The sequence below is a fragment of the Sinohyriopsis cumingii genome, chromosome 3 (assembly GCF_028554795.1).
Source record: "Sinohyriopsis cumingii isolate HCF-2022 chromosome 3, ASM2855479v2, whole genome shotgun sequence".
NCBI classification, from domain to species: domain Eukaryota; kingdom Metazoa; phylum Mollusca; class Bivalvia; order Unionida; family Unionidae; genus Sinohyriopsis; species Sinohyriopsis cumingii.
Window position 1 is genome coordinate 134,430,404 of NC_142963.1, and position 125,627 is coordinate 134,556,030.

Genomic DNA, 125,627 nt, shown 5'->3' on the forward strand with positions numbered 1-125,627 from the left:
TTCGCCAGTCTGAGATTACAGATTTATGGATGCCAAAATCGTATAATATCTAGCTTTTGGACCCATTGGTCAGGAGAGGGTTGCAGCTCAATATTATTATATGGGGGCCCGACCGGAAAAATCAAATTGGAAGGTAATCCTGCACATCCGGCTTCAACATTCCTAAGTCCATGTATGGGTGTGGAAAAGGACTTGTACCGAGTGAGCTGCTAAGTTGGGTTGAAAATAGTTGCAGTTTTATGCAATTTGCTCTTCGATATTCTAGATGGCAAAGCATGCGGTAGAATGCGTATCATGTCTTTGCCAGGATCTGAAATGATGGTAGCCGTGGGCGTGTTTTTAAGGTATTTGCATCAAGGGTGGGGTCAAACAGGTCAATGATTCTGAATTTGGATGAATGCTTAATACTTTGCGCTTAGAAGAATTCGATCATACCATTCAATTGTCTTTTCAGGGCACTGGACCAAACATCTTCTGTCCACACTGCACACAGGTCACATGGGTTTGAAGAAGAAAAATTTGTGCATGCCTCGTACTTGTTCTGCACAACTTTAAAGCACCTGTACTGGATTGACAGCTCTGTAATAAAAGACAGAAGGGAACACAAATGCATAGAACACATATACAACCTGTTCAAACACATGAAATCGTGTTTTCGAGACATAAGAAATGTGTAAGATAATGAATTAGCTCAAAAAAATTAAAACTGAAAACTAGTTACCGATCGATATCACTTGGACAATCGCTGTGAAAAATGCATAAATACGAATAAATTCACCAGAAAAAAAAAAAATCTATGGTCAAATTGATGATGAATTACAATGGATTCTTTGAAGGCACTGTGTACAATTGCAAGCTGACATTTAAACTGGTAAACATCAGAGATAAAGGGTACACAAGTGACTAAGAATTTGTCAAAAATTCATAAATCATAAAAAAATGATATACATAATGAAATACACACAAATTGCAATGCAAGCTTGAAGTGCATACAATTTTCGATGAAGCTTCATTTAATTCTGTCTAAACTGTACTGGCTCGAAGTAACCCTATTATTTTGTCTTAAAGGCATGCATTGTGTATGCCTTCCGATTTCATGTTTACATTAGTTACTTTTCATGCCAGTATATTTACTGAAGTTAGTATAAATTAGTTCTTCATACAGTTTGAATCAAATAAATGTAACTGGGCCTGATCACATGGTTATGTTCTGACTAATGGAAATCATCTCTAAATTTACAAACAGATGTAACTACAATTATTCATTGCTAACTCTTCATGTAAATGTGGAGATCTAAATCAAAGTAGATGCTGATATCCTTTAGCATGTATTTACCTTTGATATTTTCAAAGCACATGGCAGGGAGAGGCTGCAGTCTCATTTAAATGGAATGCCACATACACTGAACCCCAAGATTTACCTGTACACAAATTCTCCAAGAAGGAAATCAGATAATGCTTTCGTGAGTGGCATTTACCCCAGGTGAATGCCAATTTAAATGAACAGAAGGACAGCGGGCATGTTCTTTCGGAAAAAATCTTGGATCAGTCTGAAAACACCTTCCCATATGACAACTAAAGCAATGTAGATTATTTCCACACATGACAAATTATCACTTCAGACAGACATGACTGAAATGGGCTTTGAGAAAGTTAGACTGATCTGCTGATTGTTTGTTCAGCAGTTATATTTATGAAACAATAGTAGTAAAAAATATACTTGTGTTCCATTTGCTCAATGGAATAATGAATAATAATTACGATCAACAGAATAAAAATTGCAGTGACTTTTCTTTCAGTGATGAAATTACAAACATTTCAATCAGACATAGTAACTGCTTTCACATTATCTTTTCAGTATGGAACAGTGTCTAAATGTTGATGTGTGTGTGATTTGGATTTGTAACGTAGCTTTAAAAATTTTCAGTCATACTGCTACCATGTCTGCTGTGTGGCAGTTTATATTGATGTCTAGCACTGTGGCATCATGCTTTTTCAAATTTTGACACAATTTTGAATTTGCTGAACTTTATTCTTTTATAAAAACACTACTAGCAACAATAAAGTAAAACTCACTTCAGGCAGACAAAACAAATCTGGTATGCATTTTTGTATGCATATGTAGATGACCTGATTAGATTTTCATGCAAGCAATATTTCACACTTTTCAACATTTTCAAATGTTTTGGATTTTCTGCTTGCAAGCAGTGGCATATACAAAATACAAACACATATCTAGTCTTATTCTATTACTTTATAAATCATTTTACTTTTTATAATGAAACACTCATTTCAGATCACATATTTTTGTATGTTGTATAATGACTTAAAATCACATTTAAGTGAGGTAAGTGATGGGTCATACTGACTCTTCCCCCAAGGGCATTTACCTGGAACAAACTCAAAGAAAACTGCCAAAGTGGGCTTGACCAAAAATATAAAGCTTATAAATTCAGTTTTGCACGTTTTTGGCAATAAATTTAAGGAAAGAAAGCATTTCTTTATTGATGTCATAAAACTGTCATAAACTGATCATGTACTGAAGATGGTATGTATATTTAATCTGTACTGTGTGACTGACCTTTGTCCATAATTGAGGGTAGGAGTTTGGGCCCACCTGACTAATGTTCTTTTTAAAAACATGTTTACATGGATCCGAGTTCAGGATATTAGTTTTCCCCTTGGAAAAAATGGTCTACCTGATCTTTGCCAGGAAGTTTCTATAGTTTAAGTAAATAGACCTGATGTTAATAAATTTGATGGAAATTTCAACTGTCATTAAGTCAGGTGACAGTCTGTATATGAGGCTGTTTATATCATAGTTATTTATTCCTATTTTAACATCTGCCTAGTAGAATCATTCTTTTGTGTTCAGTTAAAATTGTAGAGGATTTATTTATTTAAATTATTCAAAGTAATTACAAAGTGCTCATTGATACTTCTGAACTAAATCACTATTTTGGGATTATTGTGAATTCACTTTGTACTACAGGGAAATAAATTATTTGCTGAACTTTACTATACTTGTTGCTTTTTAATGTTTTCTTTTACTTAGTTTAAGACCACAGAGTCAAAACAGATTATTTTATGTATACTATATATATATATATATATATATATATATATATATATATATATATATATATATATATATATATGTATGTATGTATGTCTAAATGGAGCCAGCAGATCTGGATCTATGCAGTTTGTTAGGAGTAATCAGTATAACAAAACAACATTGCCCTTGATCTGGCAGTACATTATGTGATTGCAGATTAGGGTCTATATTTGCAGCTGAGACTAAACTTATATATGAGTATATATGGTACCTACTCACTGGTCCCAACCACAAAACTTTCTATGCTGTGGATAAAATATGCCCTAATGTGGGACCCATAAGAACTCATTGCCAAGTTTTAAATTACCTTGTACCAATAATATGGAGTTCCAATTCACAGTTCCTACAAAGCCAAATTTAGTTGTCATGGTGAGGACGAGTATATTTATTGTGTATCTACAAAATAAGGCAGATTAAACAACTTGACTTGTCACTTCAGTGTAAAGTGAGGTTTCTCTGGTAAAAGTCTAATGTGAAAGTGCATGTCTAGTGTGAGGTTTCTTCAGTACAGTTCTAATGTATGGTTTCTCAATCAAATTTCAGTGACAAGAGTTTAATGTAATTAGTGATAACCTTTATAGGTTTAAATCCATATAGTCAGTTGTGTAAATCTGAGAACTGTACCTCTGTCAAATAACATACCATTATTCAACAGCAAAGAGGATTTTTGCTACAAATGAATGAATAATGGATATATTTCATTGAGCAGGTTACAAACTTGGTATATGCATGAGTGGCAAATCCTTCACACATAAGATCAATGTTATTCGCTTGAAGCAAAGAATTTAAAAAAAAACAAATTCCTCAAATGCTGTTGTTGTTGTAGGGTTTAACACCATTTTTCAGCACAAGATAGGCTATACATTGCGGCTAGTATAAATGGTTGTTGTTGTTGTTGTTGTTGTCTTTAATACCATTTTTCAGCACATGATAGGCTATACATGGCATCCAGTATTAATGGTGGAGGAAGAACCCGGGAAAACCCCGGAAAGAACCACTGACCCATGAGAAGCTACTGGCAAGCGTTCTCACATACCAACATTGGCCGAATCCAAACCCATGCAGGCAGAGGTGAGGTGGCAATGATCTGTAATGCCCAAAATGGTGAGATCTTTAGAGCACTCTGCCACTCTGGGTCCCTTTTCCTCAAATGTATTGGATAGCAATATTAATAACATAATGAAGTAGCTGATTTCTTATGGTATCCCATAATGTCAGTAGTTTACAGTGTATGTTTTGCTCTGTTTTGTGTATTTTCACATGGAAATAAATCAGTAGTAACAATGCTCTTTCCGAATTCATGGCAAAACACCACTTAAAAAATGAAACAATATAATGTATATGCACATTGTGGGACTGAACTTGGTTTATCTCCCTGCAAGTTGGCTATACTCGTCACTAGCAAGCATTTAAAATCAGCTCAGATCTTTTGGTCACAATGTTATCAATATTTTTTGAAGTGCAATGAAAATATATTCCACTCCAGTGAATTTAAAAAAAAAAAATCCTCGGAAAATCCAGTAATTTGTGGCCAAGCATAGAAAAATACCATTACTCAGATGGTGATTTCATCCAGCTGTTACATAAGGTTAGAATGAGCCCCCCCCCATTACTTGCTCATTAGAGTGAATTCATACCCTTCAGGCCAGGGTACCAATGCTCAGACCAATTTTTAACATCATTTTAGGTTGATGACTTGGGCTTTGTCATAAGCTCTTGCCAGTCTTAAAAAATGCCATCATTTACTTGGAAACAATAATACTGTAGTCCAATATCTTTAATGAGACAATACTACACACACCCAGAAAAAAACACACATCCCATGCCGATGAAAAATAAGATTTGCACTGTTAATTAACTGTGGTCTGAACTTATAACTTTTGTTGTGCCTTCATTTTCTCCACGTATGAGGCCTACGCATGTACAATCTAATGCACTTAATTGCTTTTCCATCTGAGCAAGCTGGAACTATCTATCCTGAAGCCCATCTTCCATGATGAGAAGACTCATATATTTGGCTTTTTCAGGATAACTTTCCAGCCATAGGTCCAAGCTCATAAGTTTCTTGCAGGTAGTCGAGCACCGCTGCTGTACTGGACAGAGTATTAAAAATACGTCTCTCGGCCTTTGACATGACCTTCTCCAACATGTACATCAGGTGATGATGGAACAATTGGAATGGTGTTCCTAATGACATGGACAGGGACAACTGTAGAAAAAAAAGAGGGGATAAAAATAGTTGTATTTTTTTCCTTCGTGAAATGATGTAATATCTGTCTACACACCTCCTTCATTTTTGCATACCTTAATAACCTGTTAATCTACCTAAATTGTGGAGGCAGGTGTAGATTAAAAGTTTTTCTTTATAATACCACATATACTTGCTAATAAGTCAAATTGCCAACAACAAAGATCCTCATCTGCCATTGCATAATATGCCAACATGTCAAGGTCTATGTTGTTCGTTTTACTGATTAATTCAACAAAACTACAGAGACCCAGATCTAGCAGTTTGCAGTTAGACTATAATGTATAAGTGAATATATATGGTAAATATCCAAAAACTGGATATTTGTTCGACATAAAATTGTGATCAAACCTCAAACTGGTACCAAAATAGGTAGACATAATGATCATTTTATTCTTGAAAATGGTGGTAGTGCATGAAAAGCTGGAGTCAATATCTTATAATTCAAAAGATATCAAACATCATGTCATTTTTTAAAACAAAAACACCTTTCTGATAAAGAACACAATATTCAACAAGATATTGATTAAAAAAATGCTTGATACAAACAATAATGTGCTGAAAGTGCCATTAAAACACAAACAACCAATCAAACAGCAACTATTTGCAATCATAAAAAGCAACCAAACAAACAGTAACTGCTTGCAAACAAAAAAAAACAACCAATCAAGCAGTAACTACTCACAAAAATATAAAAAAAACAACCAATCAAACAGTAACTATTCAAAAAGATAAAAAAATCAAATGAATGTCATGGTAACCCCAGTGAGCTTTTCAAGAGATCCTAATAAAGTGATTACTCCAGGGCTAATATGGATTTATTCTAACAAATGTTTGGTATTATGAAACAATTGATATTAACAGCAAATTACAATCAATGACAGATGGAGACATCACAGTAACATCTCAGTGTAGGGTCAGTCTAATTTCATATGAAAATCAAACTGACAAGCTCATTTTGTCTATACTGTAAAGCAACCAGCATAAAAAACCATTTCTTCCCCATTGGTCCATTTTTGTGAATTCCATACACCAGTTATACCTCATGATGTTGACTTCCTCATTATGAATCAGCCATTCTTTCTTTTGTTCAAGTATGCTGAGAGGTTCATTATTCTTTTCCCAATCATAAGCAATATTTCTTTATATTAATCTCATTCTCATTTAACATTTTATTTTCCACTGGCTTAACACATTCTAAAAATGCCATATTTTTCCATTGAGATGTGTAGTGTAAAACTGGGCTTTCTACATGTACATTAAAATGTGTAGTGTAAAATGGGGTTTTCTACAGATACAATGAGATGAGGAGGAGAGATTAATGTTAATACTATTTTTCACACAAGTTTACTTATGACTAAATGAGAGACAACTCTTGTAAATGGCACAAATAAGATAAAAATTACTAATGCGCAGTTTTTTTTAACACTAAAGGATTTTAGTCATTTAGCAGTTTGGGAATAATGTCAAAAGTACTTCATAAATAATAAATACATTCTTTAGAATTTAAAAATGGGTCTCTCAGAATAAAGACTTTCTCAGGTACGAATGTAAGTTGGACATATGCATTTTTCTTTCCAAGCAAAGAAAGGATGTTATTACAAAATCAGCTAAGAATAACGAGGTCCAACACATGACACATCTACATCATGGGCCTGCTGGAGACAAACTGACTGGGAAACGTGAAGGCAAGTAAAGAAGTTACAGATTATTACAATAGCTTTGAGATTATCTTGGTGGGTGGATAACATGTTGCATCAGCCGACCGACAAGGTTGACTGAAAGGATATACCAATAAGAAGTCGTGAGTAGTCATGGTAAATATAAGTACAAGAAACTCTATATAATGCATTCCCAAGAAACATTGTATGTAACGAATTTGTGTGACTAAAGCGAATTTTCCCATAGGAAATACGAGAAAAGTGAAGGCTGCATTCCTTAACCTCACATTTGACACCAAAGGTGCCAAAACAGAACCTTTTCAGCCAGTACTTCCTTTTTAATTTGTTCAACAAAATAATTTTAAACATATTTATTCACTTACATTGTAAGACATGGATACAAAAAACACATAATGGACAATAATACAATCTTCAGTTCATCCCTCAACGGAAGGCATACTCTTCATCCCAGTTAAGCACAAATAATGGTGTTTTTTAACATGGGAACCCAAGCTGCACTTTGGCGAATGACACATTTCTAAGTGTGCATTTGACTACTTTTATGTTAATATTAATTTACATAAACACAAGACTTGAGCAAGTCAAATACATGTAAATCAGGATTTCCCCTATGGCATATTAAATTAGTATTGTTAGTGGAATGTTTGGGCCTTTACAGTATACAGCAGTGTTTTCTGTGATCATCAAATATGGGCTATGTATACAGCAGTGTTTCTTGTGATCATCAGATATGGACTATGTATACAGCAGTGTTTCCTGTGATCATCAGATATTGGATATGTATACAGCAGTGTTTTCTGTGATCATCAGATAGGGGCTATGTATACAGCAGTGTTTTCTGTGATCATCAGATATGGGCAATGTATACAGAAATGTTTCACCTGTTGACCATGCAAAGTCTAGCCCCCACTGTATCTAAATTAAAAGTGTCAACATCAAACTTAAACATAAAATGTTAACAAGTTACCTTACCCCTAAAATCATACCTATGCGTCACCATGGTAATGCAGGTGTGACAACACCCTGTAGAAGCTTGATTACTGAGATTAGAAAAAGAGGTCAAGCAAACAGAATGACATCAATGGATTCCGTAACAGGTGCCATAATGTCAGAGCATGTGAAGTGGATGATGAACATTCAAGGTGTGTTTCAGGCATTTAAGGTGGATGATGATCATTCAAGGTGTATTTCAGGTATTTAAGGTGGATGATGATCATTCAAGGTGTATTTCAGGCTTTTAAGGTGGATGATGATCATTCAAGGTGTATTTCAGGCATTTAAGGTGGATGATGAACATTCATGGTGTATTTCAGGCATTTAAGGTGGATGATGATCATTCAAGGTGTATTTCAGACATTTAAGGTGGATGATGATCATTCAAGGTGTATTTCAGGCATTTAAGGTGGATGATGATCATTCAAGGTGTATTTCAGGCTTTTAAGGTAGATGATGAACATTCAAGGTGTATTTCAGGCATTTAAGGTGGATGATGAACATTCAAGGTGTATTTCAGGCATTTAAGGTGGATGATGAACATTCAAGGTGTATTTCAGGCATTTAAGGTGTGCATGTGATTATGCAGGAGTAATACAAAAATAATAATAATCACAGATGTTGTTCTCACCCAGTCTAAGACACATTCCCATGGAGTCTCATCATGGCCAGCATACATTGCAGGGTTCTGTAGAATTCCTCTGGCTGCCATAACTCCTGCAAAAATATCATCGAGTATGTAATCAAGATATGAAAACTGCATTGTGTAAACATTGTAAGTATACATGTCTCGGTCGATAACTCACAAGCAACAGAGTCCATGAACATTGACTAGAGCATAAACCCAGGGCACAATATAATGAAACTAAATTGTGCTTAATACTAATGATGAGATGGTGAGGGTGTGAGTGGAAGGTTGAGTGGTGTGTGTGTGTGTGCATGTGTGTGTGTGCGTGTGCATGTGTGTGTGTGTGTGATAGCAACATTCATTGATGCATGAGAATAACAATCTCCTTTGTCAAACACAAATATTCACATTCCTGTAATGGATTTTAATATTAATGGATACCAGATCTTGTGAAGTCAAAAAAGTTAATAAATTGCGAACACATTTATATAAATCAAGCTGATATGCATTACTCAGACCAATAAATCAGTCAAATTTAAATTACTTCCCTTTCAGTATTAAACTACATGTATCTATCTTAAGCAAACACAAATAAAGTTCCATAGCTCAAAAACCACAGAATCCAAACACACCAATATGGTTACACTAGTTAAATCCTCAAAAGTGATTGAACGTAAAGTGTTTGCCAAGAACACATGGAAATGATTCAATACAACTCCATGCCCTTTGTACAGTTGTTTGCCAAGAACACATGAAAATGACTCAATACAACTACATGCCCTTTGTACAGTTGTTTGCCAAGAACACATGGAAATGATTCAATACAACTCCATGCCCTTTGTACAGTTGTTTGCCAAAAACACATGGAAATGACCCAATACAACTTCATGCCCTTTGTACAGTTGTTTGCCAAGAATACATGGAAATGACTCAATACAACTCTATGCCCTTTGTACAGTTGTTTGTCAAGAACACATGGAAATGATTCAATACAACTCCATGCCCTTTGTACAGTTGTTTGCCAAGAACACATGGAAATGACTCAATACAACTCCATGCCCTTTGTACAGTTGTTTGCCAAGAACACATGGAAATGATTCAATACAACTCCATGCCCTTTGTACAGTTGTTTGCCAAGAACACATGGAATTTATTCATTACAACTCAATGATCTTTGTACAATTGTTTATCAAGAACAGGGGCCATGAGTGGCTGAGTGGTCTAAAGCATTCTCCGTTATGGATCACTGCCATCTCACCTCTGTCTGCATGGGTTCGAGTCTTGGATTCGGCCAATGTGGGTATGTGAGAAGGCTTGCCAGTAGCTTCTCGTTGGTCGGTGGTTCTTTCCAGTTTTCCCGGGTTCTTCCTCCACCATTAATACTGGCTGCCATGTATAGCCCATCATGTGCTGACACATGGCGTTAAATCCTACAACAACAGTTGTCAAGAAAACTAGGAAATGATTCTGTATAACTCCATGCCCTTTGTACAGTTGTTTGCCAAGAACACTTGGAAATGATTCAATACAACTCCATGCCCTTTGTACAGTTGTTTGCCAAGAACACTTGGAAATGATTCAACACAACTCCATGCCCTTAGTATAATAAAACATGTTTTGAGAGACACCCTATGCCAACAGAAAGTGGTCTCTCATAACAGATTTGTGTACACAAAAAAGCTTCAAAGGTAAGAATTGTACAGGGTTTAAAAAGGAAAAATACCCACATTTACTGGATATGCAGTTTATTCTTTATTCATATTTCTAGCCAAAATATTACAGTCATTCCATCCGAAAATAAATGCAGTAATAAAGAATTTTCATCATAAAACATTCACATTTATATTTGAAGATCAGCTGTACATGTATTAGCACATGAATTGCAAAACCAACTAAGGTAGTGTTTATTTATCCTATCCATAATTTAACTCCATATGTCCATGAATTTCAGAGTTACTTCAAAATGTAGCATTAGAATTGCACAGTTAGCTATGATAACATTATCTCATCCTTTGTATGAACTGAACTGTAGCAGTTTTTATTAGGCTCTGGGTAAATATGGAATAAATATGTCCCAATGAAATATAATCATAAACACAATTATCCCACCCAGAAAAAATGTACAAAGGCAAAAGCCAAAGGACTAATTCACTGATGAGTAACAGATTAACTCAATAAATAAAGGATTAACTGGCTGATTTATAGTGAACAGACAGTTCAATGCATTGATTTTAATAATTGTAACATCACAAAAATAACAAACATCCTTTGACAATGAGACTTGGATCCAGGAAACAATAACTGGGTATTAAAGACAAAGTCCTCATTCAATTCAATCATTGTCGATTGAATCCTACAGTGAAGCCCTTTAAGATTTTTCATTATGACGTCAGCACTGTGTGGCTTTTCACAAATGATAAGGAAACAATACAAACCCCTGAATTGACTATGCACATCCTTTACTGCCCCTTTGAGGAATGGTTAGTGATGAGTGGTTAAGTGTGATTTACTGTCTATATCAAGACTTGTAGATTTTAGGATACTGGTAGTCAGATTCCATTTTTGGGGGTTCCTTTCTAGGCAGTCATGGTTACAAAAGGGTTAAATAAAGATCGGTGGTGTTTATCTGTTTTTGTGATGAGGTGGTTCAAAGCAGTGTTCTTTAGAATGCTCTGCAATTTGCCTGCAGCTCCTCTTAAGCAACCATGGTTACAGAAGATTATATAAAGGTCACTGGTGTTTATTTATGTTTTTGTGATGTGGTCATCATTAGTAGCGTCAAAACGCACATATTGCCTACAAATTGTAGTCAATGGTCAGGTTCTGCAGGTGGTTATTCACAACAGTCCATTTACATAACTAAATTGATCTGTGCTTGATGATTGTGGTCGTATATGAGAGGTGGCTGCACATAGCAGAGGTTGTTCAAGACAGATCTCACTGTACTAATAAACACAGCTGGCATGTTGCACTATTCTGGGACACTACATTCGGATTACAAAATCTGATATAAAATATGAACAAAATGAACCTGCAAGATATTTTTAATGTATCATTAAGTGTTGCTCTGATTATCTTTTATAATAAAAAATCGGTTGGGTGAACCAATACACTAATCGATTGTGAAGCGCCATTATCAATTGTGCATAAAAGGTGACTACTCTGAAGTGTTCAGCACAGACTAGTTCCTTCTCCCTGTTTGGGGGAAGAAAGCTGAGGAGTCTGAATGGCACACATACTCAAAAAAGCCACAAGATCCGATACACACGACTTGGGTCAAAATGATCAAACCACAATATACCCATATCCTGGTTGGAAAGCTTGTTCTCTTGTTTGGACTTAGTTGGATTTTTACAAGGCAAAGAAAGCAAAGGAGGGGCTAAAGGAACCACCAATAAAGCAGAATTTAGACAAAAGTTGTATGCAAACTCTACAGAAAGCAAAAGTACATCCAGCTATTCTCATGGAAATTAGTGACAGGATATATTTTATTACTATATATTTTCATTAAACACATACTCCAGTAAGTACTGTCAACAAGAGCACTATCCTAATTCTGTTAGTAAAACTGCTGTCTAAATGGTAATTGTACGGACTCAGATCCGCTACCGTCAATTTATTCCCTTCATAACTTACAAATATAAAACCATACCATACTCTGACAGTGCAAATTTGAAATTTTTTTTAAACAATACAGTCATCAAAGACAAATAAAAGTTTTGGAGATGGAGCAGCTTAATAACAGAAATGATGAACTAAAAGTGCAATGTCACAACATATACATCATGCAAGACGCCATTACAACTGCATTTGGATAGTGACCATTGGAATTCCAGTATCGAAAATGTTAAATCCAGTTTTATATTCACTTAGTTTTGCAAATTTATCTTCTGTAGCATGTAAATAATGAAATGTCACAGTACTTCATATTTCTTTTCATAATAATGGTTCTCAATGTCAAGTTTAAAATATATAAATGATCAGAGGATTAACTCCATGATACTTATTAACATTTTTAACTCTTGAGCAAAACTATATATACAGACAAAAATTCAAATTTTCTCTCGGTAACTGATTATCTGTTAGTTATGTAGAACGAACGATTGATTATAAAATCCTGACCAATTCCCATGACTAGTATCACTGTAAAATTTAAAGAACAATACACAGATTAGCCAAAGGTAAAACTTAGGAGCTGTCTACACTGTGTGACTTTAATAATAAATAATGATCTACACCAGGTGTTTCTGTGATGTCAGAATCTACTGTAATCAGCTGGAGACAACTAATCTATTCATCAGTGTCGTTGTCGAAGGACAAGAAGTTCTCAACGGCTGTAAAAATAAAGCCATTGTTTCATTTAATTAGATTGCTGCGAAAACACTTGTGGGTACTGAAGCCATTGTAGCACTTAATTAGGGTGTTGTGGAAACATTCATGTGTACTGAAGCCATTGTAGCACTTAAATAGGGTGTCATGGAAATATTCATGTGCACTGAAGCAAGTGTAGTACTTAAATAGGGTGTTGTGGAAACATTCACGAATACTTTAGCCGTTGTATCACTTAAATAGAATGTCTTGGAAACACTCATGGGTATTAAAGCCATTGTAGCTCTTAAATAGGGTGTCACAGAAACATTCATGGGTACTGAAGCCATTGTGCCACTGTAGCACGCAAATAGGGTTTTGCAGAAACACTCATGGGTACTGAAGCAACAACTGACTGCATGTTCTTGTGTTTGAATAGACAAAGGCATATCACATTTATGAAGATTACATTAAAACCCAATTAAAATATAAAATTAAAACATGAGTTCCATTTAACAAGACAGCTTTCATTTGTTTTTATTTTATACAGTGTTGCCTCCAGTAGGCATTTACCAATAGTTTCAGGGCCCCGAGTAGTCAAGTGGTCTAAAAGCGCTCAACTTTCCAGATCACTGCCATCTCACCTCTGTCTGTGTGGGTTCAAGTCCAAGGCTCGGCTAGTGTGGGTACGTGGGAAAGCCTGCCAGTAGCTTCTCTTGGGTTGGTGGTTCTTCCCTGGGTTTTCCAGGGTTCTTCCTCCACCAGTTACACTGGCCGCCATGTATAGCCTATCTTGAGCTGAAAAATGGCGTTAAACCCTAGAACAACAACAATCAATAGTTTCACTGATCAATATTTTGTCATATATTATGCTATTGAGAAAATATTTGTGTTCTGGAAAATTGGACAAAATATATGATTTCTCATTCAAATTTCTGGATTTCATTATGATAGTTCCAAATATATGCACATTTACTGTCACTTTTGACTGAGATTTTATTTTGATGTTAAGCAATCAAAAAACCTATTTTGGACATCCCTATAAAAAAAACAGAAGACCGATGAAGGGACATATGCTCCACTTGCTGCAAAAAATGTCCAGGAATTCAAGATAAAACAATTTTCTCCTTGTAACTGCTAAGTGTTGAAACCATCTTTGATATTCTTCAGCAATAAAAAGATTTTCAAATTAGCTGCTGTGGTGGGCATAGAGGATGTCAGATTGGCACAATTTTCACTTAGAGCCGACCAAAAGACCACAAGTTATCTAGTGGAAACCCAGGCTGATATGAATTTATGTTTTGATGGGGTATGATAAGATTTTCAAGATGGGTGCTTTGGTGGCCATATTATACATCAGATTATCACCATTTCCATTTAGTATCACCAAGACAACACAAGTAATTTGGCAAAGGCACAATGTTGATAATATCAGCCATTTAGGAGAAGCAGTGGTAACAAGAGTTTCAAGATGGCCCCGGTGGCAGGCACATTAGAAGTTGGATTGAACTCGGTAAAGAAGAAACTAAAGCTGTACTGATTTCATTTCTTGCTGATTATGCTTATACCACATATAGCCGATTATTAAAATTGCCGATACTGATTATGAGACCCATTATTTCATTATTATTTGTTTTATAACAATGACTGGTTCAGAAACATAAACCTATTAGTGTAATGCAAGCAGGTATTTTGCCGTGTGGGGGCCCCGAGTGGCTGAGTGGTCTAAAGCGCTCACCGTTACGGATCACTGCCATCTCACCTCTGTCTGCGTCGGTTTGAGTCTCGGAATTGGCTAATGTGGTTATGTGAGAAAGCTTGCCAGTAGCTTCTTGTGGGTCGGTGGTTCTTTCCGGGGTTTTTCTGGGTTCTTCCTCCACCATCAATACTGGCCGCCATGTATAGCCTATCTTGTGCTGAAAAATGGCGTTAAACCCTACAACAACAACAACAACATTTTGCCGTGTGAGTTATAACAAGATTGTTTATGCGACAAGTGAACTTGAACTTCTATACAAAAACAAACAGAAACAGGATAAGAAGTACATTGCTATTTATAGAAAACAATGATCACACAAACATAAAACTTTAAATTTTTTAAAACTAACACTGATAAAATGTATGGTTTGCAAATTCAAGATATAAATGAATGATAATGTATTAAGCTACTTACGTTCAATGATGCAGGTCGCCATTACAAGATTTCAATACATGACTAAAAAGTGTTAATAACAATAGCAAATTAATGATTAAAATTAATAAAACGCATGATTTAAGACTAATGTTAGATGTCACTGTACGCTGGTTGCAGCTAATACTGAAAGCCTAGCTGAGGTAGGTTGTATTTAAGCAACAGTAACATTTCTCCCTTCTTGCCAAGTAACGATCCACGACGATCCGAACAAATCTGGCCTGCACCACTAAACAGCTGCTCACTTGGAACGCTTGAAGCTGGTGCAGACAAACAGCATCTAGCTAATCTGGCCAAGTAGGGGAACTAAAACCTGTGAGTGTTCCACCAGCCGTATATGTCTTCTTCTCGTGGCAAAAGAGGGCTGGCCAGATACAATTCAACGAAGTCATCCATGCGAGTTGTTTCATTGATGATATGGATAGGTTCGTCACAGACCACAGAAAAAAATCCCAGAAATGCGACGTTGATGGTCCAGTGGCGTTTGTTTCAGTTTCAGTTTGTCTTTTTTTGGTCAGGGGTTCCTTTTGCTTGTCAGCTGATGCAACTATGATGCATTCTGCTCTATGCCATTCTTTGGATCTGGTCACAAGTAATTCTTCGCTGAATAGGTGATGTTTGAATCGTGGATCCAAGATGATGGCCAAGACAAGCTTCTTGTTGCTGGCAATGTCAGCAAAGAGTCAACATATTAAGGCACATTGTCTGAATGCCATGACTCGCTTCATGCTCTTGAGCCAACAATGTTCTGAGCATTTTCAGCATAGGAAGAATGATGGATACTGATGTTTTGGCTATCACTTACTTCCTTGGTAATGTCCGCAAATAGGCCTAACCTGTCCACAATATTGTTAATCAAGACTCACTGTTGGGCTGTTAGGCTAGGCAGGTCATAAAGAGTAGAGTAAGCCCTGAAGACTTGTTTTTGTTCATATAACGAAACCAACATATTGTATGTAGAATTCCAGTGTGTCTGGACATCCTGGATGAGTTTCTTATGGGCAATGCCAAATTTTTCTTCCTGCTCTTCGAGCTGCTGTTGTGCCAGGATGGAGCTGGAACTTGCTGACTATGGATCCTGAGATCCCCAAAACATCTTTGACAGCTTGTTGCAACAGAATGACATCACTGACAACAAGCTGCAGCGTGTGTGCAAAACACATTACTTTAACCATGTTTGCACCTCCGACATACAGAAGAATATGGATACGAGTTTTGGGAATGTTGTATTCCTTGCATAATTTGTCCACTTTGCTCGCCAAATATTCTCCTGTGTGTGATTCATCAAGAGGTGTTGCTGCCAAAATCACCTCTTTCCACTGAAAGACTTCCATCAACCAGTGTGCCGTAAGACTCAACAAGGCTACGCCGATGGACGGGTCTCACCACGCATCAGAGGTCAAACTAAGGTCAGATTGGGCAGAAAATATATCATGCACCTTGCTTTGTATTGCCTTATGCATGTCAGGTATCAAAGTTGTGGACAAATACTCCTGACTTGGAATTTTATAGTGCGGTTCTGCCTTGGCCGTCAGACGTCAAAATCGAATGTCTTCAACAATGGAAAATGGGTGTACATCTACTGCCATGAACTCTACAATAGCTCTGTGCCAACTAATAGCTCTTGGGTAGCCAAATGCAAATGGCTGCTTCCGGTCCAGCATGGCGTCAATAGTCAGAATACGAGGAGTTGCTGCAGCTGCTGAGGTTAAATGCGCAGTAACCTTTTCTTTTTTATCTGCCAGAAACAGGCTATGTTTGACGATGTGCTTGCAGCAAAAGTGTTAGACAAGGTTTGATGTATAGTTTTAGAATCCTTTCCACCTCTGGAAATGCATGCTTTGCTAAGTGTGCAATTTGCTTTGGACATGTCAACTGCATTTATTTTGAAGTAATTCCAGACTAAACTTGAGTGTTTTGAGTTTGTCATTATGCATAGGTGTACAATCGCTAATCAATATTAATAATCCAATTGATTCACGCTCTTGAAACAATGTTTTAAATCAAGTAAGTTACTACTAAGTTGTCCATGTTGATGGATGGATGCACGCACCATACTGCGAGTCGCGTGCTGAAGCAGCTCAGCAGCTGGAGGATCCAGGGGTAACGTCGCTGTCGCTGGCACTGGCACACCAATATCAATGCTGCATAATATTTGTACGTCAGAACTCTGCTGCTTCAGTGTGCGACTGCTATTCATTCATTAGCAGCATTGCAGGACTGGCTAATGAACAGTTTAACAATAAGGAGTAATAGTTTCGTAGTAGTTGGAAATTTCACTATCCATCTAATCTGCCTAGCTATCTGCTAATGTGTATGCTGGAAGTTCAACAGCCACATGAGACCTCATTGGCTGGTTGGCTGCTGTGATTGGATGAGTGCATGTATGGTATTGATAATTTGTTGTGTGCAGACAATCAGCGGTAGTTTACAGCAAGTGTGTTAAAAAGTATTTACTTTTAAGAATATATTGTCTTTCAATTACCCCCCAAATCAAATGTTTATTCCTTAATTTTCACTATTTAATACTGATTTAAATTCAAGACATGTCAAGATGAATGTTATGTTTGAATTCATATTTTGGAAATTTGTTTACATCGGCACTGATTATTTCTGCTGATACCGATTGTTCTAATAATCAGCCCCATTACAAGTATGGTTGATTAATCGGTACAGCTTTAGAAGGAACCCATTTTCTTGGAAATGTGTCATGTACAGTTACTATAAATAGAAAAAAGGCAGCTGTTCGAAGCACATAGCCAAATGGTCACACATATAAAAAATATAAGATCAGCAGATCGAGATCTACAATGGATAAATACAGAGCAGCCAATAGTCATACAACACAAAAGCCTCAAACTGGATTCGTTATTATGTGTCTTGCTTGCTCCTGACACTGCCAGACATAATCTATGATCTGAACTTAGAAATATGTTTTTTTTTAACATCAACTAAAGGGGTATCATATAGCTAATTTTATTACCCTGGTAATTATGAATGGGTGGGTGCCCGAGTACACAGGTACCCTTTGATGGCTTTAGTATTTACATATTGCAAACTGTAACTACTTAATAGTTATCACAGAAAGTTACTACTGATGCAACACAACTTACAGATTAAAAGCCACTAATTCCAACAAATTCACATACCAGCTACTCCAGTTTTATTCTGCATGTCGAATACATCTTGAATTGACTTCAGGTCGCCATTGGCAATGACAGGTACCTGGACATTCTCTCTGACAAGTTTAATGGCCTCCCAGTTAACCGGCTGAGACCTTTGTTCTTTGGTTCTCCCATGAACAGCTATCCAAGAAACTCCTGCTTTTTCCACTGTTTGACACATATTTACAGTATCTCTGCAATACAGATTGTATATTGTACAAGTATCAAGTCTCTCTGCAATTCTGACTGTACAGTACATATATCTAGTCTCTCTGCAATGCACGCTGAATATTTACATATATCAAGTCACTGCAATACAGATTTTACAGTACGTTTATCTACAATCTTTCCGCAATAAAGATTGTATAGTATATGTTGAGTCTCTCTGCAATAAAGATTGTATGGTATATATATCTAGTCTCTCTGCAATTGACTATACATTACATTTATCTAGTCTCTCTGCAATAAAACTGTATACTGTACATATATGCGCAGTCTCTATGAAATACAAAGCAAAAGATTGTCTACAGTCTCCCTGCAATACAAAGCAAAAGATTGTCTACAGTCTCCCTGCAATACAAAGCAAAAGATTGTCTACAGTCTCCCTGCAATACAAAGTAAACAGAATGTCTATAAGTCTCCCTGATATACAAAGTAAATGTAGCAACAAAAACACTGTATTACTTCACCAATTGTGCATGTCAATTGGACATATTCTAGTATCACTGTATATTCAAAATAAAACAAAATTCTTTATTTAAAAGAAGAATGTCTAAAATTTAGAGAAAGAACAATATCAAACCTAGATTTTGTTTTTTAATTCCCGTTTAGTAAAATATTGATGCTGCAGTTTCTTTACAAGTAACAGTGAAATTATTGCTCATTGTTGAATTCTGTCAGCGTACCGATTCAGGAAATTCAAATTCATTTAAAACTTTGTAGCCTGCTTCCCCATCATGAAATCTTTATGTGAAACTAAGGTTATCATTCACCTAGAATGCCTTTTGCTTGGTTCCTTTGATATCCTTTATCACAACTGTGCATATCAGTATGATAAACCACTGATTAATGTTATATACCTTAATTATATTACATACACTTGCAGTGTTTTCTGAGTTTGATTAGTCAGTTGCAATGAACTGACTTAACACACTACTGTGACTGCTAGAACTTACTCAGGCAGAATCTGCATGCCTTTTAACTTTTTTCTTCTACCCCCTTTACCTTTTTTAATAAAAAAACTAATTAATGCAAAAATATAATGGTCAACTTTTAACTGACTGTAACAATGCAACCAACATGTTCTCTGAAATTTGGAGAAAAAAACACAAGAGGTACATATTTGGGGTCTTACAGAAAGGTTCACTGGATTTAGCAATTCAATGACACTTCTCACATCTGAATACAAGAGGATATATCACATTTATAATGGTTACATTAAAACCAAATATAAAGATAAAACTCAAATATTTATTGTACTTAATGACTTATTTAATTGGTATTTATTTCTTACAGTATTGAAACTTGCTTTATTCTAAAGAAAATTTAAAAATGTACAACTGTTATTAAAAGTTATGAATTTCGTAATTCTGAATCAAATTTCCAGGTAATAACCTGTTCTTTTAATGATAAAAGGACAAAGTTTCTTACACTAATTTTTACAGCAATTTTCTTCACAATCAATAAATAGAAGCAAATTCTAGAAATAAATGGAACCCATGCCTGCCCATGCATTATAACCAGGTCACAAATTATCCAGGTGCAAGTTATTTAGAAGAAGATGAACTAGAACTATAATCTTGTTTAACACAAAAAAGCCATAAAGCAACAAATTCTCCATCTTAAACGTTTTTCTTGAACCTGATATTAACAATTCAGAATCAATGAATTTGTCTCGGACAATGTCTAAGATATACACACATCAAGATTGGATAAATATATAATTAATACTTCTGGGAGAAAAAAATGAATTCATTGAAGTGGTATTGTTGAAAGTATTTTTCAGATATAAACATCGATCCATATTTGTATGTGTTATTACAAGCAAGTACTGCTCAATAACCAAGTCAAGGCTTTTGACCTTAAAATCAGCATCGGGGTGCTGATTATCAACTTGTTCGTTAGAATTATATTAAACATAAAATTTGGTAAAATGATCAGTATATGTACAAGTCCCTGTGTTCATAAACTCATTGAAATACAAAGTACAAGCAATGATCTATAACACGATGCCAAAATCAATTAAGTCTGAATCTCAAAACACCTTCCCAAATGTGTTATTAAAAGACATAGTAATAGTAAGATTTTAAAGTAGCCATAACAAGATTTGGAGGTCAGGTTGGAGGTAAAATTGACACCATTTTTAAAAAAACCCAACTAAACACTGTAAGTGTTTAAAGTGAAACTCCATGTTGATTTAACCATTTGTTCAAGATAAGCAGTGCAAACATGATTTTCAAGATGGCCATTTGCGGCAGTCATACTGAATGTCCGATCAGCACCATTCTTATTTAGGACCAAATAGGTATCATAAGAAGTATTTAAGTGAAAAGCCCATCTCAATATGACCGTCCATTCTGAAGGAAAGGCCATGAGATTTTCAAGCTGGTTGCTGTGGAAGCCATGCTAGATGTTATATCAGTGCTATTTTCAGTTTAGACCAAATTGACATAATAAACCATGTACAAAAACTGCATGTCAATACAAACCTCTGTTCAAGAAAAGTAGCAATATGAGGAAAATGGTGATCATGGGGGCCATATTGGATGTCAGGTAATACAATGTTCATTTAGAACCATCTAGACATGGTGAGAGGTTGTCTAATAAAACCTCATTTCATTCAAGTGATAACATTTTCAAGATGGTCACCCTAGAGGTTATAATGGATGTCGTCAGGACACAATTTTGATTCTGGTACAAGCAGACATCATAAGAAGTCTTTTAGTGAAAATCTCATGCTGATATGAACCGCCACTTAGGAGTAATGATAAAAAATTTCAAGATCGTCACCATGGTGGCCATATTTGATACCAGATGAACAACATTTTTATTTAGGGCCAACCAGACATTACAAAAAGTCTTGTATCGAAAACCCGAAGATGATATGATCCTCCTTTAGAAGTAGCCATTAAAAGATTTCCAAAATGGCTACCACAGTGGCCATACTAGAAGTAAGATCAGCACTTTGCTTAGGACACTGTGCACTTTAGAATAAATGTGTATCAAGTTTCATGGCAATACTCCCAGAAGATGAGGAGTAGCAATAAGAAATTAATGTTAAATGATAATTTAGGGTTCTTACAGAATTCTGAATGATAAATTCAAAGTCTTTTCCCAAACTTTCAAAGACCACAAACAGATTTCCAAGAACTATTTTTGCTAACATTCTGTATACAAGTTATGAGAAAACAACAAATGCAAAATACTGCAATATTGTTTAATGATGAAATTCAGATGATAATTAATCAAAAGAAAGAAATCAGGAAAACTCAACTACATCCAAATCTAACAACCTTGGACAATTTTATTTCTGATTATAAAAAGAAATGAAAATGTTTGGGTTTATTTCAATTTTCAAAGACTTTTAAAGACCTTAGGGTAATCTGCTCAATTTTCCCAAACTTGCAAGGCCTTGAAAATGCTACCTCATTTTTCCCAAACTGTCAAAGACCTTCAAAGACCATAAGAACCCTGCAATTGACAGACAACTGACAGACAAGGGATGAATGGCCACTGCAAAAACTCTTTTGGTCTATGATCAGCTGAGCTAATAATAAGGAAGAAACATGGAGACAAAATCTGAATTTCTAATCAATCAAAAATTACCTCATGGCCTATCATATGAAACAGGTTACTGCTACCTTAGGTTAAAGTAACACAGTTTTTGTACAGCATGTAGGAGTTTTTAAGATGCTTCCACATGTTAAATTTTGTCAGTTAAGGATCCTAATCTATGTCCACATGTAAATTGTGAATATATACTTTGATTAGATACTGTGTGACATACTAAGATGTGTCACATGTACAGTTTGAGAGGTGTAACTGTGAAAGCTGTTTGTCAAAATACAGGAAGAAATGATCATGAAAATGCAAACGTTTCATTATTTTTAGTAATACATACCAAACTTACCAAGGTTTTTTTAAAAAGTAATTCCAAAGATGGATTTAAATAGGAGGTTTAATGGTTATAGGAGTTGCAATTTCTGATGTAAATCTGAATGACCTATTTTATGACAATAAAGCTAATGTCTTCCAAAAAGGGGACTGTGACCTTCTTATAAGTTTTATCAATTTACATAGTTTGATGGATTTAGATCAGGCATGGGCAACTTGTGGACCAGATAAGTGATTTTTAAAGAAAAACCTATTTTGTAAATTAACAAATAAAACCAGGTCACGGGCTGGATTTGGCCCACCCCTGATTTAGATCATATAAAAGATATGGATTCATGTATAACCAACTGAGCAATCTTAAAAAGAATGGATGTACAAACATATTAACAAACTAACCTACAAATATGAAATGCCATGTTATAAATTTATCCAAACCTATGACAACAACCAAATTTACCATGAAATGCCATGGTATACATTTATCCAAATTTATGGCATGCAAAAAATTTACACCAGCTAATAATTTTTATCCCAATTATAGTAACAAATTACCATTTAGATTATGTGTAATGTCATCCCACCTACCTAGATTTGGCACCAAAAATTCCGTTTTTAACACATTTCTCCAAACACGTAACTATAGACCCTTAAATGATAAAGTTTACTGAATATCTTGTGATGAAAAAATTTGTTGTCATTATGGGTTTAACACCATTTATCAGCACATGATAGGCTATACATGGCAGTCAGTACAATGGTGGAGAAAGAATCCGAGGAAGAACCACTGATTCACGGGAAGCTACTGGCAAGCTATCTCACATAGCATGCTGGCCGAGCCCGAGACTTGAACCCACATGAATAGAGGTGAGATGTCAGTGATTTGTAAAGGTGAGTGCCTTAGATCACTCAGCCACCCACCCTCAACCCCAAAAAATTTGTTCTCCACATCTTGTGTTATTATTTATAAACATTATGAAATTATAAAATATGATCCATTCCAGCACAACCTCAATGCAGTGCTTTTAACTGGAGCAGATATTGAAAACTAATGATAGAGCAGTTCACAGATTCTGAAAACTAATGATACAGCAGTTCACAGATTCTGAAAACTAATGATAGAGCAGTTCACAGATTCCAAAAACTAATGATAGAGCAGTTCACAGATCTTGAAAACTAATGATAGAGCAGTTCAGATATTGAAAACTAATGATAGAGCAGTTCACAGATCTTGAAAATGATAGATCAGTTCACAGAGCTTGAAAACTAATGATAGAGTAGTTCACAGATCTTGAAAACTAATGATAGAGCAGTTAACAGATCTTGAAAACTAATGATAGAGCAGTTAACAGATCTTGAAAACTAATGATAGAGCAGTTCAAAGATCTTGAAAACTAATGATAGAGCAGTTCACAGATATTGAAAACTAATGATAGAGCAGTCCACAGATCTCGAAAACTAATGATAGAGCAGTTCACAGATCTTGAAAAATAAATAATAGAGCAGTTCACAGATCTTGAAAACTAATGATAGAGGATTTCACAGATCTTGAAAACTAAATGATATGGACATACCTGAGATCATCATGTAAGCGAATTTTGATGGAGACTGTGAAGTCTTCTCTACACACCCTTGATTTCACCTGCTGCACCATGTCCTTAATTAATTCTGGTTTCTTGATGAGACAGGCTCCATACCCGTCAGTCATTGCCCACCTACCAAAAAAACAACAACTGACAAATGAGTTGAACCAACTTTGTGATGCCTCTTTATTTTTCAGTGATATTTCAATAGTATATAAACTTTCCTTATGACTATGTAAAACATTATAGCATGATTTGGGTTTAACAGCACGTGAGCAGAATAATGGCTATATGGTGCCGATTAAAGTACAATTCTACAAAAGAAATATAATGAACTGGACACAAAACTTTAGGATGATAAACATTTACAAATAAATGTAACCATAAATTAAACAAGATAAATGGTAAAGATACTAAAATTTAGTAAACTGCATATAAAATAAATCTAAAGGAAATAAAATAATAAAACTCAAAAACAATGAGTCAAAGTTTGTAAACACTTCACTGCACAACACTATGGAGGCTGAAATGCTTAATTTGCACTGGATTTATCCTTCATGTCAGTAATTTGGCATCCACTTCCAGTTTACTTCTTGTGCAATAAAAATTCTCTTTATAGTGGGAAATTTGCTATGAACACTGTACAGGTTACTGGGTATATTTTATTGCAGCATGCAGTGGATAAAATGGTTAGTTGCCATGGTAAAAAATGTGTAGAAATCAGGTAACAAATTTGCATATTTTTCAATATTTGTTGATGTTAAGCTTTCAAATTTTTGCCAAATGTGCTTTCAATATTTTCAATTTGTGACTGAGAAAACGAATATTTTCTTAATATTTGGCTTAAATTGTCCAAGTTTCACCTAACATAAAGGTGTTTTGTTTTCACTATTTATATTTTAATATACTCATATGGTCTTAAGCATTTCAAATATATAAAAGTATTTTGGTCTAAACCATTGAATTTGTTGTAATATATATCAAACTGCTTGGTAACTATGATAACAGTAAAAATGCTATGATAATATATTTTTAATTGTATTTTTTATCCCAATTATGATAATATTAAAACATTATTCTGATTTTATTACATAAATACCAAAATAGAAAACCTTCTGTTGCATTCACATTAATGCCTGTATTTAACAAAAGCTGTAAGAAAGTTGCAGAATGACAATTCATGAAAAACATGAAGATAAATGTAGTATAATCGGTCTTATGCATATTTATTGACATATATCCATATATATCCACTTCGGTATTGAACTATTTTGATCCAGACACAAGGAATATACCATAAGGACCACTGATGATGAACTATAAGATCAGTTTTAAAATGTGTTGCAAGTTTTGCCAGTTAATGCAAACTTAAAATAAGTGGTAATTATTGTATATAATCATGGACTTATTGTCTCTTCTCATGGAAGTAAACAAATTTAATGGTGAATGCCTTAAAGTTACATACTGAAGCAAATTTAAATTCAATGAATGATCCTAACAATCCTCTTTTCAAATCTTTTGTTTATTCTTCAAAAGTGTAGACATCATGTACATCAACTTCACAAAAAGAAATATTTTCTGAATATACCCCCCCATTTGTTGTACCCCCCCCCACCAATTTAAAAAACAAAAAGCATAAATGAGATGGACAGAACTTAGTCATTAACTGATTTATAATTTCTAACCTGACTGTGACCATGGTGGCCCTAACATGGTCATCGTCTGCACATTTTATGCTCAACGGACTTTCCATACTAGTATAGCACCATACTGAGTCCACACAGAGGCTAGTAGTTTTTCTTTGGGCAACACTGTGATATAGTTCATCCTATTTGGTAACTGACAGATAATTTCGTAAATTACTATATGGTTGAGAGTTATAGCCTTTTGCACACATTACAAAGAAATTACACCGCTTGCTAAATCGATGTGAAGGGCAAATTATTAGTTATCATTCTTTTCCTTTGCTTGATTCGACACTGTAAATATCAGAAGTAGACAATGCAGTATATACCTTATATGTACATACATGTGTAGTTGTGAAGATGATGCAGTATATACCTTCTGTGTACATACATGTGTAGTTATGCATCCACCCCTTCACTGAATGTGGACTTATCCAGGGACTGGCAATGACCGGCGAGCAAGATCATCTTTAACAATGAAAACTTCCCTTTGGTATGAAATGTGCACATAATAATGGTGTTAGGTCCCCCACTGTCATAATCAGGTTTGAAATTATAAATCAGTGAAAGGACTAAGTTCTGGGCATCTTTTTATCTCATATATGCTTTTCGTGTTTTAAATCAGTTTGGGGGTACAAACAAATGGGGAGGTATATTCAGAATGTAATTAACCCAACACATTTTAAGTATGCCATTCCATTAGAATTTTCTGTATGCAGTATTTGACAAACTTACTATCTTGTGACAAAACGTACCATGTATAAACCATGTAAATGCATGACTAAAGTTGTCAGAAAGCAGTAGAGCACAAGTTCTAAATTCCTTTCATCAATACTAGTGATTAACAGAGCACACAATCCTGAACAGATGTGCAGGAGTCTGGCGCCCACTGGACATCTGTCTGTGGGTGGTTGGGTTGCTAAGTCAATTGGGCCTCTTCCACTAAGGTAATCATGGCTGACGACATTCTAGGATGAATACTCATGACATACGAGTGTTTGATCCTGGACTTTTTGGATGTTTTGCATAGAATAGCAGACCACATATCTTCAAATAAAGTCATTGCATGCAAGTGAAGAGGTGCACTCAGTGAAAGCGAGGCATGAGTCCTGCCTATCCTTGTCTTGCATTTGGAACATTCAGTCACAATTTTTTTGTTCCAAAAACAAGTGCAACGAAGATTAATAAACTAAGTGTAAAAATGTGTTATCTGTCACCTGGAATTACTAGAGTGAACAAGAACACATACAGAGCAGGACTAATGTGAAGTACAACATGCAACACCAATACTCTGTTGAAGCAACTGGTCAAAAACACAAAAGTCTGCATCGTTATTGGTGACAAGGAAAAAACATGCAAGTAACCTGTGGTAAATACATTACCATACGTAAATTCTTCAAATCTGATAATACATGGTTAAAATTCATGAGTATATTGAATGGAGGTCACTGCACAATGTTGGCTGATCAACAGTGAAACCTTAAAACTAGTCTCAGAACCCAGCATCAAGGGGAAGTACTTGGCAAGGGTTATTGCCCTTTGTCTATATGAGCTAGAAAAGATGTTTTTCATCTTTTTGGAGGGCTAGATTTGGAAGGTAATAAGCTAATATCTTTAATGTTAACGTGATTGGGAATTAACCTGAAGGAGAAACAAAACTTTATGATGTGCCAGCAGAGACAATCTTGGCTTTGATCAGGGAATTAGGCTTCTATAAAATTAGGCTTATGGAATTTACATGTTCTACCTTTGATTTTATCTACCATTTATAGTTATCACTTCTTTAAATGTGAACTTTTATCATTCATACATCATGCTTATCTTCCCTTATGTTGTTTATGCAATTCTTTATATTCATATTTTAGAGCTTTACTTCAAACTGCACCATATAGCCAGCCATGTGTTTATGTGCTAGTAAACCCAACAACTACTAGCAGTTACTACATTCCAGCTGGTACCATCCAAGATCCCATTTCAAGAAAATACAAATATTCTGTCAAAGGGTCTTACTGTAGAGATTTTACAAACAATGGAAAATTATTTCAATACTAGTTCATGAAATGTATACCTCAGATTTGGATCACTGGATGAAATAAAATAAAACTTATGCTCATAATACCAGGTTGTTACATGATAGGGTTAGATATTTGTAAATACAATGCTGTTATATATAATAGTGCTATATGTTCATAAATACCAAGCTGATACATGACAGTAATAGATGAAATATTATTTTGAAATATGGTCAAATGTATCATGTTCAAATGTCAATATCATTGTGTCATTAGTCAAGTGTATACAATTATTAATCATTTCTATTAACTTCTTGAATTTAACATATATTTAATTATCCCTGAATTTAACATATTTAATTATCCTTGAATTTAACATATTTAATTACCCTTGAATTTAACATATTTAATTATCTTTGAATTTAACATACATTTAATTACCCTTGAATTTAACATATTTAATTATCCTTGAATTTAACATATTTAATTATCCTTGAATTTAACATATATTTAATTACCCTTGAATTTAACATATATTTAATTACCCTTGAATTTAACATTTAATTACCCTTGAATTTAACATATTTAATTATTCTTGAATTTAACATATATTTAATTACCCTTGAATTTAACATATATTTAATTACCCTTGAATTTAACATATTTAATTACCCTTGAATTTAACATATATTCAATTACCCTTGAATTTAACATATTTAATTACCCTTGAATTTAACATATTTAATTACCCTTGAATTTAACAAATATTTAATTACCCTTGAATTTAACATATTTAATTACCCTTGAATTTAACATATATTTAATTACCCTTGCGGACATCCACAGTTTAGATCTACACCATCTGAGTACCTGTCAATATAAACAAGAGTCATTAAGATGTATCCCACCACAACTTAACACTCCCACTTAATGTATCAATGGTCCAGCACACAAAATTTATTTATTACTCATGCTACTTTGTTTCCATGGTAGCATAAAAGGGACTTGCACTCTACAGAGCAAATAGTTGTTATTGTTGTTATAGGGTTAAATGCCATTTTTCAGCACAAGAAAGGCTTTACATGGCGGCCAGTATAATTGGTGGAGGAAGAACCCTGGGAAGAACTACTGACCCATGAGAAGCTACTGGAAGGCTTTCTCACGTACCAACGTTAGCCGAGGCTGAGACTTGAACTCACGCAGACAGAGGTGAGATGGCAGTGATCCGTAACGGTAAGCGCTTTAGACCACTCGGGGCCCCCAGAGCAAACAGAATTTCCAGGAATTCAAGATAAGAACATTTCTTTTAACTACTTAGTGTTGGAACCATCTGATATTTTTTTTAACCAATAATAAGATTTTCAAATATCTGAAAGTGAAAAATTGAGAATATCAAAAGGTACATATACATCACTAGTTCAAAAAATGAGCTAAAAGGAGAACATCTAGCATGCCTAAATCAAAAGTGGAATGAAAACACATAACTAAAATGGCACAGTGTTGATCTAGTTGATGCATATTCAGACTTCTAACCTATGTTAAGGTCATTTTTTAATGAGTTTTATGAATATATGCTGGTTATTTATTTATATATATATATATATATATATATATATATATATATATATATATATATATATATATATATAGTAAACATGTCTTTTCATGCAGATTACATCACATTGTGGGATCGATTATGTATAAAAAAAGGTCAATCTTGAGCATATTAAACAAAGTAAATAAAACAGCAATGACCATATAGCTAAAATTTTATCTGGAAGAATGAGATTTAGTAAAAAATCTGCATCAGATATTTTGTTTTAGGGAAAACATGCATAAAAGTAACAACAAAGCACAATATGCCCTGTGTAAGTACTGTACACTATAATACAAGTCTCCCAGTAAACTATAAGCAGCCTTTGAATTTGGTCTTTATTCACCTTTATCTTAGTTATGTTTAGAATTAGAAAATATGCACCTACAAAATAAATGGTATAAAAACAATCATAGCAGTTTATAATATTTGGGGGGGATTTATCTTTGTTTTACAACAGACACAGGCCATTTAACTGTTTAAAACATGAAAATGGGTTGGGTAAAGAGGGAATTTTATCAGAAGGGGCACCCCTTTAATCCTGTTATCCCCATTTACTACATAATATTAGTGTGATTACCATAGATGAGTAAGCATGTATTTATTTAAGGTCACTTACAACAAAGTAAACTTCCACTGTGTTATTTCTGCAATCATTTAAAAAAAATTATCTTTGAGATTTCTTTATTGTATATTTGAAACCTTACTGAAGTTTAGTGTAGTGGTGCTTATCATTCAAAACCAAGATGTACTTCATTCAGCAAATATTAAAATCTTAAATGTACATGCAATGATGCCATAATGTAAAGCATCTGTAATGTAGGTGAATTTAATGAAATTAAACTAAATATTCATTGTTATTCCAAAATTTTATACTAATGTAGTTTAACCAAACAGCTGCTGAATGTTTTACACCTTAAATGTCATAAAGAAAATCTTCCAGACTAAAATAATTGATCGCTATGGACTTTCACAGTGGTGGCAAGCAAGGTACTAAAGTGGTTTAACAAGAGGGATAATGGGTCTATCGTAACAAACAACAGGGCAGTACAAATTTGTTCAACATGCACAGCTTTCATTTTGAAATCACAATTTTTGACAATTTTAATGCAATCATGTTCCACCCAGTCAGATTATCCTGACACCAAGCCAAACAGTTCTAACACAAACCTCTTAATGCCGAGTGCCAGGCAAGGCAGCTACTAACATTTTTATAAGTCTTTAGTATGACTCAGCCATGGTTCCATACCCCATTTGAGGCAATCACTCTAACCACTTAGGGCACCAGAGCAGTCCGATATTTCTACAAAATTACTGAATCAAGCATAAAAGCATAGTATCATGTATGTACATGTGTCAACATGGTGACTGTGAATGCCTCTAAACACCATGGATTTTATCTGCTGTCCCATTTTCTTGATTAGATGCAGTTTTCATGGTAACATCATAACAGACCTATTACAACATGTGATATGTTGTTGTTGTAGGGTTTAACACCATTTTTCAGCACAAGAAAGGCTATACATGGCAGCCAGTAGAAATGATGGAGGAAGAACCAGAGAAAACAGAGGGAAGAACCACCAACCCACGAGAAGCTACTGGCAACATGTGATATGAAGAAAATATTGAATTATGTCACATAATTTGTATCAGTCTAGGAAGTCACAAGATGGGTATATAACAATGCAGTTTATAAGTCTGCTTCCCTGCTTACGGTGTCACTATTTCTGCTGCATCAGCAAAGTCCTTGGAATTATTAGCTGCAAACTGTACAATCAAGGGCCTGTCCTCTGAAAAAAAGATGCATAAAAAGGTACATTATTCTCTTGTCATTTTTTCACTAGCCCTCTTACAAATATTAATACCTTTACAATTATTTGCAAAAACTGAAGAATTTGTGCTATTTCCTCATACTCAAATATAATAGTTACTTTCCAATAAAAATACAGTCTGAGAATACTCTATCCAACTGTAAAATTTCTTTACAAAACATTCATAACATTATAGTCTAAATGTCATTTTAGCTTTTCATTAAACTTAGGGCACTACAGAGAACAGCTGCTCATCCACAATTATTTGGTGCAAAACTTCTGCATTTATGAAACCTTTTGTTTTAAAAACATCTACATAGTGACTTCTGGTTTTAAGCTCTGTAGAGAACACTGATCCTTCAAAAGTAACTAAAGAAATTGACAACTTTTATTAAAAAAAGGGAAAAAGAGGCACAAGTGGATATGAGATTGCTTACCCAGCTGATATCTGCCAAATAACCAACTGCAAGAATAGTTGACCAAAATAATGTGGGTCAGCACTTAAAACTTTCTGTTGAAATATCTCCAGTGCTGTTGACTTCACGTTGTGAAAACAACTATTTCAAGGTTTCTCTAGATTTTGTATCTTCTTCCACATCTGATAGCAAATGCTGAAAGGCCACAATTGCCAGAATGCATTGTATCAGTCGTAAATTTAGTCAAATTCTGTTAAGTGGTAATTTTACAGCTGCTTAGGGTTTTCTAGTTATAGTAGTTGTTGTTGTTGTAGGGTTTAACGCCATTTTTCAGCACACGATAGGCTATACATGGCAGCCAGTATTAATGGTGGAGGAAGAACCCGGGAAAACCCCGGAAAGAACCACTGACCCACGAGAAGCTACTGGCAAGCTTTCTCACATACCGACATTGGCTGAATCCGAGACTCGAACCCACGCAGACAGAGGTGAGATGGCAGTGATCCGTAACGGACAGCGCTTTAGACCACTCGGCCACTCGGGGCCCCTCTAGTTACAGTAACAGCAGCCATATCTGATGGCAGATGACAGCCATGTGTATAAACATGAAAAATCTTGGGATGATTTCTCTCCAGTTTTGTCAAATTCTTTCAGACCGCTCCGGTGGCCTAGTGGTTAGAGCATCTGCCTCGGATGCAGGAGGTCGTGGGTTTGAACCCTGGCCGAGTCATACCAAAGACTTACAAAAAATGGTACTAACAGCTGCCTCGCTTAGTGTTAGGCCTGGTTGGCCTGGTATCAGGATAATGTGGCTGGGTGGGACATCATGCTACGTGTCTGTGGCATGATGCCCCAGTGCTAGACATACTATAAACTGCCACACTGCAGACATCGTAGCGATGACTGAAAAACTGTTAAAGCTACGTTAAAAATCCTAATCACACACAGACACACACACTCAAATTCTTTTGGTTCAGGTGAAAAGTTGTATAAAGGTTTTTCTAGTTATACTAAAGGTTACTATATTTATTGCAGATCTGTATCATTTGTGCAAACTCTAAATGTCCTCAAGCCAGGATGCTCTCTGCCAGGTCTGGTCAAATTTTATTCAGTGATTTTGGAATCTTTTAAAGGTTAAGTAATTTGAGGCAGATCAACAATTTTAATATAAATTGAAAGGTTTTCATGCCAATATGCTTTCTGTCCAATTTGGTCAAATTTTGTCCCATTTTTTTTAGAGAAGAAGCAGTTTAGAGGCTTTTCTACTTTTAGCAATGACAGACATATTTGATGGTGGATCAGCATCATTAATATAAGTGCCAGGGTGTTCTACTGTTCTATGCCAAGTTAGGATGAAATTGGTCTGATAGTTAATGAAAAGCTGAAAATAGCTTTTGCTGATGATGGACACCATATGGACAATATAAAAGATGACTTTCATGGGCAGAGGACAATAAATTTTGTCGCTAAAGTCAATCTGCACTGCATTATGCAATAGTGCTTTGTTGTAAATGCTAAAATGCATCTGTATTTAAAAAATATTTCAACAATCATTCACATAATTCTCCCATCTCTTAACTGTTCTTAATAGGCAAGTGTTACAAAGTTTGCATTTTGCTTCACATATAAATTTTTACTAACACAGTAGAACCTGTCTTGAAAGACAATCTCTTCTGCTAAAAAAATAATGGTCTGTAAAGATAGATGGTCTCTCATAACAGGTCATGACACTTTGTAATCAAAAAATCTTTGCACTGAGAAGCTTTTGCCTCAGGACAGGTCATCTCTCACTGTCTTTCAAGACAGGTTTTACCGCAATAGTCAAAAACTCTGTGTAATTGGGAGCTTAATACATTCTGAAAAAAAGAAAGAGTGAAATATGACAGCCAGGTATTCCATGTTGGGCCCACACTCAAATGAAGAAAAAAAACTGTAACCAAAATTTTTAAGAAAACCCCAAAAACTGTTGACAATGTCAATGCTGCAGCCAGCAGCCATTGACAAGTGTCTGCTATAAATCAAATAAATAAATAAATAATTAAATAAATAAATGAGAAGAAGAAAAAACCCGGGGATAATTATTAAAATGAATAAATCCAAGTGTTCAACAAATATAATTGGTTGATATGAAGCAGATGAAGACTGATAAATGATGATATACCTCGACAAGTTGTAAATTCACTATCCCTTGCTTTCAAAGACTGTATGAAGGAATTGGCAATTATCATTGGAGTGAATGCCAAGTCACAGTCATACTTTCTCACCAACATCCTGAAGGGCATCCTAAAAATACACCAAAAAAAATATCAGTCACAGAAATTATCAGCAGGACCATGTTGTGAAATGGTCATTCAGGGTACCAACTCTTCTAGATCATTTTCATTGAAAAATTAAAGCTGTCTTTAAGTATCCATGAAATTAAACAGATGCAAATTTTTAAAATTTACAAAGTTTTAAAATTGCTGCCAATATGGGTATCAAACCATATTCTCCATTGTGCCTGGCAGTCATTTTACCAACTGAGTTACTATCACTGTTGAACCTCATTTTGCACTGATATGAAAAACATGTGCAAAAGTTGGAGAATTTTAAAGTTACTCTTTTCATTATTTTCAACATGCTGTTTCCATGGCAACCAGAAAGAGAACACAAAACATATGTCAGAAATGAAATAATGCATCTACATATATGTAATGAACATCATGTGAAGAAAATTCAAGTTCAAGTGGTGGTTGAAAATTACTATTATTCATTATAGTCCTTGGGTTGAAATCAAACAACCCTGGGCAAAGCAGAGCTGCAGAAACCAAGTCAGGAGGCCATGAATCTAAGGGATTACTCCTGAAGTGCCATGGAATGCTGACAATAGAACTTGTTCAATCAATCATCCAAATAAATCCCCATTTCCAATCTGGCTGAAAGCAACAACCTTGGTAAATTTATGCTGTGGAAATCAGTCTTGAGCAAGGCAATCAGGGGGAATAACTCTTGTAAATGACGTGCTGGAAATCATGTTTATTGACAGTTGCATCAATATCAAGTTCCATACCACATTTGGTTCAAATGCAATAAATAACAGTGAAGTTAAGTTACAGAAACTAAAGCCAGGATATCAGATAATCCTGGGCAAAACTCCTATAAATAATGTGGAGCAATGGAATCAAGTTCACTGAAGGTCTGAACATCATAAAGCCCCAATTTAACTGAAATCCAATGTACTTCAATATTGTCATGCTGCAGAAATTAGTTTCTTCGTGAATATGTTTCTTCATGAATAATTACCCATTCATATTACCTTAAAAGAACTACTATCTCACAAATCCAACCCTCCCAGACAACACTTTTAGCTATGCTAAAAAATAGAAGAGCTAAAAGTTATCTGCCCATCTAAGTGGCAGTTGGGCAGAGTGATCTACCCTTGATATAGGGAATGGGTATGAAACTGATCAATATCTCAGCAAAATACTACTTTCAGCAAAAAACCCATGCTGATATGACCATACATTTAGGAGTACCAATGACAGGAAGATTTTCAACATGGCTGCTGTGGTACCCATATTGGATGTCTAAGCAGCACATTGTCATTAAGGACCAATTAGACCTTGGAATGAATATTTGTGCAAAGTTTCATGACAATCATCCAAGTAGTTTAGGATGAGTAGAAATAACAAACTTATGGAAATGAATGGACAGACATCAGATGAAAGACAACAGACCATCCCATAAGCTATTTTGCTCTATGACCACCTGAGCTAAAAATTAAGTCTGTAATTTTATTTCTTAATTGGCTTGCTTGACAGCATTTATTACTAAATAGTGACACTCTGGAATAGAAACTGTTCTCATATCTTACTTCGAGTAGCGGACCATGGGTGCACACATTTTGACAAATTTCTTCTCCTCAAACAAATCCAGTGGTTTCTTATAAATATAGTTCCTATCATCTCCTTGGTCATTTTCCATCATACTGACTAAGGATGGATCATGCTGCTGAATCAACCAACACAAACTGCTGTTTCAAGTTGGAATTAATGTTGACATAATTCGCTTAGTAGTTATCTCACCAAAACGGACCTGAAAAAACAGTTCAAATTGAAATTATCCAAAGACATAGTGTAACCCTATTACTTCAATCACCTTTCTTTCCACCTCTTTGACCCCAATTAAGAAGGAGCCAGGATTAACAAAATTGTTCTAAGAATCATAGGAAGGAATGTATTTTCAATAGTTGTTATTTATATTTGGGACATTCATATAAATTGAGTCTAAGATTAAAGTGGTTTCACTTGTGTGACTGTAGAATTCACACCCTTATCATGGAGATCTGTCTATCTGGGTCCATTCTAGGAAGTGTGACTGCAGGAATCAAGCCAATTCATAAAACAAAGGGCACCATGAAAATCAAATGAATGGATGAAAACAGCAAATAATATTTTCAAGCCCTGTCCTTATCTCTTCATAAAATTTCTTATATACATGTATTTAGAACCCTTCCTAATTTTGCAATTGCATGGGTGTATATTTCCCCAAAACTGTTTCATTCTAAATTAGACCCTCATTTATAGTTTTTTTTAAAAAACACTGCATAACTTTTCTGAAAACATTGACTGGTCAACATTCACATCTTGTGTTGACCATGATGTGTACTGGTGCTAGGTTTCACAACAATGCACTGAAAACTGCATTCCAAACATTCTGTTATATATTCCATCTATTTTGTATGATGTAACGTTTTTTGTCACTTTTATGATAGGAGCTCCCTTGGTGGGGCTGTAATTTACCTTTGCTTGAGGCTCTTTTCGTCTGCAAGACTTTTTTGCCAAATTCTGAACACTGATTGGGAGACACAGCAAGCCTGTAAAAAAAACTGGATTGCCTGACCTCTGGGACTAGTCCAAAATCTCAGTTGGACCAGTTGCTTAAGGAAATAATTGAGTACTGTGAAAATGCATTTACTTTTCAAAAAGAAAACTGGCCATATGCTGTTTTAAAAGAAATAATCCACCCATTACCCATAAAGAATGCTTACTTACTATCCATTATCCAATGGACAATGGGGGAATTAGCAAAGGATTTCAGTACGTACCACCAACTTTAAGCACAACTGACACGGGTTGCTTAAAACACCATATATTATAGCAGCAAGATTAACATGGACTAGTTACCCTGTGATTGCTTCTAAGGCAATGTGTTTTCCAGAAATTTGCGTGTGTGCATCTGTGTGTGATTTTGGTTTTTTAATGTAACTTTTTAAAAAAATCAGTCATATTGCTACAATGTCTGCAGTGTGGCACTTTATAGTAATGTTTAGCACTGAAGCATCATGCCATGGACATGTAGCATATTGTCACATTATCCTGACACCAGGCCAACCAGTCCTAACACTAACCTCTTAATGCTGAGCGCCAAGTGAGGCAGCTGTTAATACCATTTTGATCAGTCTCTGGTATGACCTGGCTGTGGTTTGAACCTGCGACCAAGGTGGATGCTCTAGCCACTTAGGCCAACAGATGTAATAAATATGCAAGCTTCAGCATGAAATAACCATGAGGTCAAGATTTTGTAAAACGTGACCAAAGACCAATATTAAAATGGTGGATGGTACATGTGTATGAATGCATGCTGTGAATTTATTTGAAATAATATCATAAAGTTGAGTTCAATTTTGAATTCTGCACACACAAATTATGGAGAAAAAACAAATATTAAATTTTAAGAGCAGCATAATTTTAACATGTGTATGACCCAAAAATAGAGTTTTTCATACAAACGGGGTGGGGTGGGGTTGATAAAATGCATAGAAAGGCTTCCGAAGTACCTGGAACACAGGAAAAGTCTATTTATTCTTATAGCTGAATGTTCACCCACAATTTATTATACCCACAAGTAAGAAATATGCAGATGTCAGCTTGAAATAACATGAAGTAAAGATTTTGCCAAAAGTAGCTAAGACCAATATTAAAAATTGTGGACGGTGCATGCATGTGTTTGAATGCTTCCTGAGAACTTATCTAAAAATATATCGTGAAAATGAAATATTTTTTTTTATATTCAGCACAATTGAATTCACAGAAAACATTCCATTTTTTGATTTCTAAAATTATGAAAAATTCATCCCCTGTTGCTTACCAATGTACATAATATACTCTTAAAGTTAAACTATTTCAAAGATTCGATGAAGCCATAAAAACAAAAGAAGGAAAAAAAACGAAAACATACTGGCATGCCGTTTCAAGCACAAGCAAGGAATCATTTCTGTCAAGTAATCAATATTGGACTTGACCACTACACTAATTTACACACAAGAACTTATTAGTCCCACAATTATTTATTATTGTGCGAACTTGCATTTGTGCGCCTGCATGCTCTGGTGCTTGATCAGAATCATGTTAGTATAGACGGTTATTGTCGATAATTAATAAAAGCAAGGTTTTAAACCACTAAGAAGATCAACGTGGTACCGTAGTCTGCTCTGACAGTTATGTAGGGATAAAAGCCGAAGCGTGCCGGGTGACACAGCCAATATGGATGCCAATTTACTCTATCAACTTGAGAAAGATGGTAAAGTCTGTTTATTTTGCGAATTTAAGATGTATTTGGCATCTTTTTATTTTATTATCAGCATTTTAATTTTTTTAAATGTTGTGATATATTTGTGCATAAAAAATATATATATTATTTAGCTTTCTCATTAGTTTTGGAAGAATCCATATAAAAATAAAAGAAGTATACTTACTCAGGACTAAGTAAATCCACAGGAGTCTGATATAGACCTCTCCAGTGGCCTAGTGGTTAGAGCGTCCTCCTCGGACAACCGGCTTTGCAAGCTGCATATTTTGCACCATTTTGTAAATTGATTATAATTTAGTGGGTAATGAAGTAGATGCTGATGTTTGATAGAAATAATTAACCCATTTAAGTCATAACTGATTCCTTTTTCATCAGGCGATCATAAACATCAAAGATAATTTCAAAACAGTCAAATTTTGATTCAGTTATTTACACCGAAGTGACCTCTTACCTCTGTACAGTTTATATTGACTTTACATAGTCCGATAAGTTATAAACAGTAGTCAGGCGAATGTTGATAATTGGTGCACATGGTAAATTTATCACTGCATGCTCAGTAGGAAATATGCTGGAGACTTAAGACTAATGCCCCAACCTAAATCAATATGAATCATAAAAATATTCATGCTGGAATTTACATGCACCAGAAACGGCTCAAATTTAAATTCCAAACATTAAAACTTGAGGGTACACATCTATTGAGAACTCTGTCCAGTATGATAAATCTATATATCAGTTGAGTGTGCTGGAGAATCTTATAACTTTTGATATCTAGGGATAATGCATCTTCACAAGCCAAGGGTCAGCAATTGACTGAATTCCCCATTGACCATTGGCATATATACCTAGCCAAAACAGCTGTTAACAAATTCTAATATAGGATGAAGAATTTGCGTCCATAGAAGCAAAGGTAATTTAACAGTCATGGAGTCCATTTTGACAAAAAATATAATATGTGTGTATTTCAATCTTCGAGGTTAATAAAAAAATTGTTAGTCCTTTGGAAATAACCTCACCCCTGCACATTTTTCCAAAAGGAATTTTGGCCATAATGGTTGTTGTTGTAGTTGTTGTAGGGTTTAACGCCATTTTTCAGCACACAATAGGCTATGCATGGCGGCCAGTATTAATGGTGGAGGAAGAACCCGGGAAAACCCTGGGATGAACCACCGACCCTTGAGAAGCTACTGGCAAGCTTTCTCACATACCCACATTGGCCGAATCCTAGACTTGAACCCACGCAGACAGAGGTGAGATGGCAGTGATCTGTAAGGGCCATAATGGAAAGGATTTGTGGTGAAATAGAGGGTAGAGTGGCTCTGTGTGATATTTTTAGAGCCATTCTTCTTAGAGCTAACCACCAATCCCTCCCATTATGGCACAGATCCATATCCTTTAACCCCCTACATTTACTGGAGGTGAAGGATATCTGCATGGTTAGAGAGACATTGTAATTATAATTACATAAATAATTTGCATTTGTCAGATATAGCTTGCTGTAGATCTGAAGCCAGTAACTATTAGCGAAAAATGTGCAAAGTAGCCATAACTGAATCATGCTTTCTGGTTTATGTTGTTTTTGTAAAAATGATGTGTTTTAATGATTTGATGTCTAGTACTGCAACCCAGTAATGACTGATCACAACATTCAGAAAATCCAGACAATTTTTATGATAGTAAAAATTTGTATGATTTGCATCAAAAACAGAGTTGGTCAGGAAATTGGAAAGAGGGATAAACTTTTTAGGCCTTACATGACATATTAGATTTTCAAGAGGGTGACTTTTATTGTGTTAACATGCCTTATATGGAGGTAAAAAAAAATGTTCATGAAAGTTTAAATTGGAGAAATTAACATGTAACATGTTTTGTATGAAAGCCTCTGTGATTAGTCCTAACTGTTTTTCTAGGTTGTTGTTGCTGTTTTAGGTTTAATGCCATTTTTCAGCACATGAAAGGCTATACAGGGATGGTCCTGGCTTTTAAAAAGCTGTCACCAAAAAAATCGCCAACCTCAATATTTTGTCGCCAATTTTCAAAAAGTGTCGCCAGAACAAGTAGTGTACATTTTTTGAAGTGTTAATTTAGTCTATTAATGTAACAGGCAATGAAAATTACAAAAGATGGGTTAGTTAATACTCTAAGTACAATAAGCATTAACAAAATGTTACAAAGTGTTATATGAAGATCCGTCGCGATCTTAGGGCTGCCAACTTGTTGAATGCAGTTTCAAAGTCTAATTTTTCACATCTGTACATGCTGATTCTCATTAAATTCTCGAGAGATGAGATGCAGAGTTTATTTCTGATGTCAATTTTTATGAGGTTCATCTTACTGAATCCACGTTCACAGTCTACAGTGCTGACAGGTGACACCAGTAGTCTCTCGGCAGCCCCCCCCCCTTATGGCTAGCTTCACAAAGCTTGTAGCGTATTGCTTCCTAAATCCCAAGAATGATCACTGAATACTGTATAAATTTTCTCGACAAGAAAAATAGGATCTCCATTCCCACGAATGAAACTTACATGAGTCAACACCTGGCAATATTGGACCGTATATATAAGCATAAATTCACACCCAATTCAGGGATTCTTTCACTCCTGTATTTTGAGAAATAAATAATTATTATTAATTATGCAAAACTATTCTTTTTCTTGCTATTTCTTGTTGCAGAGTTTAAGTCTCTGCAGCCATAACACGGATTGATGGCAAAAGGAAAAGATCAATGAGTAAAATGCTGCACTGGCAACAGATATAATTGTGATTGAGATTTTTTCCATTTGCTTCATATTTATACGCAATAGTCGGTACTTCAAAGGTTATCAGTTTTCTATGAAGGTTCAGCAAAACTATTGCATTGGTATATGTAAAAAAAAAAACAACAACAGAAGGATTAGCCATTCAATTAATTGTATCTGTTCTATTCGTGTCTTCAGAAGTCGGTCAGTTGTAGGTATAGTTCGGTAGCATGATTGACAGTATCACAGCCCAGATGTCAGCATAAGCAGATTATGATGTAACAATGCACTGTAAAGATGGGGTTGTCAATACAAACAAAGGATCGTTTGTGTAACAGATTGATTCCAATGCATTGCTTAGTCAAGTTTGTGGCTTCCTTTCATTCTCCCTTTTAATTTATCCAGTCAAAATCCATGATTGTATGTACAAATTAAATAACCAAAAAGTCTGTCGCAAAAAAAATCGCCAGATGGGATATTTTTGTCGCCAATAAAAAAAAAAAATCGCAATTTGCGACATTGGCGAAGCCCAGGAAGATCCCTGCTATATATGGCAGCCAGCATATCTAGTGGAGGAAGAATAATCCTGGAAAAACCCAACAACCTACAGGAAACTACAGGCAAGCTTTCTCACATGCCCATGCAGGTCGAGCCTGGGACTTGTACCCATGCAGACAGAGGTGAGATGCTGGGACTTGTACCCATGCAGATGGAGGTGAGATGTTGGTGATCTGTAAAGGTGAAGGCTGTAGACCACTTGCCTAGCTGGGGCCCCATTTCTCTAGGTATATGTAATGAGGAATCACTTTGCATCAGTTTCTTTTCAGCTGTAACTAGTCAAAATGGGAAGCTGCAGATACTGTTTTGGCCAGCAACATATGTCCGTGGTTGATGTTGAACAAAGTGGAATGTTGGCTTATGGCTAGTAGAGATAAGGATACTTGAAAAAGACTAGTACAACACTATCATAAAGTATTTTCCAGTAATAACTAAAGTTCTCCACCATATACAGTTAGTAAACTTTGTGGATGGCATGTACATGGGGTAAAGAAGAACCCTTTTGACTTCATTTGCAAAGGTCAAAGGTCAGGATCACTGGCTGAAGAAGAAAAATGTTTTCTTTCTACACAGTAACTTAAATTCTCCAAGGTCCATGGCTACCAACATTAGTGGATGACTTGCATTTTGGAATAATATGAACCCCATCAATTTGGGGGTCAAATGATAACGTCACTCACTGAAGGGAGAAAATTGGGTTTGTCAATAATAAATCCAATTCTCCATCATCTTTGGTTATTAGACTTTATGATCAGAGGCCAGGGTATCTGTGATTAAAAGAAGAAAATGGTTTCTGCACAATAACATTATTTCTGCATCAGAGGCCTGGATCAAACTTTGTGGATGGTTTGTACATTGGGTAAAGGAACAAGGCTGTTGATTTTTTGGTATGTGAAGATCAAAGGTTAAGGTCACTCAGATTAAAAAAAGAAAGTGGTTTCTGCACAAAAATTTTAATTATTTACATCGATGACTATTTAATTATCAGACTGGCATATAAAGTACTTTTAACTTTCTTATTTTTGTTTTTTATGTGTAAATAATGAAGTTTATGGAATTTTTTTTATAAATTTTCTTTTTTTGTGATAATATAGAATTGTTTTATTGATTTCTCAATTTCATATGATATAACCACTTATGGAAGAAAATCTTAGAAAAATTTTTGCTTTATTTTTTTAAATATAGATACTTTCAAGAAGTTCCTTGAGGAATCTTTTGATGTTAAAAATCATGCAAACAAAACTATTCAAGGGAGAGCAATCTCAGAGCAGTTATCAAAGCTAGCGGAGGGGATATCCTTGTTGGACAAAGAAATTCATTCACAGGTGAGATATGAGCCGAGGAAGTGTATTTATGGATTTATAAAATATTGTAAATTTTCTAAAAAAGTTTTTGTTATCAAACAGTTTCATTAGATATTCTGCAGTTTGTTTAGGAGCACAAAGTTGAAGCAAATTTATTTCCTTCATAGTCAGAAATTGTTGTAACATTTAGTAAGCTTTTACAAAAGGAAATTACCCAGAAGTCCTTTGGTGAAATAAAAGCATGAAGAAATAGTGTCTAGGCAGTACCTGCATATAGCCATAAAAAATAAGGTAAAATAGGCAATATTTTTTAAAAAATTGCTGAAAATTTAACATTGTTTCCTATACTTTGTTCTTAACTGAATGCCATTTCTTTATCATACAATAACTTGGTTTGGAAATTATTTTGATAATTTAAGCTATTAGCTCACTATCCACATTTATCAACTTTTTGTTTAATCAGATTGTCAGCCGTCATGAAGATTTGCTATCACAGGCAACAGGTGTGGAAACTTTAGAAGGTAAGTCTAAAAATACAGCTGATTTTAAATAGTTTAATGACAGTGGAAACATGGAAAAACTTCCCATTAAATCAATAACTCATTAGTTAGAAATGTCATGTCACTGCCTTTTAGTAGTTTTTGGACATTCCATAAACAAAATGGTCCGGTAATAAGAGGATTGGTCATAGGACATTCCATTGACTTAATAGACCAGAAACTAGAGGACTGGTGATAGGACATTCCATTGACTTAATAGACCAGAAACTAGAAGACTGGTGATAGGACATTCCATTGACTTAATAGACCAGAAACTAGAGGACTGGTGATAGGACATTTCATTGACTTAATAGACCAAAAACTAGAGGACTGGTGATAGGACATTTCATTGATTTAATAGACCAAAAACTAGAGGACTGGTGATAGGACATTCCATTGACTAGAAAAACCAATAAATAGAGGACTGATGATAGGACATTCCATTGACTTAATATACCAAAAACTAGAGGACTGGTGATGGGACATTCCATTGACTTAATAGACCAAAAACTAGAGGACTGGTGATAGGACATTCCATTGACTTAATAGACCAAAAACTAGAGGGCTGGCGATAGGACATTCCATTGACTTAATAGACCAGAAACTAGAGGACTGGTGATAGGACATTTCATTGACTTAATAGACCAAAAACTAGAGGACTGGTGATAGGACATTTCATTGATTTAATAGACCAAAAACTAGAGGACTGGTGATAGGACATTCCATTGACTAGAAAAACCAATAAATAGAGGACTGGTGATAGGACATTCCATTGACTTAATATACAAAAACTAGAGGACTGGTGATAGGACATTCCATTGACTTAATAGACCAAAAACTAGAGGACTGGTGATAGGACATTCCATTGACTTAATAGACCAGAAACTAGAGGACTGGTGATAGGACATTCCATTGACTTAATAGACCAAAAACTAGAGGACTGGTGATAGGACATTCCATTGACTTAATAGACCAAAAACTAGAGGACTGGTGATAGGACATTCCATTGACTTAATAGACCAAAAACTAGAGGACTGGTGATAGGACATTCCATTGACTTAATATACCAAAAACTAGAGGACTGGCGATAGGACATTCCATTGACTTAATAGACCAAAAACTAGAAGACTGGTGATAGGACATTCCATTGACTTAATAGACCAAAAACTAGAGGACTGGTAATAGGACATTCCATTGACTAGATAAACCAATAAATAGAGGACTGGTGATAGGACATTCCATCGACTTAATAGACCAAAAACTAAAGGACTGGTGATAGGACATTCCAGTGACTTAATAGACCAAAAACTAGAGGACTGGTGATAGGACATTCCAATGACTTAATAGACCAAAAAGTAGAGACTGGTGATTGAACATTCCATTGACTAGATAAACCAATAACTAGAGGACTGGTGATAGGACATTCCATTGACTAGATAAACCAATAACTAGAGGACTGGTGATAGGACATTCCATTGACTAGATAAACCAATAACTAGAGGACTGGTGATAGGACATTCCATTGACTAGATAAACCAATAACTAGAGGACTGGTGATTGGGCATTCCATTGACTTGATAAACCAGTGACTAGAGTACTGGTGATAGGACATTCCATTGACTTAATAGACCAAAAACTAGAAGACTGGTGATAGGACATTCCATTGACTTAATAGACCAAAACCTAGAGGACTGGTGATAGGACATTCCATTGACTAGATAAACCAATAACTAGAGGACTGGTGATAGGACATTCCATTGACTTAATAGACCAAAAACTAGAGGACTGGAGATAGGACATTCCATTGACTTAATAGACCAAAAACTAGAGGACTGGTGATAGGACATTCCAATGACTTAATAGACCAAAAACTAGAGGACTGGTGATAGGATATTCTATTGACTAGATAAACCAATAACTAGAGGACTGGTGATAGGGTAATAGCAATTGCACTGTCATATCATCATTTATAGATTTAGTGCCAACTAATTGGATTTAGAACCAGCACCAGCTGACTGTTGCATTCTGTCAAAAAAGTAAAATAAAATAAAATATTCTAATCATTAATTAATGGTTGAAAGTACTCTTATTGTAGAATATATATATATATATATATATATATATATATAATTGGTTGTCCAGTGTAGAGCACCACAATGATCCCATATTTGGGTGCATAGTTCCAGGAAATCTGAATACGTTCGCAACAGGCAATGAAAACAATCAATCATACAGTATCAGCCATAAATCAACTTGTCCAGTTCCATGACTTGCATAACACTGCCAAGCTTGTCATTCATAAAAACTTACTGTCAATGATGCACAGTCTAAACAGGCACTCTCTTTACAATACAGCACTTATCAGTTGGTCTGCAACCTAAGCGCATTTAATCATCTCTCTTATGCTCTTGGGTTTGCGATGGAATGCAACGAATCTTAACTCTGTCCATTGTGGAGACTACATGATCAATATGGACTAGCAAGAGCAAACCACTCAAATGGCTTCCAGAAGTTCTGCAATTCACCTACCACAAGTTACAAGCAGCAGGTGAGTTATATTTTGAAGCAAGACTTGGTTTCTCATGTTATCACTCCTTTCTTCTCAGTCACCTTGTCAACAAGAACATCTCCGAATGCATATCCTTTCAAGATTCAGCCAACTAGGTCTGGAATCAGTGTTCAGTTAAAAAAGAATGCGTCCCACATGAATGAGAATTAAATTTATGCAGTGGTGAGGTTGCATCCTGAAGGCATGGAAGCCACTTTGGACTCACATTGGCTATACCACTTCAAGCACAACCAGCAATCACGATTGCTTCAGATGTGAACACAGAGGGTGGGGGGAGCAAGTCTCCTACCATTTCAGACTACATAGGAGCTTGGCCCCATGAGATCATTATTTACTTATCAACATCATTGAGATGGAAACCATTTTGAGAGTTTTTCATTCATGACTGGAGAACCTACATGGGAATGGAGTTATTTTTCTGTCTGATAACTTCACTATGATGACTTTTCTCAAACAGCAGAGTGGAACAAGCACTCAGATATTTGTATTCTTGTTTGGGATTTTCTAGAGTGGTGTCTTCATTGACAATCCGTGCTTAAGTTCAGTATTTACTTAGCTGGCTAATGTATTGGCAGACTCATGGTTCTGCAAGAAGGAAATAATACAAATGGAATTATCTCTTCATCCCTCATTTTTTGTTCAGTGGACATTTGATGGGATTCTACTATGATAGACCTATTGGTGGCAAGGTGGAATGCCAAAACCTTAACATTTGTCTCACCAATCCTAGAAACAAAAGGCCAGAATAACCAATGCTATTTCTATACATTGGAGTGGCTGAATGTATACACTGCTCAAACAAAACTTGATCTGGATGGGAATACAGGAATCAGCAAATCTGAGTGTCTCCTAATCCTAATTACTACACTCGAATGAGAAAGACTGGAGCAACCTCATCCACAAGTGTGATGGCTATCCACCTTAGACGTGTACAAAGGCAATGGAATATAATCTCAATGGAGTGCACAAGGTACTTTAACCAATATTTTCACCCATACCTCAAGCGCTAACTTCCTCTGACTCTTTGATGAGAAACAATTAGCACCAACCACAATTAAACCTACCATTCCACAATCAATGGTTTACTGTATTATCATACAAACCAAAGCTATCATGGTATTAACCTGGCAGAATGAGACACCATTTGAACCACTCTCAAGAGCTTACTTAGTTCACCTATCTGTCAGTCCTGCTTCCTCACTACTTTGGCAGTCAGCAATACATTCTTGTTGGTGGACCCATCTATCTGCAGTTCTACCATGGTGGGTCAGTATCTCTCATGAAACCCAGTTTTCATTACCAAGAACAGAATTACTTTCATAATTCCTGTCTGTTATGGACACTTCATCTAAAGGTCATTGACAGGACCCAGTGCAAGCTCTGAAGTGGTATTTCAGGAATATCATGCTGTTGCATCGAGGGAGATTATGTCTCATGTTTTGGAAGGATGATAGATCAACATAATTCATTTTCAGCTTGAATAAAGTGGGCTATCTCTCCTGCAAATCAGACTGAACCCATCCCAGTGAATTTGAACCACTTATTAGCTCATAAGTTAGGATAGCACCATATGAGTGAACCTGTTCTCTTTATCCATGCAATGGGATGTAGACTTTTCTGCTTTTTTGAGAGATATCTCATCCTAAAAGACTCAAGTCAGTCTGGAAGAACCTTTACATGTGGCGCAAAGGTTACCTTTCTAGACTATTCGACAGCTTCACACAGATGTGGCTTCATGATTTTGCTGGAGTTGCAGAACGGAAATTTTCCCATTTGTAGCAATTCCCCAACAGATCAAATCTTTTCCAGTCTGGCTATCTTGAAGCTGTCTCACATACCATTGAGAACCAGAGAAGGTCTTTTCAAGGTACAGGTGTGTATCTCCCTCCACCTCTTAGCCATTCTTCCATGGTATTATGATTTGGTAACATAATTAAAGAAGAAACCACTTTTTTTTCTAGTAAAATATGTTTCTCTGAGAATATTTACCTAATTATAATACACATACACCCTCCCAGCCTCCCTGCAGGTATATCCATATAGAGAGTGTGCCTTATGCTTCTGTAGTAACTGAGATTTACTTATCTTTATTATCAAGGGGAGATTACTTCACCCAGCTGCCACCTAGATGGGCAGATAACTTGTAGCTTCTTTAGCTTAAAGTGTTATCTGTGTTTGCTGGATTTGTGAGGTAGTAGTAGTTCTCTTAAGGTATTATGATTGGGTAAGTATTCTCAAAGAAACATTTTACTTGAAAAATTGGTTTCTAAGTCAGTGGTTAAAACAGCTTGTGATATTAGATCAGTGATCTTCCGTCCATGAGATAAGATTTATGGTCAAAGGCTATGATGAAGAGTTATAGAAATGCACTTATTTTGTGAACAGTTAAGTAAAAGATGTTAGATAGTATTTTTGTTACCATATTTGGTAACTTGGAGTTTCTCAAAAATATAAGAATTGATTTGAAGACTAACAATTGTAAAAGATAAAATGAGCGAAGAAACAGACTTTGCTTGAATTCCTTGAAATTTATTTCAGTTAGAGAAAGTCCATCTCCTTTGGAGACTTTTGTAGCATTTATTTATTATTGTCTATGGGAAAAGGTAAATGATGTCATGACAGTTATTAGATTTTTTCATTTTCTACAAATTTTGTTGCAGTTTATGTGAATAGTCTGCACATGGTATGAAGAATGTTGATTACTTTTTAAGTGGTGTTAAATTTAAGATGTAATTTTGGCAACAGGAAGAAGTTATCCTAAGGGCAACTCAAAATCATGAACTTTGAAATTTTTTTGTCTGCATTCTGACTGAAACATAATCATGTTGAATTGTTGAAAATTTCAGGTGTCTTGCAAATGATGCAGACAAGAATACAGTCTTTATTGGCAGCAATGGACAGGTGGGTACAAATTTGCATCTGTTGATACTATTTTTAGCTCAACTTTACAAAGTAGATGAATGCTATTGTACTTACTTTGGTTTTGGCTAAATGTGTATGTGAATGTACATTAGTTGTATTCTTACTTATGATTTTGCATTTAGCTTATGACCATGCTGTATGCATACTGTTTGTCTTAGAATAGTGAGACTTGGTGACTGGATGCCTCTTAATAAGTTCTTGACACTTCTTGCAAAAGAAGGTCTTTGCGACCTATATTTTTTACTTCATTCAATTTGTTGAAATTTTGTGTTTAAAGTTTGTTAGTTGCTGTATATCATTTAGTACTACACCCTTACACCAAAGAAGATCATGATGACCTATAATTTATGCTTTATTAACATAGGTTGACCATTTTTATTTAGTTTGTGAATACATAGGTATTTCTGTGCTATATCCATCCTATCCTAGAAAGAAGCTCCTCTCTGTCCATTGAATTTTAAAGTGGGAATAAATGTGGCATTCAGTGTCAAACTTTACATAAGAATGACTATACACTGTAGATTGTTATAAGTGCATCTTGTTTTCAAATCATTATATAGTACCGCTACTTTGATGTCATAGGAAAGAATATTCTTTTTTATTGTTTCATGTCTTTATGCCCTGTTGCAGTATGGATGGATGGATGGATGGAAATTAAAACATCTTTAATTAGAAAAGGGGTCAACATTTAATTGTCTGGATCACTTAGTAAAAATTTATTTCCAATAATATTAGAATTGTTTTGGGTGTTTTTGGCGACTGCAAATGGCTAGAAGCTTCATATAAATGATCTTTGCAATCATTGTTTACACTCTGATGTTGTTTGCTGAATAAAGTTACTGGATGGTTCAGTTTTTCAGTAGCATGCTGTAAACCTATGTAAGCTAGTCAAAAGACCAGACAAATTGTCCTTTTTAATAATGGTGTCCCTTGCATAGAACAAGTCAGATAGATGAGGTGGTGTTGTACCTCCTGAAGGGTGAACCTCAATGGAGCACATTTTTATAAAATATATAAATTTCCACCCAGTGAGACATTGGTATTTTGTTGTGGACTGCTCAAAGAAACTGTATGACGATGTACCACCAGAGAAACTTTTGTGCTAAGGTGCCATAAAACACTACTACATACACACATGATGTGCCATTGGTGTCTTCCCTAAGGTGCCATAAAACACTACTACATACACACAGGATGTGCCATTGGTATCTTCCCTAAGGTGCCATAAAACACTACTACATACACACAGGATGTGCCATTGGTATCTTCCCTAAGGTGCCATTAAACACTACTACATACACACAGGATGTGCCATTGGTGTCTTCCCTAAGGTGCCATAAAACACTACTACCTACACACTGGATGTGCCATTGGTGTCTTCCCTAAGGTGCCATAAAACACTACTACCTACACACATGATGTGCCATTGGTATCTTCCCTAAGGTACCATAAAGCACTACTACATACACACAGGATGTGCCATTGGTATCTTCCCTAAGGTGCCATAAAACACTACTACATACACACAGGATGTGCCATTGGTATCTTCCCTAAGGTGCCATTAAACACTACTACATACACACAGGATGTGCCATTGGTGTCTTCCCTAAGGTGCCATAAAACACTACTACCTACACACTGGATGTGCCATTGGTGTCTTCCCTAAGGTGCCATAAAACACTACTACCTACACACATGATGTGCCATTGGTATCTTCCCTAAGGTACCATAAAGCACTACTACATACACACAGGATGTGCCATTGGTGTCTTCCCTAAGGTGCCATAAAACACTACTACATACACACAGGATGTGCCATTGGTATCTTTCCATCTCATGGGTTATGTCCTCAAATTTCCCTGCTGCTCTTTATTTCCTGACATTACATGTTCCAATATAGATGTTATCTCATGCCTCTACTTTGATAGCAGTTGCACCAGTAACATACTCAATACCTCCATCCTTGTGTCCAGTGATGGCACACTCATTGGTAACTGGAGCTGTGACTGATTTGGTATGAGGGCTATATCTATTGTCATTTCATGATCCCTGACATATAATGGACAGTTTCAAACTGTTGGAGCTCATTGATGTACACGATGTTGACCACAGTCAGTATCCATATTACTGTATGGCTCACCCTGGTTTTGAACATGTTGCCACTGAGTTCATCTTGGAACCCTTCCACCCTGGATGTTGACTTCAATTTGGAAGACTTCTGCCTTATGATGTTATATTACCACCACCCTATTGCTGTCATAGGTGGGAAGACTAGTGGAGACGGGAGTATTTTAAATCTTCCTTTGCAAGTTTTATCTTGCCCACTGCCTGTCAAGTCCAAGCAAGTTCTTAATGCTGAGCATCAAACAAGGTAGCTCTTGGTGCCATTTTTGCTTTCTTTTATCTTAGGATGGCTTTCAAGAGAGATCAACAGATGAAGGACACAGGATTTACTTCAGTGGGCATGAAGACAAACAAGAGCATGGGAGTCAGATTTATGGTACATAAGGACATTGTAAGTGCAGTCATGGGTTGTTGACCAGTGTCTAACAGGATGATTACCATCTGCTTTAGGGTATCTCCCTTCAACATCACCATCATTGAAGTTTATGCCCCAAAATCTAAACATGATGATGAGGAAGTGGATGAGTTCTAAAACCAGCTTCAAACTCTCATTAACCAGACATCCAAGAAAGATGTTCGTTATTCAAAGAGACTGGAATGCCAAGGTAGGTGATGATGCACAGACAGAAGGGTAAGAAGTCTGTGGTCCATACTGTAAAGCACAGACTAATGAGAGAAGACTCTAGCTCCTGGACTATGTCACCTTCAATAACCTAGTGCAAACTATCACTCTTGTTCCCCCACAAACTATTTAGAAGATGGACTTGGCACATTCCAGACAGAAAACATCACAACCAGATTTACTACATTTTGGTGAGGAAGCACTTCAGGTTTAGCTTTAACATTGCCAGAACACATAGCATCCCAGGAGCTGACATAGAAAACAATCATGATTTACTGATGATGACTATCAAACTTCATTTGCAGAAGGCCAAGATGCCAAGACAACTAAGGGTCAAGTTTGAGCTTGAAAAACTTAAAGACCCTAGCATGTCATAAGCATTTGAAGTATCAGTAGGTGGTAAATTTGCACCACTCACAATTCTGGCTGCTGAAAAAAAAATCTAGACTCTTTGAGCACCACCTTCAACATTGTAATAATAGGCACAGCCAGCAAGGTCCTTGGCAAGCATCATAGGATAAAAAAGCCCTGGGTCACAGCAGATATCCTTGACCGCTCTGATTTGAGGAGAAAACTGAGATGGAAGCAAGAAGACCATGAAGGAGCAGAAAATTATAGGGAGATTAATTTCAGGATTAAGAAGAGCTTAAAGAAAGCAAGGGACCAGTATAAGGAAGTAGAGAAAAGCCTGAGACAGAATAACAGTAAAAGGGCATACCGGTTTGGTAAAGACCAAACAACAGAGAAACAGGAGATCTACCACAATCCAGGACAAGGCTGGTAAGAGTTTCACAGAAGATAAAGAGATTCATAACAGATGGATGGAATCAGAGCTTTACAACCAGGAGACATCTGGAGACCTGTGCTAAACTTCCCACTGACCACAACAGAGGCTGACCACCTGATACTCAGGAAAGAAGTAGAGGCACTAAAAAAAGGGAAGTCAGCTGGGGTAGACGGTATACCATCAGAACATGTTCAAGCAGGAGGAACCTCCATGATAGGTGTCCTCACAACAATCTGCAACAAAATATGGCAAACAGGAGAAGGGACCTCTCCATGGACCCCAGTCTCTGATTATCACACTTCGTAAGAAAGGGAATCTGCAGCTGTGTCAGAACTACCGAACAGTTAGCCTCATCTGTCACCCATGTAATGTTATGCTTAATTTCATCCTCAGAATGAAACCTCAAGCAGAGCACATCATTGCTGAAGAACAGGAAGGTTTCACAGTACAACATAGCACTATAGAACAGATCTTCAGTCATAGAATCCTTGGTTAAAAGTATCTGCAACATCAGCATAACCTCTATCATGTCTTCATTGACTTCAAGAAGGCTTTTGACAGGGTATGACATGCAGCCCTGTGGGCCACCATGCAGTTATACAACATAAATGCATACTAATCGGGCACCATAGAAAACCTGTATGACAAAATGACCAGTGTAGTTCTCATCAGTGGCAACACAGGAGATTGGTTCAGAATCACAGTCAGAGTCAGACAGGGGTGCCTTCTTTCACCCACTCTCGTCAACATGCACATGGAAAGAATCATGTAAACTGCCTTGGAAGACCTTGAGTGTTTAGAGGCAGAACATTCACCAGTCTGCTAATGATATTGATGGCATAGCAGGAGATAAACAATTGTTGTTATTGTTGTTGTTGTACGGTTTAACGCCATTTTTCAGCACACGATAGGCTATACATGGCGGACAGTATTAATGGTGGAGGAAGAAACCGGGAAGTCCCCGGAAAGAACCACTGACCCTCGAGAAGCTACTGGCAAGCTTTCTCACACACCCACATTGGCTGAATCCGAGACTCGAACCCATGCAGACAGAGGTGAGATGGCAGTGATCCGTAATGGTGAGCGCTTTAGGCCACTCGGCCACTCAGGGCCCCTAAACAAGAACTGGAAACCTTAGTGAACAATCTCAACCAAGCATCACTAAGGTATAGGATGGAGATCAGTGAAAGACTGGTCACAGTAACAAGCTTCAAATATCTAGGTGCTATAACCTCTGATGAAAGTTCCAAACCTGAGGTTCTTTCCAGGATTGCGCAGACAACAACTGCACTGGCTAGGCTGAAGCCTATTTCGAACGGCAACAACATTACACATGGATATAAGATCAAGCTTATGTTTTATTTGGGGATTTTGAATAGTGAGTAGTTCCTTTTGCTTAAAGTGGCCTAATTTGTGTGTTTTTGAAAAATTTAGAATTTTCAGTGACAAATGGGTTCTACAGAACACCACCCATCCACTCAAAACCCTTCTATAACTTTTCCCCTGTTGTGAACCAAGTAACATTCTCATGTTTCTGTCGACAAATAGTGTGAATAATTCTCTCATCTATTTTTATTTTCTGTGCAGAGTGCATCAGGCAGTTTATCTTGGAAAATAAAGATGGTGTGTTTACAATACCTGCAAACTATTGCCATAAAACGATACCTATATTGTCCAAACATGACTAATCCTACTATCCTAATATCTTTGTTTGAATGAAGTCACATATGCATTTCTGTCTGCAAGCAAATGTATAAAACTGTTTGTTTAGATGGATTTCAGTGATACAATTGCCATAATAAGTTGTTTTAGCTTGGTGCCAGAAGTGAAAGTAATAAAATTATTGTAAGTTGTGAATAAGTAGTTGTTGGTGGTAATGTTGGTCCTATGTTAATATTTAGTGATGTTTCCCTTTGCCCTAAGAAAACCATATCCTATATTATATGGAATGATAATAGTTCTGAAGATAATTATGCTGTAATATATTGTCTCTGATTTTCTGAACAACATTTTTTCACTTTGATTAGTACCAAATACTTTCTATTATGATTAAGTCCATGCTTGCTTACAAAAACACATTCAATGATTTTGGTTGATTGATTGATTGAATTTAGGTCATGTGCACCCAGAAGAGCATGTGCGACGTGATTTGGGTGCTTATATTTTTGGACTATACCAATCCCATACACAATTACATTTTCATACTGGAAAATATATTGCTATTACAGGCCAAACATTGTTCTTAGTTATTTCTAATTATTTGGTGGCATTTATGTTCTCATTTACAATCCATATTGTTCCAATTCCATGATAGGTTATGCCACCCAATATCCCCAAAGTTAATGTCTGTCTGTGTGGAATGTCGAGACATTGCGGTGCCCATTCAGATTTTTTTTAAGCCTTTCCAGCTGACCTTACATTCATCATGATTTTCATCCAGTAATTTTTCACAGTAGGATACAGCTTACAATTCCTTATCTGTATTTTCTTTGTAACTACTTGCCAATGATAGTCTTTCTTATACAATTTTCTTTTGACAGCTTTTTTTTTTAAAAACAGACCTTTCTATATTCTAATTAAAAATGACAGTAAAATCCAAAACATGTCTGACATCCTTAACAACGTGAAGAAACTGGCATGAATCTCACTGGGAATGTGAACAAGGCTGGCCACTTCTAGGTCTGTTTTCTGATAAACCATTGTGATAAAATTAGTCAACAACATGGCACCCCAGGGTAGGGGGAAAATCAAGCCATTGCGCAATTCCAGATGGTTTAACTACAGTTTTATGCAAAGTTCTTGTTGATATTTTCTGTCTGCTACATAGTTCTCTACACTAATTGACCTCCATATTGTATACACTTGTGTCTAATATGGAAGCAGATGAAAATATTCCAGGAATAACCCAATCATGTGTACTGGAGTGTGAAGGCTTTATATAAAGTTCTTTGTTATGCATGAATGTCAGCCACACATGACATACTATTATCCACATGTTTTTATGATCACTTTTGGCACTAAGTTCTATTTGTGCAGATTACACAAAGAATACAACAGTCTAGTTATTGAAGGAAATGATACTGAAAGCCTTCATATGTGGATATACATTCACTCAAGTATCACAGACTTACCATATATTCGTGATGAGATATAAATAAAATTTTATATTTTTTTTTTGAAAACAAAATAATCAATGACCAGTTTAAATCTTCCAGGCATCCAATTTATTATTTGACACTACTGTATGACCTTTTGTTCAGATTTTATTGAAGTGTAATGTTTTGCAATTTGGCAAAATACTTCCATTGTCTGATAGAATTATAAAGTACCATACTTCATATCTGTTGTAGAGTCAGAAGCAAGGTGACAGAGCCATTTAATAAAATCTCTACCAGGACAATCCAGCTTCATAATCTTCAGGTAATTTGTAATATACAAGTACTTTGTAGCAGTAATAAGTTGTTTCAAAAGTTTTGTTCAATTCGGGAATTGCGTTACCTCAAAATATTTGTAAACTATTTAGAAAATGTCCTAATATTGGAGGATGTTATATTCAAACACAAGCATCATCAGGTAAGATACTGTCAGTTCATTTTGTATCAATTTTTGTCATTCTGCAAAAAGGAAATTTTTTCTTGGTTCTAAGATCACTGGATTGGGAAAGTGGTGCTATTGTATCCTTAGAAATAACTGCTTGCTGGAGGGTTTAAATTTGTGGTTGGTAGCAACAACAATTCCTCAAAAGTTTGCCCCTGCCCATTAGAAAATACACAGTGTTACATAAATAACAGAATCAGTATAGGCAGTTTATGGAAGAAAATGGAGCTGAATTTGGGATACAGCAGGATAATGTGAAACCTACAGTATTAGGAACAAAACTTGCAGATAAGGGAATTTTTATGCCAATTTTGTTTGGTTTGATTTTAATGGACATGAGAATATCAGTTTTTGAGGAGTGAAACAAAATACTGAAATAAAAATTATGTTTTTTTATATACTTGTGAATATATTCAGATATTTAAAAAAAATGATTCTTTAAACAAAATTAAAATATTGGAGATGCAGATATTTGAAAAACTCTGAAATACAGCTGAATTATCTACAATTTTCCCAATCTCTTGGTGTCCCACTTGAGAAATCATAGAAGAAAAATCACTGCTGTTCCATATTCCTGGACGAAGCCATCACTGATTATGCATGCACTTTAATAAAACATCACTTTATAATAAAGTGACTGTAATGGAGACCTCATGTAATGAGCTAATGAAGATCTTATTTTTGCTTTTATCAGGAAGCCTGTGATATGCTGAGAAGAATTATCCGCATTCTTTATCTTACCAAGAGGCTTCACAGTCAGCTCCAGGGAGGGGCAAGGGAGATAACCAAGGCAGCCCAAAGCCTTAATGAATTAGGTCAGTTCTGATTAAACTTTAGTTTTAATGTTACAGAATACTATCTTAATAAATTTGTTTGCATATTGCTTTATTGTACATTTCTTTCAACAAATAAGAACAGAATTAGAGGGAGGATATTCATTTCCAAAATCTTAAAAGTTGTAGACACTAGCATCAGTTCAGTAAGGTCATTTGGATAAATTATCAAATTTACTTTATCTAAACAAAATAGATTCAAGTCAATTGAAAGAGTTAACAAGGCACATTCATATGGCTAATTTGTCAAATTGTCTCTGAAGAAAATAGACTGAAGTCAGTCAAATATATCAAGAAGGCACATTCACCTTCAGTTCCTGAGGTCGAGTCAATTTTTATATGAATGTATATTATCCCTCCATATAAAATGTATGTACAGTAGTCCCCTTCTTGTATATACAGTAGCCCCCTTCTTGTATGTATTATAGTCCCCTTCTTGTATATACAGTAGTCCCCTTCTTGTATGTACAGTAGTCCCCTTCTTGTATGTACAATAGTCCCCTTGTATGTACAGTAGTCCCCTTCTTGTATGTACATTAGTCCCCTTCTTGTATGTATTATAGTCCCCTTCTTGTATGTACATTAGACCCCTTCTTGAATGTATTATAGTCCCCTTCTTGTATGTATCATAGTACCCTTCTTGTATGTACATTAGTCCCCTTCTTGTATGTATTATAGTACCCTTCTTGTATGTACAGTAGTCCCCTTCTTGTATGTACATTAGTCCCCTTCTTGTATGTACATTAGTCCCCTTCTTGTATGTACATTAGACCCCTTCTTGAATGTATTACAGTCCCCTTCTTGTATGTATTATAGTCCCCTTCTTGTATGTACATTAGTTCCCTTCTTGTATGTATTATAGTCCCCTTCTTGTATGTACATTAGTTCCCTTCTTGTATGTATTATAGTCCCCTTCTTGTATGTACTGTAGTCCCATTCTCGTATGTAGGAGTGGGCCCCTTCTTGTATGTACAGTAGTCCTCTTCTTTTATGTACAGTAGTCCCCTCACCATTGGCCCCTCCTCTACATAGCCAGTTTTCTTAACACTGATACATTTTTGTGCGAAAAGCAACCCTTTTGGGTGCCACCCCTTTTATGCAGCATGTGGCCAGCATTTTAGGCCAAAATTTCAAATTTACCCCTCACAAGCAGCCACATTTCATCTATGTCCAAAACCAGTATTTAATTCATGCAGTTAGGTAAGTAATTTTTGATGATCTCAATGGAAGTCTATTTCCTAATGTCAGGTTCTCATTACTGAAAGAAGTATTGGCTGATGTACATAAGAGCATGTACCACTACAGTTAATAATACAGTGGTCACCCCTTCTGCATTGGAAAAGTGACTGTATAAGACAGGTGACCTTTCTAGAGGGAGACTATATTTGTGACAATATTTGTATGTAGTAAGAAAACTACAAATAACTTCAAAGCATTTAATATCATTTAAAAGAAGCACTAATTATTGAACAGTTCTTCTTGTCTTAAAAACTGACTTATTTCAAGTTAACATACATTAATAATAGCTCTTATTCTTAAGCGTGAAATGCGAGTAGGGTATTGTTGACATGCACATGGCAAAACCATTGAAAAACATCATTTAAATCTTGGTACATACATTGCTTGGCATCTAAAATAATTCTTTTTCCACTTACTCCATTTTCCCACTGCCACAGAATATTCTCTTTATCTGTTACGGTATTGTATATTTGAGTCTTCCCAAGATAAAATATTTTGGCATGAACTCTTCAACTCACCTTATTGTCATCAAGTTGAATAACTTTTACTTTTGCTTCTAAAGTATTAATTCTCTGTTTATGTGATGACATGTTAAAGTTGTAATGATTTATTCCTATGTTGTTAATTGTTCAGTACTGCAACTTTATTATGCAGATGAAACATTTATAGAGTCGATGAAATGCCTTGTTTATAAAGGGATTGATACATGTTCCATCACATGATTTTTCAGTCTTTGTCTGGTGCCATGTTTTGTTCAAGGTAAATTCCTTTCTGTATGTTAATCCACAAATTCTATATTTAAACCTGTGCTGACTGTGTCATGATCTTGACAATTACGTCTGGTCATAATCATCAAAGAGAAAAACTCAACCACTGTGCGCAGCCCAAACCTCATCACTCATTGTTGACCCCATTTATTGTAAATGTTGGCATTAATGATATAATATTAACCTTAGTGGTACATGTGCTTTAGCCAACACTTCTTTCAGTAATGAAAACCTGACATCAGAAACAGATTTCGGTAAAGATAATGCATTGCTTACCATACCGAATGAATTAAATATTTGTTTTGAACACATATCGAAATAAAATGTGGCTGCTTATGAGGGGTAAATTTAACATTTTTCACATTAAATGCTTGCCACTGGTTGTGTTAGAGGGGTGGCCTTTTTTTGAGGGGTACTTTGAACACAAAATCTTCGGTGCCAAGTTATTCTGTTTGTAAAAAGTTGGTGGCCACTGGCCAGGGGGCCCGTTCATGAGGGGGACCACTGTATGTCATTATCTATCAATGCAGATGTTTACAGGAAATATTGAATATTTTAAAAAATTCCTAAAATATGTTGTTTTCTTGGGTTTCTCTGTTAGTAAATTCATATGTAAAGAGAATAATAAATAAATTGTAATGCATTGTAAAACATACATAGTTTTGCTACAGTTTCTCTTCTTTATCTCTGTTGACATTTTTGTCATCTCTTATTAAGATGAATCAATTCATTCTTTTGTTTTAGTGTGCAGCAGCATTTCCAAAAATAGACAAACATGACTTTTCACTTTAATTATTGTTGTATCATTGGTAGACTTTCTGATTTCATCCATGTTATGTTTGACAACTGCAATAAAATTAAGTGTTTAAAGAATTGATAGTTTTAATTTACTCTTCTGTTTTTAACTTTTTGGTCACATTATAGTGTTTTATCATTATCAGTTTTGTATTCAAAAACTCTGTTTTGATCTTTCTTTGGTAACATTAGTTTTTTTGTTAACCTTTGATGTTATATGTTAAATATAAGTAGCTGCTTTGGTAATAATTTTTAGCTGTTATTTATCCATCTTTTCAGACTATATTTGTGAGGGAATGGACTTAAGTGGGGTAGATGTCATTGAACAAGACCGACGCTTTATCAAACAGGCAAGGAAAGAAGTAGAGACACAGGCACAAAAAATGCTTGAGCAAGGCATGGAAACACAGGTACTTGCACGTGTTTTGAGATGTCAGATTGTTTCACATGGCACTAGAGATAGAAATTTTTCATTAAGGGGAGAGCAAGAGTGCCACCACTTTAGTGATTTGGATAGTGGTAAAAGGGAGGGCACTGAGAGCCAAGGAGATGAAGGCATAGCTATTTCTCCATGAATTTATTTGTATTTTGCATCTGTCACATTAATCTCTTCTACCACAGAATCCAGAAAGACTAAGTAAATGTCACTCCATCTACACAAGTTATACAAAAAGGAAAATAAGTCTTACATGTTAAACCACCCCCACCCCACCCCACCCCACCCCGCTAGGTGGCCATCAGTATTCTGCATATAACCTGTTTCAACTTTCACTTGCCGCTGTCAACTGTACCATCTGGGATCCATCTCAGTTTATACTTAATTTCAACCGTCCACTTTTTCTTTTCAGTGGTATAGTTGGTCAAATTGTTTTTATGTATTGTGCATGCAACAATTACGTGATTTTCTGTGAATTTATTTGTATTTTGCATTTTTCTAATTTTCATGATTGTCCTTGTGACAACTGTGATATTGATTGGTAACATACAATTTTTATCAGTGAAATTGCTGTGAACTGGTGTAGTTCAGCTTTTAAACTTTTTAAGTCATCTCTTTATGCAAGTTTGCATTTATTTCAACAACTTATATATTTGCTTTATGCAATGTGTTGTGTATTGTTATCTTTTTATTACAGATATGTCAACAAAGTGAAAAAAGTGCAAATGATTCAGAGTTGTGGAGAAAAAAAACACAAGATATGTTTGGCATGACAAAGTGTTCATAATCACATAATGTAATGTGTGTGTGTTATGGACAGAAGACATCTGGTCCAACATTCTGAAAAGGCAGTTAAAGGCAATAGTCTTGTCAAAATGAGCAAGCTGAAAATCACTGGAACCAGAAACTTTAAGCATTCAACCCCACTTCAGAATTGTTTGTGAGTTTTATGGGGGATGTTGAGATACAACCTCCATCCCATATGAAAATACCAAAAGGAGCAACTGCAGTCACTATATCTGCAAAAATAACAATATGACAAGTGATTCCAATTAAGCATTGGAATTTCAAATGAGTCACATATTAGAACAGACTTTATTGTAAGAGTAAATTTGATGATAATATACAGTTGGCATCCCACTGGGTAAAAGTTTGTTTCATACCTTTGCATGGAATCAGAAATATTGAAGCCAGGTATGCTGGATTACCATTTGACTTTGCTGGCCAGCCCAGCCCACAAGTCATATATCATTCTCTATATGCTGTCCCAGCTGACAATCCACCTATTCAGACAGTCTATATGTGGCTTTAGTGGTCCTACATCTGTCATCTCAGGCTGTCTGAAAGACAGCAGGTCATGTTTTCCAACAGTTGGAAGAATATTGGCTTATACTCAGTAGACCACACAGCCAGTCTTTTTATCTATATGGTACATGGCAAACCAGCATTACTTTTGGAACCATCCAACTCTGCCAAACCAGCTGCACTTAACCAGCATTCCACAATGTGACCACAGATACATCATCATCATTACCTGTGGAATAATGTTGTATCCCTGGACTCAGTGTATAGCCGGAGGATAATTCCCACCCTCCCGCCCATTGATGGGAATGAGACAGATATACTTGTACATTCAATTGTGACCAAGCTATGGAAGAAATTTATAGGACTTTGTCTGTGTCGGAATTCTTCCCTCCACCCAAAATCAACCTTGCCAGTAAGGTTAGGTCACTGTTGATGTGGATAAAAATGATGACAGTCCATAATTCAGAACCATGCCACAATCCTCAAAAATTGCGGAAATTACCTGGTGTCTCTTGGATAAATTCACAACCCTGATAATGTAAGAATCTTCCTTTTGGTGAGTCATTGTTGGGTTTAATGCCGTTTTTCAGCACCAGATAGGCTATAAATGGAGGCCAGTATTAATGGTGGAGGAAGAACCCGGGAAAACCCCGGAAAGAACCACGAACCCACGAGAAGCTACCGGCAAGCCTTTTCACATATCCACATTGGCTGAGCCCGAGACTCGAACCCACGCAGACAGAGATGAGATGGCAGTGGTCCATGACGGAGAGCACTTTAGACCACTCGGCCACTCGGGGCCCCCTTTTGGTGAGTCATTTGTCTACAATTTCCTCACCCATTAGTACAAATTATATACTGACATGTATTATCCAGATTTACCATGTGAACAGTGATATTTATGCCTTTGATATGTCACCTCTCTGCTATGTTAGAAAATGGGTACAGAAGTGCTTAATGTTATTACAGAGTTAGGAGTGTTTTGCAGACTTCCTCCCTACTTGACCTTGCATATCTGGTGATATTTTGTCTGGCTGAAAAGGCTCAAGAAGACCATGCCTGAGATTTGGTAAGCCATATCACCAAGGTGGTTCATAGCTCATTACATGATAATGAATGATGATAATGAATGATCATATTGTCTCTTGTAACATGGATTTGGTTTGAAGAGACAGACTCCTGCATTCTACTTATCTCAAATCACATGCAATGGCAATGCACTCTCTTTTGTTTCTTCCCTTCTGTTTGGGGGTCGAATTGGGAAGGGGCACAAGTGAAGACACTTAAGCTTTCAATGCAAGGAGTCCCTTAAACTTTCTATGCAACTCCTGTTTCTGCATTACCCCATTAGGGAATGTATAGAAGACATAAGAGGTGGCTCTCAGCAAATGGCAGAAATTTTGTTGTCAAGCGAATTACAGGTGGTCAAATGCCCCAAACTTTCTCCTCCCCAAGGCCTCCCACAAACTGTCATTGACTTGCCATCCTTTCTGCCCACTGATGACCCACCTATGCACACCTAGTTTTTTCACAAGACTTGGATCAGCTTATTCCTGGATAACTGTTGGGTGATGCAAGTTATTTTGGAGGGTCTCCGGATCTCATTCATCCAGCCCCCTCCATTTTCATTGTACCCTTTCATGATGAAACTTCCATGTGATCCCATTAAAGTGGAAAAGTTTATAGAAGGAGATAGAGCTTTTGCTCATAAGAGAAGGCATTTGAGAGTCTGAAAACTGCATTATCAGGGTTTCTACCTTATAATCTTTCTAGTTACAAAATCCAGTGGCAGATTGAGACCTGGGATAGACTTGATCAGTTTATTTCTGTCCTGAATTTAAAGATGGAGATTACAAGATCTGTCCATCTTTCAATGCAGTGCAACAAATTCTTGATCAGTCTCAACCTTTCTGACATGTATTTCCATATACCATTTCATATAGAATCACAGAAATACCATTGCTGTGCATGCCATGAGGTAATATACCAATTCATACAGAATCACATGAATACCATTGCTTTGCATGCCATGGGGTAGTATAGCAATTCATATAGAATCATATAAATACCATTGCTTTGCATGCCATGGGGTAGTATAGCAATTCATATAGAATCATATAAATACCATTGCTTTGCATGCCATGGAGTAGTATACCAATTTATCCAGAATCATATAAATACCATTGCTTTGCATGCCATGGGGTAGTATACCAATTTATATAGAATCATATAAATACCATTGCTATGCATGCCACAAGGTAATATACCAATTCATACAGAATCACACAAATACCATTGCTATGCATGCCACGAGGTAATATACCAATTCATACAGAATCATATAAATACCATTGCTTTGCTTGCTAAGGGCTAGTATACCATTCATACAGAATCATATAAATGACATTGCTTTGCTTGCCATGGGGTAGTATACCAATTCATACAGAATCACATAAATACCATTGCTTTGCATGCCATGGGGTAGTATACCAATTCATATAGAATCATATAAATACCATTACTTTGCATGCCATGGAGTAGGAGACCAATGCCACTCCCTTCCATTCAGCCTAAATGTAAACTCTTGGGCCTTCACCAAAACATTGGACTGACTTATATCCCAGTTCTCCTCCTAAGTGATGGTGGCTTGCAGGATGACATACTGCAAAAACATTCAGTATGGTTGGTTTGGTTCACAACAAGAACATCCTTTTCTCCCTGATTAAAGTTTAGCATTAATAATCAGTGTAGAGGAGACAGATCTTATCTATTCACAGCATTTTGTCCATCTAGGTATGGAGTTCTTAACACACATCAAACATCAACCTGGTACATCTTAATGAAGCTGTGTACCTGTTATACCTCAACTTCCGCGACCTGTAGTCACTGTGTTACACCTCGGCTTCCTTTGCATGCATCATCTGCATATGGCCCTTCTGGCACAGCAACACCCAATCTCAATTCATTTAGATCATCTTATTATGACATGGACAAAGATCAAACACTCCCTTCTTCAGTGGTAGAACAGGGAGTGGCTAGCTGCAGGGATACACAGACAAACCTCACAACTAGTAATAACAGTCTATTAAGACACTGGTTAATTGGGTTGGTGCACACATTTGCTTTGGGATGATATGTATTTCACCTTTAAGTGTACACTGTTAGAGAATGCTCATCTTATCAACCTTTTTGTAATGAGGGCTGTTCTCAGTGCCTCCCACATTTGGTGGAATGCATCCAAGGAAAGACAGCCCTCATAATGTCAGACAATTTGGTCATAGTGATGTACATGTTAAACAAGGAGGGACAGATTCACCAGGCCTTTGCTACATTGTGTGGGAATACTTCCATTGGTATTCCCAGTATCAGATAAAATATTCAAGTCTGGCACATTCTGGGCAGGTTGTATCCTGGCTGACTCATTATTGAGGAGAGGACAACTCCTGCCAACTTTCATCCAGTCTGTGCCCTAAGGGGTAGACCAATGCTGAACCTATTTGTGACAAGGTGAAACAACTAACTGCCCATCTTCATCTCCCCATTTATGGACCCAGAAGCATGGGATGAAGATGACCTTTTAATCAGCTGGAAGGGAATATAAGTATACAACTTTACTCCATCTGTTCTGATTCCAAAAATAATTCAGAAAATGATGAGTACAGAATGCATAATAGTTCTGACTGCCCTCTTTGATGGGACAAGTCCTGGATTAATGATATGCTCAATTTATCAAAAGACGTACCCAGAAATTTTTTATTGACTCAAGTGGCCTAAATTTTCATTATTTCATCCATGTTCAGAGAAACTCTTCCTTAATACTGACTTTTGTCAGGGATGCCATACATGGAAATAAGTTCAGAGATCCAATCATAGAAAGGATCATAACAGCTAGACCTTCCATTTTGAAGGCATATGAGGGGCAATGGAGAGTTTTCAGTGACTAGTGTCACATCAAGAACATCAGACCACTCTCAGTCTCCATTCCCCAGTGGTTAACTTCGTTCTCATTGTCGATGAAGGCAAGAAGTTAGCCCCTATAACAATCAAGGGATATAGCTCCATGATATTAGATACATTCAGACATGATGAAATAATGATATTGGCTGCAACATTTTTGACATCCTGTCTACATTTGTCATATCTGGACCACTTTCACTCACCTTGTTCTCAAAATGGAACCTTTCATGGTTCTTGATATTGGTCAATTTTTCCAGGGTTCTTACGATCTTTGAAGGTGTTTGACAGTTTGGGAAAAATGAGGTAGCATTTTCAAGGCCTTGAAAGTTTGGGAAAATTGAGCAGATTACCCTGAGGTCTTTTAAAGACTTTGAAAATTGAAGAAAGAAAAAAAACATTTAAATTTTTTCCATAATCACAAATAAAATTGTCCAAAATATTTAGATTTGGATGTAGTCGAGTTTTCCTGATTTCTTTCTTTTTATTAATTATAGTTTGAATTTCATCATTAAACAATATTGTAGTATTTTGCATTCGTTGTTTTCTCATATAACATAACTTGTATACAAAATGTTAGCGAAAATAGGTCTTGGAGATCTATGTTTGTGGTCTTGAAAGTTTGGGAGAAGTCTTTGAATGTATCATTCAGAATTCTGTATGAACCCAGTTTTCTAAGTTCAGTCCCCTATCTTCCACCTCCGTGAAACAGCTATCAACTAAAACTTGCTTCTTGACAGTGCTAGCCTTAGCATGCAGGGTGGGTGAGCTACATGTGCTGTCTGTGGATCCAAACTTTCTTTCTGATGGCGCAGTTGTTTTAATGATGCAACAGGTTGTACTTATTTGGCAATCAAGTAATAATTGTTCACTTTTACTCTCACATTGATCAACTTATCAATAAAAGCAAAAATTTATTATCCTGTATATTCCCTCAAATGCTATCAAAGACACAGGAAAATATCTACAATGGCCTTAAAAGAATATTCCTTAAGGCAGAATAGCAAGATATAAGCCCAGAAGTGCTGGCTGTAAGGAGTTATTGAATCAGCATGCTCTGAACACTTACATGATCATGTATGACTAAAGATCTCGGTTCATGAATTATAAGCAATTTACATGAGCCTGTTCTTGAAACAGATACCTAAATTCATTATATAGGAGAGTCAGTTGGCTGGCATGTCCAGCCTACTTTCTTAAGCCAAGATTTCCGTGACATAGCCTCGCAAAGGAGGTATCTTGTTGGGCTGCTGGTAACTGCCCTGACATTTATCTCCCTTGCATGTGTATAAATACATTGTCTTGTGCATTGCCAAACTAATACTAGAAGAAGGTCATCCATTCAATACAGTGACCATGCTCCTAACAGGTGACAAATGTCATAGGAACCTCAGCATCTTCTTCCCCTCTTACCTATTCCCCTAATGCTAATGTGATTAGGTAATGTATTGATGGAGACATTAAATTTGTTAGTAAATTATGTTTCAGCATTAATACTTAGCCTGCATGATGTTTTGTATTTTTACAGTTACTAATAGAAAATTACTTCATATAATAGAGGGGGCCCCGAGTGGCCGAGTGGTCTAAAGCACTCTCCGTTATGGATCAATGCCATCTCACCTCTGTCTGCGTGGGTTCGAGTCTCGGATTCGGCTAATGTGGGTATGTGAGAAAGCTTGCCAGTAGCTTCTCGTGGGTCGGTGGTTCTTTCCGGGGGTTTTCCCAGTTCTTCCTCCACTATTAATACTGGCCGCCATGTATAGCCTATCGTGTGCTGAAAAATGGCGTTAAACCCTACAACAACAACAACAACAACAACAACAACTTCATATAATAAAATAATTACTGACTTTTAATACTAAAACACATATTGACTTATGAATTTGGTTGATACAGAGGTTGCAGTGACATTGATGAATCTAGTGTTTCTGGCATTGATAAGTCCTTGTGTAAACCATCTTGAAAAATTCTGCATTACAGTTTTTAGAAAAAAAGTTCTTAGAAATATTATTCAATACTATTTAAATGTTGCCATGCCTAAATGTAGTGATCAAGTTTGTTGCCCATATTAGAGTAGGAGAATTACATTAACATAATGCATGCCTTGACCAGGGCTATTAGTGATAAAGATAATTTGCAGATCAAAAGTTTCAGAAAACAGAGGAAACAGTGTGAATGTTCTTTCGATAGTACATGTTTGACACAAGTTAAATAATTTGGAAAGGATATATTTGACATAAGTTGAATAATTTGGATAGGACATATTTGACACAAGTGGAATAATTTGAGTTGGACATATTTGACAAAGCAGATTGTATAAGGAATTATTTAGTGAACATTTTGAATATCATATCTAATAGACAATAAATTGTTGATTCTGAATACACACTTGCATTGCTTATATATGTATGTCACACTGTGCAATATAATTGTGTGCTTTTAGATATAACTTTTATGTAAGAAACTGTTATATTACCAGCCTTACACGTGTTTCAGAATCAGACGCAGGTGGCCACATCATTGCAGGTGTTCCACAATTTGGGCAGCCTGGGGGAGATTGTAAACAGGGTTGTGGCAGGATGTAAGACCAGTCTACACAAGGATATCAGGAGCTGTCTGGATATGCAAGCCTTGTCACAGCAACAGGGAACAATCACAAGCAGAGGAGGTCAGTACTTTATTGGAGACTCTTTTCACTGTGTTTAGTCATGAAAAAATCTGTAGTATCCTTTATGTATGAAATAAGTACAACTTTGTATGCCATGAGCTGTACTCAGGGAGTGCAGTATTGCATTATTAAAGGAGCTGAGTAAATTTAATGCATTTTTGACATAAAAATTGAAATTTGTTTTGTCACAACTCCATTGTTTATTTAGGCTGCACCATTCTGTCATTGAGCCTTCTTTTTCATTTTTGACAGAAGAAAGTTGCCTTATGGTATATAAAAAGATGCTAGAAAATAAGGATAAAATGTTATGGCTGATTTTAGATTGAATCGAACAGGCTGGTTCACTGAATTGAGAGTGTTCAATGAAGAAGCCTGAGAAGCATAAGATGATCAATTTCATGGACTGATAGAAATGGCTTGCTAATTTTGAATAGCTTGGGCATAAATTGAAAATGCATGGGTGATAATCATGGAGAGGAAGTGTGAAGAAGAGAAGATGAAGTCATCTGCAAAAGAACTGCATATAGTGTCCAAATTAAATTATAGAGGGAAAAACGAACAGCAGGTAGATAATAATCTGTGTTTGAATTTTATTAAATAAACACGAAACAGGTAATGTTATTTGCAGTTCCAGGGTTTTTTCTTGATGACCCTACTTTTTAGATGTGTGTGTGTGTGTGTGTGTGTATGTGTGTGTGTGATTTGGATTTTAAGGTAGCTTTAAAAAATTTCCAGTCATATCACTATGATGTCTGCATTGTGGCAGTTTATAGTGATGTTTAGTACTGGGACATCATGACACAGACATGTGACATCATGTCCCACCCAGTCACACTATCCTGACACCAGGCAAACCAGTCCTAACACTAACCTTTTAATGTTGAGTTTTTAGTACTCTGTGCTATCATGGAAGGGAGGATATCACACGAAACCAAGATCTGTCTGATCTTCTATTCATTTGGATTTCACCTGACTCTTGCACAAGTGGACATTTCATGGGGATTAACCTGGCTGAACAAGACACTAACTGAACTTCTTTTCAAGAGCTGAATTAGTTCACCTATCATACAAGTCCTGCACCCTCACTACTTCAGTTATACATTTTTTGTTGGACCAGTGCAGTATGTGATAGCAGATCTGAGTCTGTGCAGTTTTGGACTCGGCTTACAAGCAAGTATGTAGCCAATTCATAAAAGCTATCCTTGGACAATATATGTAGTTGTGATTTCATTAGATTGTTATAATTAATGCTACTCGTAATATATGGTATATTCAGGTGTAATAATTCATGATAAGTTAATCATAACTTGTTTAATCCTATTTGATGGTTAATTTCAGGTGGACCAGGTCGTGCTGCTATGCCTGTAACAGGAAACACTGCACAGTTCCGAGCCTCTTTGTGGACTAACATGGAGAAATTAATGGATAGCATTTATTCCACATGTGCACAGGTAACATGGGAATATAGTTTTCAAGGTTCATTAATAACAGTTTGGGTGAGTAATACATAGATCATGTTTCCAGTATTGGATGAATATGGTCCTAATGAAAATGTACCATAGTATACATTTAACAGTCTGAAGAAATAGCAAATTGCCAACCCATCTCATCTTTTAGTCAGTTATAAAAAGTTTGAGATTTCCAGAGATTACCAAGCAATATATGTTGTCTGTATTCTGTTTATCAGGGCTAAGGACGAATTCATTCTTAATCACTTAATTCCTGGCCTACAGGTTTCTTTGACTGTATTGGTCAAGGCTAACACAGAGATAATCTTTATTGTATAATTTATTGTAAAGCCAAGAAGTTTGAAAACCTTACCTATTTCATCCATCTTGAAGAAGTTGGTCATTGTATTCTGAAACATTGTAAAATGACATATTGTTTGTTTGGGATGGAAAATCAGTTATTAATAGAAAATTTCTAGTAATTGGCAGGCAAAACAGTTTCTGTGGGCATTAGTTTAATTTCTGCTAAAGGCATGTATGATAGATGTTTCAAGGTTTTTTTGAGCTACCCTCATTTCATTTGACACTACTGAACTGCTATGCTGCAGCAATCCATGCCAACCTGACCAAAGTTTGTTTTAAACTTCTAGGAGTACAGTCAACTCCGCTTATATGCATAGCCTTGGGACAGGGCCCAAGCTATGCATATAAACGGAGTATGCATTGAAGCGGAATTCATGTATATTTGCAATGTAAAACAGGGCCATACTTTCGCTATGCACTTAAGCGATCTATGCAGTTAAGCTATATGCATTTAAGTGGAACCGACTGTACTTGATAATTCAGTGTTGGGACATCCCTGAACAGTTCTTGAATTTCACCAAAGTAGGTTTGTTTTTAAAATGTTTGACTTTCTGAAAAAAAAACTACTTGGATCTCTTCAACACCTCATTTAATTTTATCAATAGTGTCCATACCCTATTGTTAAAATGCAGTTATTAAAAGGTTTTAAAAACCATTTTTTAAGCAAATAGTACACAACACTGCTGTGTTTTGGACTGAGTTGTGTCCGTTTGTGATGGTGGTTGACCTAGCTCACAGTTCATCTAGCATGAGCCATATATACAATAGCAAATGTGAACATGACCTACTTTATATGGTTGTGTGAAAATCTAGGTAAAAGCGGTGGAGGGAGATATAAAAAAGTTAAGTTGTAATGACATGTTATTAGACAGGACAGGAGAAAGTGCTTGCAAGTCTTGTATGAAAAGTGAGAAACACAGGAGAAATGCAAGTTCATCTGCTGTCATGTTGCATTCATAGTTTGGTACTGTGATAAAATGTGATGCTTATTAGGGTTCACGTTAGCTGCTGGCTCACCAGCCCATGACCTGTCGATTTTGAGGAGGGCCAGTTAATACTTAAAACCAGTTAAATTTTCATAAGTTATTAAATTGTATTAAATCATGAAGTTTCATCTGACAGTATTTACTGATGACAATTGTACAGCATGTTTTCAGAATACTTCTGTTTAACACTTTAAAGAAATTACTTTAATTTGATTGGGAGGCCAATAGATTTTGTACAAGACCATATGATTTCTGCAAGAGCTGACCCTTCTGGCCAGTGACAAATCAATAATAAATTGATCCTAGTTCTGGAACTTGACTCATTGTCTTGAGTAAAAGGTTAACAGTGCCCCCACCACTGCTGTCATCAGCGACTGCTCTCACTTCAGGTGTTATTGATAAATGTGCAGCAAAGGATGTTGTTTTAAAAGCAGAACTTTGAGAACTGACTGAACACCATTGATACCCTTTTGTCTAAAAAAACAGGCAAGCTGTACCTAGCAGTGTTTTCAGATAGTCACATAGTGTGGAATGTTGGTATTTTATTCAGGAAAAATGCTCCTTGAAAAACTTGTAAATCCTTTAGAATAACATTTTCAGGGCTGTGTGAACCAAATAAATGTTTGAAGTTATTTGAAAATAATTGAGAAATGTTTGAATGTGGCACAAGATCTGGAAGTTTTAGCAACACACAAAAACAGTACTGATGTAGATTGCCGATTGATTTCTAAACTAGATGTACAACCTTGGAGATAAAAGAATGCCAATGTGCTGGAGATAACAGATGCCAGATGTAGATTGCTTATAGATGCCTCAGCCAGATGCATGGCATTGTGGATTGCCAATAAATGCCTACACCAGAACCAGATGCAAAGCCTTAGAGATAACTGAAATCACAGTTATTCATGTGTCAGTTTACAGAATTTTTTTGGGAAAGTTGAGTTCAGAGAAATTAATGTTCATTAGATAATTTACTGCTGGAAAAAAGAAGTAATAATGCATAATAATGGCTTACATTATGCAGAAATAAATTATTCATTTAGATAAAGGATGCTACTCACTATTGTTAATGATATTATTGCTTACACAACAAGAATTTCAAGATAGATTTTAATGTCTCTTTTCTTGGACATTATTGGATTAGTCTTCCAAATACTTATGACTATGGGGCCCCAAGTGGCTGAGTGGTATAAAGCACTCTCCTTTATGGATCACTGCCATCTCACCTCTGTCTGCCTGGGTTCGAGTCTTGGATTTAGCCAATGTGGGTTGGTGAGAAAGCTTGCCAGTAGCTTCTCATGGGTTGGTGGTTCTTTCTGGGGTTTTCCAGGGTTCTTCCTCCACCATTAATACTGGCAGCCATGTATAGCCTATCGTGTGCTGAAAAATGGAGTTAAACCCTACAACAACAACAACAACTTATGATCATAAGAAATTGTACCTTTGATTACAAGAAAATCTATACCAAATAATTGATGAAATTTTATTTAAAACTTCAACTCTGCAGACTATAATTTGAGATACATTACACCAGCTAGCAAAATGATGGAACAAATTTGGCTGTATAAGAGGGGTAAGAATTGAAAATACATTGAAAGCAACATGTGGAAGAAACATAAACTGGCTGGATATGTCAGGTGACTGTTATTGGGAGGTGGTTGTAATGGGGCTTTGGACTGTCTTTGCCAATCCTTGACAGTGCCCATGTTCTCGGTCTTTGTTAAGGTTAGAAATAATGTTACAGAAGAAAAATCCCAAAATAAAGTTGATATTACATTCTACATGTGGACCAGACCATTTACCTTAAGTTGATATTACATTCTACATGTGGACCAGACCATTTACCTTAAGTTGATATTACATTTTACATGTGGACCAGACCATTTACTTTTAAGTTGATATTACATTCTACGTGTGGACCAGACCATTTACCTAAGTTGATATTACATTCTACATGTGAACCAGACCATTTACCTTAAGTTGATATTACATTCTACATGTGGAGCAGACCATTTACCTTAAGTTGATATTACATTCTACATGTGGAGCAGACCATTTACCTTAAGTTGATATTACATTCTACATGTGGAGCAGACCATTTACCTTAAGTTGATATTACATTCTACATGTGGAGCAGACCATTTACCTTGCAATTGAAATTGTTTATAATATGGATGAAAGATGTTGGCAGGAATTTTCTGTCAACTGAACAAAGTGTTTTGCCATTTTCTATTCTGTATCCTGAATAACACTACAAAGAAGCATTTTTACTATGATGAAAATACTAAATAGGAAAGTATGCATGAGAAAAGGTAGGAGTGGGGTGGACCACTTGTAGGGACTTCATTTATTGATATTTTGTGAGGATGAAATCGTTTTCCACAATACACATGGTTGATAAACTTTTGAGGCCTGTCATGTGTAGTCAGTTTGATGCACCTTGTCTGCTCATAGAACTGAGCACTTGTGAAAAGAATTGGACAACTGTAACAATTTGCTTAGTTGAATTAGAATGACATACTCTGGCATATATATTTTATGTATATACATTTTGGGTTGAAAATTTTTGTTCATTATCATGTTTACTTGTATCTTATACAACTGGTTGTCTGTACCATATTAACAGCAAATTAAAGATATTACCCATTCTAATAATAGTAACCATGTATGTTTTGGTGCAGTGATTATGTCCAGCACTTCAATCCCATGCTCATTATAACAAAATCTACTGATTAACACCTGTGTGGTCATTTATCTATAGTGCTTGTTTGTGAACTACTGGAGTATGGAGAAAAAGTTTTAACAGCACCAAAATACATAACAAATTTAAACAGGAGTACATCCATGAAAAACTTTAAAGTCAAATGGGGCTATAACTGTTTAGATATTAAGAATTTGGAGAAAGTTTTGTTTCCTGTAAAGGGACAGTAAATAGATTGTATGATATCCTGTCTTCATGTGATATCATGTACACCTTAGAGCAGGGGTAGGCAAACTACGGCCTGCAGTCTGCATGCGGCCTGCCAAGGGCTATCATGTGGCCTGCCAAGGGTTTTCATGTGGCCTAGGAACAAGTCATCATTATCATTTGCACTGACTCTGTTTATGTTACTCTGTTTATCAAATAAATGTGCTTCTTCTGAAGTTTAAGTTTAAGTTTTCAAATATTAACAACTGAAAATTAATTAGATGTTATTTAGAGAAACCTTTTGTTTTTGCTATTTCAAATATTAATTATTTTACTTAATGAACTATGCGGCCCGCGACAAGGTGTAAATTTGTGTATGCGGCACTTGCACTGGAAAGTTTGCCCACCTCAACCTTAGAGTATATTTAGGAAGTAAATGACATTTGTACATGTATAAAGATGGCAAAAAAATTATCTCTCTGAGCTTCCACATGTGGGCTTGTTCATTGAGAACACACACATGCACACACACACACTATAAAGAATGCCTGTTTATGGAGGACATTTAGAAACCCTCTTTATAAAGTTTTCATGTATTGTTTGCTTGTATATAATGGACACTTATCAATAAAGTACATACTTCTTTTGTAATTTTAATTAGTGCAAAGGAAATAGATTAAATTTTTATACAAAATAAAAATATTAGAGCTTTCTGTACTTTGCATTTAATTTCCCTTTGTTACAGGTTCAACATCTTCAAAAGGTTCTTGTGAAGAAAAGAGACCCTGTGACACATATTTGTTTCATAGAGGAATTAGGAAAGGTTTGTAAGTTTATATCCATTGTTTTTATTTACAACAGATAATTAGTGTTGCTTCCAACCACAAAGAACATACCAATAAGACAATATTATCATTAAACTGACTTTTTTAAAATCAGAAATAACCTTTATAGGGAGTAATGAGAGTGCAGATTCTGTCGCTGTAATGTAAATGTCAATGTGTTTTTTTAAAAAAGATGTACATGTGAACATTTAAGCATTTAAATGAGGTTATTTGAAAATAAACATTTCCTCAACGATTTTCACTTTAAAGTTTTAAAGTTTAGATAACAGTGATTGATATTCCCCAGAACAATAGTAACTTTGTGTTTTGTAACCACAGGGTCCGTAGGGGACCTTGAAAACCTTGAAAAGCCTTGAAAATTGAATTTGTCCCTCAAGGCCTTGAAAACACTTTGAAAATTCAAAATATTGTCTGGGTAACTTGAAAAGCCTTGATTTTCTTGAAACCGAAAGGAGTTAACAACTAGTTTTCGTTTTACAGATTTAAATAAAAAAGGAAAAGGAAATTAAGATGTCTTGTTAAGTTTGTGCTGGATGGGAAATTACCACAACAGGCCACTGCACAGTCGTACATTTTGAACTTCAAATTGTACGAAGCCTGGATGTAACCACAGTTTAGATTTGAATCATTTGTACACTTCAAAATGGCTGGCTGCTGAATCCAGCCTCGGTGGTTAGACAAAGAAAAATATAAATTTTGGATTATGAGATCTTTCTCAGACAGCTTTGCAAAATGCCAATTATGCCAGATTTGCATGCACTGAGAGAGAGTGCTCTATGGTCACATGCAGCTAGAAAAAAAACCACTAAGCTCTCATAATGGTGGCTAATATGGCAAAACAAGAATTCTTCAACATGAAATCGTCTTTTGTGAAAAAAGTATGTGAACATATTCAAGTTTTAAAATAGTAACTGTATGTAGTCTTAATTATGAAATTAGTTGAGTGGAAATAGGACAGACAGTGAATCTAAAAATAGAGAGAAATATTAATATGTCTAATATGAAATAGTTTAAAATATCCATATGCTGTTTTTGAATAAGCAATAATATAATAAATATCTTTGTTACTTTTTTTGCTGTATGTGGGTGGGTGAAGAAGAAAGGCAGGTACTGAAAAAGACATTGAGACAATGACAGCTGCTGCTGATGACTATGCAGAGACCTATAGGACAATTTTATGACATCAAATAGTTTGAGAAAAAGTGATAAGGACAAAATCGCTGAACTTTGAGCTCTAAAAAAAGGCTTGATGACAAGCTATAAGAACTGAAAAATTCACTCTAAAATATTTTAGACTTTGTTAATAGTGTAGTGTAGACAGAGTAACATGAACATTATTCAGTGACTGTACATTATTATAATGCCCAGATGTAAGATGTTTATTGTTAATGGGAATGATATCAATGATCATAATCTTGACTTCCATGTATTGTTTTATAAAATTAATTTGCAAGAACTGTTCCTTGTATGAAGTAATAGTAAGTATTAACTTGTGTTTACATACAGTTTCATTTATGTATCCTTTAAAATTAATTTAAGAATGCACCTTGAAAAACGTGATTTTGAACCTTGAAAAACCTTTTGAAAAAAACTTGAAAATTTTGAAAGAAATATGTTACTAACCCTGTAACCATGAACCGTTTAGCTGTAATTAATATTTCACGATTTTTGAGATAAAATGTAAACATGTAGAACGTATGATAAAGAATGTCCCCTTTGATCATTGATTCATTTAATGTTTAATGCTTTTAAATTAAATCATGTTGTGTCTTTTATTTATTTAACATTTTACATAAACTTTTTATTTTCAAATAGCAACAATATTCTAAGGTAACACTATATATATATATATATATATATATATATATATATATATATATATATATATATATATATATATATATATTTATATATATTTGGTTTTTTTTCTTTTTATTTTATTTTCATTTTTTTTCTTCTTCCCTAATTGTAAAAATTCTCTTTATGGTTTTTTGTTTTAAATTCATCTTTGAGACAGGTTATCTGATTTCCTTTGCTAAAATTATCCCATGTTGTCTTTGCTTCTTCCATTATGTAAATGTATATAACATTATATTTCATATGTTTCATATCTTTATCCCAGTATCATGCAAGCTTCTTGTCTCCAAATATCATGCTTTATTTTCGTAACCTTCACCATGCATGGAAGAAAAGAAATGTTCACCATGGAATGGATGATGCATTAATCCTCATGTACATCTTGCTGTACGCAGAATAGCAGAATTATGAGTTGTAGGCTGTCAAATTTAAAACATTCAACTTCCAGTTTAAATTATTTTTTCTAAATATAATTTTTTTGTCTGTTTTGTTTATTGTTTCAAGCTGTTAAGTAATTGATATATAAATTTTAAACCTGTTGTGACACAAAGAAAAGAGAAGTATATATGGAATATATTAAAATATTATTAATTACATTCTTAGTTGTGTATATTTAGTTAGATTTAAATGTAGTCATTACAGTACAGTGTAATAAATGGCAAAATTTTGTGATATAATTTGCTTCCATTTAATCTGATGTCACAGTTTCAGTTCTATCAGTTTTTATATTTTATGTGATGTGCATGTAGCATTTTGTCATTGGCAGCTTTAACATCTTTGTATGGTATATTTTTATTGACATAATGTGAACAAGTTTTTTTGTTGCATGCCAGGATTGTGCAGTTGTACCATACTATTTTGTAACTGTTATCTTAACTTCATCCTTAGTTCATGCATGTGAAATACTAAGTGAACATTGATTGAGGTTCTCTGGATTTCTGTATTGTGACTAATTTCCTCCACACTGTGCTAAGTTTTCAAATGTCTATAATAGATCACTTAGTATAAATTGTGCAACATCTACACTGTTAAGAATACATTACTTAGTACAGGTTGTGTTACATCTGAACTGTCTATAATTAGTTATATTTGTTTGTGAACTATCAGTTAGTATTGGTTATGAAACAGCAGAACTGTCAATTAGCACATGCTATACAAACTTTCTGTAGAATAAGCATAAGCTCAAACCTTCTTATATCTTATCTCTTTGAGGTAGAGTTGAATTATTGTACTATCCCCAGCCTTAGTGTTGGCATTGGCAGTCCACATAAATGAACGCATAGCACCTACACACAGGGGAGGGGGCTAAGGGAGCTATCTGTATACATACATGTGTATTATTATTTAATTCATATTTTATGCACCCTGTGTACATATTATTATATGTCCTGCACCCTCATCACAAAATTAGGTTGCTGTGACACATATTTCAGTCTTTGCTGACTTTGCTTAAAATTTTGGTTTTTATTTCTTGAGTACCATTCATACTAGACTTATCAAATTAAATGATTGTATGCACCTCTGTCAGTATCACGTCCTTATAGCAAAGAAGTCACTGTGACCTTCATTTTGCATTTTACTGGCTTAAACTTAGCTTTGCATTGAACTGATGACCATATTTATTTTTTGGCTCCCTATACTGTTATGCCTAGAATCATGAAACTTGATTAGGGATGTGTTTTGATGAGTATTACACCTTTATCACAAAAATAGGTCCCAGTTACTCAGATGTCATGCTTCACTAACTTGGATCCAATTTTGTGTTGCTGGAATCATGAGATTAGATGACTGTTTGCATCTCTGTCAGTACCACACCCATACACTGTCACTTTAACATGCATTTCACATATATTGGTTTAGGTTAATTTCTGCATTTAGCTTCATGTCTGCATAGCTTTCTTGAATCCTGTATACATACTGTTATTCCTGGAATCAAAAAAACTCTGTGAGGGGACGCATATTGAGGAGTACTATATAATAATGACAAAAGTTGGTCAATGTGACCCATATTTCATACATAATTTATTTTGGTTAAATTTTGTTTGAACTGTTCATGATAGAATCATTAAACTTGGTGAATGTTTACATTTCTATTAGTGCCATACCCATATTAAAAGGTCGCTATGACATACATTTCACTTTGTACTGACTTTGGTTAAATTTTGCATTTAGCTCATGACAACATAGAGATTTTGCATGCTGTGTAATACTAGCCTATCTAGAATCATTAACATTGATGAGATCATGCATTATGATGAACACTACCCTTTCATTGTCAAATTAGTAGGTCATTATAGTCCATATTTTATGCTTTGCTCTTGGGGTTAAATTTTCTTACTAGAACCATGAAATTGATGGCAATATGCATCTCTTTTGGTACCACACCCTTACAACAAAAGAAGCTCACCCTGACCTATATTTTTTAATCTTTTATTGGTTTTTGTCAAAATTTTTCTCTCCTGACTACATGAGTTTTTAGAATGCTATATGCATACTACCCTACCAAAAATAATGAAACATGGTGAATGGATGAATCTCAATAACTACTACAGTCTTATTGCAAAAAGAGGTCTGTGAGTTATATTTCATACTTCAAGGACTTTATTGAAATTTTGTTTGAATTTCATTTATTGAAATTTTGTGTTTAAAGTTCATATATTGAACCTTTTTTGTTCATTTACTGGGTGCTTTTATTTTTGAATCATGAGACATATTGGGCATATTTCTTAGTACTGCACACTTGCAGCTAAAGAAGGTCACTGTGCTTTACTAGTATAGATTTTGTATTTATGTTTAGCTCATGACTACATAGATTTTTCCATGCAGTATACTAAGTAGTATACACAGAAAATCCCTTTCTGACTGCTAGCTTATACAGAAAGCCCTTTCTGGGTGCTGGACTGCTAGCATGTACAGAAAACACTTTCTGACTGCTATCATGTACAGAAAGCCTTTTCTGACTGCTAGCATGCACAGAAAACACTTTCTGACTGCTAGCATATACAGAAAGCCCTTTCTGACTGATAGCTTATACAGAAAGCCCTTTCTAACTTCTAGCATGCACAGAAAGCCCTTTCTGACTGCTAGCATATACAGAAAGCCCTTTCTTGCTAGTGCAGATGGAAGTATGAATAAAAATCTTTTATTCAGGGGTAATGTTCCTATATGAATGGCTTTACATTGTATATTGTGATATCTTACTTGTAAGAGATTAACTTTGTATTTAGGGCTTGACTAATTTTATAAAATTGGGAAATAGTCAAACTGGAAAATTTAAACTTGATAGAAGAAGGGTAGAAGAGTAATAAAGATGGATAGATGGACAGATGAGAATTTTGTAAATGGGTAGATTTTTATGATGGTTAATTTTACATGTCATGTACATGTTTATTATACATTTACAGTTGAGTTTGTTGATAATGTTTTGTAAATGAGAGAGATAGTTAGGCAAAAGACATTGAACTGAAAAGTTATATATAACAATCATGATTTTAGAGAAATCAATGTGTTGAAATCTAGCAAGTTGTCATTGACGAGAATCACTTAGTCATCTTGAAATTGGCAGCATTCATCAGAAAAATCATTGAGACTTTTGAGAGTCAGCAAGCTTGGTACATTTCATTGTACCAGAAAGTTCATCAGGCAGTTTAATCTGCCATTATATTGATTGGGAAGTCTTTTCATCCACTGGTGTTAGGGATGTGTTCATTTGGGGATTGCAAGGATTAAGTTGAGCATGGTCATATGACTTTGTGCCCTTGATTATTAAATATAAGTAAAAAAAACAAAAGACATGTTATAGATTTACATATAGATATACATAACATGAAAAAACATTTGACTTATTTGCAACTTATGCATTGTTCTATTCTCCCATTTCACTGATTACATCACATTCTTGGCACTTTTAAGGCCAGGGTCTAGATATGTGACTTGAGGGTTGTGTTCTAGGAAATTCAGTTAGAAAATTCCACTCTAATGTAGTGATTTATTGTGAATTGATTACACCAGGTTTAGGACTTGAAAGGTGGCAAATACCACATACTTAGCAAATATTAAGGTTAAAATATGCTTCTGACAACTATATGAAGATTTATTCCCTATTTGTCAGAAAATTGGTTAAAATAGTAAGCATTCACATTAATCTTACCTGGATGGGAAAATTGGATTGACATTTACTACAAGCTGGTGGGGGGGGGGCTCCGAGTGGCTGAGTGGTCTAAAGCAATCTCCGTTACGGATCACTGCTATCTCACCTCTGTCTGCATGGTTTGAGTCTCGGATTCAGCTAATGTGGGTATATGAGAAAGCTTGCCAGTAGCTTCTTGTGGGTCGGTGGTTCTTTCGAGGGTTTTCTTGGGTTCCTCCTCCACTATTAATACTGGCTGCCATGAATAGCCTATCATGTGCTGAAAAATGGCATTAAACCCTTCAACAACAACAACAACAAGTACAAGCTGTAAGTGACAGACTGAATGAATTCCTAAAGTCCTTAGTGTTCTATCAATTCCAAAAGGTCGAGTAATCCGAATGAATTCAGAGGTATTCCAGATGATAGCCTTTATTGTAATGATGTACATGTATCAACATTACACAAGGATCACTATGTTATAATCCCAAAATGTTTTAAAATGAATTTACAATAATCCCATGACAGCTATAAATCCAAATGTCCTGAAATGAATTTACAATAATTCCAAACAGCTATTATATATTCAGATAGTCTTGAAATGAATGTTAGGGCACTATAATTCTAATGAATGATTCAATGAAATAAATGAATCAATCCTGTCAATATAACTCTTCCAAAACTGATAGTTCTACTAAGATTGTGTGTGTGTGTGTGTGTGTATGTGATTTGGATTTTTAATGTAGCTTTAACAATTTTTCAGTCATATCGCTACACTGTCTGCAGTGTGTCAGTTTATAATGTTGTCTAGCACTGGTGTACCATGACACAGACATGTAGCATCATGTCCCACCCAGACACATTAACCTGACACCAGGCTGACCAGTCTTAACACTAACTTCTTAATGCTGAGTGCCAAGCGAGGCAGCTGTTTGTACCATTTTTGTAAGTCTTTGGTATGACTTGGCTTGGATTTGAACAAGCGACCTCCCACATCTGAAGCAGATGCTCTAACCACTTAGGCCACCTTAGCAGTCACTAAGAATGTCTAATTCTATGAAACAGTTCTATTATATAGAATTCCAATAAGCCTTAGAGGGAACGCAATATGAGACTTGCATGAATCATCTTGGTATTTCTAAATTCCTCTACCAGTAAACAGATCAGCTGTTCTAACACTGATTAATCATAAATTAGTTCAGCTTGGAATTTCAGAACTCATGTCCAAGAGTTAGGTCATGTGATGTTTACTTGTACTTTATCCATTGGAACTTCATGAATGAATGGGCACACTTGATACATGACTTGCCTTACAGTGTAAACTTACTATTGATAAAAAATTTAGTATTTAAAATATTAACTGAATAACCCTTGTAAACAACAATCATGAATGATAATATAAATAATATAGGTATACACAACACAGGTAGTACATATAAACACTAAAGAAAGTGCAGTTATATGTACAGTGGTGAGTTCTCAGAATATAAAAGGTGAAGCACATAAATCATTATAAACTGAACACAGCTGCTCTCTCTCTCTCTCTTGAAAACTTAAGCTTGCCTGTGCCACGTTGACTGCATCCTTTTTATGTAATGCCTCAGTTGTAGTGGCTAGTCAAGGTAATTATTGATGCAAGAACTCTGATGAAACCTGTCACTTTCACAAAGTAAAATCTAAATTCATGTGGTGGACAACAATAAAACCTTCTGAAGCAAATTTTAGTCACACTGATTTTACCCCCCTCCCCCCCCAAAAAAAAATTAATCCATTTTTAAAAAAAACAAACTTATTATAGTAACTCTTTTGATAGAAAAGAAATTTCTTCATCATTTTATGTCAGTTGTGGCTTGTATTTATGCATATATCTATGTGGTTTATTTTCATGTCAGTACAAATGCTTGATTTTAGTACTGATTAAAAATTAAGTTCCTAAAATGTAAAGAAATAAAATTGTGAAAAGAAAACAACAACTTTAGTTAGAACAGGAATCAACATTTTTGTTGTCAGTATCACTTTTTTATAACTATATTTTCAGCATGGTTATGTTTACCATGGCTGTAGGAGACTAATATAAGTTGTCAAGATAACTTTTTTATGAATTTTTTTCTGCATGTCAAGTAATTTTTACCATGGCTACTACTTTTTGTTTTGTAGAGGGATCACTGTGATTGTTGATTACATAATTCATTGTTTTGGTGCTGTTACATAATTTGGATTTGTGTTTGGTAAATTTTAAATGATTATATTGGTTCACCTCAATAAAAAAATGATGTATTATATATATATGTTAGGTTCTTAAAGAAAATTTTGATGATTATCCTGCAACACTGTAATTTTGGAAATATTGCAGCAACAAGATAAACCTGTCAATATTATGGTGGAATTCTGGGAAGATGTGACAAAGATGCTAACAGCAGAATTCAGAGAAGTGGCAGAAGGTAATAGATTATTTTTTTGTGTGTTGCGATTTTCATTATTGTTAACGGAAAAGGGTTATGCTTTTTTATGGTTAAAGGAAATGGGTTATGCTTTTTTATGGTTAAAGGAAATGGGTTATGCTTTTTTATGGTTAAAGGAAAAAGATTAGGCTGTTTTATGGTTGAGAAAAAGGATTAGGCTTTTGTATGGTTAAAGGAAAAAGATTAGGCTGTTTTATGGTTTAAGGAAAAGGATTAGGCTTTTTATGGTTAAAGGAAAAGGATTAGGCTTTTTATGGTTAAACGAAAAGGGTTATGCTTTTAGATATAAAGGAAAATGGGTTAGGCATGAGTATTTTAAGAGGAAGAGGGTTAGGCTTGTGTGATATGAATGTTAAAGGGTTAAGCTTGTGTGATGTAAATGGAAAAGGGGTTAGTCACATGTATTGTGAAAGGAAGATGTTATGCTTGTGTATGGAAAAGGTTTAGGCATGTGTATTGTAAGAGGAAATGGGTTAGGCTTGTTTATTATAAAAGGAAAAGGGTTAGGCATGTGTATTACAAAGGTAAAGTGTTAGGCATGTGTATTGTAAAAGGGAAAGGCTTATGCTTGTGTATTATAGAAAGAAATGTGTTAGGCTTGTATATTGTAAAAGGAAAGGGTTTGGAATGTGTATTGCAAAAGGGTTATGCTTGTATATAGTCTGGGTTAGTTGGTGTATTGTATAAGTAACATACTTATGTTTGTGTATTTTAAAAGGAAAAGGGTTAGGCATGTGTATTATGAAAGAAAAATGGTTGGCTTGTGTATGGTGTTTTTGCGTGTGTTTCTTCTAATTCTTTTCTGTTTTTTAATAAGGCTAACAAGTTGTCTTTACACAATCATGCCTCTTGTAGCTGATTTAAAATTTGCAATATTGTTACATCAGCCATACACAAACATTGGAATTGCATATACCTCCTGAATCCACCTTACAAAAAATGAAAATTCGTCTTATCTGTTGATATGATATAGACAAATGTCAGTATCTCTTTGCTATTACCTCCCCTTGCCTTCACTAGTTGTTGCCAGTTCTTAAACGTTGCTTTCGTACAGCAACAGTGTTAGATACCTCCTGTCAACCCAAGTTAAATTTGTCATGAATTCTAACTCTTCAGGGAGAATTTTGGATCTATTTTAGATATTATTTATTTCTAAATAAAGGTATATATTATTTTGTGTAATTTTTGAAATATTTTGTGACTTTTATTTCAGCTTCATTGCTTAAAATTCTGAATTTGTGAGATAGTTTCTTAAAAGTATTATAATAATGGTCTAGTATTATTGAAAGAACCTATTTTACTTAGAAAAAAATGGTTTTGTTACAAAAGTTCAGAATTCCAATTGTTATTTTATATTTGTGGCTGAAATTGCTTTAGACACATTACCAGTGGTATTTTGTTTCAAATTAAAAATAAATTGTTCCGAAGATGTCTCAAGCCTGATCCGATAACCAGACTTTGCAAATTTTTATGGAAGCAGCTGTTGTATAAAGCTAGTAATTTAACAGCTTTTTCAGTTTTTAGCTCTACTGGACATTGGATGCCCCATCATTCGTTTTTCATCAGTCAGTTAGTACAAATTTGTTATCACTATTTCTCCAGAACCACTTGGAGGATTACCATGAAACTTTGCACACTTATTCACCCAAATCGGTCTGGTTGGTCCAAAATGGAAAAAAATGCTTGGACATCCAGTATGGTCACCACAGTGGTCATTTTGAAAATCTTGTTACTCCTCCTTGATGTATGTTCATATCAGTATTGGGTTTTCACTGAAAGACATATTATAATGTCTAGTTTGTCCTAAATGGACATGGTGCCCATCTTTTGTCCAATATGGGTGTCTACTCCTGCAGAACAGAAAGCCATAATAACATGGGATTTTTGCCAGAATACATCTTATGATTTTATAGTTGGTCCTAAAGGAAAATGTTTTGTTATTGCTGTGCCTTATTAAAGTAATTATCACATTAACATGGGTTTTTTACGGACAGACTTTTTATGATGTACATTTGGTCCTAAAGAAAATAGTGCTGATATGACATCCAATATTGCTGCAATGGAAGCCATCAATTTTTTTTATCGCTACTCCTTTTGCCAGAAGACTGCTTATGATGTCTAGTTTATCCTATATGAAAATGGTTCCATTCGGACCCTCATACGTTCTTACAATGTCTAGTTGGTCCTAAATGAAAATGGTGCCCATCTGACATCCAATATGACCATCATGGTAGCCATCTTGAAAATCTTGTTATTGCTTGTGAATATTAAAGATGGTTTCAACACTCAGCAGTTTATAAAAAATGTTTTGACTTGCATTCCTGGAAATCCTTTCAGTAGAACATCAGTTCCCTCAAATAACTCTTGTTTTAAAAAAATATTATAATAAATCTCAATTTTTACAAAAGATTCTGTATGAAGGATCTTTATTGTCTTGCCAGCTTTAGTTTTGATGAGACATAGATCATACACTTCAATGGTGACAGCAGTAACAGCATCATTGTCAATATTGGTTAAAGATTTTCTATCATAAAGTCCATAACCCTTGTAGGAATTACTTTCATATTTGGACCATAGGATCAGTAAACACTGGTCTTTTTTCTCTCCATACTCTCCTGCCCTCCCAGACAAGTCATTTGCAAATCTTGATTAAGCTATTGGTTAGCATTTTTCTGTATGATCATAAGATACAAACACTTAGAGGGATTGTTATCATACTTGGACTGCCTGTGAGACAGAAGTACTGTCAAATAAACTGCATGAAGAAATAGTATGATGTACCACCTAAAATTGTCTTGGACTTTTTTGTGGTTTATACAACAGGTGTGTACCATGTGATACCTTCATCTTGAATTTTATTTACATTTTACAGAATTTATATCTTCACCTTTTATATTTTGTAGTGTTGTTCATCATACTATCCCAAAGCAAGGTCAAGGTCATTTATAAATTGTGGTTATATTTTTAGATCAATGTATGGTCGTGAGTCCTAAACCCTGGTAGGTATAGTTATCCTGTTTAAAATGTAGAATTACTAAGCTTTGTACTTAAATATGCATACACCCCTTATGCAAGGTCAAGGTCATTTGAAAATCTTGGTTAATCTTTTGGTTGTAGGTTTTCTGTATGATTATAAGAGTCCCAGACCAAGGAGGAATATCTGTCATACTTGGACTGTAGAATTTATAAGTTCTGTCCTTTCATATTCATGCATTAGAGTAATCTGAAAGTGAAAACAAATCTGTATCAAGCATGGAAGCAGGTGAGACATAATTCCTTGGAATTATTGTTATTGATAATTAAATGCAGATGATTGAAAATGAAACCCATATAGTTTTCAGTGGACTTGAATACATGACATAAGATGTAACGCGAGGAAGTTTTATATCTAGAAGAGCAAGAATCAGTAGCTTAGACCAGCCCAGTTGTATTTCATTTGCTTGCTTAATTTGTTGTTTTTTTCTTCTTCAGCATCAACATTCCTGAAACAGGCCTTTGAAAGTGAATACCCCAAGCTGCTGAGATTGTACAATGACTTGTGGAGGAGACTACAGCAATTTAGTCTCTCAGCCAGACAAACTGACACATCAGTCTCCCAGGCCATGACTGACTCTCTTTTCATTCCAGATGAGGGTATAGAGGGAGACTTTTTTGTACAAGACATATCCAGTCAATATGAGTCAGTATATTTACCTTTCAACTATATCCCTAAGACTCATTTACATGTCAGCCCAGGTAAAATTGAAGATTTTATGCAGAAATTGAGATACATACTTCCAACACTGCTGATTATATGGTAACAATATATAAACATATAGAAAAATAAGGCCAAGCTTTAACTGCAAGAATGTATGTGTAACATATCAAAGACCATGTGGCTGTCAGGGCTCTAACAAACAACTGTTGTGGAGGTGATTAAACAGTTATTCATATATTTTTCACTATATGATTGATCAGCAGACCTCAAGAATCTTTAATTAGTAGTAATTAATTGACAGCTGTCAGTAGGTCATTTCTGGTTATGTTTTCAGCCAGTGTGAGTGCACGAGATAGATTCTTCGAGTTCATTGGAATTATTCCTTGTAGGTAATCCACTAATTTTTGCAAGAAAACAAGTACAACATTTTGATACTCACAGCATTATAGAACTTATTTAGCTAAAGTAAAGTTTTGCTTCTACTTTGTTGAAGCTTGGTTACCTAAAATAAAAGGCACATGTGAAGATGTATATTTATACAGTAAACTGATCATATCCATTGTGATAGGACAGGGGTTGGCAACCTATTTTACATAGTGTGCCACTTTTTTCCAGATTAATTACAAAATGAATGAGCGCATGTCACCAGTAAGAGAGTAACACTATTAAAATAGAGATTTTTGGCTGCCCTTCGTGTTGCACACAAAACCTCATGGCGTGCCACCTTGTAGCACGCATGCAGTAGGTTGCCGCCCCCAGTGATAGGAAATATATTTATATATTTTATGTTTGTAATGATATACATCTTAAGACACACATACACATTCCTTTAGATGGTGAGGCTATTCAAACCATGAAAGGGCATATATAAAGATCATATCCAACAAAAAATGAAATATTATTAGTTAGGAAAGTAATATTTTAATTTTTGTATAGGGGCACAGACAGCTAATTTATTCCCCATAGAGACCAAAATGTGAATATTTGGCCAAATTACTATACTTTTGTGATAAGAATCAAATCACACATACATCTTATGAATGAATTCCAACAGGAAATGTTTAAGATGATGAAAATGATATGCTGCATGCCTTGTTTTTGTCTAAAATTATCCTGTATATGCCTTTTTAAAACTGCAGCCTGTTGAGACCTCCATGGTTTGATCCAGTTGTACCTCTATGGTGATGACAATAAAATGAAAATGGCTCTAGGTTCAAGGCTACTAATGTGTGCGGGTTCTTCTTAACAAGAAAGTTGTTTTTGTTATTATTTTCAGCCTTATGCATTGTTTAATATGCAACTGCACATAGGCTGGTTTCAGTGCTCAAAAAATCATGTTTGGCCTGTGCCATAAGAATTTGATGTCCATTAGCATTTATTTGTCTATAAGAAATGTAGACACAATCATCTTGTATTAAATTTCCTATAACAAAAATGTTTCAAAATATCAAATTAACATTTCTGCACCTCAGTATCACAGTGTTTCCAAGCATCTAACTGGGTTTAAAATTGGTCTTACTAGATAACCCAGGAATATATCAGTTGAACATTTCTGCACTTCAATAGCACTGTATGCCTTCACATTGAAGGGTTATGTAGTGAGGCTGATTTTAATCCCAGTTAGATGCTTGTAAATCTTGAAGTGAACTTATTATGAAGTTATTTCAATATTCACACATTAGATGGTCATATTTATGATATTAAAAAGGTTTTACCTTGCTATAATGATTTCATTTTGTTTGTTCTAATTCAGTCTATTCTTTCCAACAGTTCTGAAAAAGCTTTGAGAGAGACAATCAGCAGCTTTGAAAATGCATACTTATCAAAATCCTTGTCTCGCCTGTTTGACCCTATCAATCTGGCCTTCAGTACAGGGTCCTTTAGTCCACCCACCCCAGAGGAAGTGGACAGCATTGTCAAAACCATCTCCAGGTACAAGAAGATACAATTTCATCTTAACAATACATTGCAATACTAACATGTCATCTGTTTTTGAAGTTTAAGTTTAGAGTCTTACAAAATAATTTTATTAAAGTGGGAAATTTATTAGAAATAGCTCTCACATAAGTTTTCATAACTCAAAATATCCTCACTCTAAACATTGCAGTTATTTGAATTTCTTGCAATAAAAAGTAATGTTTCTTAACTATGTGTCCAAAAATGATGCATCTTCAACTAAAATATTTCATTATAAGAGATGCCTCATTTTAAAAAAATACAATATGTGTGGTTCTACCGAGTTTTGTGATAGTGAGGGATAGCTGTTTGTGATTTATCTCATATTTTGTATTAAAAAAATGGTATTTTTCTGTATTTGAATTTTCATGCATTAGCATTGCTGACAGTGGGACAGGGGTTAAATCAGCACCTGTCATGCATTAGCTTGGCTGACAGTGGGACAGGGGTTAAGTAAGTACCTGTCATCCGTTAGTTTGGCTGATAGTGGGACAGGGGTTAAATCAGAACCTGTCATCCATTAGCTTGGCAGACAGTGGGACAGGGGTTAATTAAGTACCTGTCATCTGTTAGTTTGGCTGACAGTGGGACAAGGGTTAAATTAGTAACTGTCATGCATTAGCTTGGCTGACAGTGGGACAGGAGTTAGATCAGTACATGTCATCCATTAGTTTGGCTGACAGTGCGACAGGGGTTAAATTAGTAACTGTCATGCATTAGGTTGGCTGACAGTGGGACAGGGGTTAATTAAGTACCTGTCATCCGTTAGTTTGGCTGACAGTGGGACAGGGGTTAAATTAGTAACTGTCATTCATTAGCTTAAATTGGGACAGGGGTTATTAGATAAGTACATGTCATCCATTAGCTTGGCTGACAGTGGGACAGGGGTTATTGTTGTTGTTGTTGTTGTAGGGTTTAACGCCATTTTTCAGCATACGATAGGCTATACATGGCGGCCAGTATGGAGGAAGAACCCGGTAAATCCCCGGAAAGAACCACCGACCCTCGAGAAGCTACTGGCAAGCTTTCTCACATACCCACATTAACCGAATCCGAGACTGAAACCCACGCAGACAGAGATGAGATGGCAGTGATCTGTAACGGAGAGCGCTTTAGACCACTCGGCCACTCAGGGCCCCGGGACAGGGGTTAAATTAATAACTGTCATGCATTAGGTTGTGTAGTACTGTACTATAGGTTGTGTAATACATTTTCTTAGGTACATCTACTGTAAGTTCTGCAACATAAACGTATTTTCTTCAATATTTTCACTTGTAGAATTACGATCTATTTTTTTAGAATCTATAATTCTGTCAAGAATTGCTCCAAATAAAGTCATTTGAAGTAATGTGTTTCATTGGACAGAATATTACCTTTTTTCTTAATATTAGTACAAATGTTATTTTCAAATGCTTTCAGTGTATGTAAACATACTTATATAATAATTATAGTTATTTGTTTCTTTGTTTCCTAGTGAGCTGAATGTTGCAAGCATCGATCCAAAACTGTGCATAACAGTTTCCAAGAATGTTGCCAAAACTGTGAAACTGTTCAGCGTAAAAAGTGAACAGCTGGTAGGACTACCGTTAGCTTTGATCATTTTGTTTTTGGTTTGCTTTGTAACTGATTTTCAGGTGCTGATAAGTTAGTAACTTTACATGCTGTTTCAGATTCTTTGCAGTTACTCTGTTTTCATCATGAAGTCACCTGATCCTTCCACTGATGTTTCTTGCATCTAGTCTGTTTCCAAATTAAATGATACTCCATCAATCCCATTCATTATTAATGCTAGGCATAGTATGAAATTCAAAGATGGACTAGTTATATATTTTTAGTTGATAAGGGTTATATACATGAGTCTGAACATACAAAAGTGGTGGGGTTGTTAGAATTGACTCAATTTATTGTCAAGCAGCTGTTGAAATGGGGTTGGGGCAGCTGATTTATTTTTGGAAATAGAAATAATGTTTATAGAAAACTGAACATGCATCATTGTATACATTGCAGAGTTCAAATCAGATCTTTTAAAACACACATCTGAGGGTGTTCTGATCTAAGAAAGTCAAGAATGCCTTTCTTTTGTCATGGCTAGAACATTTTACAATCAGATAACATCTCACCTACCTGCATTTTTCATAATTTGAGACTTTGATACCATGCGGCTATCATTTAGAAGTGAATTACATTTTTTATTGGCCTGCTTGTGATAAAGGAGAGCATATGCTATAACCATAATGTCGTCAACATTGACATTTGATTCGGCTTCCATGAATGTAGACAGTATTTTGAAGTTTCTGTTTATGCTTTTTATTATGGCTGATGTGAAGGAACTTGCATTTGTTTTCATTATTTATGAATGAACTTGTTTATCACTTATTAGCCAAATTTATTGATTTTTTTCTCTCACTGTTTATGGGAAAGGTTTTGAGGTTAACATTTGTGATCAAGGTTTCCTTTAATTGTAGACAGCAGGGTAATGTTTGTATTTTAGGTTTTGTTTATGGTTCATAGGAAGAAACTTTGCATTTGAATTTCCCTTCTGTGTTAAATAACATTATGTCTGACATTATGTCTGGTACTCAGTTTAACTGTTATGTTTGCAGATTATGGATGGGTGTTTACATTTAAGCATTGTTCTTTATAGATAACAGGTTATGGTGGGTTTTTTTTAAGGAGGGGTATAAAAATCCATTACTCATTTTAGCCTTGTGCAACCAGGTATTTCACTGCCACAGCAAGGTCAGGCAAATAGATTTTGATCATTATGGTTTTCAGTAAATTTTATTAATATAAAGAAGAATCTGTTTGTATGGGCAACCTGTTGTTATTTATGTTATTTATGTCATTTGGTAATGTTTGCTAAATATTGATATATACTTGGCAGACAGTCAAACATAATAATCCACTTTCTGATGTTATTCAGTGGTTCAGGATTTAAAGGCCATCTTTCAGATTCATACCCAGATGCCAAGAATATATTCACAGATGTTCCAGAATGTGCTTTCCCTAGCAACTTGAGTTGATCTCAGAAGACAAAATATGGCACCAGTACTTGGCACGTTATGATATCTTTGTTGTTGTCTACTCCCACATCATAGTGGTATAGGGTCTAAACCAGAAAAAGATATTGTTAGCATCAGGGTGATAAGAACCACAAGAATATTTTACTTGGGTTAAGAACCTTGTTTTCAAGGACACCCAAGATGTTAAGCTAACAGGCATGGTTACTTTCTGACACTGACTAGCATATTCTACAACAACAATTACTTAAGGAAGAGAGACAGTCTTTGCTAATATACATTTTCTTTAGTCACCTTTTTTCAAATGTTACAATCTGAGATGCTGTATATATAAAATAGACTTTGTTCTGTGATAATTGAGTCTTTTGTTTTAAATGTTCTCTTTTTGTTTTAGGATTTTATATTTTGTAAATAATTTATTTATTATTTTGACAGTTATCTACTGATGGGGAAGCCAGCCAAGTAATTGGTTCTCCCACCCAGGGTCAGACTAGAAATGCAGCTGTTGTCAACACACTGTACAGCTTGCATCAGTCTGTATCTAAGGTATAATTACAAATTGCATTTCCTTTTTAAATAATGTGATTGTACAGCTTTTTCTGGCAACCTATTTTAAGAACTCATTAAAATGATCCTTAGTTATCTGTATCAACAACTTGCATTTCCCCTACATAGAATATTTATATAACCCAACCTCGCTCATCAAAACAACTTTTCATCCAAACATAGATAAACAGGATTCTCCTGTTTGTTTGAAAATTTTGTCAAACCAGTAAACGTGAATTGCACTCATTAGAATCCTGCTTCCTTGACAGCAAAATACTTTCAGGCAGTTTATTTGAAGTATTCTGATATCATGGTAGTTGCTGTATAAGCAAAAAGATTTGTTTACTACAGTAATCTTATTGATTCCACTTAAATGATGAAGTGAATGGCTTGAAAATTGCTATAGTTCATGGAAATTGTATAAATTGCTTCTTGCAAGTGAATCTTTAAATAAATGAAGAAGGTTATCTTAAACATCATTAACATCAGATTTATTAAAATGTTAATAGGAATTTTGTTGGTCATAAGAATCAGATAGGAATTTGAATAGAGGCGGATTAATAATTGATATATGTTTTGCAGGTGCTTGCAGGGTCAAGTCAGTATCCCACAGAAGCATTAGATAGCATACAGGATTCCTTACAGGTCAGTTAGATCAGAGATATTGTCTGGATTTTCCCTGAACAGTGTTTATCTGTTACATGAATATTAATCCACAAGAAGCAAATATATATATATATATATATATATATATATATATATATATATATATATATATATATATATATATATATATATATATATATATATATATATATCTCGAGAGAGAGAAATAGTAGTTAAATGATTCCAATTTTTCTGATTGTTCAAAACAGAGTACACCTTGAAATAAATTGAAAGATCTAAATAGTACAAGGACAGTCATTTAAAAAATGCTGATATATTTATGAAGGAGCTTCTTTCATTTCCAGGAAACATCTTTGTTAGAAAGATCCAATAGAGATAATATTTCTCCTTTTGAATACATTCCCCAACCAAAGAATATAAGCCTGCCACCTTCTGAATCCAGCCTGATTAAAAGATGAAATTTCGTGTGTTTTTTCTTGGTCTTTTCTGTGTGCCAGATACACAAAGGGCAGTAACTCTTACTCATTAACTCCCCTTGCCATCACTGGGTGTAGCCACTTTTTAAGCTTTGCTTAATAACAACATCTTATGGAATAAATCTACTGCTAAGTCTTTGTGTATGTGATATTCAAGCCATCCATTAAAACTTTTGGATTTATTTGGACTAATATTGATTCATAAAGGTATAAAGGTGTATGTTATTGTTTGAATTTGGTGTATTTTTTTTACAGATAAAACATTTTGGAAAGCAAGGTACCAATCACATTTTCATTGTGCTGATACAACACGTATTCCACCACCTTCCATACTGAACTCATGGCATTGGATAAGAATGAAACGGCAGTTAACATGTCTGCCCCAGCATTTGATAATGTGGATAAGATTGTTGTTTCTCACAACATCAGTGCTGGTTTAAAACGTTGCCACGTCTTGGATGCTGGATCTGGCTTCATCAGTGATTTTTTTGACAGCCAGAAAAATCGGTAAACCACTATGACTGGATGTTGATGGCCTGAACTTGCCTAGGACATTAACAGAGCAGCTCACCATTCAGTGGCAAATACATTGACTGCCTGTGCCAATCTTGAGTTGATATTTCATGATGCGAGTTTGCACACCACATCACCAAAACTGCAGCACAACATATCTTGAAGGATGACTCCATCTGGATCACCATTGCTGTTTGGGGGCAAAATTGGAATAGTTTGGAGAGGTAGACAACTACTCCTCCAACTGGCTGCTTCACATTTATCATTTAGGAACCTGAAATTGCTGCCACAATCTAGGGTGGAACCTGCCATTGCTACCACAGTCAAGGAATAACAATTGAGCCTGGCAAAAGGGATCTTTTATGCCCCAAGGGTTTATTCAAATTTCATCCATATGCCAGTAGACAACAGCCGAATCAGTTGAGGAGGCATTCTTACAGGGAAGGTAAGAAACCAAGTTTCTATACCCCCAAAACTCCCATTTCCCAATGCTGACTTAAAACTCCCACTGCCCATATTCAGCCTACTGGTGGGCACCAGACTCTTGCTCTTCCGATCACATTGGATCAATTTCCACAAAACTCAAGTCATTTGAGGGGCTTTGAATTTTGTTTCTCCATCCCCTTCTTCTTTCTTTCCCTTTTTAATGGATGTGCCACGAGAAGGAACATATTCTTCAGCAAAAGATACAGCCACTCATTGACAGATGAGTGGTGAAGACTATGAAAGCAACAATCTCCAGGGTTCCACTCACAGCTATTCATTATCAAAAATACCAATGGCAAGTTGAGGCTGATCACAATCTGAGTTGCCTCAATGAATTCATTTTCCAACTGAAATTAAATATACAGACAGCAAGGTTGATCCAGCTCTCCATCTGAAAAGAAAAGTATGCAAATCTGTCTCAAAATCATGGATGCCTACTTTAATGTCTCTATGCACCCTTCATCGTGATGGTTTCTTCTCTTTGCTTACATGACAAATTTTACCAACTTCAGCTCCTTCCATTTGATCTAATATAAGTCCCTAGATCTTCACCAAAATTCTGGATTGCTTTGTCATCCAGTTCCAGTCGACATCCTCTCTGGCAGTAGAGGCATATATGGATGATAACCTCCAAAAATGTATGGTAAGTGCTATTCTTGTCAAGGGCAGAAATGATCTTTTATCCCTGTATTGTCCACCTGTGTATGGAGTTTATAACTAGTCTGTTTCTTATATCACCCTTAAGTCCACATCATATGGATCATTGAACTCACAGAGTCCAATTCCAACAGGATATGGATTTCAGCAAGAGAGTTCTTGTAAATCCTTGAGTTACTCAATTTAGCAGTGGGTCTGATCCTGCTGGGTTGTCTTTTGATGTGCCTATTAAAAATGACTTTGCCAACACAAAATGGCACCCCATCTCCAGTCCACTTGACCAGAAGATAGGTATATCAAAAAAAGTACAATCATTCCTTTGTCAGTGGTGCAGTCACAGTTGACTCCTGATGGCAATTCCTCTGGTGATACCCCAACCAGAAATTATTATATATTCTGATGCAACTACAAACGATTGAGGAGCCCACTTGCTGCTAGGCTTGGATGCACTCAGTTGCCAAACAAAATCTTCTCAAACCAAAGTCACAGATGTTTCACCGCTGCCTGGACCATCTTCTCCTTCATGCTTGGCTCTTGTCAGGACAGCACTGCAAGAGAAAGAATTCAGACCTTTTTCTGTTGAGAGACTCTCAAGAGCAAGAATGCTTCCACTCTGAAATCATATGAGGGAAAGTGACATGTTTTCAAGGACTGGTATAGAGTCTTTACCATTATCCCTAGGGGTACCTTGATCACTTGCAACTGGCTGACCTTTTTCTCTGGCTCAACAAGGAGAAAAAGTTGTAACCAGTTACCATCAAATCCTACTGCTGCATGATATCTGACACATTCAGGCACCATGGCAGGGGAAATATTGGTCATGATGAAGATATTATTAGACCTACTAGACATTTTTATTTTGAATAGACCAAAATCCCTCACCCTGTTTGGAAAATGGAATCTTTCCTGTATCTTAACATGGCTCAACAAACACAGAGAAGTTTGAGTCAATAGCCAAGGTCTTGCTGAAGCTGTTATCATACAAAACTTGTTTCATGATAGATTTAGGTTCAACTCCAGAGTGAGTGAATTACGTGCCCTTTCAGTTGACCCAAACTATCTTTATTTCTGATTAGTTGGTTAGTGATCCTCATAACATAACCAGACTTCATGGTCAAGAACCGGTTACTTTGGCAGTCAGAGGGTCATATGCTCTCTGCTGTCAATAGATACAACAAGAGCAGCTATGATGCAAGATTCTGTCCACACCCACAAGCACTACTTGAAGTGCACAGAGACTAGTCATGGCATCCACAAAAGACTCTCCACGTGAAGTTAGGAAAGCTAGGTATCACCTCTTAAGCTGTGTCTTCATGGCTTGTGGGTTATACTCTGATGTCTCTAAAGATCAGTCACCTCATGAGGATTTAGCTCATGTAATTAGTGCAACTTCTGTGACCCTCGCATTCAATGTGTCATTTTGATCTGCGACGCATAGAGTCAACTTACCTGAGCTAATATGTCAGGGCTTTAGCTTCGCAGAGTCAAAATCTGAATCTGGTGTGTCATGTGGCTGTGGCCCAGATGATCACGAGATAAACCAACTCAGTCTCTTAGCTTATCTGGATTCACAAGTGAATTTTCATGGTAAAAGATTTCACTAATCATCTTCTTAACTTAATAGAGTGATCATGGATCACATGACCACATGCTTTGTTGCTTTAAGCAGGAGAATGGGTTATCAATCACATAGGGAATCCAGTATTTTATTCCTAGAAAGATACCCAAGGTGGGGCCCTGAGTGGCCGAGTGGTCTAAAGCACTCTTCATTACAGATCACTGCCATCTCACCTCTGTCTGCGTCGGTTCGAGTTTAAGATTCAGCCAATGTGGGTATGTGAGAAAGCTTGCCAGTAGCTTCTCTTGGGTCGGTGGTTCTTTCTGGGATTTCCCGGGTTCTTCCTCCACCATTAATACTGGCCGCCATATATAGCCTACCGTGTGCTGAAAAATGGCATTAAACCCCACAACAACAACAATACCCAAGGTAGCTCAGCATTCTGTCCACCTATTACAAGACCCTTCCAACCAACCTGCTATGCGAGCATCCTTGTTGGTTGTTCATTCAGCTTTAAATTACCAACACCTACTGTTGGCAAGGGGAGGTAATGGGAAAGAGTTACTGCACTTTGTATGATATAGAAAAGATGAATTTGTCTTTTAGTAAGGCTGGATTCAGGAGGTAGTAGACTTATATTCTTAATGTTAATAAGATGAGTAAGTCTTCTTGGAGAAACAATTTATTATAAAATTTGCTTTCTTTTCACATGTCTATTTCAAGCAGCATTGGTGGTAAAGCAGAAGTTATTGATGCATAGAATGCTTTCTCACTGTAATGCTTTTCATGTACTGTTATAACTGGGGATATCTTATACTAAGGTATATAGAGTGTTCCCTCATTATGATACTGTTCTTGTACAGTTATAATGGAGGACACTTTATACTGAGGTATTTTACAAGTATAATGAGATATCTGGTTCATAAACCACAAAAATGTAGTTCACAGAGCCATGCCCATACCCATGCTATAAAGAGAGACTGCTGTATACTGGTGGGCTTCATTTTGAATGTACATATTATATAAGAGGCTGCTGCATATTGATGGGCTTCATGTTGAATATACACATTATATAAGAGGCTGCAGTATACTGGTGGGCTTCATGTTGAAGATACATGTTATATAAGAGGCTACAGTATACTGATGGGCTTCATGCTGAATATACACATTATATGAGAGACTACAATATACTGATGGGCTTCATGTTGAATATAAATATTATATGAGAGGCTGCAGTATACTGGTGGGCTCCATGTTGAAGATACATGTTATATAAGAGGCTATAGTATACTGATGGGCTTCATGCTGAATATACACATTATATGAGAGACTACAATATACTGATGGGCTTCATGTTGAATATACACATTATATGAGAGGCTGCAGCATACTGATGGGCTTCATGTTGAATATACATTTAATATGAGAGGCTATAGTGTACTGATGGGCTTCATATTGAATATACATGTTATGTGAGAGGCTGCAGTTTACTGATGGGTTTCATGTTGAATATACACATTATATTTGAGGCAGTATACTGGTTGGCTTCATGTTGAATGTACCCATGCTATATCAGCAGCTGCTGTATACTGGTGGGCTTCTTGTTGAATATACCCATGCTCTATCAGTAGCTGCTTTTACTGGTGGGCTACATTTTGAATATACACATTATATGAAAGGCTGCAGTATACTGCTGGTCTTCATGTTGAATATACACATGCTGTATGAGAGGCTACAGTATTCAGCTGGGATGGATACCCATGCTATATCAGCAGATGCTGTATATTGGTGGGCTTCAGAGTGAGGGACATTTGTTTAAATGACATAATAATCATTCTTCTCTAAATCTACAGTCCATTGTTCTGTTGATGAGTAATGCTATCAACCCCTTGCTGTCCTCCATATCAGATGCCTTGGAAGCCATCATACTGACTATGCATCAGGAAGACTTCTCCCTGTAAGTTTGTATATCTTTGCTACCACTTTGTTCTGGTTGCATTAGCTTAATAAAAACATTTTTATACCATGCCAAAAGTGTTTTCTCCAGGACATGTGATTATGTGAATTCCCCCTAAATTTAATGACCCCCCCAAAAAAACCAAAATTGATCAAGCACACAAAATACATGCAAAGTTTGTTTGTTATGAGCATATTAAAACTGTAACATTTATTTCTATTAACGAGATCCATTAACTGCAATAATCAAATGCTTACTAAGTAACTTTTTCAATTGAGCAATGAGGCACTTTCTTTGACTATCTAGTTTCTAAAAGTGTTTTATTAAACTGTAATTGAGAATATTGTAAAATGGCAGACATGCAGTTTGGGGCATTTACTGGTAATGTCTTAGCCTTTAGATGCATTTCTAGTGCACTTGTCATTGTGCCGTTGTCGTATCTCATGACATTATACATGGCTGCTTCCACTGTACTGATAATGAAGATAATTGATTAAGTTATACCTTTTTCATATTTTCAAACATTCTTATTGGGCATAGTCATAGATACTACTGTCATATAAAGACTTTCTCCCTGTCTCCCCTCCCCCTGCTTAAAAATGGAAAATTCACCTATCACAGAAATGCCAGAGGGGGATATATCCTGGATAAATCACTGCACATCGATAGAGATGGCGGTTATATACTAATCCTCATTTTGTCCATTATTCCAAATTGTACACCATCTTCACTAGCCAAGGTTCCAGTATGTTAACACAATCTACACCTTGGCGGATTGAGCAGATATTTTAGGGTTTTGTCCTGACAACATGTATTGGATTTCATGAATCGGTATGTATTAGTATTAGTATGTAATGCTAACTAACAAATAGTGTGTAACAGCAGTGCATTGTATATTGGCCAAAAATGGTGGAAGCTTTTGACTTTAAACAGATGCTTTTTAAGTTTAACATCAAAAGTGTAACTATGTGCCAGAGATAAGCCATTACAGTGTATCTGAGTGAAAGATATTTGTACAAACATGAACCAGTAGTGGAAAATTGCTTATTTATGAGTTCATTCAAGTTGTGTGCTCCCCTTTTCTTGATCATGTAGGAATAGTGTTCAAATTTGAACTACTTTATTTGATTGGATGCGGTGGCTTGCCGCCATACCTGATGAAATTTACAGACCTGAAGCACAGAAATATCTGCTCTGTCCATCAAGGTGTAGATGAGGTTAACATATTGGAACCTTAGCTAGCGAAGATGTCTGTACACAGTCTCATTAGTACAATTAGTCCTATAGGTTTTGATGGATCGCCATGAAGATGTCTGTACACAGTCTCTTTAGTACAATTAGTCCTATAGGTTTTGATGGATTGCCATGAAGATGTCTGTACACAGTCTCATTAGTACAATTAGTCCTATAGGTTTTGATGGATTGCCATGAAGATGTCTGTACACAGTCTCATTAGTACAATTAGTCCTATAGGTTTTGATGGATTGCCATGAAGTTGTCTGTACACAGTCTCATTAGTACAATTAGTCCTATAGGTTTTGATGGATCGCCATGAAGTTGTCTGTACACAGTCTCAATAGTACAATTAGTCCTATAGGTTTTGATGGATCGCCATGAAGATGTCTGTACACAGTCTCTTTAGTACAATTAGTCCTATAGGTTTTGATGGATTGCCATGAAGATGTCTGTACACAGTCTCATTAGTACAATTAGTCCTATAGGTTTTGATGGATTGCCATGAAGATGTCTGTATACAGTCTCTTTAGTACAATTAGTCCTATAGGTTTTGATGGATCGCCATGAAGATGTCTGTATACAGTCTCATTAGTACAATTAGTCCTATAGGTTTTGATGGATTGCCATGAAGATGTCTGTACACAGTCTCTTTAGTACAATTAGTCCTATAGGTTTTGATGAATTGCCATGAAGTTGTCTGTATAGTCTCATTAGTACAATTAGTCCTATAGGTTTTGATGGATCGCCATGAAGTTGTCTGTATACAGTCTCATTAGTACAATTAGTCCTATAGGTTTTGATGGATTGCCATGAAGTTGTCTGTATAGTCTCATTAGTACAATTAGTCCTATAGGTTTTGATGGATTGCCATGAAGCTTGGTAAATGGTAGGGTCAAAACAGATATATCAGGCAATCACATTTCACCTGCAATTTTTATAGGAGTTATTTCCCTTTTTGTCATATAGCTTAATGCCATGTATGACCCAATCTGATTGTTCAGTATTATGGTCATTAAATGAAGATGTGCATTTCAACAAATAACTTTGCCCTGCAATTTAATAGGATCGCCAGTTGTCTGTCATCCATTGTCTGAAATTTTTCTTCCTTTTGCACTGGTTTATTGTTCACTTGCCTCTTAAACTACTTGGAAGTTTTCCATGAGACCAATAATGCATATTCATCTCAAAATCTTGAAGTAAAAAAAGAAAATGGTGCGGCTGTGACATCCAACATGGCCACCATAACAGCCATCTTGAAAATCTTGTTATCGCTACTTTTCCTTAATGGTTGGTCATATCAGCTTGAGGTTTTCACAAAAGGACTTGTGATGTCTGTTTGTTCCTTAATAAAATAATGCCAGCCTGATGCCTAATATGGCCACCATGTGATCCATCTTGAAAATCTTGTAATTGCCACTCCTTTTCAACAGAAAGTCATATCGACATGGGGTTTCATCAGAAAGACCTATTATGATGTCTAGTTGGTCCTAAATGAAAATGGTTCCGGTTTGAGATCAAGTATTTTGGACACAGTGGCCACCTTAAAAATCTTGTTATTGCCACTCCTCCTGTCATGAAACTTGGTGGTTTCATGACAAAAATTTGTGTGGTGTTTACTTGGTCCTAAATGAAAATGAAAATGAAAATGATGCTGATCTGATATCCTATATGCCTGTCATGACAACCATTTTGAAAACTTTGTTTTTGCTTCTCCTCTGAAACGAAAGTCATATCAGCATGGGGTTTTCAACATAAAACTTCTTTTTGTGTCTCATTGGTCTTAAATAAAAAAAAGGTGCTGCCCAGACATACAAAATGGCTACTGCATTGGCCATCCTGAAAATCTTATATCTATGTCTCCTGAATGGATGATTATATCAACATGGGGTTTCACTAAAAGACGTCATATGATGTCGGATTGGTCCTGAATAACAGTGGTTTTGATCTGGTGTCCAATATGGCCACAAGAGCAGCCATCTTGAAAATCTTGACAGTGCTTGTAAATGAAAGATCATATTAGCATGGGTTTCACCTAAAGACTTCTTATGGTGTCTAGTTGGTCTTAAATGAAAATTGTGTTAATATGATAGCCAGTATGGCTGCCACAGTGGCCTTCTTCAAAATCTTATTGCTGCTCCTCCTAGACATTAGGTCATAACAATGTTGGGTTTCACAATAAGACTTCTAGGTATATGAAAAAATTGCTGATCTGACATCCTGTCTGAACACCATAATGGAAAATGGTGCAGAACTGATGTCCAATATAGCCACCATGACAGCCAAGTTGAAAATCTTGTTATTGATTCTCCTAAATGGCAATTCATATTATTGGGGTGGGTCATCAGAAGACTAATTTTGATACCTAGTTGGTCTTGAATAAAATGGTGGTGATCAGCCCTTAAAGAGGGCTACCACAACGAAACATGAAAATTGTGTCACTAATTCTCCTGAATGTGTGGTCTTATGAACTAGGTAATTTGACCAAATATCTTAAGATGGTGTCTGTTTTATTCTAAATGAAATAATTAAAAACCAGGCAGATTACAAACCATGTTATATCACCAGCAAAATTTTCGACTTGGCCTAGGTTTCTGTACAATTTTCTGTCACTTTATTCCTTGATTATACTTTGCTGTCTCTTGTTTCCCTCTGTCCCTTCTCTAACTGATTATGATTGTCATGCCAATCTGATTTTCATCCTCATACAACCAGGATTGTTCCAGCCATTGAGGTATGTACTTTGGTGGCATCATCTGATGTCTAATGGTTGGACTTTCTTATGTCTATTTGGGTGTAAGTCATGTATAAGCACTAATGTTCTTGGCCTTTACAGCATATTGTTGTTGAACAGTAGTATTCTGCTTCAGGTGTCACTTGTCTAAGAAGACTTGATTCTTGGAGGGGTATCTTAATTTTTGTCATATTCCTTCAAAGGTTTACACTGTAAAACCATTGTGCATTCTTTAGGTTTAATTCTCAAATGACCAAGAAAGTGTGCATTGTAGTCAATTCCTCTGAGATTACTGCTTGGCAATACTGTGATGACAGATAAAATTTGCATTATAATCAGTTCCTAATAGAGTACTACTTGGCAGTTCTGTGATGACCGATAAAGTGTACATTGTAGTCAGTTCCTAATAGAGTACTACTTGGCAGTACTGTGATGACAGATAAAGTGTGCATAATAGTCAGTTCCTCATAGAGTACTACTTGGCAATACTGTGATGACAGATAAAGTGTGCATTGTAGTCAGTTCCTCCTAGAGTACTACTTGGCAGTTTTGTGATGACTGATAAAGTGTGCATTGTAGTCAGTTCCTCACAGAGTACAACTTGGCAATACTGTGATGACAGATAAAGTGTGCATTTTAGTCAGTTCCTCATAGAGTACTACTTGGCAGTTCTGTGATGACAGATAAAGTGTGCATTATAGTCATTTCCTCATAGAGTACTACTTGGCAATACTGTGATGACAGATAAAGTGTGCATTGTAGTCAGTTCCTCATAGAGTACTACTTGGCAAAATTGTGATGATAGGTAAGGTGCGTTGTAGTCATTTCCTGATAGGGTACTAGTTGGCAATATTGTGATGTCAGGTTAGGTGTGCATTATAGTTAGTTCCTCAGCAATTACTGTTTATTTATTTTGTGCAAACCAGTTTTCAGGGTTTGAAGATTTATGACTAGTGTAGATTATCTAGTCCTAAGATAAACAATTGTTTGCTGGGGCTTTCAGTTTGTGGTTTGTGCCAATCCCAATTTGTGATTTGTGCCAATCCCAAAATCCCTGGCAGTTGATAGCCACAAAATAAAATTGAATCCACTGTATGCATTTCATGTAGATTAATTACCAAAAAGCATACTTCTTTGAATTCAAAAGAAGGTATGGGAACATAATGCTTAATTCCATGTTGTTGCAAAAAGCGGAAGGAAAGGAGAGGTATGGTCTCATAATTGTATGTGTAAATAAATAATTTGCTCTGTGTGTTTGTGTGTGACAATAGTTTCTGTTTTGTATCTTACCTGTCTCTATTTTTTGTAGACTTTCATGAAATGCCATATATTGAGGTCATTGTAATTCATTGTGTTTTATTGTCAGATCTGCCCCAGCAGATGGACAGACAGATGCTCCTTGTTCACTGTATATGAGAGAATTGCGAGATTTTGTCTCCAGGTGTCAATCTGACTACCTGTCACAGTATGAATGCACAGAATTTATCATGAAAAGGTATGATTAAATCATTTCATTTGAATTGGGCAAGTTCAAGATTTTTCATTCAGATATGTTGATTATAGAGCACAAATTCAACTGAGTAAATAAAATATGTTAAAGAAATTTTAATTTAATATGTTCCTTATGGATCCTTTTTTCATCATCTGTGATTATTGGGCCATTCCTTTATTTATGCATATTTCCTTCTTCTTGCAACTTTATCTCTTTCCATCGCTTTACCCCCTTTGAGAAGCTGTGTTGTAAATTGTTTACTCTCAAACTAAACACAGTGATAATACACACACACACACACACACACACACACAAACATTTGATGTCCTGAGTATGATGACTACACAAAGGTCGATATGGTTACCTGTAGGAAAGTAAGCAATATAGTTTAAAAATTGTGTACTTCCTGCAGCATTTATTGTCACACCTACACAGGTAAGTAGTAAAGTTATTTAAAAAAAGGACTGGTACTACTGTTTAGATTGAATGTCAGTTTCTTCACTGAAAAAACATGAATAACTTCAGGCAACCTTTGCAACATACCTGATGAATACAGCCTGTTTCAGAGAATGTGCACAATTATAAGTGCCAACAGCTGATTAGACTTTATATTTAACCTTGTTAAAAGTAACTGAAGAGTCAGAATATAGGTATTTTGTATGTCACTGCTTCTTGACAATTAAATGAGAACATACCATCTTCTTCTTGGTTTGATTTGGAATGAAATAGGGTGTTTTACAGGCATCACTTAAGTTGCAAACAACTTGCCCAACACAGATAGAAACCATCATTGCTGTTGTTGTTGTTCAAGGGTTTAACGCCATTTTTCAGCACAAGATAGGCTATACATGGCGGCCAGTATAACTGGTGGAGGAAGAACCCTGGAAAACCCAGGGAAGAACCACTGACCCACGAGAAGCTACTGGCAGGCTTTCCCACTTACCCATGCTAGCCGAGCCTTGGACTCAAACCCATGCAGACAGAGGTGAGATGGCAGTGATCCGGAACAGTGAGCACTTTAGACCACTTGGCCACTTGGGGCCCCGAAACCTTCATTGCACTTAAGCCTTTAACTATTTGACACATAATGTTGATGTGCCATCTGGTATGGGTGAAGGTATTAAAACGGTAAATGTTACAGCAGTTTTTTTTCTTAACATGCAGTTGACAACATTGTAAGAAATTTGAACAGAAAGCATCCTGTTAATCCAGATATTTTGGCAGAATATTCTTGTGTAACCATGTGTGCAGTCTGGGACTTGCGTCATAGTATTTAATCAATTGCCTCATGTTATCCAGTGGGCAATCCCCTTTCTGTTGCATGATATGTGGCACTTTCTTCTTGCAAAATTAATTCCAGTCGCTTGGAAAATATATAGGATTAACATATCCCTACCAGTTTTCATATTCCATGTATATCTGTAGAAAATATGCTTCTTTCCCAGCATTCAGCCTATTGCCTGTCGATGTATAGAACTGTTTGTACGACATGCCAGCCTTGTTAGGCCACTTGGGGAAGGTGGGAAGCTACGGATGGCTGCAGACTTTGCCCAGATGGAAATGGCAATATCCCCATTCTGTAAGAGAGTTTCTGATCTTGGGAGACCATACAGACTACTTCGAGCATGCAGGTAATTTTATATTCATGTTTTTATTCACCACTAAAGGAAAAATATTCATTTGGAATATGAATATCTCTCTTATGAACTTAATACAATGAAACCAGCTTCTTATAGTAAAATGTATTTGTGTATTAATATTTACTGGTCGTAATATGGGCTGTGTAATGTCCCAAGCTTTACTTCAGCACAAGACCAGCTTTGACTTGATGTCAGCTTAGGATTTTAATCACAAAACAGCAGAGTTATTTAAGTTTATACAATTGAATAAATGCTAGTAATAATAAAAATTAAATTTGCATGAATGAATCAGGATTAAAACTGTAACATTCCAGTCCAAACTTTATTATGACATAGATCCATAATCTTATATTTTATATGTTCTTTCTCTTATAAATCACACATAGAATTCTTCTTTGTTTACATAATTGTAGTTAACTTGTGTCCCTCAATATAAAGTTAAGAACGCACATGACAAAGAATCACTGAAAATATCAGTAGTGTATTTCTCAGGAAAGAGTACAACCAGAAACGAATTATAAAACAGATGGAAAATGATACCATTCACCTGTGTTTCCCAATGAATATAGTATCTCTTATATTCCATAATACACTAATACTTTGAAATGTAAATTTATAATTGTTTTTCTTGTTTATAGCTAACTAAAAGTCACTTCAAGGTAATATACAGATAATGAATACTCCCTGTAGGAATACTAGAATGGATGCTCCCTATGATACATGGTTTGCTGTAGTAACTACTGATACTTCAATATATTTCACTATTGGAATTTCGTTGTGCAGTTATATATATAAGTGTAACAGATTATTGTTTTGTCAGTTGAGTCAATACAGACGTATGCAACCAGTTAAATAGCGCTGCTTTCGTATAGCAAGGCTAATTCTATGGGAACATCAATTTTCAACACTGAAGCATTTACTGTCCATTTATTTTATATAATTTGAAATAAGGTGTGGAATGCTTTATCTCATTGTACTATATTGTGATCTCTATGGTAAGTATACTACGGTCGTACATAAGTGGTTCAAATGATACTGAACAACACCTTTGTAACACTCAAGAATATGATGGCAGGCAAATTGCAGTTTGCACTTTCACAAGTAACTTGTCGGTGGAATTTCTCAATATTTGGAGTTTTGATGTGAAGATGTTAATTTACTATGCTAAATAGTGTAAGAGGACTTTAATGAGGCCATAACACAACAACCATAAAGACCAATTTAAAATAACATTGACAGTGGGAGAGAAATGTGTACGAAGTAAGTCACAGTCACCCAAAATTACAGTATATAAATCATGTAAAGTTACTGAATGTGATATTTTACTGTTATTTATTGTGCCTAGCAACCTCACAAGTCAATTATATATTCATGTATGTATTAAAATATAACCCATATTGTTGAAATATATATATATATATATATATATATATATATATATGAAACACTGAAAGTTAATATTTAATACTGAGACTTGTGAGAATTATTTTAACATGAGCCAGACACTATTTATAACACCAGAATTTATCACAGGCACACCCTCAAAACCCCTCCCCAGAGCTGCATCCCCACAAGAGATTGCATATCAGCTCTAGTAGTAACTGATGATAGATGAAATCCAGTGCCAATCCCTCTATCCAAAGGGAGACCAGTCATCTGACTGCTGCCTCAGCAAGTAGTGAACCTTTTAACACTTGTGTTGCTACAAGAGGCCAAAAGATATATTGAATGTCTTTTTTAGCTTGGAAGGGCTGGTTTTTTAAGGTAGTGGATGTTCCCGTATGTACTATGTTAGGGAAGTATTATCAAAGAAACATTTATTCAAAAATTGGTTTTCTTTAAAGCTGAATAGAGGAAAATAATTCCTGGTTTTATTTCAGGCCCCTATTTTTCCAGACGGTGGAACATATTATGGAAAGCCCAGCTGTGGGAGAAATTATTCCATACAGCACATTGTTACATTTCTGTTTCGCTAGGGCTCCGCCAGATATCAAGTCACCCCATATTGTAAGTACATTTACACAACAATGGAAATTTTATAGTATTTATTGTTTCTAATTCATAGATTATAATTTGTATGATTTAATGTCAGCTATGTTTTATTTTAATTTCTTTCCATTCGAGACTGAAATAGGTGATGGCATTTTAAGCTGGTTATGCAGAAGAAATCATCAAGATCTGAGATGCATTATCATCATTGTTTGAATGAGTGAAACCTATATAATTTGTTATACTCTCCTGGTCTTCAATTTTCATGTTGCAAAACAGCAGATGTATTAATAAAAATTAATGGAAAACAGTTAAGTATACAGTGGCAATGGTAAAGTCAGTGTCATTTTGATGCAGTAAATTAATTTTAAAATGGTGTATATTAAGTGATATTTTATTTATATGATTCATTGAAACTTGTGAATATAAGCAACTATTTCTTGTCTTGCCTGTAAATTTTAGTTCAAAGCTAAGCTAACCAAGATATTCAGTATAACATTCTTCACATACAATATTCAGTTTTGTACAAAATATGGTACTGATCCTTCAAATATGGATGCCATTACTAAAAGTTAGAGAAAAAATTTAAATGACTTCTTTTCAACAGCTTCTGATCAGGATATGACCAAATTTGACAGAAAACATTTTGGCATAAAGGCCTTCAATTTTGTACGAAATGTGGTACTGATCCATTGAATATGGTTGCCATTACTAATAATTAGAGAGAAATTTTAAATGACTTCTTTTCAACAACTTCGGATCAGGATATGACCAAATTTGATAGAAAACATTCTGATGTAAAGACCTTTTAATTTTGTACAAATGATAACATGATTGCTATTTCAGATATGATTGTTATTTCTTAAAATAGAAAAATCTTTAAATCACTTATTCTCAAAAACCATTGAACTGGATATAACATAATTTGACAAAAGCATCCAGGCATGAAGGCCTTTAAGATTTATACAGATGATACCGATAAGATCTGGCTGCTGTATCTTGACATTTACAAGAAACTTAAATTCTTCACAAAAACTGGTCAACAGAAACTGACCAGATTTCACAGAAAGAATTCTGGTGTAAGGCCTTTCAGTAAGTAATACCAATCTGCCATCCTGTTTGGCTGCCGTTATGGAAAATAAATACCTTCAAAAGCATCATTTATTGGCCAACTGCTTTTATATTTGGCTTTAAAGTAGATGTCAGTCAGGTAAGTTTTCTTATATATTTGGTACAGGTTTGTCAGTTAGCTGGGAAATAGTTGACTCTATTACTGGTTTTGGATATTTTTACTGATATGAGATCATAAACAGGCCAGTATTATTATTATTTTCAATGTAGTTACTGAGATGAGGTCATAAAAGGGCCAGTGATATTATTATTTTGGATATGGTTACTGGGATGAGGTCATAAGTATCATGATTTATCTGAGTTTTAAAATATTTTTCATTTAAAAAGATGTTTGGCTGAATGGGAATAAAAAAGGTTAATGCCATTTGTTTATCTAATGTTTTTTATTTGGTTAGAAGTGAAAATACTAACAATGATGGATCCTTATTTGTATGATTAACAATATCAGGAGGACAAATATGTGATGTCATGTAGCAATTTTAGATTTTTATCAACTTTCTTATGAAATAGATGATCTAGAAACATATTATCATAACTATGTATTAGTTATTTTGTGTTAAATGAAAGATTTCATGGGCATTATTCAAAGATTGTTGGACTACATTTTAATTATACAGAACATGTTATATAAATCCAGCAGTCCAGTGTAGTGATTTTTTTTTCTTCTATTTTGCAACTTGGCAAAAAGTGTTCCCATTGCATTGTTTGTTGCATTGTTTTTTTTAATTTAGTAACAATGCAAACAGAACAGTAAGATGGTTTATGGGAAATTTATACCACTATGTGCAAAATTCCAGCAGAACAATGGTGTACAATGTACAACTATTGCATTTCTTGCTGCATTAATCCATCCTTTTAGACCTTCTAACATTTCCTCATTGTAAGTAGCTAATCCAGTTGACTTAATAATTTGGATCAACTTTGTCTTGTTTGTCACTGTGATGATTGTTTATTTAGAAACACTGTGAGGCCTTGTTTATCTGGACCATCATTAATTCAGATGTCACAATATTCAAATGGCAAATTCTCTAAACAAATATTTTCATTATTTGACTCCTTAATTTTGATTCCATGTCTGTAGTACACAAAGGGATGGGAACGAAAGTGTGAAAATTTATGGGATTTCACTGTATTGGGTTATTAGGTTTTTATATTGATCCTTGTGTTCCCCATTTAGTTTAATTAATCTGTGTTCTTTATGTGATTGCTGTTATCATAAACTGTGTCATGATTTTATGAATTGCAGAAACTAACTCTCTTCAATGTAGAGACAATGTAAATAGTAGTCAAGTCATTTCTGTTTTTCAGACTGCTGATTGGTCCCTTAGTCGTTATTCTCAATGGTTGGATGATCACCAGTCAGAAAAGGACAGACTGGCTCTCATAAAGTAAGTGACTTACAACTTTGGTGAATTTATAGTGGACATTTTATGAAAGATCAAAAGTGTTTTGTTATTTCTATCAAGTAAACTCTAGCACACAGGTTATATTTTTTATTGATCCCATGGCTTAGTAAAGATTAATTGAAACCACAGTTTAATCTTGTTTATATAATGTCATTTCAGTAAAACAACACATTTATTTCCAAATGTGTGGTCAGTTCATTAACGGGAAGTTTTTTTTTACATATGTATTAAATCATTTCTTATGTGCCTGTAGCAATGGTCATGCCTATTGCAAATCACTGTAACATAGGTCATGCCTATTACAAATGCCTGTAACATAGACCATATCAATTGCAAACGCCTAAAACATAGGTCATTCATTCCTACTACAAATGCCTGTAACATAGGGTCATGCCTATTGCAAAGGCCTGCAACATATCACACCTTTTGAAAATGCCTGTAAGATAGGTCATACCTATTGCAAATGCCTTTAATGTAGGTCATGCCTATTGCAAATGCCTGTAATGTAGTCTTACCAATTGCAAATGCCTGTAACATAGGTCATGCCTATTGCAAAGACCTGTAACATAGGTCATGCCTTTTGCAAAGGCCTGCAACATAGGTCACACCCATTGAAAATGCCTGTAACATCGGTCATACCTATTGCAAATGCCTGTAACATAGGTCATCCCTATTGCAAATGCCTGTAACATAGGTCATACTTATTGCAAATGCCTGTAACATAGGTCATACTTATTGCAAATGCCTGTAACATAGACCATACCAATTGCAAATGCCTGTAACATACCGTATATACTCGCATATAAGCCCGTTCGCGTATAAGCCTACCCCCACAAACTGAATTGGTAAAACTGTTATAAAGTGCATGACCCGCGTATAAGCCAACCCATAATTTCTAGACTACCAGTACATCACAAGATGCACAAAATGAGTTCTGAATACATTTATTTAGGCAAATCACATTATTAAATAAAATGAAAGTAAGAAAGCTAATTTATATGTGGAAATAAAAATAATTCTAAAGTGTTAAGTCTTAATGGAAATTTAATTAATCCTCATTCTAAAATCATGAATTATAAAAATTCTATCACTTTTAGAATCCTTCAAAATCTGGCTCTGTATCAGACTCGCCAAACAGTTCACGAAACTCGGCTTCTGTTACGGGCGTGCTTTCATCATATACGTCGTCATTGTCATCATGGTCATCCGATAGTGTGTCGTTCTCCTCGCTCCTCGTCATTGTCGGATTGAAATATAGCATCATCCTCTGCTCCTTTCATGGCATTGCTGATACAGCACTTCCTGAATGATTTTGCAATCATTTCCGATGGAATTGAGTCACACACTTCTTTTACCCACTTGGCGACCAAATCGATGTCAGTCCTCATTAAATTCCTGCCTTTTGTCATTTTCACAGCCCCTGAACAAACCCATTCTGCCCACTTCTTTCGTAATTTGTCCTTAAAAGGTTTGTTAAGGCAGACATCAAGAGGTTGTAACACTGACATTAAACCTCCTGGTATCACAGCCAGTGTTGTTTTCATTTTCTTTGCGGCCTTTTTTACTTCATTACTCTTGTGTACACGAAGCATATCCCATACAAGCATTGAAGGTTTCCGAAGAATTGCACCTGGTCTCTTGTTGCATACTTTCTCCAACCATTCAATTGTTCCACTTTCGTCCGTCCATCCATCCCTTTTGCTGTGCACAAACGATGACAACAGCAGGAAATTTCATGCTTTTCGGCAGCGTCTTCCTTTTAAAAATGATGACAGGAGGCAGCTTTGATCCATCAGCTAAACAGGCCTATACAACCGTGAAATGCGTTTTTTAATGGCCGGTCGTTTTTATCAGAATAGTTTTCTCACCAACAGCATTGACTGTTTTATTGCTTGGTAAGTCAAAGGTCATAAGCATCTCATCCATATTTGCAATTTGTGATAGTTCAGATGAGCACTCCTTTCTGCATTTAATGATGAACTGCTGAAATGATTAAATTTTTATTCCAAGTCTTTTGGTAGCTTTTGTGCTATCTTCGTTCGCTGCCTGAGGCAGAAACCATTCTGGTTCATAAAACGAGAACACCAGCTGGCCGATGCAACAAATTTTGAATCTGCCAACTTATATTTATCATTTTTCACCATCTGCATAGCACGTAGATGAATTGCAGTTCGTGTGACAATGTATCCATTTTGTCGACGTTCACTTACAAAATCACTGAGTTCTTTCTCCAATTCAGGGAAAGAGGCAATCCCAGTCCGATGAGCCTTCTTGGAATTTGGCATTTCTTCTAATGCTGCTTTGCTTTTCCGCCATTCTCGTACTTCTCGTTCACAAAAAATGCGTATGCTGCAGCACAGTTGTTACTTGCTTCTGCATATTCAATAACTTTAAGTTTGAATGCTGCATCATACACAGAACACTTTCTTTTACTTCCAACACTATTCATTTCATCTGATTGAATTGAATATAAACCTTTAGAGAGATTAAACTGAAATAATTTCTTATAGTGGTAGTATACTATTTATATACATTATCCTGTAATTATTTCCATGTGTGGTTGGTTATCAGTTTGTATTTGACAATTATTTATCATTGTTGTTTATTTGTGTGTTTTTTTTAAACTACCGGTAGTGTGACTCAATTGATCAAAATATGATTGGTTTCAGCGTGGACATTATTCAAGTATTGTGACAGTTTATAACTTTGAGCAGAAACCATCTTATTAAACAATACATCTGAGAGTCGGCATGTATTACTAAAGTCATTGGCATTGTGCAACCAAAAAACCTGTTATCCCCGAGGCATTTACCACAGATTAAGCATATGGTAGTTATTATACAACACTCTACCGCTAACAAACCACTTTCCTTTACAAACAACTAAACAACAGTAGTATATAAACTGTGGCTGCCGATAACTTCTAAAACACCTGTCAAAGAAATCCCACAAATTATATTGTTTTACAATTATTCACGCTGACTCGTATATTGCCCTGTTATTTACCCTTCCTAAGCGTGTGCGCAACAAACCCCTATGGAGCCTCTCGCTATTGTTCCTTTAAGACTATTGTACATGTATTTCTACTCTTGATCAAAATGTTTGTCGTATATACCTTCAGTATCGTAATTCTTGTATTTTTTTTACATAGATTCTTTTCATATTTACACTGAAATAAGCTAGCGTGCATTTGTACTATACCGTAGAGTTTAATGATTACTGATTAGCTGAGGGTTAAATACTTGACTGGAGATTACTAATATGGCGGTTCTTTTGGAAAATACACGTACCACCGTGGCTCAAATAACACATATGGCTGCATTTTCTGGTGGATGGACATCTGTCAAATAGACATCAAGTACATTAAAACATGTTTTTCATTCATTATCCTACCACTTAAGTTAGAAAAAAAAAATTTGTTTCACTTCACGACAGCACAAATCTTATGAGCCATGTGGCATCATTAGGCATGTGATCTCATCTTCGGTGATCGACAGAAACAATAAATACTGGAAATCGAGGGAAAAAAGCGTTCAAAATTTCTGACTTGGACCTTGGCCCGCAAATAAGCCGACCCCCCTTCTTCCAGGCCTTATTTTTTCCCTAAATTTTTCGGCTTATACGCGAGTAAATACGGTAGGTCATACCTATTGCAAATGCCTGTAACATAGGTCACCCCTATTGCAAATGCCTGTAACATAGGTCATACCAATTGTAAATGCCTGTAACATAGGTCATACCTATTGCAAATGCCTGTAACGTAGATCATACCTATTGAAAATGCATCTTTTGCATCTAAGTTTTCACCTAGCCTGGCTTGTGCATAGAATGCCCATTAACAAGAGTCTTGCCCAAATCCTCTTTAGAACAAATAGCATTGTTTGGTTCTAAATCCACTTTGTAATCAATAGCATGGCATGCTACCAAATCCACATAAAAAAAAATAGCATGACTTTGTCCCAAATAAACTTTAAAACAAATAGTATGACTGGGTCCCATATTTACATTAAAACAAATGACTTGGTCCCAAATCAAATTTAAAACAGATAGCATGACTTGGTCCCAAGTCCACTTATAAAACTAAGTTGACTTGGTTCCACATCCAATTAAAAACAAGGAGCATGATTCAGTTCCATTTTCCCCTCAAAATTCATATATTGTTACAAAATATGAAGTTATAATTGCCAAAAAATGTCAGAATTTCACAAATTCACCAATGTCATAATATTCAAAAATATGTTTTCTTATTAGTTTACAGAGATTACAGGGAGGAATTAGTATTTGCATTAATTGATAGTTCTATGCTTGAGATAGCTTTTGCATAAGCCCCACAGGTAACATGCTGTACATTGTTTTATGCATATATATTACAGGGGCTCCCTTGAGGCCTATGTCCAGCAAGTCAAATCAAGGCATGGTAAAGAGTTTGCCTCCATCTATCCCATAATGCTTCAACTGCTTCAGAAGGGACTGCAGCATGCCACATGAGAGCTCAGAAGCTAGAGTTCAGAGGTTATCATGGATGTTCATTGTGATGGTGGTAGCTGGCTGAACTGGAACAAATAATGATGAGATATGACAATTATCTACTGAAAAATGACGTTGCTAGCTGTAAAGAGGTCACTACATAGGACTGATACATGCAGGAATTAAATACTGTGCAATATTAGATGCATGAGCATGCTCTGTTGCCGTGGTATTTGGATAACAAAACCAAATTTTGAAGACAATTATAAGAAAGGTTATTATAGCATATATTTTGATAAATACAGGTTGGCTTTTATTAGGCAAATAATTTGATAGAAAAAGTACCTTTTAGCAAGCTTACACCTGCATAATGCAGTGTCCTGTTTTAATACAATTTCACATCCAAGGTTGTCAATTTCACTTAAAAGATTGTCATAGATATGTCACGAGTAATTCACCGATCTAAGCAGATTAACATAGAAATGTACAGTATTTACAAAAATAAGGGACTGGATTACAGTGGTGATAGGTACAAAGAACACTTATAATCTGAATGTTTTGGCCTCCAAGCAACACTTTCTGGGATCACATTTTATTTATTACTAGGTTAATTGTCTCTCCTAAGACAAGAATAAAACAAGAGTAAAAAAGAAAATTAAAAAAATTGGGATGAGCAAATTGAAAACAAAGTTTGAACATAAAAACAATTTGGATGCTGTCACGAGTTTTGAACTCTCGACCTTGTTTGGCAAGTGTTACACACAGAAAGAAAGACAGTTGAGGGTGTTTATATACAAGATTCTTTTAACGTACTCTGGACTCCATATTCAACAAGATGAAAAGGACCAAAATAAAATGGATGGAAACAGGTTTATGGAGTGATGGATTTCACTATGTGAACAGTTGAACATATACATTTCAGCCCTGCGGCTGTAAAATTATGTCTATTTTGGTTTGTTTGTGATATATTTCATACCATGTTCTCTATCTTGTCAGATTCTATTGTTTTTATATGTACATTAAAATGTACACACTTTTTATTGAAAGAGAGAGACTGAGAGAAAATGCATAAAAATATAAGAAAATTATTTTCTTTGAGATTTATTTATGTAGTATATTCACTGTTGTAAAAGCAGATTGTTCTGATGTGGGTGAAATTAAAATTTATTGGGACACCATTTTTCTTTGTTATTCAAGCAAACTTTAAATCTTATAGATGCCATTTAATTTATTATGCTAGGTGATTCTCTCAAAATCTGTATAGATTATTTGTAGCACCTTGACTGAAAACATAAGAAAAATACAGGACAAAACTAACAATATTAAAGTTTACAGAGTTGAATTATAAGTTTATACTTATACATGAGCAATTTACAATTTTTAAATTTCCATTTTGTACAATTTTAGCTCATCTGGCCATAAGGCTAAGTGAGCTTATGTTATGGTTTAGTGTCCTTTGCTCATCCAGCCATTAAAAATAATTGCTTGTTACAATCTAAGTCCATATTCCTAATATAGTTTCAATCCAACTTGGCCTAAGGGTTTATATCATCAAAGTCTTAGATGATTTTGATTTTAAAAAATGAGATCCACGTATATTTATGAGGTGATTTTGCACTGGATTGCCTAACCTTGTTGCCAAAATGAAGGTCATATTTTTTATCCAGTTTTGATCAGACTCTGAATATATGCTTGTATCATTAAAATATCCAATGAAGTCTACACATACTAATGAGGTAATTTTGAATCTGATTGGCTGAGCTTGTTACCAATCTAGAAGTTGTGTTTCTGATCTGATTTTGATCAGACTTGGAATATATGTTTAGATCATTAAGATTTCAGAGAAGTTCGGTAATGAGTAAAATCAATGGTTACTAATTAGCTGCATCAGTTGGCAGAGCTTGTCATCTTTCTGGGGGTCATATTTCTGATCCGGATTTATTCAAACTTCGAATTTATGCTTATACTGTTTAGAAATCAAATAAAGGCTAGTTTAAAGGGATATTCTATATTAATGAGATACCTTGCAATTGACTTGCTCAAGCTTGTTACCTCACTATATCTAGAGACTATATTTCTAATCCAAATGCTATAAACCTCGGTAAATAAGTTTGTATCAGATCTTGGATGACTGATTATGAGCAAGAGACTGCACTTTAATTACGTTTGTATCAGGATCTTGGATGACTGATTATGAGCAAGAGGCTGCACTTTAAGTACGTTCTTATCAGGATAAAGTACAATGGGTTAAATCAACATGATATTAAGTTTGGGAGATGGTTTAATATCTACATACATGCCAACCCCTGGTGAGGAAAAAGTGTAATCTAAGTGAACAAAAAGAGTAATCTGAGCAGAAAAATAGTAATCCACGTATAACATGATATATGTACAAAAGGATTTATTTATCCCTCTGGACTTTTAATATCAATTACTGCTAAAAGTTTTTGTATATAACACTTTGAGCTTTAAAAAGCAACAGATTCATATTGCATTTAAAAGCACTTTGTACCAGCTGAGACTATAAATGTTTTGCACACCAGTAGAGCACTAAGTGCTGGGTTATTACAGAGCCTGGATCTAAATTCAGTTTTACTTTTGTTAACAATGCTGAAAAATCTCTCATAGTCAGCATTAGAATGATAAAGAACCAATATTCCTGTCATAACCTGATAAAGAAGAGGAAGTTTATATCTTCCAGTTATTGGGTCTTTTAGCTAGCAAATAAGATGAAAAAATCAACTCTGTCCCCATGAAGTACATTGTTAGGTAGAGGAGTGCCAACTTGATACTTTAGAGGAGTTCTCCTAATTTATCAGCAGCCTTTCCTGCAGCTTGGTGCATCATATGACAGAGACAACCTGATATGAACAATGATGGAGACATTTTTCAAAATACAGAATGCAACTCCTTTATGAATTCCAGTCATCACAGATGCAGCATCAGCTGAAAACCCCATACAGTTCTGCCAAATTATATTTATTCAAAGCATTATCAAGCAAATAAATAATTGTTTTCTCCAGTGGAATCTACTGTTAATTCTGGTAATGAAAGAAGAGCACTCTGACTTTGCCCTTTTTATTGTCAAAGTCTCTTAGACAGACTTGGTACAACTTTTTGTCATCATAATCACTACTCCTGTCTGTTGCAATACTAAACGGCCCAATTTTCATATCTTCTGCAATTTTAAGTGAAGTATCTTCTGCTAAACATCTAACAATATTAGATGATTTTGTTCTCGCACATGCATATTTTCTGCAACTTTGGAATCGGGAAACATCTGTTTGAACAAAGGACCAAAGTAGTCTTCTACTGCTAGGGGTAGTCCATGTTCTATTAAGAACTCAGTACATAACGCCTCTGCATTTATAAAATTTGTGTCCACAATTTAGTTCTGCTGTAAAAAAAGAAGTTAACTTAGTACTGGAGTTAGTAAAACGAGCTAATTAAATGTTTCTTTGTTTTACCACCATGACAAATATTAAAATCCTTGCCACACAGCCTGCAATGGGGCGTGAAGCTGCCCTAGAATGGAACGCTGTAATATGTAGTTCATGTATTCATCTCTGAATCAATTTTTCATCTTTTCTAATCCATCTGTGAATTTATTTGAAAAACGTTTTTGCTCTAACACACGCATTGACTAGAATAAATCCGACTTGAAAATTAGTACCAATACCTACAGTGTGGTTCTGTATCAGATATGAATTAGAACAAAGAATCTGTGAGCAAAGATTAAAAGTTAGAAAACCAGTCTGTTCTCTCCTAACTAAGCCATACACCTGCTATAAATAAAAACCAAGGTCTAAAGTTGAAAGTAGAAACCAGCATGTTTCTTGGAAATAAGGCAACTGCTATAAATAGAACATAATACTGTTAGGAAAGTGCATGTAAGTCTATGGACAAGTGTACTCTTATGTTGTAGTTACATAGAAGCTGTCTTTTCTATAACACAGTCTGTGGGATTAATGGGATGTTAATAAAAATGAGAAAACAAATTAATTTTTTTGGAGAGGGATATACCAAAAATGCATAATCCAAATACATTTATGCGTAAGGCATAATTGAGTGGGAAAAAGCGTAATGATTATGCCAAAAGCGTAATGGTTGACATGCATGTATCTAGGCTGTGTTCTTACAAAACTACATAAACCTGCTTAGACAAGCAGGTGAATGATACTAGGTCAACTTGGGCCTAACACAGTTGCCCTTCCATACAAAGTGAACAGACAGTAACAGGGTTTACCAAGTCTTAACTTAATAAGTCAGCTTGTTACAACATCATTCATTTTAATGGAATATTCACTTAATAATGAAAAATCACTTAGAACAAACATACTGTCAGATTTAACTATTAGAATGGAATATTTAAATTTCAACACTAAGATTGATTTTTGAGTAAGAGACTTGCAGGGGCCTTGAGTGGCCGAGTGGTCTAAAGCGCTCACCTTCCAGATCACTGCCATCTCACCGCTGTCTGCGTGGCTTCGAGTGTCAGGCTCAGTTAACGTTTGTATGTGAGAAAGCTTGCCAGTAGCTTCTTGTGGGTCGTTCTTCCCGGGGTTTTCCAGGATTCTTCCTCCACCAGTTATACTGGCCACCATGTATAGCCTATCTTGTGCTGAAATATGGCGTTAAACCCAACAACAACAACAACAACAACAGAGACTTGCAAATTACCTACATAAAGTAACCATTACATCAAGGCCTGCAGCCTGCTGACCAGGTGTTAATCCATACTGTGACTAATCATCAATCAGGATTTGTGATTTATCTGTAACTCTGTGATGCAGCAGAGTGCACACAACACGTCAGGTACACATTTTGACAATCATTGAGTTGACATAATGATGTGCAACAAGCTAGTAGTATCTTATTTCAGATATTTAAAATAAATTGTATGATGACTGGAGTAAATTTGCCAGAAAAGGTTATGAGAAATCATTGATATGATATCAAAGTTTAGAACCATTTCTGAACCCCAAGCAAAAAGGGAGACAACCCAAGTTTTCTATCTCAGAATTTCCGTTAGGGATGAACATTCAAGGTACACTCCAGATGAAATTGCCAGCCATATAAGCTTTTCTGTCCTCTTCCTGTTATTATATGTTTTGGACAATCAGGCAAGAAAGATAAGTCATGCTGAAAAAAATGCCTTAATCAGTACAATGTCGAGTTGATTGTAGTATCAATGTGCTTTCTGTGGATGAATTGGTGTAATCCCATGGTTTGAATCTGTTGAATACCACAGTTAACTGTCAGGTGACAGTCAGTCACATCTTGTGCTCTTAAAATCTACTGTCAGAGCAAAACCTGTTTGGTCATTCCTCAGTGGGTTTTTTTGTGAACCATGGAAATGTGGGGCAAAAATTTTAACAACACCTTTTGAAATTCTTTAAATTTGGAGAAAGTTGAACTTTAAGGTCAGTCAGGGGACAGCAAATGAGTGATCTAAAATTATGAACATTACAATACTTAAAAGTACAAAAGATATCTGAATATATTAGGTTGTCATTAAATTGTTTTCATTATAATTAACAATTATGGTAAAATCATAATTTAGTACTGTATATAGCTGTACACAAGTCGAGTCCAACTACAAACAACATAGACCCTGATTTATCATTGCATAATGCACTGGCAGATCAGGTTCTGTGTTATTTGTTATACTGATTACTCCTATCAGATTGTATAGATTCGGATGTGCTGGCACATTATATGATGGCAGATCTGGATCTATGCAGTTTGCAGTTGGACTCCACTTATAAGCAAGTACATATGGTACATCTTTAAAAGAATACATGTTTACTGTCTCACCCAAGCAAGCATGCCGAGATATAAAGGTCTGTTTTCTGGTATTATTATCATAAACAACGATCAAGTATTGATCTTAAGTTTTTGAAAGTTACCTACTGTATATACTTGCTTATGAGTGTAATCCAATTGCAACTGCAAAGACCCAGATATGGTGTTGCATAATGTGCCAGGAGATCTGGTATCAGTAGAACAAGAGAGACCCGGATCTACCTGCACATTAATGTTGGACTTGACTTATAACCAGGTATATATGGTCTTTTAGCCATCCTCTACATTAATTTTTTTGCTGCATTCAATTTGTTTGGTATAATAGTACCTTAGGTTTAGGGGCCCCGAGTGGTATAAAGTGCTCACGATTACGGATCATTGCCATCTCACCTCTGCGTGGGGGGTTTGAGTTTCAGGCTTGGCCAATGTGGGTATGAGAGAAAGCTTGCCAGTAGGTTCTCGTGGGTTGGTGGTTCTTTCCAGGTTCTCCTTCCACCATTGATACTGGCTACCATGTATAAGCCTATCTTGTGCAGAAAATTGTAATTAAATCTTACAACAACAAAAGCAACCTTAGATTTAAAATTCACATGCTAGATATACTTCTCAGGTGCAAGTTGTGTAAAAAGTTTACAAATTTGTGCACTTGGAAACAAGTGTCACTTGAGAACTTCTGCAAATTAGTTCAAAGTCATGCATATAAAAATGCACTCTGAGTAGTATAGATTCTTTTTATCTGTTAAAAATAACTTTATAAATAAAAATCTAAATGAAAATTTAAAAGTAAGGATACTTTTTTTGATCAAAATAACTCTGTCCATTCCAAAGTATGCAGATGTAGGTTATTAGTAAAGGATATCTGGAAATCCAGCTGTAATAGACAAATGTGTATGAGGGGTTCTGCAATTGATGTCCATTCCTCACATGTGTGCATGTGCAAACTTTGGTCTGTTTACAGAGGTGTGATTATACTCGAGTATGGCTGGGTGAAAAGTGAACAGTAGAATGCAGAAAGCGAAGGGTAGAGTTTCTCACCAGATGGAGAATATTATTAATAAAATGTCATACCAGGTTAGATGAACTGCCAAAGAATAAACCAAAATTCGAACAAAGGTTTAGAAGTCAACACATCAGGGTGGCCAATATGTTGAGCAGTAGTTGCAAGTTTGGAAATCGGCCTTATTAGGTTGTTGACTCTTATGTGACGTGTGATGTTACCAGACTATATATTTTTAATGTATGATCTGTCATGCTGGAAAATATGTAACCTATTTACAGTGGATTACATTAAACTTGTAAATATTATTCACTTTGGTGGCACTCTACAGTTTCGTATTTTGCATAGGGTTAGAATTTTAAAGAAAAAGAATTTCCCCGGCTTTCCTCACTGGTTATGCTGGCTATTTGAAAAAGACCTTGTATATCTTAGGTATAATTCAAAGAACCTTTAATTCCCTTTATTTTGGTGTATGATTGATGGGTGTAATATGGATTGTAGAGTGTACAGCTTGGCCTTACTCTAGATGGGCATCTTTCAAAAAAGTGCTAGCTCCACTTGGTCATTTTCACTTCCTGAACTTCAGAGGTAAATTGTATAAAAAAAACTTTTTTTTACATTTTATATATTTGGTAATTCATTCATTGCACTTTCAGAAGCTGGTATTGTCTAGTCTGGCAAAATTCATTTTCCCTATTTTAATAGCTGCCATGGATAGTGTACTTTAGATTAATTCAGGCTGATTTTTTAGCACAAGGGAGCAGTCATTTTAGTTAGCAGTGTGCTTTAGATCATGTACAATTTCCAAAAGTACAATATCCAAAGATGTGATGTGATGTGATTTTGATTTTTAACGTAGCTTTAACAATTTTTCAGTCATATTGCTACGACGTCTGCAATGTGGCAGTTTATAGTGATGTCTAGCACTGGGGCATCATGCCGCAGACATGTAGCATGATGTCCCACCCAGTCACATTATCCTGACACCAGGCTGACCAGTCCTAACACTAACCTCTTAATGCTGAACGCCAAGCGAGGCAGCTGTTAGTACCATTTTTTAAGTCTCTGGTATGACTTGGTCGGGGATCGAACCCACGACCTCTCGCATTCAAGGCGGACGCTCTAACCACTAGGCCACTGGAACGGTACAATATCCAAAGAAATATCATCCACATTACATTATTGTAGCACGGAGGTATGCCAACATTCTCTCCGTTGTGCATGTTTTAAAAGCAAACAACTTCACCTTACATACATCACTCTCTCAAAAGTACATAATAACTGGTGAGTACCCCCTTTATAATCTGCTAGGCACATATATAAACACAAAGCTAGAAAATGAATAAACTACATGTAGATTTGCATGTAAAACAATGCATGTCCCCTCCAGAAAGTCAGAAATTGATTAGATATTTCTTTATCCTTGTGACACCTACTGGATTTTATAGTTGCTTTCCTTAGTAGATTTTTAATGATAAAATTAAAAAGTTATCAGCTGTGGCAGCTGTATTGGATGGAAGACTGGCACCATTTTCATTCAGAAAAAAGGTAGACTATTTTGGCAGATTAATGTTAATAAGATTTTCTAGATGTCCACCACAGAGGAGAGATTCAATGCTGGATCAGCATCGTTATAATTCAGGACCAACATGATGTCATAATAAGCCTTGAGGTGAAAACCCAATGTCCATCTAGGAGAAGTGCCGTAAGATTTTCAAAATGAGCACAATGGTGGCAATATTGGATTTCAGATCAGCACTATTTTTATTTACAACCAACCAGACACCATAAAAAGTCTGCTGCTGAAAACCCCCATGCTGACGAGGCATTCCATTCAGGAGAAGCAATAACAAGCTTTTTAAGATGGCTGTTGTGGAGGCCAAATTGGATGTCAGATTGTCACCATTTTCATTTAGGAGAACCTAGACACAACCCTTTTAGTGAAACCCCATGGTGATATGACCATCCATTCAGGTAAAAAAAGTGACAGTTGACTGTCAAATTTGGCATTATGGTAACCATACTGGATGTTCAAGTGGCACCATTTTTGTTTAGGACCAACCAGACATTACAGAAAGTCTTTGGTGAAAACCTCATGCTGACAAGACTTTCCAATTAGGAGTAGCGATAACAAGATTTTCAAGATGGCTGCCTTGGCAGCTGCATTGTCCATCAGACTGGCATAATTGTCATCATGACCTACTAGATATCAAAAGCAGTCTTTAGTGAAGACCCCATGTTTGTATGATCATCCATCCACAAGGAGTAGCAATAGCAAAATTTTCAAACTGGCCACTGTTGGGTCCATATTAACTGTCACAATAAAATTATTTTCTTTTTTGACTAACTAGGCATCAAATGATGATGATTTTCAAGATGGCTGCTGTGTTGGCCATATTGGATGCAAGATAAGCATGTTTTATTTATGACCAACTAGACATTATAAAAAATCTTTCAGTGAAAACTCCAAGCTGATATGACCATCCATTTAGGAGGATTAGTAATAATGAGATTTTCAAGATGGCTGCTGTGGCAGCCATAATGGATGTCTGAGCAGCACAATTTTCAGACTTGGGGATAAATCTGTGTATAAATTTTCATGGCAATCCTTTTAGGTAGTTCAGAAGTTGCAGCGAAAACAAACTTGTACTAACAGATGGCTGGACATTGGATAACAGAACATAACACAAACTCTTCTTGTCTATGACTAGTAGAGCTAAATATTGAAAAATACTGTTGACCACTTTTCCTTTTAAAGCAAGGGAAGTAACCTATGACTAGAAGGAATGAGAATCACAGGATTGTGGATATGCAGAGTTCTTACCCTTGCAGAAAAAAATTTAAAACAGCTTTAAAAAATAATTTAGAACAAAAAATTTATAAATATCATAAAAAAACAAAATTTCAAAATTATCAAAATAATCCCCTTTTGTAATAAATAGAATAATTGGCAGTTTGAAACTGAAGAAAAAAATAAAATAGAAATATAATAAGTAACACTTCAGCTGAAATAAATTATGGATGACATTGACAATGATGTGCCTGCAATATAGGGAATATTTGCTGTATGGTGTCCTTTGGTATTTGAAAACCAGAAAATTGGAGTCATCTCAGTAAGTGCAGCGGACTTGTATACTGGAGATTCTATGAAAACTTTAAACTTAATTCTGACTTTGCACAAAGAAATCTGCTGTTGATCATGCTTTTGAAAGAATGCACACCAATATCTTTTGGTAAAACATCTTACTCTCATTGCCCTACAAAAACAAACCAAAGCTTACCTATACCTTAAAAAGGTACTGACCTTTAAATTGTCTGAAATATTGGTTGTTTTTAAATTATTACATGTATATGTATTACTTCATCATGTTAAGTTAAATGCCATTAGCCACAAATGATTTATACATGCAGCTTTGAATGAAAAAATATGCTTGGTCATTTTTCTGGTTGCAAAAGATGCCACACCACAGGTTTTTATTTTTTGGAGTGGTGGGAGGGAGGGAAGAAGGACTTGATTGTTTGAAGATATAGCATATCCTAAGAAATATTTCTACCAAATTTGATAAAAATGAACTCTGCTCTTCTTGAGAAGTCAAAACTAGGTTTTTATATGTATGATATAGAATCCACACTGTTTTTAAGGTAGCCACCCCAAATATATTTTTGATAAATTATATCCTGAAGAACATTCCTACTACGTTTGATCAAAACTGGCTCAGCCATTCAAAACAAGAAGTTGAAAAACTTTTCATCTGGTTGCCCATGACAACGCCACTAAGGAAGACATCCCAGAGAAAATGTTGATGCAACATTCTTATAAACCATCTTACAAAGTGTCATCGAAACTGGTTCAGTTGTTCTAATAAAGAAAGGAAATCACACTAGGGGAGTCATCCAGAAAAAGTTTTGAAAAGAGGTTCTAACACATATTCATACCAAGTTTGATCACAATTGTCAAGGTCATTTTGGAGTAAATGAAAATAGGTTTTGGGTTGCTAAGGAAGCTTCACCATTTTGACACACAACATTTCCTGAGAAACATTCCAAACATGCTGGGTTGAAAGTGGCTGAGTGGTTTTTAAGAAGTTGAAAATAGCAGTATGACATGTGACAAACATCAGATGTAGGGCCATACTAAAAGCCCACTTGACCTTGTAGCCAGGTGACAAACATCAGATGTAGGGCCATACTAAAAGCCCACTTGACCTTGTAGCCAGGTGACAAACATCAGCTGTAGGGCCATACTAAAAGCCCACTTGACCTTGTAGCCAGGTGACAAACATCAGCTGTAGGGCCATACTAAAAGCCCACTTGACCTTGTAGCCAGGTGACAAACATCAGATGTAGGGCCATACTAAAAGCCCACTTGACC

General features: G+C 35.6%; 2 protein-coding genes across 4 annotated transcripts; one reads left to right on the forward strand and one right to left on the reverse strand.

Annotated features, from left to right (window-relative positions):
* Nucleotides 1-4,880: 4,880 nt before the first annotated feature.
* On the reverse strand, nucleotides 4,881-37,913 carry LOC149803905 (tRNA-dihydrouridine(20a/20b) synthase [NAD(P)+]-like). Of its 2 annotated transcripts, XM_089953719.1 has the most exons (9): nucleotides 37,763-37,912; nucleotides 35,397-35,617; nucleotides 33,705-33,826; nucleotides 31,031-31,106; nucleotides 28,551-28,592; nucleotides 24,017-24,157; nucleotides 18,318-18,526; nucleotides 8,673-8,758; nucleotides 4,881-5,327 (listed from the first exon to the last, which is right to left on the reverse strand). In XM_089953719.1, exons 2-9 carry the CDS (start codon nucleotides 35,507-35,509, stop codon nucleotides 5,142-5,144), a joined length of 975 nt encoding a protein of 324 aa, XP_089809845.1. In that variant the 5' UTR covers nucleotides 35,510-35,617; nucleotides 37,763-37,912; the 3' UTR covers nucleotides 4,881-5,141. The 2 variants fall into 2 exon arrangements, with proteins under 2 accessions (XP_089809845.1, XP_089809846.1); XM_089953720.1 differs by lacking the exon at nucleotides 28,551-28,592 and having other exon boundaries at nucleotides 37,763-37,913.
* Nucleotides 37,914-38,011: 98 nt separating this feature from the next.
* Nucleotides 38,012-115,631, forward strand: LOC149803906 (conserved oligomeric Golgi complex subunit 5-like). Of its 2 annotated transcripts, XM_089953716.1 has the most exons (23): nucleotides 38,012-38,104; nucleotides 42,595-42,734; nucleotides 43,177-43,234; nucleotides 48,668-48,722; nucleotides 55,627-55,696; nucleotides 56,568-56,688; nucleotides 59,787-59,917; nucleotides 67,699-67,870; nucleotides 69,209-69,321; nucleotides 74,321-74,398; nucleotides 76,236-76,250; nucleotides 82,760-82,847; nucleotides 86,340-86,547; nucleotides 88,336-88,497; nucleotides 89,996-90,095; nucleotides 91,977-92,087; nucleotides 92,670-92,732; nucleotides 98,258-98,361; nucleotides 103,695-103,823; nucleotides 105,266-105,451; nucleotides 107,341-107,467; nucleotides 109,889-109,968; nucleotides 114,360-115,631. In XM_089953716.1, exons 1-23 carry the CDS (start codon nucleotides 38,068-38,070, stop codon nucleotides 114,472-114,474), a joined length of 2,463 nt encoding a protein of 820 aa, XP_089809842.1. In that variant the 5' UTR covers nucleotides 38,012-38,067; the 3' UTR covers nucleotides 114,475-115,631. The 2 variants fall into 2 exon arrangements, with proteins under 2 accessions (XP_089809842.1, XP_089809844.1); XM_089953718.1 differs by lacking the exon at nucleotides 76,236-76,250.
* The last annotated feature ends 9,996 nt before the right edge of the window (nucleotides 115,632-125,627 follow it).

Bases quoted from the DNA above. Each gene is read 5' to 3' on its own strand.
- LOC149803906 (XM_089953716.1), top strand. From the start codon at position 38,068: ATGGATGCCAATTTACTCTATCAACTTGAGAAAGATG. The intron at 86,548-88,335 runs GTCAGTATATTT...TCTTTCCAACAG, and splicing joins GACATATCCAGTCAATATGA to TTCTGAAAAAGCTTTGAGAG. The intron at 105,452-107,340 runs GTAATTTTATAT...GTTTTATTTCAG, and splicing joins AGACTACTTCGAGCATGCAG to GCCCCTATTTTTCCAGACGG.
- LOC149803905 (XM_089953719.1), bottom strand. From the start codon at position 35,509: ATGATGGAAAATGACCAAGGAGATGATAGGAACTATATTTATAAGAAA. The intron at 24,158-28,550 runs GTAATTAAATAT...TTTTTTTGGTAG, and splicing joins AACTGTGGATGTCCGCAAGG to GTGGGCAATGACTGACGGGT. The intron at 18,527-24,016 runs GTATGTCCATAT...TCTGTATTGCAG, and splicing joins CGCTTACATGATGATCTCAG to AGATACTGTAAATATGTGTC.